We start from the raw sequence: 144,179 nt of genomic DNA on the forward strand, positions 1-144,179 counted from the left end.
TGAACATATAAATCGTTATTGGTGTTCAGACCATGAATATAAATAGACCTTTAGATAGTGAGCTATGTTTTAATATGTCATGAGCTATATACTTTATAGAAAATATGCGAGGGTGAAATTAGATATCCCTAAACTTAGCTCAGCAGTACCAGTAACTCTTTAGCTAGTTAGAGTTTGCGAGGATAAATATAGACATATCTAGAGAAGGGAGTATTGTGAGTCTTGAGGGTTAACTATGCAAGTAGACACTACTAACTTACAATCTATACTCCAAAAGAGGATATCAGGATCTCTCTCTAGAAGGAATGTCGTGTTGAATGAAATCTAGTGGAGTATCTATCTCCTGCTATACAATGGGGTCTGATTATAAATGAATGAAAAATACTTGGTGAATATAATATAGCCCCTAGGGTTATTATAAGCAAGCATTAGCAAATGATGTTATTTTACATGTATAGTGATTGCGTTTCAAAGCGAACATTAAACAGACATCTGCTCATAAGAGTTATCAGGCAACAAAAAGCCTAAAACAATAGCTGTGCACTTATTTATAATAGTATATCTCATTGGGAGTATTTTAGTCCATATATCATTGCGACAGACATAGAGCATAAGAATAGTCTGACTTGTCCCTGAGAAGGGAAACAAAAAACTGCAGGGTTCTTTTATACTATAGGTGGGTATAAGGTTAAACATACCTCTATGTAGGCAAAACATTTAGAACTCTACTCACAAACAACAATTCTAACGACCCTCCCTTCAGCTATTGTCTTTTAAATCAGGCCTCAGTATTAGCATTGATGGCCTGAGATTCAAAAATAGCTTTGTCGAGTGTGCCATTTGGTATTACATCACTCTGTCAGGAGATGTAAAGTGTTGGAATAACTGGTGAAGGGAATGGAACAGGATAGGTAGTATAGGGCCGCTAATAGGATGCCTATAGGTAGGGTTCCATCAACTTAAAATCCCTTAGTTAAAAAAAGTAGATTAGTTTTACTAACTAGAAATACCTTTATTAGAAAGGAATGATATGCAGGGATAACCATTATGAAGCCCTCTAAACTGCACGGAATATACTAAGATTGAACCTTGAAAATGTGAACCATTAGACCATGTAGCTGCTCTAGCCTCTATTAACAAATTATCCATTTACAGAGAACATACCCCACAGTGACTGTATATGTGGGAAAGAATTAACTGGCATAATGTACAGGACAATTAACCATTAACACTCTACACGGGTTTAGTGCTAGCATTCATTATCCGTCTCAGTAAGCATAGGGCAGAGAGGATGGACAGAATTTTCATTATGTTATAGAGAGACACACATGAAGTTGACAGACATACAGACAGGAATTAGGATAAATAAAAATCAGTAACCAAATACCTATAACTGCATATATCTTCAAAAAGAAAGCATACATTATATATCCCATAACTAAAGTTAGCCCTTGTAGTGAATATCTAACATATAAAAACTTTGTCATAACATTAAGAAGAATATATATGTATGCATTACCCAGATTATGACTAAATAATTAAACAGGAAGTCTCACTAAGAAGTTTGTACATATACGTAAATATAGTCTCAGTTAATCCAAAGACTCTATATGGAACAACCTATACTACAGAGCTGATCTTGGGTACAGTGTCATATTAACATTAATACAATATGAAACATCTATGTTAGTGCATCATATAAAATATCATAAACATAGACGGGTGTCAAAGTGTTAAGGTATCGTAGTATAGTGTGAACTGGGCTAACTGTTCCAACATTAGGTTCATGTGGGCCTCAAATAGACATCCTTGTAGTGGAGACCGGAATTGGAGCAGGTGCCCCAACTTCGCAGCTCTTTACCCCACTCCACATTTAAGCAATTTGTTTCTATGTGCGAATAGAAGCTCCCTGCTGCGTTCATATATTGTGTAAGCTGCATGGCTAGGGTGGTCACCCACACCGGTGTAAAACCTCATGATTCTGGTCACAAGACTGTGTGCATAGGTGCGCTGCTTGGAGGTGGTAGGTGTTATGTCGGTTTGGGAGCTCGGATAGGGAGAGGAAAAGGACCGGGGGTGGCGTCCGGAACTAAGAGACAAAGGTGCTCGGTCAATGTCCCCAACTCCTGAGAGGACACATGGATCTGGAATGCCATTCAGGGGATCTTGGTGAGCTCTCCTTACGGACCGTGACTGGCGCTTGTCAGTATCAGCACTAACTCTCACATCGTCCAAATTCAGGAGACGGGCTTCAAGAGTGTGAGTGTCTAGAGAGCAGGAACCTATGTCAGGGCCGCTTCGCTGCATGATCACACCGCAGCTGCCTGCAGTAAGAACGCCACTTGATTCAGGCATAAACAATGTAGGCTTTAAAGCTATGTCGCCTGTCTCATGCCGTATCCAGTTGGCCTGACTGTTAATAGCCGAGAGAGGAGTTTCTTCTATAGCCTGTGTCTGTATTATCTCCGCTCTGTCCTCCGCCATCTTGTTCAAAGCGGTGTCTCGGAAAGTGCATGGCGCCTTTATTATGAGCGCTAGTTCACAAAAGTTTTTTTCCATCTTGCTCTCCATCTTGGAGAGAAGCATCCGTATCTCATCCATGATCCAAGGGTATATAGTTTTAGCTTTGGACAATGTAGATCGGCTATAACAGGAGTAGGGCTGCAGGTCTCGTCATCTGAAACATATAGGTCCCCTCCGTAGAATGCCACACTAAGGTAGATTGGTCCAAAAGTACCATCGAAGGTGACCATTAGTTAATGATCAGTTGTTAGTTGTCAATATGTCGAAATATCTCGTTTTTTTTGCCTTAAGTATATGTTAAGTTAGGCCGTATTTGAGGAGCTATGAGGATATGCGTCTGGCTCTTTCCACTGTTGGCTCCGCCCCCAATCTCACTTATTTTTTATTATTTCATTCCCTTTCTATCAGTTGTTTTAGTTCAATGCAGAATTGGCCGCAAGTTTCAGCTGCGTGGCTGTGAGATGGAGGTGTTACTTCTTTACCTCTAAGAGGTTAATGTTTGAGCAGCTCTTAATAGCGGATACTGTATATGACTTGTTTGTGGTCCTATGGTTTTATGTGACCACTCTTCTGCCTGAGTCAGAGTATTCAGGCGATGGCTTATGTTTCTCCTCCCCCCCCGTATGTCTTGCGCTCCCAACTCTGGCTATGCTGATCTTGGCCGCAGTATAAGCCTCGTTGGCTGTTTAATTATGCTGTGAGATTGCCCTTTAGCCTGGCCAGTGCTGCGTGCGGTACCTTCTGCCTTATCTCTGGGGCCATTTATTTTTGGGCCTGACACATGGAGTGTAAGCTGTGTACAGCGTTCGTTTGCTCAACAGAGCTGCTTACCCCTATAAGTGTCTGCTGTCATGATTGCCTGTCAGTTCGGGAGTTCAGGCTCTGTTATGAATGTCTGCCACCTCATCCGCTCCAGTAGCCTTCAGGCCTTCCTTTATGGTCTATCCCAGACAGGATCGTGCTGCGTGTGAAGTGATGTCGGTTCTAGCTAATTCCGTTTTATGCTCAGGGGCTCTGGTGACACTCTACCAGGCTTTGATGTGGGTGTTGGGTCCCAGGTCATTTATGACTGTTGATGTTAGGTAGCGTGGGCCTAGGAGCTGTTTCTTTACACAGCCATATTCCTGAACGGCCAAGCTCCGCCCCCCTACATTGATTTTTTTTTTTTACATTAACAAATAAAAGGGACAGCAAAATAAAAAACATGCAATTTGAAATAACTTTTCAATTTACTTTTAGAATCCATTGTTGAAAAGCCTTGGTAGGCTCAGTAGCAGCCTAAGAGTTAGTTGCTGTTTGGTGGCTCTACATATATATCTCTTGTCATTGGCTCACTCTATGTGTTCAGCTAGCTCCTAGTTGTGCATTGCTCTTACTTAAAGGGACATGAAACCAAAAAAAATGATTTCATGATTCAGATAGAGAATAGAATTTTAATCAACTTTCCAATTTACTTCTATTATTTAATTTGCTTCCTTCTCTTGTTATCCTTTGCTGAAAGGTTTATCTAGGCAAGCTCAGGAGCAGCAGAGAACCTAGGTTCTAGCTGTTGATTGGTGTATGTATATATATATATATATATATATATATATATATATATATATATATATATATATATATATTCACCCATGTGTTCAGTTAGAAACCAGTAGGGCATTGCTGCTCCTTCAACAAATTATTCCAAGAGAAACAGATTAGATAATAGAAGTAAATAAGAAAGTTGTTTGAAATTAGATTTTCTATCTGAATCATGAAATAACATTATTGGGTTTCATGTCCCTTTAAACAAAGGATACTAAGAGAAAGCAAATTGATAATAGTACTAAACTGAAAAATACTGTTTTAAAATGTATTTTTTTTTGTCTGAATCATGGGGAAAAAAAAAAAAACTTATAGCCTTGGCTGTCACAAAACATGAGACTATACTACATCTATGTTCTAGCAAAAAAACATTTGTAATGTTGAAGCAGTGACTTAAAGGGACAGTAAACCTACAAAATTAAAATAAACTATTTAAACATATAGTAAAAACTAAATTTATGCTTACCTGATAAATTTCTTTCTTTTGCGATGTACCGAGTCCACCGATTCATCCTAACTTGTGGGATATTGTCCTTCCTGACAGGAAGTAGCAAAGAGAGCACCACAGCAGAGCTGTCTATATAGCTCCCCCCTTAACTCCAACCCCCAGTCATTCGACCGAAGGCCAAGGAAGAAAAGGAGAAACTATAAGGTGCAGAGGTGACTGAAGTTTACATAAAAAAATACTGTCTTAAATAGACAGGGCGGGCCGTAAGCAGGTAAGCAAAAATTTTGTTTTCTTTTGCATGATGTACCGAGTCCACGGATTCATCCTAACTTGTGGGATACCAATACCAAAGCTTTAGGACACAAATGAAGGGAGGGACAAGACAGGAACCTAAACGGAAGGCACCACTGCTTGCAAAACCTCTCTCCCAAAAATAGCCTCCGAAGAAGCAAAAGTATCAAATTTATAAAATTTTGAAAAGGTATGAAGCGACGACCAAGTCGCAGCCTTACAAATCTGTTCAACAGAAGCATCATTTTTAAAAGCCCATGTGGAAGCTACCGCTCTAGTAGAATGAGCTGTAATCCTTTCAGGAGGCTGCTGTCCAGCAGTCTCATAAGCCAAACGGATGATGCTTTTCAGCCAAAAGGAAAGAGAAGTCGCCGTAGCCTTTTGACCCCTACGCTTTCCAGAATAGACAACAAACAAAGAAGATGTTTGACGAAAATCTTTGGTTGCCTGCAAATAAAATTTCAAAGCACGAACCCCATCCAAGTTGCACAACAGACATTCCTTCTTACAAGAAGGATTAGGACACAGAGAAGGAACAACAATTTCTTGATTGATATTCCTGTTAGTAACAACCTTAGGTAGGAACCCAGGCTTGGTACGCAAAACCACCTTATCAGCATGGAACACAAGATAAGGAGAGTCACATTGTAATGCAGATAGTTCAAAAACTCTTTGAGCTGAAGAGATAGCAACTAGGAACAAAACTTTCCAAGATAAAAGCTTAATATCTATGGAATGCATGGGTTCAAACGGAACCCCCTAAAGAACTCTAAGAACTAAATTTAGACTCCATGGCGGAGCAATAGGTTTAAACACAGGCTTAATTCTAACTAAAGCCTGACAAAAAGCCTGAACGTCTGGAACATCTGCCAGACGCTTGTGCAACAAAATAGACACAGCAGATATCTGTCCCTTTAGGGAACTAGCTGATAATCCTTTCTCCAATCCCTCTTGGAGAAAAGAGAAAATCCTAGGAATCCTGATTTTACTCCAGGAGAAGCCTTTGGATTCGCACCAAAAAAACATATTTACACCATATCTTATGATAAATTCTCCTGGTAACAGGCTTTCGAGCCTGAATCAAGGTATTTATGACTTTGATATGGCTTTGATAGAATCAAGCGTTCAATCTCCAAGCAGTCAGTTGCAGAGAAATTAGATTTGGATGCTTGAATGGACCTTGAATCAGAAGGTCCTGTCTCAATGGCAGAGACCATGGTGGAAGGGATGACATGTCCACCAGGTCTGCATACCAAGTCCTGCGTGGCCACGCAGGAGCTATCAAAATCACTGATGCTCTCTCCTGTTTGGTTCTGGCAATCAGACGTGGAAGGAGAGGGAAAGGTGGAAACACATAAGCCAGGTTCAACGACCAGGGTACTGCTAGAGCATCTATCAGTACAGCCTGAGGATCCCTTGACCTGGAGCCGTAACAAGGAAGTTTGGCGTTCTGACGAGACGCCATCTGATACAACTCTGGTGTGCCCCATAGCCGAACCAGCTGAGCAAACACCTCCGGATGGAGTTCCCACTCCCCCGGATGAAAAGTCTGACTTAGAAAATCTGCCTCCCAGTTCTCTACACCTGGGATAAGGATCGCCGACAGATGGCAAGAGTAAGCCTCTGCCCATTGGATTATCCTTGAGACCTCTATCATCACTAAGGAACTCTTTGTTCCGCCCCGATGATTGATATAAGCCACAGTCGTGATGTTGTCCGACTGAAACCTGATGAATCTGGCCGAAGCCAGCTGAGGCCATGCCTGGAGAGCATTGAATATCGCTATTAATTCCAGAATATTTATCGGTAGGAGAGCCTCCTCTTGAGTCCACAAACCCTGAGCTTTCAGGGAATTCCAGACTGCACCACAGCCCAGAAGACTGGCATCTGTCGTCACTATAACCCATTCTGGCCTGCGGAAACACATTCCCTGGGACAGATGATCCTGTGACAACCACCAAAGAAGAGAGTCTCTGGTCTCTTGATCCAGATTTATCTGAGGAGATAAATCCACATAATCCCCATTCCACTGATTGAGCATGCATAGTTGCAGTGGTCTGAGATGCAAGCAAGCAAACGGAACTATGTCCATTGCCGCTACCATTAGTCCGATTACCTCCATACACTGAGCCACTGACGGCCGAGGAATGGAATGAAGAGCTCGGCAGGTGGACAAAATCTTTGATTTCCTGAACTCCGTCAGAAATATTTTCATGTTTAACACCTCTTCTCTTTATTCTTCCTGCTTAGAGTCAGCAAAGAGAATGACTGGGGGTGGAGTTAAGGGGGGAGCTATATAGACAGCTCTGCTGTGGTGCTCTCTTTGCTACTTCCTGTCAGGAAGGACAATATCCCACAAGTTAGGATGAATCCGTGGACTCGGTACATCATGCAAAAGAAAAGTAAATTTATGCTTACCTGATAAATTAATTTCTTCTATAGTACGACGAGTCCACGGATTTATCCTTTACTTGTGGGATATTATCCTCCTGCTAACAGGAAGTGGCAAAGAGCACCACAGCAGAGCTGTCTATATAGCTCCACCCCCCAGTCATTCGACCGAAGGTACAGGAAGAAAAAGGAGAAACTAAAAGGCGCAGAGGTGACTGAAGTTTAAAATCAAAAAATATAATCTGTCTTAAAATGACAGGGCGGGCCATGGACTCGTCGTACCATAGAAGAAATTAATTTATCAGGTAAGCATAAATTTACTTTCTTCTATAAGGTACAACGAGTCCACAGATTCATCCTTTACTTGTGGGATACAATACCAAAGCTACAGGACACGGATGAACGGGAGGGACAAGACAGATGGTTAAACAGAAGGCACCACTGCTTGAAGAACTTTTCTCCCAAAAATAGCATCCGAATAAGCAAAAGTATCAAATTTGTAAAAGGTATGAAGCAAAGACCAAGTCGCAGCCTTACAAATCTGTTCAACAGAAGCATCATTTTTAAAAGCCCATGTGGAAGCCACCACTCTAGTAGAGTGAGCTGTAATCCTTTCAGGAGGCTGCTGTCCAGCTTGTATGCCAAACGGATGATGCTTTCAGCCAAAAAGAAAGAGAGGTAGCCGTAGCTTTTTGACCTCTACGTTTTCCAGAATAGACAACAAACAAAGAAGATGTTTGACGGAAATCCTTGGTTGCTTGCAAGTAAAACTTCAAAGCACGAACCACGTCCAAGTTGTGCAACAGATGCTCCTTCTTAGAAGGATTAGGACACAGAGAAGGAACAACAATTTCCTGATTGATATTCCTATTATTAACAACCTTAGGAAGGAATCCAGGTTTGGTACGCAAAACCACCTTATCAGCATGGAAAACAAGATAAGGCGAGTCGCATTGCAGCGCAAATAGTTCAGAAACTCTTCGAGCCGAAGAGATAGCAACTAAAAACAGAACTTTCCAATATAGAAGCTTAATATCTATGGAATGCATAGGTTCAAACGGAACCCCTTAAAAGAACATTAAGAACTAAATTCAAACTCCATGGCGGAGCAACAGGTTTAAATACAGGCTTGATTCTAACTAAAGCCTGACAGAATGACTGAACATCTGCCAGACACTTGTGCAGTAGAATTGATAAAGCAGATATCTGTCCCTTTAAGGAACTAGCTGATCGCCCCTTCTCCAATCCTTCTTGGAGAAAGGACAAAATCCTAGGAATCCTGATCTTACTCCATGAGTAGCCTTTGGATTCACACCAATAAAGATATTTACGCCATATCTTATGATAAATTTTCCTAGTGACAGGTTTTGAGCCTGAATCAAGGTATCTATGACCGACTCAGAGAAACCCCGCTTGGATAAAATCAAGCGTTCAATCTCCAAGCAGTCAGCCGCTGAGAAACTAGATTTGGATGCTGGAACGGACCTTGAATCTGAAGGTCCTGTCTCAGTGGCAGAGTCCATGGTGGAAGAGATGACATGTCCACCAGGTCTGCATACCAAGTCCTGCGTGGCCACGCAGGTGCTATCAAAATCCCCGAAACTCTCTCCTGTTTGATTCTGGCAAATGGTGGAAACACATAAGCCAGGTTGAACGACCAGGGTACTGCTAGAGCATCTATCAGTACTGCCTGAGGATCCTTAGACCTGGACCCGTAACATGGAAGTTTGGTGTTCTGACGAGACGCCATCAGATCCAATTCTGGTGTGCCCCATTGCTGAATCAATTGTGCAAACACCTCCAGATGGAGTTCCCACTCCCCCGGATGAAAAGTCTGACGACTTAAAAAATCTGCTTCCCAGTTCTCCACTCCTGGGATATAGATTGCTGATAGATGGCAAGAGTGAGTCTCTGCCCATCAAATTATTTTGGTAACCTCTATCATCGCTAGAGAACTCTTTGTTCCCCACTGATGATCGATATATGCTACAGTCGTGATATTGTCCGACTGGAATCTTATGAATCTGTCCGAAGCCAGCTGAGGCCACGCCTGAAGCGCGTTGAATATCGCTCTCAGTTCTAGAATATTTATCGGGAGGAGAGCCTCCTCCTGAGTCCACAAACCCTGTGCTTTTTCCAGACTGCACCCCAGCCCAATAGGCTGGCGTCCATCGTCACTATGACCCATGCTGGCCTGCGGAAACACATTCCCTGGGACAGATGATCCTGTGACAACCACCAAAGAAGAGAGTCTCTGGTCTCTTGATCCAGATTTATCTGAGGAGATAAATCTGCATAATCCCCATTCCACTGTTTGAGCATGCATAGTTGCAGTGGTCTGAGATGCAAGCAAGCAAACGGAACTATGTCCATTGCCGCTACCATTAGTCCGATTACCTCCATACACTGAGCCACTGAAGGCCGAGGAATGGAATGAAGAGCTCGGCAGGTGGTTAAAATCTTTGATTTCCTGACCTCCGTCAGAAATTTTTTCATGTCCACCGAATCTATCAGAGTTCCCAGGAATGGAACTCTTGTGAGAGGGATAAGTGAACTCTTTTTTACGTTCACCTTCCACCCGTGAGATCTTAGAAAAGCCAACACGATGTCCGTGTGAGATTTGGCTAGCTGGTAAGTCGACGCCTGAATTAAGATATCGTCCAGATAAGGCGCCACTGCTATGCCCCGCGGCCTTCGAACCGCCAGAAGGGACCCTAGCACCTTTGTGAAAATTCTGGGAGCTGTGGCCAACCCGAAGGGAAGAGCCACAAACTGGTAATGCTTGTCCAGAAAAGTGAACCTGAGGAACTGGTGATGATCTTTGTGGATAGGGATGTGTAGATACGCATCCTTTAAGTCCACGATGGTCATATATTGACCCTCCTGGATCATTGGTAAAATAGTCCGAATGGTCTCCATCTTGAAGGATGGGACTCTGAGGAATTTGTTTAGGATCTTGAGATCTAAAAATTGGTCTGAAGGTTCCCTCTTTTTTGGGAACCACAAACAGATTGGAGTAGAACCCCTGTTCTGCTTTCGGAACTGGGCAGATCACTCCCATGGTATATAGGTCTTCTACCTAGCGTAAGAACGCCTCTCTTTTTGTCCGGTTTACAGACAATTGAGAAAGATGGAATCTCCCCCTTGGAGGAGAATCTTTGAAATCTTGAAGATACCCCTAGGTTACGATTTCTAAAGCCCAGGAGTCCTGAACGTCTCTTGCCAAAGCCTGAGCAAAGAAAGAAAGTCTGCCCCCTACTAGATCCGGTCCCGGATCGGGGGCTACCCCTTCATGCTGTCTTGGTGGCAGCAGCGGGCTTCTTGGCCTGTTTACCTTTGTTCCAAGTCTGGTTAGGTCTCCAGACTGACTTGGATTGAGCAAAATTCCCCTCTTGCCTTGCAGCAGGGGAAGAGGTAGAGGGACCACCTTTGAAGTTTCGAAAGGAATGAAAATTATTTTGTTTGGTTCTCATCTTATTTGTCTTATCCTGAGGAAGGGCATGGCCTTTCCCTCCAGTGATGTCTGAAATGATCTCTTTCAGTTCAGGCCCGAATAGGGTCTTACCCTTGAAAGGGATGGCTAAAAGCTTAGATTTTGACAACACATCAGCAGACCAGGACTTAAGCCATAACGCTCTACGCGCTAGAATGGCAAAACCCTAATTCTTTGCCGCTAATTTAGCCAGTTGAAAAGCGGCATCTGTAATGAAAGAATTAGCTAGCTTGAGAGCCCTAATTCTATCCAGACTATCATCTAATGGGGTCTCAACCTGAAGAGCCTCGAACCAAAAAGCAGCTGCAGTAGTTACGGGAAAAATGCACGCTATAGGTTGGAGAAGAAAACCCTGATGAACAAATATTTTCTTTAGAAGACCCTCTAATTTTTTATCCATAGGATCTTTGAAAGCACAACTGTCCTCAATAGGTATAGTTGTACGCTTATCCAGGGTAGAAATAGCTCCCTCCACCTTAGGGACCGTCTGCCACGAGTCCCGCATGGTGTCCGATATGGGAAACATTTTCTTAAAAGTAGGAGGGGGAGCGAACGGAATACCTGGTCTATCCCACTCCTTAGTAACAATGTCCGAAATCCTCTTAGGGACCGGAAAAACATCAGTGTAAGCAGGAACCTCTAGAAATCTGTCCATTTTACACAATTTCTCTGGAACTACAATAGGGTCACAATCATCCAGAGTCGCTAAAAACTCCCTGAGCAATAAGTGGAGGTGTTCTAGTTTAAATTTAAAAGCCGTCATATCTGAGTCTGTCTGAGGGAACATCTTTCCTGAATCAGAAATCTCTCCCTCAGACAGCAAATCCCTCACCCCAACTAGAACATTGTGAGGGTACATCGGATATGGCTAATAAAGGATCAGAGGGCTCAGCATTTGTTCTCACACCAGACCTACTGCGCTTCCCCTGCAACCCAGGCAGCTTAGATAAAACCCCTGTGAGGGTAGTATTCATAACTGCGGCCATATCTTGCAGGGTGAAAGAATTAGACACACTAGAAGTACTTGGCGTCGCTTGTGCGGGCGTTAATGGTTGTGACACTTGGGGAGAAGCAGATGGCATAACCTGATTCCCTTCTGACTGAGAATCATCCTGCAACATACTTTTAGTAGCTAAAATAGGTTCTTTGCAATTTATTGACCTTTCAGTGCATGAGGGACACATTCTAAGTGGGGGTTCCACAATGGCTTCTAAACAATTGAACAATGACTTTCCTCAATGTCAGACATGTTGAACAGGCTAGTAATGACTACAAACAAGCATGAAAACACTATTAGTGAAAAAAAACAACTCTTAAAAAATGGTACTGCGCCTTTAAGAGAAAAAAAGCACACACGTTCTGCAAAACTGCAGACTCAATATGTGTAGTTAAGTTTTCCCCACAAGAAAATTTAACATTTAACCCTTTATTGTGCAAACCGGATTGAATTAAGGCCTAAATCCGGAAAAAACACCCCCAGCACTGCTGTGGCGTCTACCTGCCCTCAGGGATTGTAAATATGGGGTTAAAGCTTCGATTTGACCCAAAACATCCACAAGGGCCCTCAGGAGTTGGAGCTTGCTGCGTGAAAACTGCGCATCTGAGGCGCGAAAATAGGCCCCGCCCATCTCACTCAATGTCTCTACAGCCTCAAAGAACCGCACCAGAGCGGTTTTAAACTAGCTATGTGGGTTCTGAGATCCAAAAAATAAGCCAAGTGTACCCTCAATAATGTTGCCCAAAAAACGTTAACAGCACTCCCAGTTCAGAAAACGTTTGCCCACAAACATTCAAAACTCAGTGTCAACCATTTTTTTAATTAGCCCCTTATGCAAGCTTAGTAATGCCTTTCTATAGCTCTTAGGATTACTGCTTACCCTTACCCTCATGGGGATACTGTCAGCCTTTCTGAAATACAGTCTCTCCAGAAAAAAATGACTGAACATACCTCACTGCTATATAGCATGAAAACGTTCCTCACACTGAAGTTTCCTGTACTCCTCAGCCTCTGTGGGAACAGCACTGGATCTTAGTTACAAATGCTAAGATCATCATCTTCCAGGCAGAAGTCTTCATCCATGTGCTGCCTGAGAGTAAATAGTACACACCGGTACCATTTAAAACAAAAAACTCTTCCTTGAAGAAATTAAAAACTAATATTTTATCACCTCTTTCACTTTACCCTTCCTAGTACTTAGAGTAGGCAAAGAGAATGACTGGGGGGTGGAGCTAAGGGAGGAGCTATATAGACAGCTCTGCTGTGGTGCTCTTTGCCACTTCCTGTTAGCAGGAGGATAATATCCCACAAGTAAAGGATGAATCCGTGGACTCATCGTACCTTATAGAAGAAATGATGTTTCCTAATTATATGTAATTATTTTTTTTAAACTAAAACTCAAAATTTAAAAATGTCCTATTTTGCACTCCCTCAGTTTACCTAATTATGCAAAGCCATTCACGGATGTCTCTATATATATAGCCCTCGGGAGCGCGCATCACCTTACTAAATCCCACAATTCATTTCTATTGCTAGGCTGTCAGTAGGAGGAGTGTTTCTGTCATAACTGTAGTCACGTGATCATTACCCGCAGCATGAAATGTTATGTGCTATTAGAACTTGCAGACTTGCTCTGTCAAAACATGCAAGCACACATACTTTCTTATAGGCTTCACACTACAGAGACATCCATGTATGGTTTAGTCAGAGTACGCATGCAACTGGGATCGCGCATTGCAGATTAGCATATTAACGTGCTAATTTCAATAATCCATCTGATTGGTCAGTTGCTTTGAGCCATTTCAGTGACTGGCTGCCAGCTAATGAGAGATAGCGGCATGAAGCGGTTTCTTCAAGTATGGTAATAAATATGAATTTTACTATATTTACAAACGCAATGTATTATCTATGTACTTTGGTAACAGAATATTAGTTGTTAAAAATACAGTTTTCTGAACCTTTGTAAACCATTATAAGGCTACTACATCCTAACAGTAAGATATAGAATCTAGTTAGTACAGGCGTCTAGTCTATGCCAATAGCTTGTATGATAATTATTTTGAGAGCAGAAAAACACACAGAGGAATAAAATAAAACATTTTTTTATTAATTTGTTTTACAGTGACTCAAAATATTGTAATTATATTGTGTAAACTAGCTTGATTTCCAATGCAGAACACCACCAATTTACTTGGCAAAACAGGATTCCTTAAGATTTTAGAAAATTTGGCATTTGTCAATAATAAATGCTGTCATTTGAGCAATACCTTTATGGTAAATGTACTATAAATTATGTCTACATTGTATCTACTCAAACTTGCTCGGTTGTCAAATTTTTGTTTGTGTAAAATAAAAATATTAATAAAAAGTAATCATACATCACACAGAATACCAGTTCAGTAGTATTTGGTTATAATAAAAATAGACAATATTTGTAGCAACATAAAAAAAAAAAAACATACATAAAGGAATGTGGAATTTGCTTTAATGGGACATAAACCCATTTTTTTCCTATCATGATTCAGAAAGAAAATACAATTTTAAACAACTTTCTAATTTTAGTTCTGGTCGGTAATTTGCTTCATTCTGTTGGTATCCTTTGTTGAAGCAGCAGCAGTGCATTACTACTCACATGTGAGCCAATAACATGAAGCATGTATGTGCAGCCACCAATCAGCAGCTTCTGAGCCTACCTAGGTATCCTTTACAAAGGATAACAAAAAGTACAAAACAAATTAGATAATAGAAGTCAATTTTTAAGTTGTTTAAAATCACATGCTCTATCTGAATCATGAAATAATAAAACATGTGGGTTTCATGTCCCTTTAATCCATTACTTCTAATCCAACATAAAGTGTCACCTACTATTTTTTTATGTATTTAGAATACGTCTAAAGACCCGTAAATAAGTGGCAACTTATCCTGCTCCATATTATAGCACTTTTGCAGTTATTCATATAACAAACAAACCATATCTTTTAAGTATCTTATTAGCGCTATACATGCTGGACAAACGTATTTTTAGTTTATTTACAAAACAGGTTAGGAATAAAAATGACCTTAAAATATTAGGTTTGCAATTATTTTTTAAAATGAGATATGTAACTGTTTCCTGAGATGAAACATCATGGCACCAGTCAAAACCTTATATTTTGTCATTTTTGAGCAGTTCAAGCATTTTTCCAATGCATTTTCCCCTTATGTTTTGCAGTTTTCAGCAGGAATGTGCATATTTTTACAAGTATCTTTTTTGAAAAACACCTTCGCTACATGCAATGCAACAAATTAATCATGAATAAAAACTATAATTTTGAAACCACACATTCAGAAGAAGAAAGAAAAGCGCCTGTTTTATTGCACCATATCCGTGGAAAGGAATGCGCTGAATTATTTTTTGTTTAAAGCTTCCAGTAAACGAAGCAGGTGCAGAAAGAGATTAATGATATCCAGGTACAAATTGATTGCAGCAAGAATATACTCTTCTGGAGACAGCTTGTGCATCAGCACATGTGTGTCATAGATAATGAACCCACAAAAAAGCAGGGCTCCTGCAGCAGCAATCACCAAGTCTAGAGTCTCACTGTATAAGAATAGCTGTAAAAATAAAAAATAAAGACAAATATTACACTCACATACATGTTTAATTGTGATTCAAGAGTAGATAAATAGGAACATATATCTTTATTATGATGTATATAATCACATTTATTGTTATATTTATCATATAATCACTGTAACACATCAAAGGTGGACTTAACATTTACATATGAGATTTCTCCACAAAATTGGGTACAAAAAATACAGTGGGATAACGAAGGACAATGACTGGAAGAATCAAGAGAATGTCCGACAGCACAAGATTGCTGAATTACACCCAGCTAACATGGGGTTAAGCGGACTCCAAGTCCTGCAGCATCTCACAGACTAATTATATATTGTCTTCCCGTCACTGATACATTACGCCACACCCTACACATAACTTCCTCGTACCAGACATTGCTGAAAAATAATGTAAATGCCTTATTTTCTTTGTTTATCATTATTTGGGTAATATGATATATTTCTTATGACTGCATATCTCATTCTAAAGTTTCTAGAAATAGATGACAGTATTTTCCTTATCAGAGTAAAGCATTTTACTTTGTATAGCTACATTTTGTGAAACTTAAATATAGTTTTACAAATTATTCAAATTTTTTTATATGCTACAAAATTTTCCCTGACATTTGAAAATGCATGATACACAGTATAAAAAAAAACACAATTTATGCTTACCTGATAAATTTATTTTTCTTGTGGTGTATCCAGTCCACAGATCATCCATTACTTGTGGGATATTCTCATTCCCTACAGGAAGTTGCAAGAGGACACCCACAGCAGAGCTGTAATATAGCTCCTCCCCTAACTGTCATAGCCAGTCATTCGACCGAAAACAAGCCGAGAAAGGAGGAACCATAGGGTGCAGTGGTTACTGTAGTTTAAATTTAAAAATTACCTGCCTTAAAATGACAGGGCGGGCCGTGGACTGGATACACCACAAGAGAAATAAATTTATCAGGTAAGCATAAATTGTGTTTTCTCTTGTAAGGTGTATCCAGTCCACGGATCATCCATTACTTGTGGGATACCAATACCAAAGCTAAAGTACACGGATGAAGGGAGGGACAAGGCAGGTACTTAAATGGAAGGAACCACTGCCTGTAAAACCTCTCTCCCAAATATAGCCTCCAAAGAAGCAAAAGTATCAAATTTGTAAAATTTTAAAAAAGTATGAAGCGAAGACCAAGTCGCCGCCTTGCAAATCTGTTCAACAGAAGCCTCATTTTTAAAGGCCCAAGTGGAAAGCCACAGCTCTAGTGGAATGAGCTGTAATCCTTTCAGGAGGCTGCTGTCCAGCAGTCTCATAGGCTAAGCGGATTATGCTTCTTAGCCAAAAAGAAAGAGGTTGCCGAAGCCTTTTGACCTCTCCTCTGTCCAGAGTAGACAACAAACAAAGCAGATGTTTGACGAAAATCTTTAGTAGCTTGTAAGTAAAACTTTAAAGCACGGACCACGTCCAGATTGTGTAATAGACGTTCCTTCTTCGAAGAAGGATTAGGACACAAGGATGGAACAACAATCTCTTGATTGATATTCTTGTTAGATACCACCTTAGGTAAGAACCCAGGTTTGGTACGCAGGACTACCTTATCCGTATGAAAAATCAGATAAGGAGAATCACATTATAACGCAGATAGCTCAGAGACTCTACGAGCCGAGGAAATAGCTACCAAAAAACAGAACTTTCCAAGATAAAAGTTTGATATCTATGGAATGAAGAGGTTCAAACGTAACTCCTTGAAGAACCTTAAGAACCAAATTTAAGCTCCATGGTGGAGCAACAGGTTTAAACACAGGCTTGATTCTAACTAAAGCCTGACAAAATGCCTGAACGTCTGGAACATCTGCCAGACGCTTGTGCAAAAGAATAGACAGAGCAGAAATCTGTCCCTTTAAGGAACTAGCTGACAATCCTTTTTCCAAACCTTCTTGGAGAAAAGATAATATCCTGGGAATCCTGACCTTACTCCATGAGTAACCCTTGGATTCACACCAATAAAGATATTTACGCCATATCCTATGTTAAATTTTCCTGGTGACAGGCTTTCGTGCCTGTATTAAGGTATCAATAACTGACTCGGAGAAGCCACGCTTTGATAAATCAAGCGTTCAATCTCCAGGCAGTCAGCCTCAGAGAAATTAGATTTGGATGGTTGAAAGGACCCTGAAGTAGAAGGTCCTGTCTCAGAGGCAGAGACCATGGTGGAAAGGATGACATGTCTACTAGATCTGCATACCAGGTCCTGCGTGGCCACGCAGGTGCTATCAGAATCACTGATGCTCTCTCCTGCTTGATCTTGGCAATCAGTCGAGGGAGCAGAGGAAACGGTGGAAACACATAAGCCAGGTTGAAAGACCAGGGTTCTGCTAGAGCATCTATCAGTGTCGCCTTGGGATCCCTGGAGCTTGGCGTTCTGGCGAGATGCCATGAGATCCAGTTCTGGTTTGCCCCAACGATGAATCAGTTGTGCAAAAACCTCCGGATGGAGATCCCACTCTCCCGGATGAAAAGTCTGACGACTTAGAAAATCCGCCTCCCAGTTCTCTACACCTGGGATATGGATAGCTGATAGGTGGCAAGAGTGAATCTCTGCCCAGCGAATTATTTTTGAAACTTCTAACATCGCTAGGGAACTTCTTGTTCCCCCTTGATGGTTGATGTAAGCTACAGTCGTGATGTTGTCCGACTGAAATCTGATGTACCTCAGAGTTGCTAACTGAGGCCAAGCCTGAAGAGTATTGAATATCGCTCTTAGTTCCAGAATATTTATTGGAAGGAGAGACTCCTCCTGAGTCCACGATCCCTGAGCCTTCAGGGAATTCCAGACTGCACCCCAACCTAGAAGGCTGGCATCTGTTGTTACAATTGTCCAATCTGGCCTGCGAAAGGTCATACCTTTGGACAGATGGACCCGAGATAGCTACCAGAGAAGAGAATCCCTGGTCTCTTGGTCCAGATTCAGTTGAGGGGACAAATCTGTGTAATCCCCGTTCCACTGACTGAGCATGCATAGTTGCAGCGGTCTGAGATGTAAGCGTGCAAACGGCACTATGTCCATTGCCGCTACCATTAAGCCGATTACTTCCATATACTGAGCCATCGAAGGGCGCGGAATGGAATGAAGAACCCGGCAGGAATTTAGAAGCTTTGATAACCTGGACTCAGTCAGGTAAATTTTCATTTCTACAGAATCTATCAGAGTCCCTAGAAAGGAAACTCTTGTGAGTGGGGATAGAGAACTCTTTTCCTCGTTCACTTTCCACCCATGCGACCTCAGAAATGCCAGTACTACGTCCGTATGAGACTTGGCAATTTGCAAGTTTGACGCCTGTATCAGGATGTCGTCTAAATAAGGGGCTACTGCTATGCCCCGCGGCCTTAGGACCGCCAGAAGCGACCCTAGAACCTTTGTAAAGATTCTTGGGGCTGTAGCTAATCCAAAGGGAAGAGCTACAAACTGGTAATGCCTGTCTAGAAAGGCAAACCTGAGAAACCGATGATGATCTTTGTGTATCGGAATGTGAAAATAAGCATCCTTTAGATCCACTGTAGTCATATATTGACCCTCCTGGATCATTGGTAGGATGGTACGAATAGTTTCCATCTTGAATGATGGAACTTTGAGGAATTTGTTTAAGATCTTTAGATCCATAATTGGTCTGAAGGTTCCCTCTTTTTTGGGAACCACAGACAGATTTGAGTAAAAACCCTGTCCCTGTTCCTCCTTTGGAACTGGATGGATCACTCCCATAACTAGGAGGTCTCGTACACAGTGTAAAAATGCCTCTCTCTTTATCTGGTTTGCAGATAATTGTGAAAGGTGAAATCTCCCTTTTGGGGGGGAAGCTTTGAAGTCCAGGAGATATCCCTGGGATATAATTTCCAACGCCCAGGGATCCTGAACATCTCTTGCCCACGCCTGGGCGAAGAGTGAAAGTCTGCCCCCTACTAGATCCGTTACCGGATAGGGGGCCGTTCCTTCATGCTGTCTTAGAGGCAGCAGCAGGCTTTTTGGCCTGCTTACTTTTTTTCCAGGTCTGGATTGGTCTCCAGACCGTCTTGGATTGAGCAAAAGTTCCCTCTTGTTTAGCATTAGAGGAAGTTGATGCCGCACCTGCCTTGAAGTTTCGAAAGGCACGAAAATTAGACTGTTTGGCCCTAGATTTGGACCTGTCCTGAGGAAGGGCATGACCTTTTCCTCCAGTGATATCAGCAATAATCTCCTTCAAACCAGGCCCGAATAGGGTCTGCCCCTTGAAGGGAATGTTAAGTAGCTTAGATTTTGAAGTCACGTCAGCTGACCATGATCTAAGCCATAGCGCTCTGCGCGCCTGTATAGCAAAACCAGAATTCTTAGCCGTTAGTTTAGTCAAATGAACAATGGCATCAGAATAAAAGAATTGGCTAGCTTAAGTGCTCTAAGTTTGCCAAGTATGTCATCCAATGGAGTCGCTACCTGTAAAGCCTCTTCCAGAGACTCAAACCAGTACGCCACAGCTGCAGTGACAGGGGCAATGCATGCAAGGGGCTGTAGGATAAAACCTTGTTGAATAAATATTTTCTTAAGGTAACCTCTAATTTTTTATCCATTGGATCTAAAAAAAAAAAAAAAAAAAAAAGCACAACTGTCCTCGACAGGGATAGTAGTACGCTTTACTAGAGTAGAAACTGCTCCCTCCACCTTAGGGACTGTCTGCCATAAGTCCCGTGTGGTGGCATCTATTGGAAACATTTTTCTAAAAATAGGAGGGGAAGAGAACGGCACACCTGGTCTATCCCATTCCTTATTAATAATTTCTGTAAACCTTTTAGGTATTTGGAAAAACATCAGTACACACCGGCACTGCAAAGTATTTATCCAGTCTACACAATTTCTCTGGCACTGCAATGGTATCACAGTCATTCAGAGCAGCTAAAACCTCCCTAAGCAACACGCGGAGGTGTTCAAGCTTAAATTTAAATGTAGAAATATTAGAATCAGGTATCTTTCCTGAGTCATTAACATCACCCACTGACTGAAGCTCTCTTTCCTCAGCTTCTGCATATTGTGAGGCAGTATCAGACATGGTTCTTAAAGCGTCAGTATGCTCTGCATTTTGTCTCACCCCAGAGCTATCTCGCTTACCTTTAAGTTCAGGTAGTCTGGCTAATACCGCTGACAGTGTATTATCCATGACTGCCGCCATGTCTTGTAAAGTAAATGCTATGGGCGCCCTAGATGTACTTGGCGCCATTTGAGCGTGAGTCCCTTAAGCGGGAGTCAAAGGGTCTGACACGTGGGGAAAGTTAGTCGGCATAACTTCCCCCTCGTCAGATTCCTCTGGTGATAAAATTTTTTAAAGACAGAAAATGATCTTTATTGCATAAAATGAAATCAGTACATTTGGTACACATTCTAAGAGGGGGTTCCACCATGGCTTTTAAGCATAATAAACAAGGAGTTTCTTCTATGTCAGACATGTTTATACAGACTAGCAATGAGACTAGCAAGCTTGGAAAACACTTTAAATCAAGTTAACAAGCAAATATAAAAAACGGTACTGTGCCTTTAAGAGAAACAAATTTTGACAGAATTTGAAAAACAGTGAAAAAATGCAGTAAATCAAACGAAATTTTTACAGTGTGTATAATAGGCTAACAGAGCATTGCACCCACTTGCAAATGGATGATTAACCCCTTAGTTCAAAAAACGGATAAAAACAAACAAACGAAATAGACGTTTTTTAACAGTCACAACCAACTGCCACAGCAAGCTGTGGCCCTACCTTCCCCAATAAACGACTTTGGAAAGCCTTTGGGCCCTTTAGAGATGTCCTATAGCATTCAGAGGGCCTTTGAGGGAAGCTGGATGTCACAGTTTGTAATTTTAACTGCACCAACTGTAACTTTTATACTACAACAGTGGAAAGCCTCAGGAAAACTGTATCTAGTTTAAATTTAAGCCAGCCATGTGGAAAAAACTAGGCCCCAATAAAGTTTTATCACCAAAGCATATATACAAACGATTAAACATGCCAGCAAACATTTTATATTGTAATATCATAAGGGTATTACCCCTGGGAGTAAGCATGATACCAGTCGTTATTAAATCACTGTATTCAGGCTTAACTTACATTAATCCGGTATCAGCAGCATTTTCTAGTGTTTTCCATCTCTAGAAAAAATTATAACTGCACATACCTGATAGCAGAATAAACTGCACGCCATTCTCTCGCTGAAGTTTTACCTCATCTGTGTAATCCCCTCAGACATATGTGAGAACAGCAATGGATCTTAGAGATCAAAGAAACCTCAGGCAGATTCTTCTTCTATTTACTGCCTGAGATAAAATAGCACAACTCCGGTACTATTTAAAAATAACAATCTTTTGATTGAAGAAAATAAACTAGCTATATTTAACCACTCCCTCCTACAACATCCTAGCTTGTTGAGAGTTGCAAGAGAATGACTGGCTATGACAGTTAGGGGAGGAGCTATATTACAGCTCTGCTGTGGGTGTCCTCTTGCAACTTCCTGTTGGGAATGAGAATATCCCACAAGTAATGGATGATCCGTGGACTGGATACACCTTACAAGAGAAACATTTCCACAAACCAGAGGTTGAGTTTTCCGCACATTTTCTGTATAGAGTGCTTTGCATAATCCAAATATTTTCAATTATTATTGTATTATCTTTTAATAGGAAACTGGTTTGTTAAAGGTAAAATCACATTATGCAGGGTATTCTGATATAGTACAAGTTTGCTAATCACTCATTTATGACCACACTTGTTTGATCACTGCTGATTACATGTTACCTTATAATTTATGACCGGCATTGTTGGTGGTACAAACTCCAGTTTGTTTCAAAATTACTAGAATAAAGTCATGTGTTTTAAACAACTCACTCCTTCCTCTAAAGAATAAGTAAAAATGTGTTAGGATAATTGTGCATTCCTGTACACCACTGTGAATAATATAAGCTAAGTGAAAAACATAATTTATGCTTACCTGATAAATTTATTTCTCTTGTAGTGTATCCAGTCCACGGATCATCCATTACTTATGGGATATTAACTCCTCCCCAACAGGAAGTGCAAGAGGATTCACCCAGCAGAGCTGCTATATAGCTCCTCCCCTAACTGCCATTACCAGTCATTCGACCGAAAACATGCAGAGAAAGGAAAACCATAGGGTGCAGTGGTGACTGTAGTTTAATGGAAAAATTACCTGCCTTAAAGTGACAGGGCGGGCCGTGGACTGGATACACTACAAGAGAAATAAATTTATCAGGTAAGCATAAATTATGTTTTCTCTTGTTAAGTGTATCCAGTCCACGGATCATCCATTACTTCTGGGATACCAATACCAAAGCTAAAGTACACGGATGACGGGAGGGACAGGCAGGCTCTTTATACGGAAGGAACCACTGCCTGAAGAACCTTTCTCCCAAAAACAGCCTCCGAAGAAGCAAAAGTGTCAAATTTGTAAAATTTGGAAAAAGTATGAAGAGAAGACCAAGTTGCAGCCTTGCAAATCTGTTCAACAGAAGCCTCATTCTTAAAAGGCCAAAGTGGAAGCCACAGCTCTAGTAGAATGTGCTGTAATTCTTTCAGGAGGCTGCTGTCCAGCAGTCTCATAGGCTAACCGTATTATGCTACGAAGCCAAAAGGAGAGAGAGGTAGCCGAAGCTTTTTGACCTCTCCTCTGACCAGAATAAACGACAAACAGGGAAGACGTTTGTCGAAAATCCTTAGTTGCCTGTAGATAAAATTTCAGGGCACGGACTACATCTAGATTGTGTAGCAGACGTTCCTTTTTCGAAGAAGGATTAGGACACAAAGATGGAACCACAATCTCTTGATTGATATTCCTGTTAGTGACCACCTTAGGTAGGAACCCAGGTTTAGTACGCAGAACTACCTTGTCTGAATGAAAAATCAGATAAGGAGAATCACAATGTAAGGCAGATAACTCAGAGACTCTTCGAGCCGAGGAAATCGCCATTAAAAACAGAACTTTCCAAGATAACAACTTGATATCAATGGAATGAAGGGGTTCAAACGGAACCCCCTGTAAAACATTAAGAACTAAGTTCAAACTCCATGGTGGAGCAACAGTTTTAAACACAGGCTTGATCCTAGCTAAAGCCTGACAAAAAGCTTGAACGTCCGGAACTTCTGACAGACGTTTGTGTAAAAGAATGGACAGAGCTGAAATCTGTCCCTTTAAGGAACTAGCGGATAAACCCTTTTCTAAACCTTCTTGTAGAAAAGACAATATCCTCGGAATCCTAACCTTACTCCATGAGTAACTCTTGGATTCGCACCAATATAAGTATTTGTGCCATATCTTATGGTAAATCTTTCTGGTAACAGGCTTCCTAGCCTGCATTAAGGTATCAAGCGTTCAATTTCCAAGCAGTCAGCTTCAGAGAAATTAGATTTTGATGTTTGAAGGGACCCTGGATCAGAAGGTCCTGTTTCAGAGGTAGCGACCAAGGTGGACAGGATGACATGTCCACTAGATCTGCATACCAAGTCCTGCGTGGCCATGCAGGCGCTATTAGAATCACTGATGCTCTCTCCTGTTTGATTCTGGCAATCAATCGAGGAAGCATCGGGAAGGGTGGAAACACATAAGCCATCCCGAAGGTCCAAGGTGCTGTCAAAGCATCTATCAGAACCGCTCCCGGATCCCTGGATCTGGACCCGTAACGAGGAAGCTTGGCGTTCTGTCGAGACGCCATGAGATCTATCTCTGGTTTGCCCCAACGTCGAAGTATTTGGGCAAAGACCTCCGGATGAAGTTCCCACTCCCCCGGATGAAAAGTCTGACGACTTAAGAAATCCGCCTCCCAGTTCTCCACTCCCGGGATGTGGATTGCTGACAGGTGGCAAGAGTGAGACTCTGCCCAGCGAATTATCTTTGATACTTCCATCATTGCTAGGGAGCTTCTTGTCCCTCCCTGATGGTTGATGTAAGCTACAGTCGTGATGTCCGACTGAAACCTGATGAACCCCCGAGTTGTTAACTGGGGCCAAGCCAGAAGGGCATTGAGAACTGCTCTCAATTCCAGAATGTTTATTGGTAGGAGACTCTCCTCCTGATTCCATTGTCCCTGAGCCTTCAGAGAATTCCAGACAGCGCCCCAACCTAGTAGGCTGGCGTCTGTTGTTACAATTGTCCAGTCCGGCCTGCTGAATGGCATCCCCCTGGACAGATGTGGCCGAGAAAGCCACCATAGAAGAGAATTTCTGGTCTCTTGATGCAGATTCAGAGTAGGGGACAAGTCTGAGTAATCCCCATTCCACTGACTTAGCATGCACAATTGCAGCGGTCTGAGATGTAGGCGTGCAAAGGGTACTATGTCCATTGCTGCTACCATTAAGCCGATCACCTCCATGCATTGAGCTACTGACGGGTGTTGAATGGAATGAAGGACACGGCATGCATTTTGAAGCTTTGTTAACCTGTCTTCTGTCAGGTAAATCTTCATTTCTACAGAATCTATAAGAGTCCCCAAGAAGGGAACTCTTGTGAGTGGAAAGAGAGAACTCTTCTTTTCGTTCACCTTCCATCCATGCGACCTTAGAAATGCCAGTACTAACTCTGTATGAGACTTGGCAGTTTGAAAGCTTGAAGCTTGTATCAGAATGTCGTCTAGGTACGGAGCTACCGCAATTCCTCGCGGTCTTAGTACCGCCAGAAGAGCACCCAGAACCTTTGTGAAGATTCTCGGAGCCGTAGCCAATCCGAATGGAAGAGCTACAAACTGGTAATGCCTGTCTAAAAAGGCAAACCTTAGATACCGGTAATGATCTTTGTGAATCGGTATGTGAAGGTAAGCATCCTTTAAATCCACTGTGGTCATGTACTGACCCTTTTGGATCATGGGTAAAATTGTCCGAATAGTTTCCATTTTGAACGATGGAACTCTTAGGAATTTGTTTAGGATCTTTAAATCCAAGATTGGCCTGAAAGTTCCCTCTTTTTTGGGAACCACAAACAGATTTGAGTAAAACCCTTGTCCTTGTTCCGACCGCGGAACCGGATGGATCACTCCCATTAATAAAAGATCTTGTACGCAGCGTAGAAACGCCTCTTTCTTTATTTGGTTTGTTGACAACCTTGACAGATGAAATCTCCCTCTTGGGGGAGAGAATTTGAAGTCTAGAAGGTATCCCTGAGATATGATCTCTAACGCCCAGGGATCCTGGACATCTCTTGCCCAAGCCTGGGCGAAGAGAGAAAGTCTGCCCCCCACTAGATCCGTTCCCGGATCGGGGGCCCTCGATTCATGCTGTCTTAGGGGCAGCAGCAGGTTTCCTGGCCTGCTTGCCCTTGTTCCAGGACTGGTTAGGTCTCCAGCCTTGTCTGTAGCGAGCAACAGCTCCTTCCTGTTTTGGTGCAGAGGAAGTTGATGCTGCTCCTGCTTTGAAATTACGAAAGGAACGAAAAACAGAATTTATGTTTACCTGATAAATTACTTTCTCCAACGGTGTGTCCGGTCCACGGCGTCATCCTTACTTGTGGGATATTCTCTTCCCCAACAGGAAATGGCAAAGAGCCCAGCAAAGCTGGTCACATGATCCCTCCTAGGCTCTGCCTTCCCCAGTCATTCGACCGACGTAAAGGAGGAATATTTGCATAGGAGAAATCATATGATACCGTGGTGACTGTAGTTAGAGAAAATAAATCATCAGACCTGATTAAAAAACCAGGGCGGGCCGTGGACCGGACACACCGTTGGAGAAAGTAATTTATCAGGTAAACATAAATTCTGTTTTCTCCAACATAGGTGTGTCCGGTCCACGGCGTCATCCTTACTTGTGGGAACCAATACCAAAGCTTTAGGACACGGATGATGGGAGGGAGCAAATCAGGTCACCTAGATGGAAGGCACCACGGCTTGCAAAACCTTTCTCCCAAAAATAGCCTCAGAAGAAGCAAAAGTATCAAATTTGTAAAATTTGGTAAAAGTGTGCAGTGAAGACCAAGTCGCTGCCTTACATATCTGATCAACAGAAGCCTCGTTCTTGAAGGCCCATGTGGAAGCCACAGCCCTAGTGGAATGAGCTGTGATTCTTTCAGGAGGCTGCCGTCCGGCAGTCTCATAAGCCAATCTGATGATGCTTTTAAGCCAAAAAGAGAGAGAGGTAGAAGTTGCTTTTTGACCTCTCCTTTTACCAGAATAAACAACAAACAAGGAAGATGTTTGTCTGAAATCCTTTGTAGCCTCTAAATAGAACTTTAGAGCACGAACTACATCCAAGTTGTGCAACAAACGTTCCTTCTTTGAAACTGGATTCGGACACAAAGAAGGCACAACTATCTCCTGGTTAATATTTTTGTTAGAAACAACTTTCGGAAGAAAACCAGGTTTAGTACGCAAAACCACCTTATCTGCATGGAACACCTGATAAGGAGGAGAACACTGCAGAGCAGATAACTCTGAAACTCTTCTAGCAGAAGAAATTGCAACCAAAAACAAAACTTTCCAAGATAATAACTTGATATCTACGGAATGTAAGGGTTCAAACGGAACCCCTTGAAGAACTGAAAGAACTAAATTGAGACTCCAAGGAGGAGTCAAAGGTTTGTAGACAGGCTTGATTCTAACCAGAGCCTGAACAAAAGCCTGAACATCTGGCACAGCCGCCAGCTTCTTGTGAAGTAAAACAGATAAAGCAGAAATCTGTCCCTTCAAAGAACTTGCAGATAATCCTTTCTCCAAACCCTCTTGTAGAAAGGATAGAATCTTAGGAATTTTTACCCTGTTCCATGGGAATCCTTTTGATTCGCACCAACAGATATATTTTTTCCATATTTTATGGTAAATTTTTCTAGTTACAGGCTTTCTAGCCTGAATAAGAGTATCAATGACAGAATCTGAGAACCCACGCTTTGATAAAATCAAGCGTTCAATCTCCAAGCAGTCAGTTGGAGTGATGCCAGATTCGGATGTTCGAACGGACCTTGAACAAGAAGGTCCCGTCTCAACGGTAGCTTCCATGGTGGAGCCGATGACATATTGACCAGGTCTGCATACCAAGTTCTGCGTGGCCACGCAGGAGCTATCAAGATCACCGAAGCCCTCTCCTGATTGATCCTGGCTACCAGCCTGGGAATGAGAGGAAACGGTGGGAACACATAAGCTAGGTTGAAGGTCCAGGGCGCTACTAGTGCATCTACTAGAGTTGCCTTGGGATCCCTGGATCTGGACCCGTAGCAAGGAACCTTGAAGTTCTGACGAGACGCCATCAGATCCATGTCTGGAAAGCCCCATAATTGAGTTATTTGGGCAAAGATTTCCGGATGGAGTTCCCACTCCCCCGGATGAAATGTCTGACGACTCAGAAAATCCGCTTCCCAATTTTCCACTCCTGGGATGTGGATTGCAGACAAGTGGCAGGAGTGAAGCTCCGCCCATTGAATTACTTTGGTCACTTCTTCCATCGCCAGGGAACTCCTTGTTCCCCCCTGATGGTTGATATATGCAACAGTCGTCATGTTGTCTGATTGAAACCTTATGAATTTGGCCTTTGCTAGTTGAGGCCAAGCCTTGAGAGCATTGAATATCGCTCTCAGTTCCAGAATGTTTATCGGGAGAAGAGATTCTTCCCGAGACCATAGACCCTGAGCTTTCAGGTGTTTCCAGACCGCGCCCCAGCCCACCAGGCTGGCGTCGGTCGTTACAATGACCCACTCTGGTCTTCTGAAGCTCATCCCTTGGGACAGGTTGTCCAGGGTCAGCCACCAACGGAGTGAATCTCTGGTCCTCTGATCTACTTGGATCGTCGGGGACAAATCTGTATAATCCCCATTCCACTGTCTGAGCATGCACAGTTGTAATGGTCTTAGATGAATTCGCGCAAAAGGAACTATGTCCATTGCCGCAACCATCAAACCTATTACTTCCATGCACTGCGCTATGGAAGGAAGAAGAACAGAATGAAGTACTTGACAAGAGCTTAGAAGTTTTGATTTTTTGGCTTCTGTCAGAAAAATCTTCATTTCTAAGGAGTCTATTATTGTTCCCAAGAAGGGAACTCTTGTTGACGGGAATAGAGAACTTTTTTCTACGTTCACTTTCCACCCGTGAGATCTGAGAAAGGCTAGGACAATGTCCGTATGAGCCTTTGCTTGAGGTAGAGACGACGCTTGAATCAGTATGTCATCCAAGTAGGGTACTACTGCAATGCCCCTTGGCCTTAGCACCGCTAGAAGGGACCCTAGTACCTTTGTGAAAATTCTTGGAGCAGTGGCTAGTCCGAATGGAAGTGCCACAAACTGGTAATGCTTGTCCAGAAAGGCGAATCTTAGGAACCGATGATGTTCCTTGTGGATAGGAATATGTAGATACGCATCCTTTAAATCCACCGTGGTCATGAATTGACCTTCCTGGATGGTAGGAAGAATTGTCCGAATGGTTTCCATCTTGAACGATGGGACCTTTAGAAATTTGTTTAGGATCTTGAGATCCAAAATTGGCCTGAATGTTCCCTCTTTTTTGTGAACTATGAACAGATTGGAGTAAAACCCCATCCCTTGTTCTCCTAATGGAACAGGATGAATCACTCCCATTTTTAAACAGGTCTTCTACACAATGTAAGAATGCCTGTCTTTTTATTTGGTCTGAAGACAATTGAGACCTGTGGAACCTTCCCCTTGGGAGTAGTTCCTTGAATTCCAGGAGATAACCTTGAGAAACTATTTCTAGCGCCCAAGGATCCTGAACATCTCTTGCCCAAGCCTGAGCGAAGAGAGAGAGTCTGCCCCCCACCAGATCCGGTCCCGGATCGGGGGCCAGCATCTCATGCTGTCTTGGTAGCGGTAGCGGGCTTCTTGGCCTGCTTACCTTTGTTCCAGCCTTGCATCGGTCTCCAGGCTGGCTTGGTTTGAGAAGAATTACCCTCTTGCTTAGAGGATGTAGAATTTGAGGCTGGTCCGTTTCTGCAAAAGGGACGAAAATTTGTTTTATTTTTAGCCTTAAAAGACCTATCCTGAGGAAGGGCGTGGCCCTTTCCCCCAGTGATGTCTGAAATAATCTCTTTCAAGTCAGGGCCAAACAGCGTTTTCCCCTTGAAAGGGATGTTAAGCAATCTGTTCTTGGAGGACACATCCGCTGACCAAGACTTCAGCCAAAGCGCTCTGCGCGCCACAATAGCAAAACTTGAATTTTTCGCCGCTAATCTAGCTAATTGCAAAGTGGCGTCTAAGGTAAAAGAGTTAGCCAACTTAAGTGCTTGAACTCTGTCCATAACCTCCTCATAAGAGGATGCTTGATTGAGCGACTTTTCTAGTTCCTCGAACCAGAAACACGCTGCTGTAGTGACAGGAACAATGCATGAAATTGGTTGTAGAAGGTAACCTTGCTGAACAAACATCTTTTTAAGCAAACCCTCTAATTTTTTATCCATAGGATCTTTAAAAGCACAACTATCTTCTATAGGGATAGTGGTGCGTTTGTTTAGAGTAGAGACCGCCCCCTCGACCTTGGGGACTGTCTGCCATAAGTCCTTCCTGGGGTCGACCATAGGAAATAATTTCTTAAATATAGGGGGAGGGACAAAAGGTATGCCGGGCCTTTCCCATTCTTTATTTACAATGTCCGCCACCCGCTTGGGTATAGGAAAAGCTTCGGGGGGCACCGGGACCTCTAGAAACCTGTCCATCTTACATAATTTCTCTGGAATGACCAAATTGTCACAATCATCCAGAGTAGATAACACCTCCTTAAGCAGAGCGCGGAGATGTTCCAATTTAAATTTAAATGTAATAACGTCAGGTTCAGCTTGTTGAGAAATTTTTCCTGAATCTGAAATTTCTCCCTCAGACAAAACCTCCCTAGCCCCTTCAGACTGGTGTAAGGGCATGTCAGAACCATTATCATCAGCGTCCTCATGCTCTTCAGTATCTAAAACAGAGCAGTCGCGCTTTCGCTGATAAGTGGGCATTTTGGCTAAAATGTTTTTAATAGAATTATCCATTACAGCCGTTAATTGTTGCATAGTAAGGAGGATTGGCGTACTAGATGCACTAGGGGCCTCCTGAGTGGGCAAGACTGGTGTAGACATAGAAGGGGATGATGCAGTACCATGCTTACTCCCCTCACTTAAGGAATCATTTTGGGCAACATTATCGGTGGCATCATTGTCCCTACTTTGTTTGTCACATTCATCACATATATTTAAATGGATAGGAACCTTGGCTTCCGAACATACAGAACATAGTCTATCTGATAGTTCAGACATGTTAATTGGCATAAACTTGATAAAGCACAAAAAACGTTTTAAAATAAAACCGTTACTGTCTCTTTAAATTTTAAACTGAACACACTTTTTTACTGAATATACGCAAAAGTATGAAGGAAATGTTCAAAATTCACCAAAATTTCACCACAGTGTCATAAAGCCTTAAAAGTATTGCACACCAAATTTGAAAGCTTTAACTCTTAAATAACGGAACCGGAGCCGTTTTTACATTTAACCTCTGTGCAACGGCAAAGAGAATGACTGGGGAAGGCGGAGCCTAGGAGGGATCATGTGACCAGCTTTGCTGGGCTCTTTGCCATTTCCTGTTGGGGAAGAGAATATCCCACAAGTAAGGATGACGCCGTGGACCGGACACACCTATGTTGGAGAAATTAGACTGTCTAGCCTTAGGTTTGGCTCTGTCTTGAGGCAGGGCATGGCCTTTACCTCCTGTAATGTCAGCGATAATTTCTTTCAACCCGGGCCCGAATAAGGTCTGCCCTTTGAAAGGTATATTAAGCAATTTAGATTTAGAATTTAGAAGTAACGTCAGCTGACCAGGATTTTAGCCACAGTGCTCTGCGTGCCTGAATGGCGAATCCGGAATTCTTAGCCGTAAGTTTAGTTAAACGTACTACGGCATCTGAAATAAATGAGTTAGCTAACTTAAGGGCTTTAAGCTTGTGTGTAATCTCATCTAATGGAGCTGATTCAAGTGTCTCTTCCAGAGACTCAAACCAAAATGCTGCTGCAGCCGTGACAGGCGCAATGCATGCAAGAGGTTGCAATATAAAACCTTGTTGAACAAACATTTTCTTAAGGTAACCCTCTAACTTTTTATCCATTGGATCTGAAAAGGCACAGCTATCCTCCACCGGGATAGTGGTACGCTTAGCTAAAGTAGAAACTGCTCCCTCCACCTTAGGGACCGTTTGCCATAAGTCCCGTGTGGTGGCGTCTATTGGAAACATCTTTCTAAATATCGGAGGGGGTGAGAACGGCACACCGGGTCTATCCCACTCCTTAGTAACAATTTCAGTAAGTCTCTTAGGTATAGGAAAAACGTCAGTACTCGCCGGTACCCGCAAAATATTTATTCAACCTACACATTTTCTCTGGTATTGCAACTGTGTTACAATCATTCAGAGCCGCTAACACCTCCCCTAGTAATACACGGAGGTTTTCCAGTTTAAATTTAAAATTTGAAATATCTGAATCCAGTTTGTTTGGATCAGAACCGTCACCCGCAGAATGAAGCTCTCCGTCCTCATGTTCTGCAAATTGTGACGCAGTGTCTGACATGGCCCTAATATTATCAGCGCACTCTGTTCTCACCCCAGAGTGATCACGCTTACCTCTTAGTTCTGGTAATTTAGCCAAAACTTCAGTCATAACAGTAGCCATATCCTGTAATGTGATTTGTAATGGCCGCCCAGATGTACTCGGCGCTACAATATCACGCACCTCCCGAGCGGGAGATGCAGGTACTGACACGTGAGGCGAGTTAGTCGGCATAACTCTCCCCTCGTTGTTTGGTGAAATATGTTCAATTTGTACAGATTGACTTTTATTTAAAGTAGCATCAATACAGTTAGTACATAAATTTCTATTGGGCTCCACTTTGGCTTTAGCACATATAGCACAGATATCTTCCTCTGAATCAGACATGTTTAACACACTAGCAAATAAACTAGCAACTTGGAAATACTTTTCAAGTAATTTACTATAATATGAAAACGTACTGTGCCTATAAGAAGCACAGAAAAAGTTATGACAGTTGAAAATTAATAAACTGAAAAGTTATAGCATCAAATCTTTGTAAAAAACACAATTTTAGCAAAGGATTGCTCCCATTAGCAAAGGATAACTAACCCTGATAGCAGAAAAAAAAAAAATATACAGAAATAAACGTTTTTTTATCACAGTCAACTACAATCTCACAGCTCTGCTGTGAGTGATTACCTCCCTCAAAACAAGTTTTGAAGACCCCTGAGTTCTGTAGAGATGAACCGGATCATGCAGGGAAGACAATAAACTTCTGACTGAATTTTTTGATCCGTAGCAAAAGCGCCAAAAAAGGCCTCTCCCCCTCACACATAACAGTGAGAGAGATCAGTAAACTGTCATAAATTAAATAAAACGACTGCCAAGTGGAAAAAAATAGTGCCCAAAACATTTTTTCACCCAGTACCTCAGAAAATTAAACGATTTTACATGCCAGCAAAAAACGTTTAACATTAATAAATTGAGTGTTATTAAAAAGCCTGTTGCTAGTCCCTGCAAATTAGGCTAAAGTTTTATGCATACAGTATAATTCCAGTGAAGTGCCATTCCCCAGAATACTGAAGTGTAAAATATACATACATGACAGCCTGATACCAGTTGCTGCTACTGCATTTAAGGCTGAGTTTAAATTATATCGGTATGGCAGAATTTTCTCATCAATTCCATTGTCAGAAAATAATAAGCTGCTACATACCTCTTTGCAGATTAATCTGCTCGCTGTCCCCTGATCTGAAGTTTACCTCTCCTCAGATGGCCGAGAAACAGCAATATGATCTTAACTACTCCGGCTAAAATCATAGAAAAACTCAGGTAGATTCTTCTTCAAATTCTACCAGAGAAGGAATAACACACTCCGGTGCTATTATAAAATAACAAACTTTTGATTGAAGGTATGAAACTAAGTATAATCACCACAGTCCTCTCACACATCCTATCTATTCGTTGGGTGCAAGAGAATGACTGGTAATGGCAGTTAGGGGAGGAGCTATATAGCAGCTCTGCTGGGTGAATCCTCTTGCACTTCCTGTTGGGGAGGAGTTAATATCCCATAAGTAATGGATGATCCGTGGACTGGATACACTTAACAAGAGAAAAAACGCTTGCTTATTTTGTAAAACTAAAATCGGAAGAGAATAATGATTTTTTTTTTTTTTTATAAAGAAGGATCATCTAATGGTAATGTGATATACAAACAACCTTTAGGATATATAGCTGTTATTAGAAGAGTGAAATCCCTCATATACTATTGCTGTTTTTAAATGTTGGTAGCATCGTAGCTATAAAGTATATGTTTTATATATTCATTTATTTTTACACTGTATTACATTATTGGTTCCTGTTTGATGTGCCTGCATGACGTACACACACACACACCTAAGATCCCTACCATACTCCAAGATACTAAGTTGGACATTTGGGCTATCAAACTACGTGGACAGGACCTACTTGAACATATACGGCACTTACCTCATATGGATTGAGGTTATTCTAATTAAGTAGGAATGCAACAGCGCATTTTGCCATTATCAAATATTGATGCTCTCGTGATTCGTGGATAAAGCTTCCTGACTTCGCTATACTAATCTTGTTAACATATTTAAACTTTTAAACTGTGCATATATTTTTATACACATCAGTATTTTGTGACTTGAACTGAAAATAGGGCTCTGATTCATACACATCTGAATGTTCAGTATTGTGTATTAACAGAATTCTTTAAAACATCTTTGCATATATATATATATATATATATATATATATATATATATATATAAAAATAATAAAAAGCAGACACAATATCTATATATCTTTGTATATGGAACAATGTTACGTAGTCTATAAAAGTCTAGAAAATGTTACAAACACACACATTATATATATATATACATATATATATATATATATATATATATATATATATATATATATATAACATAGTAACATATAGATAAGGTTGAAAAAAGACTGAAGTCCATCGAGTTCAAATCTAAAATACTTCCAAAAAGCTCCAGTTAAGCTTAAATAACCCCACTAAAAGGTGACCCATTTAATACTAGCAATCATATCCATGAATTTTGTTTAAATACATAATTGTATCCAGACTATTTTTAGTTGAAATAATTTTTTATTGAATACAATATTGTTAGAGCAAAAACAATTGTAAGGACACATTTGTACAGGTTTCATTGTAAGATAAATATATGTCGTATACAAGAAGCTACAAAGTATCTATTTTTAAAGGCATCATGACAGTAATGATAAACTACATCTTTCTTCTTTTATAATATCTAGTCCGTCTTATACTCTTAGTAACATAAAAACCATAACTATCCCTAACCCCCCTCCCCCATTTAACTCCCCTCCCCCTCCCCTCCAGGTGGTGCCATACAATCCCCAATGCAAACTAGTAATAATTAAAATATAAATGTACCTAAAAAGACCACATATATCTTATCAATGGGTATTTCCTTGCTCAGAGTTCCAAGACACAAGTAATCCAGAAGGCCACTTATATCCCCCTTTCCTCCTCTGCCTTTCTCAGATAGTACTCTGACCTAAAATCCAATAAAACCAGATCTGCTGAAACTGCTCTGGTTGTCCCTGCGACCAAGCCGCCAATTCCGACAAGGTGTATGTATCTGTAATATTTCCCACCACTTCCTGCCATGAGGGTACCCCAACTTTCCAATGTTGGGCTATGCAGATTCTCAAACATGTGCAGAGTATTCTAATAAACTTGTTGATTGTTGTGTAGAATGGTTTTACCCTTTTGTGTAGTAAGGCCTGCAACATTATGAGATTAACTCTGTCCCCCAACAAGTTACCTATCAATTCTGACAGTTTCTCCCACAATGATTGAACCCCTTGGCAATCCCACCACATGTGTCTATATGTGCCTTTTTCCTGACAACCCCTATAACAATACCCACTATGCGATGAGACAAAGTAGGCTGTCCGTTCGGGTGTCAGATACCATCTAAACATTACTTTGATACAATTTTCCCTCATGTCTGCACTAATCAGACCCCCATAGGAGTTCAGCATCAATTCGTTCCACTCACTCGTACCCCACACCTCTGTTGTGTCTCTCTCCCATTTCTCTGTCACAGCTAACTTAGAGTCATATTTAGCTTTCTGTATTAAAACGTAAAGCCGAGAGATCAGTTTTTTCCCCCTAGTAGATGTCCTTACTATTCTCTCAAGTTCAGTGAGTGGGCATGCTTGTTTGTGTTTAGTGTATGCTGCTATTACCAATCTAATCTGCAAGTACAAAAACCATTGTAACTGTTCCGGCTCAATTTGATCCCTAATTTGTTTAAACATAAGTATTTTGAGGCCCGGCAAAAAATCGGCCACCCTATATAGACCTTTGTTCGCCCATTTATCCACTAACTTTCTCAGATCCTTAGGCAGTAGGAATCTGATAGGCCTTAGTAAAGATTCTGGACTACATAACCGTAGACCTCTCGCAATTTTATTCCATAATCGAATTGCTTCTAGCGTTATTGGCGATCTATATGCCCCCGATTTTGTAAGTGCCTCTGGGTCCCATATAATGTCTGCCGCTCTAGAACTGCCCGCTATCTCCGCCTCTACCTGTGGCCACACCAATCCAATGTTTTGTTTTCTCAAGATAACCGTCTGTGCCAGTCTAGAGGCCTGAAAATATTCTACGAGATTTGGAACCCCAACTCCCCCTACCTGCCTATGCAGTTTAAACAGCTGTGAGGCTATCCTAGTTCTACCGTCTCCTCTCAAGAATTTTAGAAGATCAACCTGTAAAGCTTCTAGCTCCGGGAGGGGTATGTCAGTCGGTATAGCTCTGAATAGGTACATTAATCTTGGGAGGACATTCATCTTGATAGACATTAGCCTTCCGTACCATGAAAAATTATGTTTCTTCCACTTCCTCAAGTCATTTCTAATAGCATTATAAACAGGGATATAATTTAATTTATATAGGTCCATCAGTTTGTCGCCCACTTTAATTCCTAAATATGTGATATGACTTTTAACATCCAGACTATTTTTAAATGTATCTAGGGTATTGGCATTCACTACCTCCTTTGGTAATGAGTTCCACAATTTTATTGCTCTTACAGTGAAAAAATGTTTCTGTTGCAGGAGATGAAATCTCCTTTCCTCCAACCTTAAATTGTGACCTCTTGTCAGAAACAATTTTCTTGGAATAAACAGAGCTTCTGCCATCTCTGTATATGGGTCTTGAATATATTTATATAAAGTAATAATGTCACCTCTCAAGTGCCTTTTTTCTAAAGAAAACAGACCCCGTTTGGCTAGCCTCTCCTCATAGGTTAAATTCTCCAATCCCCTTATTAGCTTTGTGGCCCTTCTCTGAACTTTTTCTAGTTCTGCAATATCTTTTTTGCGATCGGTCCCCAGAACTGCACTCCATACTCAAGATGAGGTCTTACCAGGGCTTTATATAGTGACAAAATTATGCTTTCCTCCCTTGAATCAATGCCTCTTTTAATACATGCTAGTATCTTATTAGCCTTTGAAGCTGCTGCCCTGCATTGTGCACCCATCTTTAGCTTGTTATCTATTACTACTCCCAAATCCCTTTCCTCCTCTGTTTGGATAAGTCTTGTCCCATTTAAAAAATATGTTGCCTGCTTATTTTTACTTCCAAAATGTAGAACCTTGCATTTTTCCGTATTAAATCTCATTTTCCATTTACTTGCTCATACTTCTAATTTTTACAGATTCCTTTGTAATGAAAGTTCATCCTGTTCTGACCAAATGACCTTACTTAATTTAGTATCATCTGCAAAAATAGGGATGTCGCTATTTAATCCTTGCTCCAAGTCATTTATAAAAAAATATTAAAAAGAACAGGGCCCAGTACTGATCCCTGGGGGACTCCACGGATTACCTATGTCCAATCCGAGTATGATCCATTTACTACTACTCGTTGCTCCGTATCTTTTATCCAGTTATTTATCCATGAGCTAACATTTTCAGCTATTCCCAGTCCATTAATTTTGTGCATTAATCTCTCATGTGGCACTGTATCAAATGCCTTTGCAAAATCTAAGTATATCACATCAACTGATTCCCCTTTATCTATATTTTTACTTACTTCCTCTTAGAATCTAATTAGATTAGTTTGACATTATCTATTTCTCCTAAAACCATGCTGATTAGAACTCATAATCTTGTTTACACGAATATGCTCATCAATATAATCCCTTAAAATATCTTCCCCACTATTGATGTCAGACTAACTGGTCTATAGCTTCCCGTATCATCCCTGCTTCCCTTTTTGAAGAGTGGCACCACATCAGCTTTACGCCAATCCTGGGGTACCATGCCTGAGGATAATGAGTCTTGAAAAATTAAGAGTAGAGGTTTGTCTATAACAATGCTAAATTCCCTTAACACCCTTGGGTGTATTCCATCTGGGCCTGGAGTTTTATTTACCTTAATATAATCCAGTTTTTTTCCTTATAGCCTCTAAACATAACCCAATTAATAGTATGGACTGGCATGTTCTATTTTGTTCCAAAGTATCATCCAATGGTTCCTCTCTTGTGTATACTGAAGAAAAAAAACTGGTTTAGTACCTCAGCCTTCTCCCTGTCATTATTTATCATGCTACCCTCCAAAAAAAATTTATGTACCTATATTGTCCTTCTTAGATGTTTTGCTATTTATGTACTTAAAGAACCTTTTAGGGTTAGACTTCGAATCCTTAGCAATTCATTTTTCGTTCTCAATTTTGGCTAATTTGATTGCTTTTTTGCATGCATTGTTACATTCCTTATAAATATTGTATGTTGAGTCTGTACTATTTTCTTTGAATAATTTAAATGCCCTACGTTTTTTCCTAATTTCTCTTAACACATTTTTATTTAGCCACAACGGCTTTGATTTTTTATTTTGATTTTTATAACCATATGGTATTTGTTGATATGTATATTTATTTAACAAAGTTTTAAATATTATCCATTTATCCTCTGTATTTTTATTAGAGAATACATTGTCCCAATTTATATTATTTAATGATTTCCTTAAATCGTTGAATTTTGCTTTTTTGAAATTAAAAGTCTTAGTTAAACCTTTAAGACACTGCATATGAAAAGAGATTTCAAATATGACCATGTTATATAATCACTGTTACTCAAATGTTCTTTGACTTCTAGGTGTTTGTTAATACTTCATACGGGAGGTTATTTGTTTTTTGTTATACTTCGTGCAGGTGGTTACGTGGTTTTATTTTTATGTCTTGCGAGCGGCTACATGTTTTTTAGTTATTTCATGCGGGCGGTTGCGTGGTTTTTTTTTTTTTAAGGCTTCGGTTTGCCTATGCTGTATCCAGGTGGATTCCGAAAATGGCAGAGTGGTGAAAGAATCCACCTTTGGTGGATTCTTTCACCACCCCGCCATCCTCGGAATCCACCTGGATGCAGCTTACGTGCACGCATCCAGGTGGATTATATTGGTTCCGCACGCAGCCAACATTCTTTTGGCTGCCTCACGCAGCCAACATTCCTTTGAGGATACGTGCGCAACTGGCAACACTGACGGACGCGTTACACATGCAATTAAAGTATAGCTTTGAAATAGCAGTTTTGCCTGTTAAAAAAACAGGTATACTGAAAATATGAATACTGCAAAATTCTCAAAAAAAATGGTGTAGGCAGCAGCGAAAATCAAGTTCCCAGTGCTTCAGACTGTTTAGAATACAATAAACTCTTAGCAGCTACATGCCAGAGCACGTTGTTTCTTACATGTTTTCCCAAGGACTTGCTATACTAAAAACGCATAGCATTAAAGGGACACTCAAGTCAAAATTAACCTTTATGAATCAGATAGAGCATGCAGTTTTAAGACACTCTCCAATTTACTCTCACACACAAATATATATATATATATATATATATATATATATATATATATATATATATATATATATATATATATATATATATATATATATATATATGTGTGTGTATTATTTACAAACATAATTTTTCTAGTGTTGTATATACTATATACCATTGTTCCAGCATCCACCAAAAATAAATAAATCAAAAACTTTAAGAACATACTTATCCCAAGGCAGATTTTTGCATAGCATTAATTACATTACACACCAACTTTTCTTTTTTTAAAAAAAATAAAAATAAGACCTGTGCTTTTGTTTAGTAAATATTAAAAGAAAATCTGGTTTTGACTCCAAAAAACAGAAATGCAGATGATTATCTTTCCAGTTTTCAGATGATTAGCTTTCCAGTTAAAGATTTTTTGCATTCCTTATAAAACTGAACAGTTTCTCATTTGCATCATTGCTTGATTCTCAAAACTGCCTTTTTAAAGGAGTTTTAACTGACTACTGGCTAAACACTATCAATGTATGTGAATAAAAGTAAAATATAAGAACATATAGATTTAATGTACTTTACATGAGAACTTGTTTGCCTGCCGCTTGATACATTTTCCCTTTTGTGTTAAAATGAAATATATTTACACATTACTTATAATTCCTTAAATACACAATGTTAAAACCTCATCTTACCCTTAGAAATCCAGCAAGAATCAGAATCAACAAGCCTGTAAATAGCCTGCAAAATAAAATAAAAATGTGAAATGACTATAAAGTATTGAACATTTTATTTAAAAGCAGTTACATATGCAATTATACAGCAATGCTATTCACACTAAGGGCTAGATTACCAGTGGAGAGCTATTTATCACTCCTGCTCGAACTCCGCTAGAAGTAAGCTTTTTGCACGTGTCGGGTAAAAAAAAAGTGTATTACAAGCTGAAAGTAAAAAGTTTTCGCTTGAGCGCTAATCTGTCGCTCACAAAATGCCGAAGAAAAAAAATAAAACAAAAAACAAACTAAACAACATACTTGTGCGCAAACCAGATCACATTTTCTCAAGAGTACTGGATCGCATTTTCCCATTCCACTGTTCTTCATATAGAATAATATGTTCTATTTATTCATAAATACATATTTGTACATACAATATATTGGATGGTATTTTGGTACAATATAAATCTATACCTATATTTAATCGTGATCTCTCTCTCACTGGGATTTCTACAATGAAGGTGATGTTATTTACTGATATTATTGTGCACTGCTGATTCTTGGCAATATACATATTGAGAAGAAAATATGTCACTTCTCGGTATTCCCCTAGACTGCAGACATTTGTCCTCTGCACCCTTTGGGTGTGCATCTATTTTAAGAACCTATTTACAAAAAGTATTTTCAAAACAAAATTGTGTTTCTGGTTGAACTAGGTTGACTCCCATTGAGTGTGTGGTTTTTCAGAATACTAACAACCTTTAATGGGACAATCTACATTATAACTGAACATACATTAGTGTAATGTTTGCTCTGTGATCACACAGTATAACAGTATCCCTAGTAACGTTTTTATTCACATGCAGGTAAAAATGACTAGGTTTCCAAGCATTGGTCCTTTTCAAATGGCCACCTGATCCTTCCTACAGGTGACATCATTATTTCCCTGGGGTTGTGGATGTGAACAGGGGCTGTGTATCATGCAGAATGAGTCACGCTTGTGCTCAGCAATTCGCACATGTGCATTGCGCACTAAGTGACGCTGCAGACCTTTCTGAACACGGAACCCAACTTGAGGTCTCATTTGTAACAGCAGTCGACTGAAGCACATCAGAGGTTTAGAGACCTCAAGTTGAGTTCCGTGTACTTGAGGTCTCATTTGTAACAGCAGTCGACTGAAGCACATCAGAGGTTTAGAGACCTCAAGTTGAGTTCCGTGTTCAGAAAGGTCTGAAGCACCACAAATCGCTGTGCACGATACACAGCCACCATTCACATACACAACCCCATGGAAATTGTGATGTCACATGTAGGAGGGATCAGGCAGCCATTTCAAAATGGCCAAGGCTTGGAAACTTACTCATTTTTATCTAAATGGGAATAAAAATGTTCCTGGGGATAATATACTGTGTGATCACTGGGCAAGCATCACAATAATATATGTACAGTTACAGTGTAGACTGTCCCTTTAAAAGGATTATCACAGTTCAGGAAGTACAAACTGAAGTGCAGCATTATTGAGTTTCACTTTTTAAGATTTGTGAGTACAACTTACTGTTCGACTTTGCAGAAGAGCTGCCTATTGGTCACTTAGTGGACATGCTACCGGGGTTCTTTTTTATTGAAGAAGAAACCCATAAAAAACATTTTTATTGATTTTTTTTTATCAGAAAGGTGTGTGTGGATTTTGTACATGGACTGTATCTGACGGGCACACAGGCTGGAAACTACTTTATAAATTTATGGTGCTGGACTCCAATTATCTACATATATACATACATACAATAATTTAGTATATTTGTGTAGCTTTTTTTTTTTTTAAACCCTTACACTAGGACTTCAGCTATGCTAATCCATTGATCGCAAATTTTGTTTGTGTCCAAGCAAAACCATTTACTTTCAACTTGTAATATGCGCACAAGTTAGCGCTAGCACGCCACTGTCATTACTATGCAACTTTGGGCCAGATTACTAATGGTGTGTAAATTATGAATGTCTTATATTGTTAATGCAGGTTTTCTCACATAAACAGTATTAGCAATGTGTACTATTTTAAAGTGATATTTTAACAGATCAGGAATGTTAGCAATATTTTAGATGGAGCTGAATTCATCAGTTGTAATGAAGATACGCTTTAACTTACTGTAGATTTGAAATTCAAATACCCAACGCTGCGTCAGCACTTTTTTTTTTTTTTATTTGAACTGTTCTCCAATCAGCACTTTAGCAACAACAAAAGTGCTGTACGGCTAGAGCACGGATTGGGCAACAGTTCAAACCTTAAGCTCACAAAACATAATTTAAAATATTAATTTTCTTCTGTATAAGGAGAGTCCACGACTTCATTCCTTACTGTTGGGAAATACTGAACCTGGCCACCAGGAGGAGGCAAAGACACCCCAGCCAAAGGCTTAAATACCTCTCCCCACTTCCCCTATCCCCCAGTCATTCTGCCGAGAGAACAAGGAACAGTAGGAGAAATATAAGGGTATAAAAGGTGCCAGAAGAGAAATATAAATTTAGGGGGCTGCCCACTGGAGAAACACAGGCACGGGCCGTGGAATCTCCTTATACAGAAGGAAATTAAATTATCTAGCAAGTATGATTTATGTTTTCCTTCCTTCCACGGCTTAATTCCTTACTGTTGGGAAACTTATTCCCAAGCTCTAGAGGACAAAAATAGAGGCAAACCCTAATCTGAGGGCACTACAGCCTGCTAAAACCTTTCTCCCAAAAAAAAAGTGTGTAAGGAGGACCAGGTAGCCACCTTACAAATCTGATCCATAGAGGCCTTTTTCTTAAATGCCCAAAAGGAAGTCACTGCTCTAGTAGAATGAGCCATAATTCTCTGAGGTCTATGTCCCGCTATCTCATAAGCTAAGCGGATAAGACTCCTCCACAAAAAAGATAAGAAAGGCGAAGAGACCTTCTGACCCTTACGCTTCCCAGAATATGCCACAAACAAGGAAGAAGATTGTCTAAAATCCTTAGTAGCCTAAAGATAAAACTTCAAGGCACGAACCACGTCCAAATTATGAAGTAAACGTTCCTTCGAAGAAGGAGGATTAGGACACAAAGAAGGGACCACAATCTCTTGATTGATGTTGCGGTCTGACACGACTTTAGGGAGAAACCCTAACTTAGTACGTAGGACAGCCTTATCCGAATGGAACACCACATAAGGAGGCTCACATTGCAAGGCGGCAATTTCAGATACTCTGCGCACAGAAACAATAGCCAGTAGAAAAAATAACCTTCCAGGACAACAATTTAATGTCAATATCATGCATAGGCTCAAACGGAACCCGTTGCAAAACTTTAAGAACCAGGTTCAGACTCCAAGGGGGAGCCGAAGATCTGAACACAGGTCTGATCCTAATAAGAGCTTTAACAAAAAAGACTGAACATATGGAAAGACCCTTCTCCAGTCCATCCTGGAGAAACAATATAATCCAGGCAACCTTAACCTTAAGACAAGGAAATCCACGCTCTTCACACAAGAATAAGTAGGTTCTCCACACCTTATGATAGATGCAATGAGTAACCGGCTTACAAGCTTGAATGAGTGTATCATTAACTCTCAGAAAACCCTCTCTTGGCAAGGATTAAGCGTTCAATCTCCACACAGTCAGCCTCAGAGAATAGATTTGGATGAGCAAAAAGGACCCTGTTCCAGCAGATCCCTGCGACAAAGTAACTTCCATGGAGGAGAAGATGACATCCTCACTAGATCCACAGTAGGACACAGAATAAATTATCTTTTTATTTCTCACAAAACGGCACCTTTATACTCTCAATGACTAGGGCACTCACCACTTCCTAGACCCAGGCAAACAGAGAAACAAGCGTCTTCTCCGACAGCTAGCTCGGTCAGGAAAGAGAAAACGAAAGTGTGACCACACCCGGTCACATGGTGCGCAAGGAAGGACCGCCTCTGCTATGAGAAAAAGTGCGCCGAACTACAAAGCTGTGCAGCGTTCAAAGTGAAAGTAAAAACATGTATGTTCCGTTACCGCATAACAGTCTATGAGTCTAAAAAAATCTCACACATAAAGCAGCATAAAATCAAAGAATCACATTTAATTAATCCCCACTGTTCAATAACCTCCCTCAGGAGATATTAAGATAAAAGGAGCCACACTGTGACCCTGTCTTCAGCGTTTTCAATATAAGTAAAAATGTAAATGATCTTACCAGAATCCGTGCTGTGGAACAGAAACACAGCCTCAAGTGTGACAGTCTTGTAGCATCGCTACTGACATGGACTTGAGTGAAGAAAAAGCAGACAGTGAAACTCGTCAACACTGGTTGCTTAAGGAGCTCCTCTAAAAACAAATCAGACAAGGAGTTGCATCAATAAGAGGCCGCTCCAGCAACTGCTGCAATACTAGCCACAGGTTGCCATTGTAGATCCAGGTGTAGAAACATCTTAAGTAACCTTCCAGTTTCCTATCCATAGAATCCTTAAAGGATTCCTCTAGAGGAATAGTGGTTCTCTTAGCTAAGGTGGATACAGGAAAAATCTTTTTGAAAACCAGAGACGGGGGAAAAAGGAAAACCCGGCTTCTCCCATTCCTAAGATATGTTAGACATGCGATCTGGAACAGGAAAGACTTCCATGGATTTGGGTTTAACATCAAAAACTCTGTTAAGTTTATTAGCTTTCTTAGGAGTCTTTGCAACAGACTCAGAGTCCTCCAAAGTAGCTAGAACCTCCTTTAAAAGTAAACGAAGGTGCTTAAGCTTAAATCTAAAGTTTACCTCCTCTGAATCCACAGTTCTAGCCACAGCGGAGTCAGAATCAGAGATCTTGCCCTCAGAAGGTACAGAGGAGAGATCATCCTCAGATAACAGAGATAGACTGACTAACACAGTCTTGGCGGAATCAGAACTAGAGAAATGTTATTAGATTTTATTTTTCTCTTACCAGAAATAGGTAAGCCACTCAGAGCTGCAGAAGTTAGTTGTGCAGCAAAATCGCCTGGTAAGTACACACTAGGAGCTGACAGAGGATCCGCAGGGCACTGCTCGTGTAGCTGCCAAAGACTGAGATGCCTGAGGAGAAAACTGAGACAAGCTAGGAACAACATTATCCTGAGAGACAGATGTCTCTGAAATACAGTCTTTATTTTTAGAAAGCAACATTTTATTCAGACAAGTGGAACAGAATTGCACAGGAGGTATAACCTGTGCATCATTGCAATAAAGGCATTTGGCAACGGACAAGGATAAATTATTATCAGCATTCATAGTCCTGTGGGGTATAAAAAAAACAAAAAAAAAAAGCTGTAAAACTTTTAAAAAAATTTATCTTAAACATAGCTTGTGAAACTTTTTTAGAAAAAAAATGCAAGCACCTCAATTCCCCAGTACTGCTGGAGAAGACTCACCCCACCAGTGACCAGGATCAACTTCCCCACAAGAAAAACGATCCTCAACAACCAGGATCCGCTGAAAGACTGTCCTGAGAAAAAGCGGACTCTCCAAGACTGGTATGCTCTGTACAGACAGAGATCCGGATACAGACTGAGCCGCAACTGACAAAGAGCCGGAAACGGATTGCACCACTATAGCGAGGCGCAAGGAAGTAGCTGTCATGTGATCACAAGTTCAAACAAAAGTTTAAAAGCGCGCAAAATATCTGCAGCGCAAGAGAAAAAAAACCCAGAAATGTAATACCTGATTAGCATAAAAGGGCAGATAACACACGCCCACCAATAAAACATGCCTCAGAACATATTGCGGTCCAAATATCCCAGCCTGACTACCCCATATAAAAAAGGGTAGCCCCTTTAGAGCCTCAGAAAGAAACTTTAGCCTCCATATTAATACAGTGCCAAGCCTCTGCTGGCCATGAATATCCCCCCCAAAAAAAAAATATATATTACCCCATCAATGTCCACCTCTTATATGAATGTTTAACCCTCTAAGTGCTGACTCCTAACCTAGAAGGCAAAAGCACTTACCTGTGGATCCACTGCAGGGCAGGTACAGCAACAGGTATGACAGACTCAGCCGACCTCTGACAGGGACCTGTAGATAAAGAAAAGCAGAGTAACCAACCCTGGTTTTCTGTATTGTGGTAGCATAAATGTTGGAAGGAAAGCAAGGACTACCCTGTCCGTCTTCCAACTGCTAAAAGCCACCAATACTCTTACTAAAGAGGATTACATGGACACAGCATAACCCCAATCCTTACTTGCAGGAAAAAGTACCCATTAAAGGATTTTTTTTATCTTCAGACACCATCTTTGCACATCCCCCTGATGTACAAGGCAAAGAATGACTGGGGGTTTATGGGAAGTGGGACTGATATTTAACAGCATAGAAATAGCCAACATATACTGTTTGGAAAGACCAAAATTGAAGTGGAGCTGTTGAAATAGAAGTTGCTGTAAATGTGTTTGCTGATGAATTGACAATACTACAATCACATTCTCTTAATACAATGTATTACTGCAAAGTCAATTAAATACCATATGATAACTGAGTTTTCTAATGGATTTTAATTGGATTAGACTGGAATTTGAATCCCCCCCCCAAAAAAAACAAACAAAAAACTGCGCAAGGTTCTTTACAGTACCCTTCAAGAGGATTGTAATATATTCCATATATTATCCCTCAAATTGTGAGAGGTGACTATTTGTACATAGACAAGAAGTTGCTGTTGCAGAAAAAGATTGCCAATTGTTTAATTATTTTAGGAAGGCAAACAAATTACAGGCCTAAAGAAGTGTCATACCCAGCTCCAAACTTGCTGAAATCTCTTTTTGACTGGAACGTATATGTTGTTAATGCAAGGAAAACTGCAACTGTCAGCACAAGTGCCTGTAGAACCACAGCTACGTCATAGAATGTCACTAGAAAAGAGAAATGACATAATTACAATGAAGAATTGATAAAAAAATATGATACATTGAGCAATAATGCCAGTGCCTGAAAACCAACATAACATAAAATGTAGGTCATGGACAACTTAAATCCATATTTTTCAAAATTTTAAATTCTTTATCTGAAAAATGTGGTAAAACAATATTTACCTGTAATAGCAACAGTCACAGTTTCCAAAACGGTCTGTGTAAAAAAATAATATATTTATGTCAGCTTGACCTTTATTAATACAAAATGGATAATTAGCTATTTTTACATAACACCACCCTTAGCTATGGATTAGACTAATGAGTGCATTGATACTACATAGCATGGTGTTGTCAGAGGAACAAAAGGGACTTAAAATGTATCCTTTATGATGCAGACAGAGCATAACTTTCAGCACTTCTATAAAAAGAGTGGTAAATTGATTAAATAAACTTTTAATAGAGGTGAACAAGACAGATCTGACCACTGTATAATGTGACATCAACAAATAACAGGCTCCTATTTATACCCTGTAAACTCTTGCACATGCTCAGTAGGAACTGGTGCATAATCTGGTGATAGACATACATTGGAAAGTTTCTTTTTTTTTTATTGCATTCTGTATCTGGAACATGAAAGAACAATTTTGACTTTACTGTCCCTTTAATCTTAAAATTCAAAAAGTAAAATTTACTTTTTTGTTCTTATCATGCAATCAAAATACATGTTTGTATGTCCAAAATGTTGTTCTCTTTGTATCCTTTGTTCAAAAGCATACCTAGGTAGGATCAGGAAGATAGCTGCTGACTGGTGGCTACACATATGCCTCTTGTCAATGACAATGTTTTCAGCTACATTACAGTACTGCATTGTTCGTTCTTCAACAAAGGATACCAAGGGAATAAAGCAAAATTGATAAGAAAGTTGTTTAAAAATGGTATGCTCTATTTGTAATTCTTAGAACAACCTTATGTGTATCCCACAATTCTTGAAATCCCGTTTTGGTCACCTCTATTAAAAGTTTATTTCATCAACTTACCCACATTTCAGTAGAAGTGCTGTAAGTGATGTTTGTGAAAGTTACACATAAAAAGGGTTACAAATTACACATCTTGCTAAATAAATAATATTCTTTACAAATTGGTTTATGTTACTTTTGTTGTTTAAAGGGATAGGAAACACCAATTTTTTTTTCATGATTTGGATAAAACATACAATTTAAAAAAAAAAAACTTTCCAATTTACTTCTATTATCAAATTTGCTTCATTTTCCTTTTATCCTTTGGTGAAGGAACAGCATTACAGTCTGGCAGCTAGCTGAACACACCTGGTTAGACAATCACAAGACAAATGTGTGCAGGCACCAATCAGCAGCAAGCTCTTACTAGTGTAGGATATGTGCGTATTCTTTTTTTACACAAGCGATACCAAGAGAACAAAGCACATTTGAAAATATAAGTGAATTTAAAGGTTTCTTAAAATGACACGCTCTATCTGAAGCATGCAAGTTTAATTTTGACTTTCCTATCCCTTTAATGAGTAGCATAACTCATTTGTATTCACATTTTATCTTAGCCATAGAGTATACAAGCAGCTTGAGGATAGGTGATTAGAACATAAAAGCATTTGAGAAACGCTGAATCAGGCTATTGGAACAGTAGATGTATATGGAAACTTTAGTTGAAATAATTTTTATTGAAATTTTTCGATTAGAAAAGAAGTTACATAGAAATTTGTAAAACATACCAAAACAATGTCAGTATAATAAAATTTCAACTCTCGTCAACCAAGTATACGGAAACTTTAAAAGGGACATGAAATTTAAATTTCTTCTTTCATGATGCAGATATAACATACAATTTTAAACAACTTTCCAATTTACTTAATTCTCTCGGTATCCTGTGCTGAAGGAGCAGTAATGCACTACTGGGAGCTAGATGAAGACATTAGTGAGCCAATGGCAAGAGACATTTTTGTAGCCACCAATCACCAGCTAGCTCCCAGTAGAGAAGGATATGTTCATATGCTTTTTTAACAAAGTAAATTTGAGAATAGAAGTGAATTTAAAAGGTTCTTAAAATGCTCTCTCTGAATCATGTACATTTAATTTTGACTTTCAAATCCCTGTAACATAAAATGTTTAGCATTTCAAATGGACGTTTTCCTAGAATTAAAAAAGGTGCCTATACCGATTGAGATTTTTTAAGCATTTAGGTATATATACTGAACAAGAGCAAACTCCTCTAATAACACACACATATATACCGTATATATATATACACATATAAACACACATACATATATATATATATATATATATCTCATCGAAGGTTGATCATCTAATGCATTTCTATTTGTCTATATACTAGACTATAAAGGAGTGGAAAATGAATCCCTAGCTTGATTTTAAACAAGATATTATAGTTAATAAAATACTTACAAATCCAGTAAGCAAGTAAAGATTGAAGGGATACTGATGTCTGTAAACTGTCAGAGCAATAACTGTGCACAACGATCCAATGGCCGATATCACAAGCAGAGCAAAGCTTTTTTTTTTTTAAACGAAACAAACACAAAGAAAAAGAGAAAAAAAATAACAGAAAAAAACAAACAAAAAAAAAAGTGAGAATATAACTGTAAATCAATACACTTTACAATATGTAAGATACTAATATACTATATGGGCTACTATAAGATACTAATATACTATATGGGCTACTATAAGATACTAATATACTATATGGGCTACTATAAGATACTAATATACTATATGGGCTACTATATGAAGAAAAAAGTTCAGAAAAACAGTCACTGACAACCATATATTTAATGAATATAACAATAACAATTTTGGTGTTGACTGTCCCTTTAGATCCTACCAGTGTTGCCTATGGGGAGACAGATTGCATGGATGGTATTAAGTTTGTAATGTAAACATATGTACTCAACAAAATAAAACGTGTTGGGAGTCAATAATATGCGGACATTTTTTTTCTATAAATTAGTGGAGATAATTAGAAGTCTGTTTTTCTTTATCAAATCTCTACCCATCATCCCTGGGATGGCTACCTCTAATATATGTGCTGCAATTCACCTACTACTCCCAACCTCGCCGGAGAACTCAAAATGAATTTTAGAGTCAATTGGAAATTTAGACAATGGCTCTATGACTCACTATACTTATAATGCATGCTGTTGAGTTCATTGTTATGGCATTACTGTTAATAATTTGAAGGGTCATTCTAGAGAAGAAAGAACACAATTAGAGTATGTCATTTTAGCACTGTGATGCTGCAATTCTGTGTGTTAAGCCCCTGCAAAGGGCTTAAACACATAGCTAAATTACTGCTCAGGAGCTGAAAAGAACTGCTGGTCCTGTCACAAGTGAAAATAGCTGATGAGAATCAGCAGCGACAGTTACACAGCTGGCTAGTGCGACTGATGCACGCTGGCAGTGTCTGCTTGGGACCAGCAGTTCTCTGCAGTTCAAGAGCAGTACTTTAATGAATAAGAGCAGGTAAAAGTAAAGAAAAAACCCCAATTAAACTTACCTTTCATGCACAAAGGTTCGTACAGAATCAAAGTAGAGGAATAATGCTGTTGTTACAGTGGTCAAAAGCAATTGCACTGACAGAATGCTGTAAACTTTTCTCAAAAAACCTAGGAAAAAAAAAAAAAAAAAAAAAAGTGTAAGATTTTGTTAAACCCCTGCAACTTTCGTAGCCATTGGTAATCACTAAAGGTTAGACTCTTTGCCTAAATCCATGTACCTTTAATATAGGCAATGAGCAACACTCCTGCGCTGTATGTATTCTGCATGCAATGTTCTCAAGTGGGCACAAATATTTAGGGTTTACAATTTTCGCCCAGCAACTGAAGTGTGCACATTTGAATAGGTACAAAATAAGCAAAATACAGAAAAAAAAGTTACTCACTCATAAGTAAATACACATACACAGCCCATGTATGCCATGACATTAACACAAATAATTGTATCTGGATTCCTTTTCCTTTATGAACAAGGTTGTCTGAATGGTTTAGCCAAACAATTGAAGAACACTGGTCTAAACTACTAATCTCTGAATATTTGAGTTACTCTTTAATTTAATAAAGAATACCAAAAGAACAAAGCAAATTTTGATTGCATGCCCTATCTGAATTGTGAAAGTTTAATTTTAAAGGGACAGTTGACTCCAAAATTCTGATTGTTTAAAAAGATAGATAATTCCTTTATTACCCAGTTTTGCATAACCAACACAGTTATATTAATAATACCTCTGTGATTACCTTGTATCTAAGCCTCTGCAGACTGCCCCCTTATTTCAGTACTTTTGACAGACTTGCATTTTAGCCAATCAGTGCCCTCTCATAAAGTAACTCCGCGGGCAGGCGCACAATGTTATCTATATGGCACACTGAACTATCGCCCTTTAGCTGTAAAAAAATGTCAAATGCATTCCCATAAGTGGCAGCCTTCAAGGGCTTTGAAAATAGCATATGAGCCTACCTACTGTAGGTTTAGCCTTCAACTACTAATACCAAGATAAAGCAGATTTTTTCATCATATTTTATATTTTTTTTTTTATAGTAAACTAGTCAATAAGCCTGCCCAAAGGGCAGTCTAATTTTTGTTTTAGCTACAGATGTAGAAACAACCTATTTTGTAACTCTTCTTTTATATAAATAAGTGGAAAAGTCTGCCCAGAGGGCAGTATTATGTGCTGACAGAACCACCCTGCCGTTTTTGGAAGGGCATTCTATTGTGGCGACTGAACCACCCTGCCATTTTTGGAATCCACCTGGATGCAGCTTACGCTGCACCCATGTGGATTCTTTCACCACCCCTTTTGCTCTCCCTCTTCCCCCCCTTCTCTATTGTTCTCTCCCCCTTCCCCCCCTTCTCTTTTGTTCTCTCCCCCTTCTCTTTTGTTCTCTCCCCCTTCCCCCCCTTCTCTTTTGTTCTCTCCCCCTTCCCCCCCTTCTCTTTTGTTCTCTCCCCCTTCCCCCCCTTCTCTTTTGTTCTCTCCCCCTTCCCCCCCCTTCTCTTTTGTTCTCTCCCCCTTCCCCCCCTTCTCTTTTGTTCTCTCCCCCTTCCCCCCCTTCTCTTTTGTTCTCTCCCCCTTCCCCCCCTTCTCTTTTGTTCTCTCCCCCTTCCCCCCCTTCTCTTTTGTTCTCTCCCCCTTCCCCCCCTTCTCTTTTGTTCTCTCCCCCTTCTCTTTTGTTCTCTCCCCCTTCCCCCCCTTCTCTTTTGTTCTCTCCCCCTTCCCCCCCTTCTCTTTTGTTCTCTCCCCCTTCCCCCCCTTCTCTTTTGTTCTCTCCCCCTTCCCCCCCTTCTCTTTTGTTCTCTCCCCCTTCCCCCCCTTCTCTTTTGTTCTCTCCCCCTTCCCCCCCTTCTCTTTTGTTCTCTCCCCCTTCCCCCCCTTCTCTTTTGTTCTCTCCCCCTGTCTTTTTTTTTTTTTTTTTTTAAATTGGGGCACTCCCACTGCCTCCCCTTCCCTGCTGAGCCACCCACATCTCCCACCGGCACCAGCAGAAGATCGTTACAGACGGTGACACACACAGTGTCACCGTCTGTAACAATCAGGCATCTGGCCTCATATGGAGGCGGAGCACCGATCGCGCTCCAGCTCCATATGCGGCAGATGCCTGAAGCTCCAGCTCTCAGCTGTTCTGTTACAGCTGAGAGTTGGAGCTTCTGAAACTGTCTGTCGCCGTGAGGCGGCTGCACGTGCATCCAACATTCCTTTGAGGATGCGCTTACAAACACAATTATAGTATAGATTATAAGATATGATGAAAATAATGCTATCTTTAAAAAGTCAATTTTATGGCGAAAAAAAAACGAACACAAGTATGTATGGGTACAGTAAATGAGTAAGAGGAAAATTACATCTAAACACAAACACCACAGAAATGTAAAAATAGCCCTGGTCCTTAAAGGGACATTAAACCCAAAAATGTTCTTTCATGATTCAGACAGAGAATACCATTTTAAGCAACATTTCAATTTACTTCTATTATCTAACTTGCTTCATTCTTTAGATATCATTTGTTTAAGAAATAGCAATGCACACGGGTGAGCCAATCATATGAGGCATCTATGTGTAGCCACCAATCAGAAGCTATTGAGACTATCTAGATATGCTTTTCAGGAAATAATATCAAAAGAACAAAGCAAATTAGATAATAGAAGTAAATTAGAAAACTGGTATTCTCTATCTGAATCATGAAACACAATTTTTTTGGTTTAATGTCTCTTTAACCCCTTAATGACCACAGCACTTTTCCATTTTCTGTCCGTTTGGGACCAAGGTTATTTTTACATTTTTGCTGTGTTTGTGTTTAGCTGTAATTTTTCTCTTACTCATTTACTGTACCCACACATTATATACTGTTTTTCTCGCCATTAAATGGACTTTCAAAAGATACCATTATTTTCATCATATCTTATAATTAATCTGTTACATATCTACAACCACCAAAAAACACCCAATCTAAATAGTGTTCTTTGCAAGTTATAGAGCCATAAACACAAGTAGCACTTTGCTATTTCCAAACCACTTTTTTTTCAAAATTAGCGCTAGTTACATTAATTAATTAACACTAATATCTTTCAGGAATCCCTGAATATCCATTGACATGTATATATATTTTTTTTAGAAGACATCCCAAAGTATTGATCTAGGCCCATTTTGGTATACTTCATGCCATCATTTCATCGCCAAATGCAATCAAATAAAAAAAAAAATGTTCACTTTTTCACAAACTTTAGGTTTCTCACAGAAATTATTTACAAACAACTTGTGCAATTATGGCATAAATGGTTGTAAATGCTTCTCTGGGATCCCCTTTGTTCATAAATAGCAGACATATATGGCTTTGCTTTTTGGTAATTAGAAGGCTGCTAAATGCCACTGCGCACCACACGTGTATTATGCCCAGCAGTGAAGGGGTTAATTGGGGAGCTTCTAGGGTTAATTGTAGCTTTAGTGTAGTAGACAACCCAAAGTAATGATCTAGGCCCATTTTGGTATATTTCATGCAATTTTAGGTTTCTCACTGAAATTATTTACAAACAGCTTGTGCAATAATGGCACAAATGGTTTTAAGTGCTTCTCTGGGACCCCCTTTGTTCGGAAATAGCAGACATATATGACTTTGGCGTTGCTTTTTGGTAATTAGAAGGCCGCTAAATGCTGCTGCGCATCACACGTGTATTATGGCTAGCAGTGAAGGGGTTAATTAGGTAGTTTGTAGGGAGCTTGCAGGGTTAATTTTAGCTTTAGTGTAGAGATCAGCCTCCCACCTGACACATCACACCCCCTGATCCCTCCAAAAACAACTCCCTTCCCTCCCCCACCTCACAATTGTCCTCGCCATCTTAAGTACTGGCAGAAACCCCCACCCCCTGACTGATCTTTTTTTAACATATATCCCCCCCTTTTAATATTCATTTTTCTGTGGTGTAGCAGTTCCCACCCGCTCCCTCCCTGAGCGGGTCTGGTTTTCCCCCTGAGCGCATCTGGGCAGCTGTCTAGTCACAGCCCGGCCCGATCGTGCCATTACACTCAATGTAGCTCACTCAGACCCGCTCAGTAGAGCAAGAGCAGCGGTCTGAAAAAAACCTTTTTTTAATCAAATTTCACCGGCAATATTATGTTGAATAAAGTTTGGCTAAGATAATGTTATATAATTCTCCACTATGTGCAGAATTATATAACATTATTTTCTAGGTTTACTGTCCCTTTAAGGGTAAGGAATTGAAAAATGGCCTTGTCTTTAAGGGGTTAATCAATTGCTGAATATGGCGGGCGGAAGATCAGCTCTTAGCCTTATAACGTTACATGTTAAATATCTCTGAATATAAGTATATACTAAACATTTCATGAATGAAAGTCTCATTCATTTTTTAACTTCTATCGTATGACAAGCTAATAAGCTCAAGTTTACATTCACTTTAAGTTACTGAGCTACATCCCATAAGCATTTTGTAATAATGTACCTTTCTAATTGTGTATAATCCCTGCAATGAACAACTGTGAATGTTGCTATTAGTTGAATTGAAAGTGCACTCTGAATAAAAAAAAACTAAAATGTGGTGGTGTTTTTTGGAAAAACAGTTGTAGTGAGCAAGGGGTTATTCTCTTCAACAAATGTTCATACGCAACTAGCAGCATTGTTGCAGAACCTTTGTTTCTCACCCTAGCTCACAGCATTATTTTGCTATAACAAATACCAGTTGTCATGACTCATAAGATTGGACTTCCTAGAAAAAATAAAATAAAATGTATTTCTTTCCAGATATGGAGAGTCCACAACGTCATTCAATTACTAGTGGGAATATCACTCCTAGCCAGCAGGAGGAGGCACAGAGCACCACAGCAAAGCTGTTAAGTGTCACTCCCCAACCCATAATCCCCAGTCATTTGACCGAAGGGAATTGGAAAAAGAACACAAAAAAGGTGTAGAGGTGCCTGAGGTTTCGTCAAAAATAACTGTCTTAATAAAGGGTGGGGTTGTGGACTCCATATCCATAAAGAAAGAAATGTATCAGGTAAGCATACATTTTGTTTTCTTTCCTAAGATATGGAGAGTCCACAACGTCATTCAATTACTAGTGGGAACCCATACCCAAGCTAGAGGACACAGAATAAACAGGGAGGGAAAACAAGACAGGCAGACCTAAACAGAAGGCACCACCGCTTGAAGAACCTCTCCCAAAAGAGGCAAGAGTATCATATTTGGAAAAAGTATGCAGAGGACCAAGTTGCAGCCTTGCAAAGCTGTTCCACAGAAGCTTCATTTTTGAAAGCACAAGAAGAGGAGACAGCCCTAGTGAAATGAGCTATAATTCTCTCAGGAGGATACAAAAGACAAAGGGGCGCCTCATCTGTAGATCAGAGATGTAACAAATCCCACACAATAGAAAGCCAAATGGATACTCACATTTAGCCGAAGCACCCTTATGTGCTTGTCGTAGCAGGCTGATAACTCAGGGTGTATCAGCTAACCCAGGCACACCAGATGCAGTACCCAGATTGAGTACTAAATGCAATGCGCCCAAAAGAGCGATAGGGATAAAAGTAAGGTGCTAACACTTGGCTTATGTACAACACAGGGTTTATTAAAACTCACATAAAAACAAAAGCTTCAAGTGATAAGAGAGCATAAACATGTAGCCCCCCTAATGCAACGCGTTTCTCGGCTATGAAATCACCGTTTCCTCAGGCATATAGGCACCTTACCAACTCCTAAACCTTTATACAATGAATAACCAATTGAATCAAGGGACAAAACACACCCCCTTGGAGGCATGATTAAACACATGTGTGTACAATTAAAATTTCTTTGTGAAACAATACCTAATAACAATATATAACACATTTGAAATCTGATAGAACACTTGCAGTATAGCACCCTAATCACACCTATATGCAATATCTGATTGCAATATTGTGTTGTGCCCCCACAGTATACAGAGTTACATTTTTATCTAAAAAAATCTAAATTGGGAGACCAGCCTCGATACAGCTTACTAATTGATGGAATATATGGTATATTATGTAATATATTTATATACTTTGCTTACTTTATTTTAAGACCGTTGTGTCATGGATCCATTACTCTCTTTCATGAGTCCCTGATGTTTTATTCGCTCTGCAGCGTGCAGCTTGTGTGGAATAGACCCCTATTGGACTGTTAAGGTCACATGTGTATAGAGACCAATCATAAAATCTCATATTTGCAACGTCACTAGTTACTAGGCAGTTCTATTATTGATGCTCATAACATTGCCGAACCAGTCTTTGCTCTTGTTGATGATGCCTAATAGCTAAATGGTTAAATATAAAACATGTGTGTAGCATGTATATTATATTTAATCCGTACTATTATGACCCAGATATATCTTATTAATCCTCATACACTCCATTGCGTGCTCATAAGGCACCTGATTGGAGTCTTAATGGGCCATGTGATTAGCCATTAACCAATCAAAGAAAATCCTGTCAGGTTCGTCACTTGTTGCTAACCAGGTATATTCTCCAATACTATAACCTGTCAAAATAATCGTCATCAGTTGTTAAGGGATTTACCTGTTATAAAAAACGTCATGGAGCCTTATGTCTCTTCTCTAATATTATATTTACAGTAGATAACAATATGATATTGCTACCATATATTAAACAGAAGTGTATAATCCCAATATATCCCCTTTGTGTGTGTTATAGGGTAATACTATTTAAAATATATATGTGTGGTGCCACAATTTAATAATACATAGAGTGAGGTAATCTCTATGTAGTGGAAACATCATCCACATACATCTACATGTGTTCATGTGTAACCATAAAGTCAAAACCTAATCTAGGTATATATGTGTAAAATCTCAAGTAATCTCTGTGTAGTGGGACCATGATCCAAATACTTCTATATGTGCTCTTGTGTAACAAAATAATCTATAAATAGTGGAAACTTAATCAAGGTATATCTATATGTGCATATAGCTAAATGCTAGTGGAAAAAATTATTATACCAGAGGAAAAAAAAAAAAAAAAGACTCAAATATTAAAATAACTCACTGACGGAACTATTAATACCCTAACAATAATAATATAAAATAAAAAAAGGTCAAATAAATCACTAATGATGACATATGTGTGTAAAGGCATCATACCAAAAATATTCCATCCATATATTATACAAATAGAATACTAAATAGTCTCACTCTAACAATATAAATATTTGTATAATACAGATTAATGCAATATACATACATAAATGTTATATCATAACAATAACATAAAAACAACATGATTATAACTGAGCACTAAATGTGCTATCATCTCCTCACCTATAGTGTTAAAACTAAAAAGCAGCCAAATTCTCTCAGGAGGCTGCTGTCCAGCAGTCTCATAAGCAAAACGAATTATACTTCTCATCCAGAGGGAAAGAGAACTAGCCTTCTGACCCTTACGCTTTCCTGAGAAACAAACAAACAGGGCATAAGACTGGCGAAAATCCTTAGTTGCCTGTAGGTAGAATTTTAGAGCATGCACAACATCCAAGTTGTGCAACAGACATTCTTTATGAGAAGAAGGATTGGGACAGAGAGAAGGAAAAACAATTTCCTGATTAATATTTCTATCTGAAACCACTTTAGGAAGAAACCCCAATTTAGTACGAAGAATTCGATTTCATTCGATTTCAATCAATTTACACAATGAGATTCCAAGATATTTAGCTGCTAACATTCAAGCAATGTACTCAGCTATTTAGCTACAATTGATTCTAATACAATTCTAAATTAGGATACTAAAAGTACATATATTCTTAATGTAAACAGTTACTTTAAATGTCCATTTATTTAAACTGGAACAAATTCTTAGTTACTTATAATTAAAACCAATTCTAAGATAGATATATATAAATAATTATAATTATATATAAATACTGAGTGCTCCTTTAAATCTCTTAGCTATAATTTGAATATGGTCTTACCAATAATCTTTGTTTCAAATATTAAAAATTAGAATAATTATACATCACCCATTTGAACCAATTGGTAGCTGTCTTTTCCAATATCTTTAGATCATCTCATTTGAAGGAAAGTTATCGCATAGATCAAGGTAAGTTTTAGCTCCTTGCTTAAGTGAATGTGTTCCCAAGTATGGCCGCTAGTTATCAATCACCAGTCAAAGCAAGTAACACAAAAACTGTCCTTGTTTTGCATTTAGCTATTCCTTATATAATCATTGATGATCTTTTTCGTTCACGCCCACAGTGCTTGTCCCTTCTTATTGGATACTTTGGGGAACGCTCCCTCATTGGCTTTGTATGTGTGTCCTAATAGGAAATTTATTTGGCTGTCAAACCATTCCAATCCCCTAGGGGGCAGCAGACAACCAACAAACACATCTCACCATCCAACATTTTTAACAGTTCAATACATTCTTATAAAGTGATTATTCATCAGACCATAACTTTTTGCATCAATCACTTACAATATTAATTATAGATTGGGTAGTATCATATCATTTTCCCGATTACCCCAATACCAAGCACCTTATGTTTTCAACATTATATCATTATATATAGGGGTATGTATCTTGTACTTCCGGTTACAAGATACATACCCCTATATAAGGCCATAACTCACAGCTTACCATCAGTCTTGATAAAGGCCTAGGAAGGGCCGAAACGCGTAGACCTGCTTTGGTAAGCCTTACTTCAATTGGATTATTGATTTGTTATTGTTCTACACATTTGTTTTATCTTTCTCCCCACAGGACGATCTTCACCCTGCCCAGTAGCTCTTTGTGATTCCTAGCTACTAGGATCCTTGAGACATCGTCTCACTTATCCCCTTACCTGCTCCATTGTATCTGACACTTTACTTATAGGGATTGTGTGGAAGTTACACATTTTTTCATTGTTTTTGGATTATAAACATTTGGACACCTATTGATTTTTGGTTCACATTGATTTTTGTTTTATTTGCATTAGTCATATCACGGTGACATAACCATTTTTTGGATTTTCTAGACTTTCCTTTGGATTTTTTCTTGGACATATATTTTGTTTTTGAATATGGACATTTGGAGACCATTTGTGAACTATATTTATTTGAACATATATTTGAACATTTTTTCTAGTATCACTGTTGTAATTTTTTAATTAATTGGATCTATCACTCATTGGTTTTTTTATCACCCATCACATTGTTCTTGTCATTGCGTTTTCCTTTAAACAGGATCACCTGTCAGCATCAGATTTCTGCACCCTACCTCCTCTCTTTTTAGGTGCTTATCCACATAAGAATTCTGCTTACCACTTTGTTTTTACTCTACATATACTTGCATATTTTATTGTTATTTTTATTTTTATGCTGCACATTTTATATTGTACCTTTTAATCATACTGTACATTCGCATGGATCCATGTTGTCTGTCCCATAATTTGTATTGATTATTTGTTATTAATATCTTATCTATTAAATACCTATTTTATACCTTAGCCTCCGTTAGGTTTGGCGCCTGGGTCCACTTTTTATCTTTAATTATACTGTTAATTTATTATCTTAAAATCCATAGAATTTAAAATCCTGATATATATATTCATACGAATACAGCATGTTTCACATTCAGTGTACTTCTTCCTGAATATATAAATTGATACCTATGTCCAATTGTTGTCTGCAAATAAATAATTGTTAGAATGCTCATGTTAAATCCCAAAACATTCTATGCTTCCAAAATAAGTGTACCACACACATACATACATATATACACACACACACATACATATTCATACAAAATACAGCAGATAAAACATTGTTATATATTTTTTTATTTTATAATCATGTAGGCTGCATTAACAATTGAATTTAAAAAAGCTTAACTGTAACATGTGATTTTGCTGTTTTTTTTAACAAGGGGTTTAAAGTATAATTTAGAACATGTGTTTTTAGCTGGTCAAATTTTTACTGCCTTAATACACAGGCAGGAACTAATTAACAAGTCTATGCTAATCACTATATAGTCATAATTTAACTTGATTATCTGATTTTAGGCCCAGAATGTTGTCTCCATCACAGTAGGATGCGTTTGACCACCTGTGAGACATTGGGCTCAGATGGCAACAATTTATCTTTAAATTGAAGTGTTCTAGCTAAGCATGAAGCACAGAATTGCATAGGCAAAACAATTTGTGCCTCTAGGCATAACAAGCATTTCTCAAAAAACACAGTCTTGGTTCATGTCCATAATACTAAATAAAAAATTACCCATATTGTAGAAATTTTTTAAATACACTGTCACTTTAAGAATTTTTAATACCACAATTTGGCTGCCAAAAGTCTCTAAAATGATTGTATAGTAGATTGACACTGAAGAGACTGAAATTCAATGACGCCGCCCCGCTCCTTGAATATTAAACATTAGAGAGAAGTCAAATGACCGGCAGAGAGAGGAAACTACGCAAGTAAAAAGCAAGCGTTTCCCTCTACCTACAACATAAGATGCAAGTAGCTGCAGCTGGTTTCAAACTCAAGTTTGTCAGTTAGCCTGTTCTAGCTAAGCAAGCAAAGAAAACCAACTGCCAAATTTTAAGTTTATACATAAATCCCTGTATAAAACATAAGCCACACACATACTAATAAAGTAATTCAACAAAATTAGCCCCAATAAAGGGAAGATTAACCCCTTGTCTCAACATAGATAATGTGCCTGCCCACTGCCAAAGAAAATCCTGTATAAAGGATTATAAAAATGTCCCCATCTACTGCATATGACATATTCTTCTGAAGTACAAGTCTCCAAGACCTAGAAGACAAAAGCACTTACCTGCAGTCTAGCTGTCCATCAGGAAGACAGCTCACAAGGCGTGAAAGGACACATACTCCTTACAGAGACCTGTAGAAAAAGAAAGAACAGAGTAACCAACTCTGGCTTTCTGTACCATGGGCAGCAATGTGTTAGGAAACAAAGCAAGGACTACCTCACAACTTCCTAACTGCTTAAAAGCCACCACTACTCTACTGAAGAGATTGACATGGACTCAGCTAAATCCAAATCCTTGCTTGCTGGTAAAAGTACCTGAAAAAGGAATTAATTTCTTAAGACACCAAACTTCACCTCCTCCACTGACAGAGGCAAAGAGAATGACTGGGGATTATGGGTAGGGGAGTAACACTTAACAGCTTTGCTGTGGTGCTCTTTGCCTCCTCTTGCTGGCCAGGAGTGATATTCCCACTAGTAATTGAATGACATTGTGGACTCACGTTTTCTTTCCTAAGATATAGAATCTGGCTCCTAAACATGTGTAGTTGATTCTTCTTGTTGGCATTTAAGTTTAAAATAAAAGTATCAAACCCTCTAATTGTCATATAGAACAAGCAGCTGTTAGGATTGCCAGACGTCCAGTATTCAACTGGACAATCCTGTATTTTAGCAGGACGTCCATAAAATACTGGACACTTAAATGTCCAGTATTTTTAAAGTAATTCAAGTGCCAGCTAAAGGTAAAGGGCCTCTTAGTTCTCTATGCATTACAAATATGCCCAAAAAAAGAACTAACTGTGCATTTTCTATTATGTGTTACAGGCAGTTAAACGATTGCTATTAGTGTGTGTGCTCCCGACAGTCAATGGGGTCAAAACACTATTACACTTACATATGCTACTACTCTAGCAGTGTTACTAGCAACCTCGGGATAAAATGACTGCTCATTTGTAAAACATATACATGGTAGGATACAGCATGAGTTTTGGAGGGGACACCGTGTGACCCTTAGATATTACCGAAGCACAGTATAGGTTGTCCAGTATTGTATGTAGTACAGCTAACAACCCTAGCAGCTGTATAAGATACATGATGATGTGCTTACCCATTCGGATCTGAATGTGGGCTGATGCGACGTTACTCCCATAGTTGAAGTCATCCTCGATGGAAAATCTGGGATAACTATTATCTGCCGCCATTGTACACTACTATATTCCGGTTATACTGTACTTGCAATACTGCGTACTCTACTCTTCCCGGTACCTGTCAGCTGATTATAAACTAAAGATGGCTGCTAGAATAAGCAAAACATCGCGTAAAGACGATTGGCCAATGACAGCCTGCAGGGTTTGAGAGATTTCGTGAAACACAAGCTTTGCGTTTCACAAGTAGAGCATAGCAATAGAATGGATGGGGCGGGGTAATAGAAAAGGTTGTAAAATTAATTAAGCGAATTAATTAAAAAGGCATCATTTTTGTCATTAACCCTTTTCTGTACTTGAAGTGGTTGTCACATAATATTATTGTATCCAGATATAAGCTGATCTCTTGCCAGATTTTTTAGTTTCCCTTAAAAAATATGGCTACGCGCAGACCGAGCACGTAACTGTTTCTTGAAGTTCTCCCATAAGTAATAGCGAATTTTATGACGTCTGGACGCTGAACTTTAGTAACGTGGAGGCCTCGTGTTACAGGTACGGGTAGTTATTGGTATAAAAAAAGAACTACTGTTGGTTTCTTATCATTTGCCATAGAAGTTAGAGCACATTAGGAGGTAGTGAACTGAAGTGGGTAACGTGGTTGTGCCATTATATTATGTAGATACTACAAGCAATTGTATTATCTCTGGTTTCCGTGTTACCACTAAGGTTGATGATTGCAACACGTCTACATTTGTCATACGTAATACTAAATGTAATTGGAATGGTTTAATAACCGTATAAAACTAGAATTCTTAAATAGATAGGCAGGTCTTTAAATAGAAGCAAATTTCTATATAAGCTGACATTAGTAAGAATGTTTCTAGTAAAAGTTATTACTGTTTTTCAGTTTCATACGCACATATCAGTCAGCAGTAGCTTGTATAATACAAATTAACCCCTTGAGTGCTAAGCACTTTCCCACCTGGGAGCTAAGCTGATTTAATTTATTTTTTTTATTTTGTGAAAAAAAAGTTATTTTTCCAGATCCCCAGTTAGGCGATTACCTTTCTAATGATGGGTCTTGGGGGTCTGTAGCTGCTTAGATGTCTGAGATACAGGCTTCTAAGCAGCATGTCCCCTTTCCCTATACTTTGTATTGACAAATTGTTAATAAAGTTGCATGGTGTCGTCATCACGTCATTGCGTGTGACGTCACCGTGCAAAACGTTATGCCCCTGCGCTGCCTGTACTTCACAGGCACGATCGCCGGGGTAGGTGCGGGTGGGAGCCCCCAGATCTCCCTTAAAGGGACAGTAAACCTCAAAAATAATGTTATATAATTCTGCACATAGTGCAGAATTATATAACATTATATTATCCTTATCTGTATAAAACTTAATATTCCCTTTTAATTTAAAAAAAAAACCCGGCTGTTTTACAGACCCGCTCTCTGCTGAGCGGGTCTGTTTTATTCACGCAGCGCATCGGGCCAGCTGTATAGTCACAGCCTGGCCCGACCGCGCCATAACACAAAGTGCAGCTTGCTCCTGCTCTGTCTGAGGGAGAGTGCTAGTGACGGCTCTGAGCTTGCTCCTGCTCTGTCTGAGGGAGAGTGCTAGTGACGGCTCTGAGCCGTCATTGGCACCAGAGTGGAAAACTCTGTGACGGCTCAGCCGTCATTAGCACTCAAAGGGTTTAAGGGATACTTAAACCATTTTTTTTTCTTTCATGATTCAGATACAGTATGCAATTTTAAGCAACTTTCTGATTTACTCCTTTTATCATTTTTTCTTTGTTCTCTTACTATCTTTATTTAAAAAGCAGAATTGTAAAGCATAAGGGCCCTTTTTAGGTTTAGCACCCTGGATAGTGCTTGCTTATTGGTAGCTACATTTAGCCACCAATAAGCAAGCGTAACCCAGGTCCTAAGCTTTGAATTCCTGCTTTTTAATTTAAAGATAGCAAGAGAACGAAGAAAAATTGATAATAGGAGTAAATTAGAAAGTTGCTTAAAAGTCCATGCTCTATTTGATTAATTAAAGAACTAATTTGGGGTTAGTGTCACTTTAAGGCTTCACAGACACAATGCACACCACTGCCAGCTCTCTGATCTTGCATATTGGTGAATGGGTCCTTAACAGCATATGTGCGTATGCCTTTGGGGAAAAAAGAAAGTAATATTTACTAGAAGCATTTTTGCTAATTAAAGTATATCGCATAATTTTAATTTTTTTAAATGCACCTATGTACATTTTAAAGGGACACTCAATCAATATTAAACTTTCATTATTCAGATAGAGCAGCCATTTTAAACAACTTTCCAATTTACTTCCATTAACAAAATGTGCAGTCTTTTTATATTTAAACTTTTTGAGTCACCAGCTCCTACTGAGCATGTGCAAGAATAAGTGTGTATGCATTTGTGAATGACTGATGGCTGTCACATGGTATGTGTATGCATTTGTGATTGGCTGTTAGCTGTCACATGGTACAGAGGGAGTGGAAAAAGACAACTTTTAAAATTGTCAGAAAAAAAATCTACTACTCATTTGAAGTTCAGACTAAGTGCTATTGCATTGTCTTGTTATCTTGCATTTGTTTATTATGCAAATCTACTGTGTTGACTCGTCCTTTAAATTTTGACCTTTTTATCACTTTAAAGGAACAGTAAACACAGATTTGCATAATCCACAAATGCAAGATAACAAGACAATACAATAGCATTTACTCTGAATTTCCAATGAGTAGTAGATTTTTTTTTTTTTTCTAACAAATGTCAGTTATGTATATTTCCACTCCCCCTGTACCATGTGATAGCAATCAGCCAATCACAAATGCATATACATATAGTCTGTGAATTCTTGCACATGCTCAGTAGGAGCTGGTGACTCAAAGTGTAAATATAAAAGACCTATTTTTTTTTAATGGAAGTAAATTGGAAAGTTGTTTAAAATGACATGCTGTTTCTGAGTCACGGAAATTTAATTTGACCTGAGTATCCCTTTAAACACTGTAAGGCTTTTTATACATGTTGCTATATTTACTCATTTCTAAAATCCATAATATTTAAATGCAAAATAGACTTCATCAGCATGCAGTAAATAAGGTGTACCCAAACTGTGTGGCTCGAGCTAGTACTTAAAGGGACAGTACACTGTAAAATTGTTTTTCCATAAATGTATTTTAAATGACTTGTTATACCAACTGCAGAGTATAAAATATTATAGAAATTGCATTTTCGGGTTTATTTGTGTATCTGAAGTAGCTGGTTTTGTGCTTTGAAACCACAGCCTATTACAATGGGTTGAGCTTCAGGTAATATCAGATCTCATTATGTTATCACTTTTATGTACACAGACTTGCTTCCTTATCTTATATTTGTCTGGAACACCAAAGCTCAATACATAGAGAGAACAATGGAAAATTATCATTTTATTACTTAACTATCATGCCCCCCACTGAGAGTGTAATCTCTTCTGCTGGCTGTGTTTACTTAGGCTTGACAAAAGCATATACGCCAGTATCAAAACTTTCAGTATAGGTTGGGAAACCACAAGCTAAATCAGCTATTTCAAATGCAGAAATATGAGTAAAGGAGCTACTTGCAACCAATTTAATACACTCTAGCAGGTAAAAAGGATCATTGGGAATAATTTAAAGGGGAGAAAGTTTTTGGGTGAACTGTCCCTTTAAAGGGGAACAACAACCAAAATTAAAATGTACACAATTCATTTCCGTTTTTAAATACAATTCTTTTAGCATAAATGCTTCTAGTAAAAGTCATTGCTATTTCAACAGCATACACACATCTATTTGTGACTAGAAGATCCGGATTCACACACCATGTCTGCTTAGACAGCTGTCAGTGGAGTGTGTTGCATCAGTGACTTAACACTTATATGACTAAGGGTGTACAACCCGAAAGGTTACTGCTGTCTTTTGTACTCTAAAACCATCCCCAAATAAAGAAGAAAATTTGAAGCAAGTGCTGTGGACACTGTTTATTGGATGTACCTAGAAGCTAGCAGTGAGCTCCTGTCTTCGTTGGCATTTGCATTGCTTTGGTGATACTGCTGGTATCTTTATATTGGATTAAGACTTAATTTGTCATATAAGCCATCAAACTATGTGAAGCTGTCTAATTAAATAGACTAACTAGAATAATTCAAAGCATGTGTAAATAAAAATTAAACTTCATTATTTGGGATTAAAGAAATTTTTTTTTTTTCTATTTCAATTCTGTTGTCAAATTTACTCCCTTTCTTTTCTATTGTGTCCCCCCCCTCCCCCTTTTTATGTTCATAATAATTTATAATTCACCATCATTCTGTTTGTAGTGGGAGCTGTCAAACCCAATCAGTCATGAGGAGATAACCTTTATCTAAAGAAAATGACTAATGAAGTAGTCCATATTGAAATGTTTAAATACTTGTATGTGCATACTATGTTTTGTGTGTGTGATCGTCTTCTGACATGAAAGAGCCAGTATTAGAGTTTCACAGTAAATTAAATATTGTAACACTGAGCATGTAATTCATAGTTCATGCACCATTTGGTTTTGCTATTTTCCTTTCCTATAATGCTGAACATAGAGGCACAGATAGTAGTAATTTTATTATATATGGGATATTTACAGACCATAGTTGTATAAAAATAAAACATTCTTGCATTAATACATAGCACTGTTTTCCTGGCAGATTTGTTTACTCTTTAGAAAATGGCCAAAAGCATAAGGAGCAAATGGAGACGCAAAATGAGAGCAGAAAAGAGGAAAAAGAATGCCCCCAAAGAACTTGCCCGGTTGAAGAATATCCTGGCAAAAGGAAATGGAGATGTCACAATGGATGACGTGAAAGAGATTGCAACTGTTGTGACTGCAGAAGAAGTGAAAGAAAAAACAGAGATGGACGCTGAAGCAACGGATGGTAAAGCAGTTATTCATGACCCCTATTTTTTTTTTTTTTTTTATAGGGAAGTGTTGCTTTAAAATGTATTCATTGCTTCTTTTTCCAATTATAGTAATACAAATATAGGCTGTTAAATAGCTCATTATTTTTAATGCAGGAATCACATTTATAAGAATATCAGTATCTTGCATTTTAAGCCATAACATACATCTTGGGTTGGGGAATAATCTTGACAGCACCTATGACTGTACCTCTCTTTGCTACTTAGGGCCCCAGAGGCAGAACTTTTTTTTTTTCATTTTCTGCAATAAGATTATTTTTTTTTTTTTAGTGAAACATTTTCTGCAGTGTCTGAGGAGCCGGTGTTGCTGCGTTCTTTGCCCTTACTCAGTGTGCTTGAGGACAGGTTCATGTACAGCCTTGCTGATGTCTGCTGTACGTTCCCACAGTATCAGTCTGCCTGGGAACCTGCTCTACTGTACTGCTGGGGGCTATATGCTTATTTTGGAGGGGCTGCTGCTCCATGCTTATACTGCATGTGTGTGTGTGTATATCTGTCTCTATCTCTCAGGGATGCACAATTCCTATCGCCAGATGCCCGGCAATTTTGTGCACCGGGCATGTGTTTTTTTTTTTAAATTTAGCCCTGCTGCGGGCAAGCAGATCGCAGCAGGGCTTAAGATTTTTTTTTTTTTTTTTCCCTCCAATGAATTATAAACCAGGAAGACACTGGCACCTTAAAAACAGACCCTGGCACCCTAGATTGGAGCCCCAATACACCAATGCGTGTCCCCAACTTAATTCTGCAACCCGCAACTTGCCCACTGCTAGCCGCACCTTACATTTAGCCTGGGGCAGCCGGATCAGACTTTCTAGGCCAGGGCTAGGAACTAACTAGAACTACAAGTCCCATAATGCATAGCCATTAGCCAATGAGAGAGAGGTCTGGTCTGGGAAGGAGGGGCTGCAGACTTGCGCGCATGTAGAACAGAAACACTGCTAATCAAGGTAGTGTGCTACTGTTGCTGCTTCTGCTGCCAAATCTCAATTTAAAGCCAATACCTGTTAAAAAGAGGATTTGACAATCTTAGTGACTTCCCTTTTCACAGTAGAGAAGATGCCATGTGTGTTTTTTTTTTTTTCTCTTCGCTTGCTTGAATTACCTATTTCAGTCTCTGTTATTCTCCCTGATCGGCTACACTGAACTGCTCTACTTGCCGCTGTTGCAGTCTACACTCTCTATCTTTATACTGTAATAAGATCTGGAGTGAGTTTTTGCCTAAGTAGATATGATAAAGTAGGACTACAGGTGCATAACGATTTTTATTTTATTTTACATCAGTAAAGAATATACTTAAAGGGACACTAAACCCAAATTTTTTCTTTTGTGATTCAGATAGAGCATGACATTTTAAGCAACTTTCTAATTTACTCCTATTATCACATTTTCTTCATTCTCTTGGTATCTTTATTTGAAATGCAAGAATGTAAGTTTAGATGCCGGCCCATTTTTGGTGAATAACCTGGGTTATTCTTGCTGATTGGTGGATAAATTCATCCACCAATAAAAAAAGTGCTGTCCAGAGTTCTGAGCAAAAAAAGAAGCTTAGATGCCTTATTTTTCAAATAAAGATAGAAAGTGAATGAAGAAAAATTGATAATAGGAGTAAATTAGAAAGTTGCTTAAAATTGCATGCACTATCTGAATAACGAAAGAAAAAATTTGGGTTCAGTGTCCCTTTAACAAATGTAGAAAACTTCATGGGTATAATTCTTGAATTTTATGCACCACCTGCTGGCTGCAAGTAATATAGCAAGCAATATAATATAATATTGGCAAGTCAAGGCACATTTTTTACAATATTACTACACTGTTTTAATACAACTTCCTCAATGTAGTGGTGTGTGTGTGTGTGTGTGTGTGTGTATCTATCTCCATCTCCTTGTGAAGTGGCAGCAATATATGAAAAAATCAGAAGCCTTTTAACAGTAGAACATGCTGAAATGTTATGTTTTTTGCACTGTTTTCCTACTTAACTGGGAGTACTGAAGAAGTATTGTAGTGTCTAGCTTTGCAGTAGTGACTTAAATTTAATTTTATATCGGTGTGCAGTTTATGTTTTGGGAAGACATTTAAGAAGTTTAATTTTCAAGCACTTTATTTTTTCCCAGTTGTTTACTTTTAATGTTTAAAATTTTAATAAGCATGTTCAGTTTATACCAGATTTGTGTAGAAATTGTGTTGATTTTTCGAAACATTAAAATGTACAGAATATCGGTCCCTGTTATCGGCCTGAAAGGTGGTCAGTAATCTGTATCGGTATCGGTCTATCCCTAAATCCTAGTGTTTGGTATACGCTTGGATTTACCATCGCTTTTACATAAAAAAGGGACAGGCTAGGCCAAAATAAACTTTCATGATTCAGATAGAGCATGTCATTTTAAACAATTTTCCAGTTTACTTTTATCACCAATTTAGCTTTGTTCTCTTGGTATTCTTAGTTGAAAGCTTAACCTAGGAGGTTCATATTCTAATTTCTTAGACCTTGAAGGCCACCTCTTTTCAGAATGCATTTTAACAGTTTTTCACCACTAGAGGGTGTTAGTTCACGTATTTCATATAGATAACACTGTGCTTGTGCACGTGAAGTTATCTGGGAGCAGGCACTGATTGGCTAAACTGCAAGTCTGTCAAAAGAACTGAAATAAAGGGGCAGTTTGCAGAGGCTTAGATACAAGATAATCACAGAGGTTAAAATTATATTAATATAACACTGTTGGTTATGCAAAACTGGGGAATGGGTAATAAAGGGATTATCTATCTTTTAAAACAATAAATTCTGGTGTAGACTGTCCCTTTAAGCTTCTTTAAAATAATATAATAGCACAGAAGTAAATAAATACTCCCCCTATTTGAGTGGATTTTTGCGTTCCATTGATTTAGGACTCAAGCATTATCTGACATGAACTTAACTGCACACCCACATAAAACTCTTATTTAAAGGGATAGTCTAGTCAAAATTAAACTTTCATGATTCAGATAGAGCAGGCAACTTTCTAATTTAATCCTATTATCAATTTTTCTTGGTATCTTTACTTGAATGTATGTTTAGGAGCTGGCCCATTTTTGGTTCAGCACCTGGGTAGCACTTGGTGGCTACATTTAGTCACCAATCGGAAAACTTTTGGACTAAAAATGGGCCGGCTCCTATGCTTACATTGTTGCTTTTTCAAATAAAGATAGCAAGAGAACGAAGAAAAATTGATCATAGGAGTTAGTTAGAAAGTTGCTTAAAATTGCTTGCTCTATCTGAATCATGAAAGGTTAACTTAGACTAGACTATTACTTAAAGGGACATTTAACCCAAAACATTTCTTCCATTATTCAGATAGAGAATACAGTTTAAAAAAAGTTTCCAAATTGCGTCTATTATCAAATTTGCTTCGTTCTCATGTTATTCTTTGTTAAAGGGATACCTAGGTAGGTAGCGTGCACATGCCTGAAGCACTACATGACAGGAAATAGTGCTGCCATCTAGTGCGCCTACTAATGTATAACATTGTTGCAAAACTGCTGCCATATAGTGCTGCTTACATCCCAGCTTTTCAACAAAGGATAACAAGAAAACAAAAAATTTGATAACAGAAGTAAATTGGAAAGTTGTTAAAAATTGTATGTTCTATCCGAATTATGAAAGAGAATTTTTGGGTTTTCTGTTCCTTTTTAAATTCACCTGCACAATCTAGCATGCACTAGACAATTGAGTGATCTATAACTGGACCTGTAATATGAGTGGAAAAATAAACGCATCATAGCGCTAACATTTTTGTGCTCCACTTCTATTACAGGTCTCTGTTTAACACATGACCAAGCAGGACTTTACCTATAACGGTGATTGTTGCTTCTGATTGGCTGGCTCACTGTCTATTTCTTGTTCAGGAGCTCCTGAGTGAAGCTTAAACTGTGTAAATACATTGCAGGGTTTAAGACATGGATATTTATGGTTAGTAATCTAAAAATGATATTCTCCAATGAATCAGAACATGTCATTTTTGCATTAGAAAGTACTTTAAATTGATTTTTTTTTCTACCTCTTTCCTTAAAAAACAACAACAATTAAAAAAAACCTATGCAGCCACCGACCTTTATAAAGTGCTGAATTCATGATGGTTAAATTTACAATGCTTAGGCTGTTCATGTACTCCTGTTCTCAATTGGTTATATTATTTTGTTCCAGATGGTAAGATGGACATGGATTTGAAGAGAAACAAAAAAAGCCTTCTAGATCCGCACGGTCAGTATCCAACATGGATGAATCCACGGCATAGAAAGAAGCTGAAGGCACAGCGTGGGAAAAAGAAAGGCAAAGCCAAGCTGTCAAAGGGATTGGCTTGGTAGATATTTCATGCACTACTCATGCTCAGTAGTATTCCTACCTTTCCTGGCAACAAGACTTGGAAATTGTCACTACATGCAAACTGCTTGGTTCATCATGGGTTTTGTATGTACTATATCATTTTTAATAATAAAATAAAGCTCCCCATGCATCTTGGCACGGATAACCGTTAACAAGGGAGTTTGAGTGAGCCAAAAAAGCAAGAATATCATCTGACAAAGGGAAACCGAATATAAATGCTGCAGTCCTGTTTTTGTGACTTATTTTTACTGGCCATACCTGACCTGCAGTGTATCTTTTCAGCCTTTTAAAATGGCATTAATGTGTGGAGTCAATGCCTGCATCTGTTTAAAGTCTGAATATGTGTTTAATTTTGTATGCTTCTGTTATGCAAGCTCTGCATAGCTCCATGGGTATTACAGATCACAGAAGCACCATTAATACAGCTCAGATATGTTTTAAATCATGGAACATAGGAGTTTAATAACAACTGATTGATTAAACTATTTCCAAAATCATTTGTCTGTTAGAATTCCTTGAAGTAAAATTATTGGGCTGTTTATTCTCAGCAATTATGCTCACGTTTGCTAGTGCTGGGCTCATTACATCGCTGTTTTGTTCATTAATAGTGTAAGGCAAAATATTAGCACCATAATTTAATTGTGCTAAGAGGATATATTTTTAAATCTAAAGTTAATCTACAGTCTACAAGTTAGAGAATTTACCATATTTGGCAGTAAATACATGTAGTTTAAATATTGCAATATAAAGGTTTAGTTTCTTTAAAATACTCCTAGATTGTTTGAACTTTTTTTTTTTTTCTCTATTTCTTTCTGTGCTTCCGTTGAACAGTTAGGGATATAAATAAATTGGGCAATAAAAATAGATTGTGGAAAGAAGGCTCTTGGATAATATGTTCCAGACAGTCTTGTTTGGACAATCTTTGTAGTTTTGTATCCCTGATTGTTCTCAGCAGGAGTGTGAGTTAACGGGAAAGCTCAACTTAAATTCAAACATAAATAAAAAGAGAGAAGCGCTCAACTAGCCATAGAACAAGCTATTATTATGCTTTTGTTCGTTCCCAGGTTGAGCGCTTCTCTCTTTTTATGTATGCAAATTGACACTTAGGGAAGTCTCCCTAAGTGTGATGCGGGAAACAAGACGTGGACCCGTTGCTCAGTGTGCCTAGAGGGATATGGCTGCACCTCACTGATGAGGCCCACAATAGGCTGAAACGTACGTCTGGGGTTTTGCCGTTTCTCTCGTTCAGAGAGGGATTGCCTGGTATTTCGGGGCTGGACTGTACTGTGATGTCAGGATCAGACTGATATGCTTCAGGAAAGTTCTTCTCTGTGAAAGGTCCATGTTGAGCAAAAAGAGGCTGCTTCTAGGGTGGTAACTAGCTATAGAACAAGCTATTATGCTATTGTTCGTTCCCAGGTTGAGCGCTTCTCTCTTTTTATGTAGTTATATTCAAACATGGTAGTGTCCATTATTTTAGAGACTCCGTGGAATTTAGAAAATAAACTGGAATTTACAGGAAAAGAAAGCAAAATAAATAAAAATATTGCAACATTTTTTAACTACACACATTTTTATATTATAATTTCATACTATTTAATATTCCTTTATAGAAAGTATCAAGAAAATTCTATTTATTAAATAATTTTACAATTACATATAACATTTCACATTTTATCAGACGTGTATGAAATCCTGGATAAAATTAATACCACGTTAGCTAGAGCAGTACACAAAATATTCTACTGATATACTGTTGTAAAGTCAATCAGGTAAATGCTAATTTCCTTGTATGTGTGTGTCATTAGTCCATAACACAGAATCTCGTGTTAATAAACAGCACTCGTGCAATTGCATCATGCAACGTGTATGTAATTGCATTTTCAGTGTTCTTTAAACCTGTTTACACTGTCATTTGCTTTTTTTAATTTTTTTTTGTTTAAAACCAATTTTAAAAAGCAGACATTTAAGTACAAGAGTGCTTAACATGTAGATTCCCTCTGTCCTGTAGTAATTCCAATATCTATCCCAATACACAGTTCTATTATGAGAGGGCATCATTTTCTTGCTGTACTTCTGTAAACCAAAATAGTTCTGTTCTATCTATGCTCTCTAATATAATCCTTGAATTATTTAAATGTTTCCATCTAATATTTTAGACAGGCACAAGATGGTAGATTTATTATACCAAATGTAATACAATTTTTAAAATGTCTTATTGTAATATCCTTTTCCTGTTGAAAAAGTTTTTATTTTGTGTCAACATAAATCGTGACTTTTTGTTTTAATTGACTTGATAATAGTCTGCTGATATACAGGGTTACATTTTGTCCTTGAAACTTTCAGATTACATTGTTCCATACCATGGAGGGTCTGAAGTGCACTTTTGGATTGAGATTTCTTCCACAAATCTACATCTACAAATAATCAAAAGTCTAATTTATTGGACATTTTTTTTATTTTTATAAATCAACTAAGATTGTGGATCTGTTATAATACAATATTTGTGTATTACATTAGGTGGTATTATTCCCCTATTGGATTTAGGAATTTATTTACCTATTACTGCTTTTAGTTAAATGCTCTCATCTTTACAAAAGTAGCCCCCTGTACTGCCTGCAAAAGGTGTTCACACAATTGATTTTGAATTCCTGAATCAGCTAGAAGTTTAGCAGATCCCACTGTTCTGCAAAAAACACCACTAAAATAATCTGTATTTGGTTTCCTTCATAAAACAAGAAAAAACACAAACTTCCCTTTATAAAGACTGTATTGAACACTACAAACCTATTTTAAACTTTGCATTTTTTTTATTTATTTATGCAAAGGTCATTTTAAAAAGTTGGTGCAACATAACTATAAAACTGGCTATCACCCACCACCAGGATTCCATCCATTCAAGGCTCTGGCATAAGTGAGATAATACTTTGTTTGCTAAAAGTATTCTGGTCAGGGGTGATGACTTATAATCCTTGATCTTTCTGAAACATTGGACACTCCAAATCCTTGCGTTCCAACCTGTGGTACTTTTTTAGCACTTGCATAGGTTACGTTTGCCCTAGTCTTTTATTTATTATTTTGTTACCCTGATGAAGCTAAAGTAAATAGTATAAGAAAATATGTTTATGACTTCTACCCTTAGACACCTATAATTCCAGATTTTATTTCTCTGCCTGGGCTGCTCAGGTGTTCATTCACCTTGACTGACTCACCTGTAACCAGGTAGGTAAATCCTTTCTATCACGCCTGATAGGAGAGAGAAACCTATACCTAAATGTGCTACAGTAAAAGTGCCAGCTAAATTGTATTATGATAGAACAAAAAGAATAAAATGTTAAACTTCTGCTCCATGAAGCTAAACTGACTGTCTGATTGAGCACTGGTTGAATATTAAATTTCTAATTGATTTAAATCATTTAAAGCAAACAGATCCCAGAGTATGTGCTTTATTACAAGGGGGAGCAATAAGCAGTATCGCTTGTCCACGTATTAGAAGTCGATGGTAAAATACCATTTACGCTAGACAGGTAATCGAGCGCAACCTATACCTCCATTCGATACTGTTCTCATGCTAAATATCGCTCATATTACAAGTTGAAAGTTATAGATTTTGAGCGAGCGAAAGCCCAAATAGTGCTTAAAGAATTAGCGAAGCCTGATGTAAAGTTTAAGGCTAAAAATAAAAGTTGCACAAAAAGCATCATGCGTATATAAGTATTACATTCACATCTATGCATATTAAAAATATGAGTAATTCAAAATATAAAGTGGAGATAAGATAGATAAGTAAACACACTATCAATAGGAGGCACTAGAAAAAAAAGGTGCTATGATATTTAAACAATCTTAGTGTTAAAGGGTTCCTGAACCCAAATTTTTTCTTTCGTGATTCAGATAGAGCATGCAATTTTAAGCAACTTTCTTATTTTCTCCTATTCTCAAATTTTCTTCATTCTCTTGGTATCTTTATTTGAAATGCAAGAATGTAAGTTTAGATGCCGGCCCATTTTTTTGTGAACAACCTGGGTTGATCTTGCTGATTGGTGGATCAATTAATTCACCAATGAACAAGTGCTTTCCAAGGTCCTGAACCAAACAAATAGCTTAGATGCCTTCTTTTTCAAATAAACATAGCAAGAGAACAAAGACAAATTGATAATAGGAGTAATTTAGAAAGTTGCTTAAAATTGCATACTCTATCTGAATCATAAAAGAAAAAATGTGGGTTCAGTGTCCCTTTAACGTGATCAATATTTAGTGAATACAATACACAATGTATTGATATATTTTCATAACCAAGTCCAATGGCTCTAGAATAGATGAGGACGCCAACTTCCAGGGATACTAGGTGGAATAATCTTTCTTAGAAGAAATGGTGGCTTCACTATCAACAATGATATAAAAAGAGAGGCGCTGCATGTGTGTATCAATCAGGATGGGAACGTCAACAAGACAAAATCTGCAGAGTACTCACAATTGCGAAAGGCACCTCACTGTGCCAAATTGTGCAGGCTGGATGTTTTACAGAAACTCGGCTAGCTGTACTCCGAGTAATACAGGAACACTGAATCCTCAGTGGTAGGATCTGGTCTTATGTCTCCAAGTAGCGTAGGCTCATATATGACACAGAATGATAAAATGTCAAATACATTTATTAAAATAAAACCTCAAATTAAAATCACTCATTAAAAGCTGTGTAATATAAGCATCTGAATTTAGAAACAATCCAATGCATTTCTCGGCATGAACGCTGTTTCATCAGGCATGTCAAATAAACATGTATATTACGTGATTTAACCTCTTTGCGACAGGGAATCTCAGAGGAAAAACTTGCCCAAAACACCAGAGAATTTTTAGCATTTTTGCCATCACTCCATTTTTCTTTGTTTATTACCCCAAAACTGGGCCAGATTACGAGTGGAGCGCAAAATATCTCATACGCGATCACCATATTTGTGCTTCACTCAGTAATACCAGCACACGCAAATGTGCACTGGTATTACAAGTTGGGTGCAATGTGAACATTACTTCGTGTTCGCATTGCACAGAAGCTTTGTGTCCATGAGAGTGTGCTTCTATAGGCTCTAATGGGAGCCTTGTTCTCATGCAGATGGGGGTAAATCACGCAGCAATGGGCAGCAAATTTAAATATACATTCAAAGCTAGTGAGCTCCTAAACGTCACTTGAATAAAGAACACTTTATAAGTCCAGTGAGTGCGGAAATTAATACGAATTGGAATTTATTATTGTTTCCTCAAATCCTGTCTGATGTAAAATGAAGGCGAGAGTGCAAATCCTCCTAATCTCTGAAACTATATATATGTATATATATATATATATGTGTGTGTGTATATAAGCATATACATATATATTTATAGTAATAACGCAGTCTCCATAGACCACAATGTAAAGGCACTTTTCAGAGCCACTCACTTTAACCCATCATAACTGCTTCTTGCAACTTGTAATATCACAGCACTTCCTACTGCCCTCCTTCTAGCCCTCATACCAAACTCCACAGGAGCATTAAAGAGACACTGAATTTTTTCTTTCGTGATTCAGGTAGAGCATGCAATGTTAATCAACTTTCTAATTTACTCCTATTGTCAAATTTACTTCGTTCTCTTGCTATCTTTATTTGAAAAAGACATGTAAGCTTTTTTTTTGTTCAGAACTCTGGACAGCACTTTTTATTGGTGGCTGGATTTATCCACCAATCAGCAAGAACAACCCAGGTTGTTCACCCTACATTCTTGCATTTCAAATAGATACCAAGAGAATGAAGAAAATTTGTTAAAGGGACACTGAACTCAAATTTTTTCTTTTGTGATTCAGATAGAGCATGCAATTTTAAGCAACTTTCTAATTTACTCCTATTATCAATTTTTCTTTGTTCTCTTGCTATCTTTATTGGAAAGAGAAAGTCCAGAACCTTGGACAGCACTTGTTTATTGGTGGATGAATTTATCCACCAATCAGCAAGAACAACCCAGGTTGTTCACCAAAATGGGCTGGCATCTAAACTTACATTCTTGCTTTTCAAATAAATAAACCAAGAGAATGAAGAACATTTGCTAATAGGAGTAAATTAGAAAGTTGCTTAATATTGCATGCTCTATCTGAATCACAAAAAAAAATATTTGGGTACAGTGTCTCTTTAATAGGAGTAAATTAGAAAGTTGCTTAAAATTTCATGCTCTATCTGAATCACAAAAAAAAAATTGGGTTCAGTGTCCCTTTAAGTCACTTGATCAGCAACACCTTTCAAACTCTGAAACCTCTGCTCTCTTCCATCTCCTCCTTTTTCTGCCCTATCCAATCTATCTGTCATTACAATTCCACTCTTACAGCAGTCGTTGACAATTTGGCACCTCCTACCATAGCTCAAAAGTCAGGTACTCATCCTCAGCCCTGGCATACTCCTCTGACATGCTACCTACGTAGATGTTCTTGCACTGCTGAGCGACATTGGAGAAAATCCTGCTGTTCAGTTGACTTATTTTATTACAAGTTCACCTTAAACTCCTACTATTCTGCCCTTAACCTCTCCAATTAGTATTACTTCTCTACTCTTATCTCCACTCTTTCTTCAAACCCAAAATCTCTGTTCTCCACTTTCAACACCTTTCTCTGTCCATCCCCAGCTCCTATTCCCACTTCTCTCTAAGATCAAGATTTTGCCAACCACTTCACCAACAAAATAGATTCCAGCAAAAATAAAATCATCTCTCAAAACTCTACCAGTCTCCAACCCCCTCAACCGATCACCGATGTCCAAAACCAACAAAGCCAGATTCAGCTTTTTGCTTCTGCTTCTGAGGAAGTAGTTTCTGCCCTTATATCCTCCTCTCACCTCACTACCTGTCCCCTTGATCCCATCCCCTCACAACTGCTGCCCTCCCTGCCTCCTACTCTTACTCCTATCCTCTCACATTTTTTTATCAACTTTTTTTATTGAGATAATCAAATATATACAATGTAGAGATATGTCTCAGTCAAAAATTAAACAGTTTAAGCACAACAACTTCAAAAACAGTGCAGAAAGTACAGATTTGTTTCTTTCAAGTAAAATAAATAATTCCAGTACTAATGTGCCAAAATATATGTAAGGTAGATAAGGAGATTTAGAGCGTCTATCATTCCATTTTAGGTTGGGTTCCAGCAGGTGAGTATAATGACAAGGGTGGCCTGTACGTCTTTACTATATTTATGTTTTGAAGGATGTGTAAACTGTGTTCAACCATATGTTTAAGTATTCTTCTCAAATGAAACAGATGGAATGATAATCATCTATACGTTTAGTGCTTGCATAGTGGTATTTTTCTATCTGTAGTGTATGAGATACTGCCTCACACATTTTTAATCTTTCCCTCAGCAGTGGTATATTGCCCTCATCCCTTAAACATGCACTAATCACACCTATCCTCAAAATATCTTCTCTTGCTCCATCATTCCCATCCAACTACCGCCCTACTCCCCCTTGCCTCAAACTTCTGGAAAGGCTTGTATATACACATTTATCACATTTCCTCACATTAAACTCCCTTTTTGTTCCATTACAATCTGGATTTCACCCCAACCCTTAAACATGCACTAATCACACCTATCCTCAAATATCTTCTCTTGCTCCATCATCCCCATCCAACTACCGCCCTATTTCCCTACTCCCCCTTGCCTCGAAACTTCTGGAAAGGCCTGTATATACACATTTATCACATTTCCTCACATTAAACTCCTTCCTTGATCCATTACAATCTGGATTTCACCCAAACACTTCACAGAAAGTGCAATCATTAGGGTTACTATTGACCTAATTACAGCAAAATCAAAAGGTCACTTTTCTCTGTTAGTCCTTCTTGATATGTCTGCAGCCTTTGACATATCAGAATGAAACACAAAATCCTGACTCTTATTTCTAAAGTTTACATTTGAAATTGAGATATTGATATGATTCATGGAACTTGAACATTTGTACAAAATGTTAAACATTCTGATTTTGTATTGATGACCTTTCACTTCGATATTTCCTTTTGTACACTTTTGTCTACAAAAATGTCTGTACTATATTTTTACTCACATTTGTGTCTCTAATAAAAAGAATAAAATAAAACATTTTTCATCATTTTTAATAAAATATACACTCACCGGCCACTTTATTATGTACACCTGTTCAATTGCTTGGTAACACAAATTGCTAATCAGCCAATCACATGGCAGCAAATCAATGTATTTAGGCATTTAGATGTGGTGAAGACGACTTGCTGAAGTTCAAACTGAGCATCAGAATGGGTAAGAAAGGGGATTTAAGTGACTTTGAACGTGGCATGGTTGTTGGTACCAGACGACTGGTCTGAGTATTTCAAAAACTGCTGATCTGCACTGGGATTTTCAAGCACAGCCATCTCTAGGGTTTACAGAGAATGGTCTGAAAAAGAGAAAATATCCAGTGAGCGTCAGTCGTGTGGACAAAAATGCCTTGCTGATGTCAGAGGAGAATGGACAGATTGTTTGAGATGATAGAAAGGCAACAGTAACTCAAATAACCACTCGTTACAACCAAGGTATGCAGGATACCATCTCTGAATGCACAACATGTTGAACCTTGAAGCAGATGGGCTACAGCAGCAGAAGACCACACGGGGTGCCACTCCTGTCAGCTAAGAACAGCTACAATTTGCACAGGCTCATCAAAATTGTACAATAGAAGATTGGAAAAAATGTTCCCTGGTCTGATGAGTCTCGATTTCAGCTGCAACATTCAGATGGTAGGGTCAGAATTTGGTGTAAACCACATGAAAGCATGGATCCATCCTGCCTTGTATCAATGGTTCAGGCTGGTGGTGTATTGGTGTGGGGGATATTTTCTTGGCACACTTTGGCCCCCTTAGAACCAATTAAGCATTGTTTAAAAGTCACAGCCTACCTGAGTATTGTTGCTCACCAAGTTCATCCCTTTATGACTACAGTGTACCCATCTTCTGATGGCTACTTCCAGTAGGATAATGCACCATGTCACAAAGCTCAAATCACCTCAAACTGTTTTTTTTTTTTTTAATTATTTAAAATAATCAAACAGTACAATGAAATGTAAACAAGGTTAAACAATCATTAAGGTAGCTGGAACAATTTTTACATGTAGATATGCCATTTTGCTTTATACATTCTTGTTCTTCTTTCCTTATCTAGGTTGCAATATAAGCAGGTACATACAGATCTTATGAAATAGATCAAATACATTTTCAATGCCTAGTAAGGTGTTCAGTATAGATGTTTTACAATTTTGCTAAAATAATAAAACATAAATGTTTAGATTATGCTGTGCCCATTGCTCTAAGTCATTGTATCCAATTACAAATAAAGGTTTCACTTAACGTTTGGTCATATTGTATGTGTATTCTTTCATTAATGAGGGGTGTGGTTTGTGATGGGAGGGTGGGGGTTTGGTTGAGGGGATGATGTGGGTTTTTGTTGTTTTTTTTTTCCTCTCAATCTTCCATCAGACTTTCTGGTGTGCTGTTTCCATATGTCTAACATTGATCTCAATTGTATCAGACTTGATAAATTGTATGAATCTTAATTGTATCAGAATTTAGATAATGGTATCTCTCCATTTGTAAGAGCAAGTCTACTTGGATTGACCATTCTCCTATGGCGGGGATTGTTGTGGATTTCCAGTGTCTGCTGATTAAAACTTTAATGCTATTAAGCATAAGGATCATTAGTGCTTTTTTTGCTTTATCTCTTAATTTGGGAGAGGTCTTCGAATAAGAGTAATTCTGGTCTATTGGGGACAAGTGACCCGACGACTGTGCTCATTCTGGCTGTCACTTCATCCAATAATTTGTGTATACCCGGGCAACTCCACCATATGTGCAATGTAGTGCCTCTTTCCCCTGTTTCCAAGATCCTGGAGGATATAGAGGAGGCCTTTGTTATTTTAAAAATCCTCAACCATTTCTGATGTGTCACATCTGTGTCAAATTCCCTTAGCCAGGCGCTGGTGTAGCTCGGTAGAGCGTTTGTGTCAGGTGCTAATAGAATTTTGTAGATTAATTAAATGGAGTGTGACGGAGAGTGCTGTATTAGGCATAGTTTTTAAAAAGCTGTTGGTTGTCTTGTTAGCGTGTCTTTATGTGTATGTGTTTCATAAAAGTGTTTTAGTTGGGCATATGTGAACTAGTTGGGCAAGAGTCCAGGGTCTGAGCTTGTGATTTCTTCATATATTTTTAATTTATTATCTTGTAAGAGATGTTGGAATGAAGCTTTTCCAATGTGTATTGGATTGTTGAGGTTTTAACGAAGTTTTAGGTATTGGTATCGCTGGATTACATTTGAAGGGGGTCAATGGAGATACTTTAGTTGAAATATGACTAGTTGTATTGGTCACTGTGCCCCATGCCGAAAATAATTCAATCAATATGGGGTAGTTATTAATTTGTGTTGGTCGATTCTTTGCGTGTAGCCACTCTATTGTGCCCAAATTATCCCTATGTAAGATCTATCTGCGTCCATTGTTTGTTTTCGTTGTTTGTACTCCAATCTAGGAGTAGTTGTAGGAAAATTGCAGTTCTGTATTTGGATATGTCAGGTACTCCTAGCCCTCCCTGTTCTTTTGAAAGATATAATGTTTTCTTGTGTATGCGTGGTTTGATATCTTTCCATATGTAATTATTTAAAGGGACACTGTACCCAAAATTTTTGTAATTCAGAAAGAGCATGCAATTTTAAGCAACTTTCTAATTTACTCCTATTATCAATTTTTCTTTGTTCTCTTGCTATCATTATTTGAAAAAGAAGGCATCTAAGCTTTTTTTTTTGGTTTCAGTACTCTGGACAGCACTTTTTTATTGATGGATGAATTTATCCACCAATCAGCAAGGACAACCCAGGTTGTTCACCAAAAATGAGCCGGCATCTAAACTTACATTCTTGCATTTCAAATAAAGATACCAAGAGAATGAAGAAATTTTGATAATAGGAGTAAATTAGAAAGTTGCTTAAAATTTCATGCTCAATCTGAATCACGAAAGAAAATTTTTGGGTACAGTGTCCCTTTAAGTGATTTTGTAATTTATTGATATATGTATGGGGTAGCAGTATCGGTAATGTCTGGAGGATGTATAGAATTCTAGGGAGAATGTTCATTTTGATGACACTTATTCTGCTCAACCAGGATATAGTTTTGTTTTTCCAATTTGATATATCTCTGGCTATGGATTGTGTTAAAGAATTATAGTTAGATTCAAATAATATACTTGGGTCGGGGGAGATATTTATTCCCAGATATTTAAATTTTGTTTTGGATGTGAAGAGGACTGTCCGCAGTGGCTTGTGAAAGAATTATGTTGCATTAATTATGTTTAGTATCTCTGATTTCTTTAGGTTGAGCTGAAAATTTAAAACTTTACCATAATCTGTTATAACCTTTAGAGCTCTAGGGAGCAATATGTGTAAATTATGTGTAGCTTATATTCGGTTCCCCCTAAGTTGATGCCAGATATTATTATTTTGTGGGCTAGTGCTTCAATGGAGACCGCAAACAAGATGGGGGACAAAGGGCACCCCTGTCTTGTACCATTCGATATATGGAATTTATCCGATAGTAGCCCATTTACCTTGATTTTTGCTGATGGGGCACTGTATAGGGTAAAGATGAGGTTAATGAATTTGTCGCTGAAATTCATGTGGGATAATGTGGTACGTAAGAATATCCAGCTCACTCTATCAAAGGCTTTTTCAGCGTCAGTAGATTTGAATGCAGCTGGTGTCTGTGTAAGTTGTGCAAGTCTCATAAGCTGGAGGATGTTAAGGGTGTTATCCCGCACTTCCCTTCCCAGAATAAACCCCACTTGGTCAAAATCTATAAGGAATGGGAGATATTTATTTATTATATTGGCTAAAACCTTTGCAAAGATTATAATATCCGTGTTTAAAAGGGATATTGGCCGTAAGTTTTCAGGTCGGTCTGGGTTTTTTCTAGATATGTGCATGGCTAAAAAATTTGGTTCGTTTTCGGTTCGGATCGATTCAGACTTTTTGAATTTCGGTTCGGATCGATTCGAATTCGGCAAAATTTGAATGAATTCGTTTCGGATTTATTCGGATTCAAATGAATTTGTTTCGGATTTATTCGGATTCGAATAAATTCGTCTGAATTCGGTTCTATTCGGTTCTATTCGGTTCCGAAATTCGGTATGTTTTAGGTGGGATATGCTGTGTATTAGACTAGTATTATGTACTGTATATTAGGTGTAAATAGTACTAGTGTAATACACGGCCATCCGAATCTACCGAATAAAGTCAGTAGTTAAGAGCTTTATGGGCTAACACCGGAATATAAAGCTCTTAACTACTGAGTGCTACAAAGTACACTAACACCCATAAACTACCTATGAACTACTAAACTGAGGCCCCCCCACATCACAAACCCTATAATAAAATTATTTAACCCCTAATCTGCCGACTGGACATCGCCGCCACCTACATTATAGCTATTAACCCCTAATCTGCTGTCCCTAACATCGCCAACCCCTACATTATAGTTATTAACCCCTAATCTACCCCCCATCATCGCCACAACCTAACTACAAGTATTAACCGCCGCCACTATAATAAATGTATTAACCCCTAAACCGCCGCACTCCCGCCTCGCAAATACTATAATAAATTTTATTAACCCCTAATCTGCCCTCCCTAACATCGCCGCCACCTACCTACAATTGTTAACCCCTAATCTCCCGCCCCCAACGTCGCCGCTACTATAATAAGGTTATTAACCCCTAAACCTAAGTCTAACCCTAACACCCCCTAACTTAAATATAATTTAAATAAAACGAAATAAATTTACTATAATTAAATAAATGAATCCTATTTAAAACTAAATACTTACCTGTAAAATAAACCCTAAGATAGCTACAATATAACTAATAGTTACATTGTAGCTATTTTAGGATTTATATTTATTTTACAGGCAACTTTGTATTTATTTCTCTTGTTAAGTGTATCCAGTCCACGGATCATCCATTACTTGTGGGATATTCTCCTTCCCAACAGGAAGTTGCAAGAGGATCACCCACAGCAGAGCTGCTATATAGCTCCTCCCCTCACTGCCATATCCAGTCATTCTCTTGCAACTCTCAACTAAGATGGAGGTCGTAAGAGGACTGTGGTGTTTTAGACTTAGTTTATTTCTTCAATCAAAAGTTTGTTATTTTTAAATGGTACCGGAGTGTACTGTTTATCTCAGGCAGTATTTAGAAGAAGAATCTGCCTGCGTTTTCTATGATCTTAGCAGAAGTAACTAAGATCCTTTGCTGTTCTCACATATTCTGAGGAGTGAGGTAACTTCAGAGGGGGAATAGCGTGCAGGTTTTCCTGTAATAAGGTATGTGCAGTTAAAATATTTTTCTAGGGATGGAATTTGCTAGAAAATGCTGCTGATACCAAAGTAATGTAAGTAAAGCCTTAAATGCAGTGATAGCGACTGGTATCAGGCTTATTAATAGAGATACATACTCTTATAAAAGTGTATTTTAAAACGTTTGCTGTCATGTTAATCGTTTTTTATATATGTTTGGTGATAAAACTTCTTGGGGCCTAGTTTTTTCCACATGGCTGGCTTGAATTTTGCCTAGAAACAGTTCCCTGAGGCTTCCCACTGTTGTAATATGAGTGGGAGGGGCCTATTTTGGCGTTTTTTTGCACAGCAAAAATTAGAGACACAGACATCCAGCTTCTTCCTGCATGATCCAGGACTTCTCTGAAGGGCTCAAAAGGCTTCAAAAGTCGTATTGAGGGAGGTAAAAAGCCACAGTAGAGCTGTGGCAGTTGTTATGACTGTTTAAAAAACGTTTTTGTCATTTGTTATTCCGTTTTTGGTATTAAGGGGTTAATCATCCATTTGCAAGTGGGTGCAATGCTCTGCTAACTTATTACATACACTGTAAAAATTTCGTTAGTGTAACTGCATTTTTTCACTGTTATTTCAAAATTTGGGAAAATTTGTTTTTCTTAAAGGCGCAGTAACATTTTTTTATATTGCTTGTAAACTTGTTTTAAAGTGTTTTCCAAGCTTGCTAGTCTCATTGCTAGTCTGTTTAAACATGTCTGACACAGAGGAACCTACTTGTTCATTATGTTTGAAAGCCATGGTGGAGCCCCATAGGAGAATGTGTACTAAATGTATTGATTTCACCTTAAACAGTAAAGATCAGTCTTTATCTATAAAAGAATTATCACCAGAGGGTTCTGTCGAGGGGGAAGTTATGCCGACTAACTCTCCCCACTTGTCAGACCCTTCGCCTCCCGCTCAGGGGACGCACGCTAATATGGCGCCAATTACATCAGGGACGCCCATAGCGATTACCTTGCAGGACATGGCTGCAATCATGAATAATACCCTGTCAGAGGTATTATCTAGATTGCCTGAATTAAGAGGCAAGCACGATAGCTCTGGGGTTAGGAGAGATACAGAGCGTGCAAATGCTGTTAGAGCCATGTCTGATACTGCGTCACAGTATGCAGAACATGAGGACGGAGAGCTTCAGTCTGTGGGTGACATCTCTGACTCGGGGAAACCTGATTCAGAGATTTCTAATTTTAAATTTAAGCTTGAGAACCTCCGTGTATTACTTGGGGAGGTATTAGCTGCTCTGAATGACTGTAACACAGTTGCAATTCCAGAGAAATTGTGTAGGCTGGATAGATACTATGCGGTGCCGGTGTGTACTGACGTTTTTCCTATACCTAAAAGGCTTACAGAAATTATTAGCAAGGAGTGGGATAGACCCGGTGTGCCCTTTTCCCCACCTCCTATATTTAGAAAAATGTTTCCAATAGACGCCACTACACAGGACTTATGGCAGATGGTCCCTAAGGTGGAGGGAGCAGTTTCTACTTTAGCAAAGCGTACCACTATCCCGGTTGAGGACAGTTGTGCTTTTTCAGATCCAATGGATAAAAAATTGGAGGGTTACCTTAAGAAAATGTTTATTCAACAAGGTTTTATTTTACAGCCCCTTGCATGCATTGCGCCTGTCACTGCTGCGGCGGCATTCTGGTTTGAGGCCCTGGAAGAGGCCATCCAGACAGCTCCATTGAATGAAATTATTGACAAGCTTAGAACGCTTAAGCTAGCTAACTCATTTGTTTCTGATGCCATTGTTCATTTGACTAAACTAACGGCTAAGAATTCCGGATTCGCCATCCAGGCGTGTAGGGCACTATGGCTTAAATCCTGGTCAGCTGACGTGACTTCAAAGTCTAAATTACTCAACATTCCTTTCATGGGGCAGACCTTATTCGGGCCTGGCTTGAAGGAAATTATTGCTGACATTACTGGAGGCAAGGGTCATACCCTTCCTCAGGACAGGGCCAAATCAAAGGCCAAACAGTCTAATTTTCATGCCTTTCGAAATTTCAAGGCAGGAGCAGCATCAACTTCCTCCGCTTCAAAACAAGAGGGAACTGTTGCTCATTCCAGACAGGCCTGGAAACCTAACCATTCCTGGAACAAGGGCAAGCAGGCCAGAAAGCCTGCTGCTGCCCCCAAGACAGCATGAAGGAACGGCCCCCTATCCGGAAACGGATCTAGTGGGGGGCAGACTTTCTCTCTTCGCCCAGGCGTTAGCAAGAGAAGTTCAGGATCCCTGGGCGTTGGAGATCATATCTCAGGGATATCTTCTGGACTTCAAAGCTTCTCCTCCACAAGGGAGATTTCATATTTCAAGGTTATCAGCAAACCAGATAAAGAAAGAGGCATTCCTAAGCTGTGTGCAAGACCTCCTAGTAATGGGAGTGATCCATCCAGTTCCATGGACGGAACAGGGACAGGGATTTTATTCAAATCTGTTTGTGGTTCCCAAGAAAGAGGGAACCTTCAATCTTGGATCTAAAGATCTTAAACAAATTCCTCAGAGTTCCATCATTCAAAATGGAAACTATTCGGACCATCCTACCCATGATCCAAGAGGGTCAGTACATGACCACAGTGGATTTAAAGGATGCCTACCTTCACATACCGATTCACAAAGATCATCATCGGTTCCTAAGGTTTGCCTTTCTAGACAGGCATTACCAATTTGTAGCTCTTCCCTTCGTGTTGGCCACTGCCCCGAGAATTTTTACAAAGGTTCTGGGCTCACTTCTGGCGGTTCTAAGACCGCGAGGCATAGCGGTGGCTCCGTATCTAGATGACATCCTGATACAGGCGTCAAGCTTTCAAATTGCCAAGTCTCATACAGAGATAGTTCTGGCATTTCTGAGGTCGCATGGGTGGAAAGTGAACGTGGAAAAGAGTTCTCTATCACCACTCACAAGAGTCTCCTTCCTAGGGACTCATAGATTCTGTAGAGATGAAAATTTACCTGACGGAGTCCAGGTTATCAAAACTTCTAAATGCTTGCCGTGTCCATCATTCCATTCCACGCCCGTCAGTGGCTCAGTGCATGGAAGTAATCGGCTTAATGGTAGTGGCAATGGACATAGTGCCATTTGCGCGCCTGCATCTCAGACCGCTGCAATTATGCATGCTAAGTCAGTGGAATGGGGATTACTCAGATTTGTCCCCTCTACTAAATCTGGATCAAGAGACCAGAGATTCTCTTCTCTGGTGGCTTTCTCGGGTCCATCTGTCCAAGGGTATGACCTTTCGCAGGCCAGATTGGACGATTGTAACAACAGATGCCAGCCTTCTAGGTTGGGGCGCAGTCTGGAACTCCCTGAAGGCTCAGGGATCGTGGACTCAGGAGGAGAAACTCCTCCCAATAAATATTCTGGAGTTAAGAGCAATATTCAATGCTCTTCTAGCTTGGCCTCAGTTAACCATCAAGGGGGAACCAGGAGTTCCCTAGCAATGTTAGAAGTCTCAAAGATAATTCGCTGGGCAGAGTCTCACTCTTGCCACCTGTCAGCGATCCACATCCCAGGCGTAGAGAACTGGGAGGCGGATTTTCTAAGTCGTCAGACTTTTCATCCGGGGGAGTGGGAACTCCATCCGGAGGTGTTTGCTCAACTGGTCCATCGTTGGGGCAAACCAGAACTGGATCTCATGGCGTCTCGCCAGAACGCCAAGCTTCCTTGTTACGGATCCAGGTCCAGGGACCCGGGAGCAACGCTGATAGATGCTCTAGCAGCTCCTTGGTTCTTCAACCTGGCCTATGTGTTTCCACCGTTTCCTCTGCTCCCTCGACTGATTGCCAAAATCAAGCAGGAGAGAGCATCGGTGATTCTGATAGCGCCTGCGTGGCCACGCAGGACCTGGTATGCAGACCTAGTGGACATGTCATCCTTTCCACCATGGACTCTGCCTCTGAGACAAGACCTTCTCATACAAGGTCCTTTCAATCATCCGAATCTAATTTCTCTGAGACTGACTGCATGGAGATTGAACGCTTGATTCTATCAAAGCGTGGCTTCTCCGAGTCAGTCATTGATACCTTAATACAGGCTCGGAAGCCTGTCACCAGGAAAATCTACCATAAGATATGGCATAAATATCTTTATTGGTGTGAATCCAAGAGTTACTCATGGAGTAAGCTTAGGATTCCTAGGATATTGTCCTTTCTCCAAGAGGGTTTGGACAAAGGCTTATCAGCTAGTTCTTTAAAAGGACAGATCTCTGCTCTGTCTATTCTTTTGCACAAGCGTCTGGCAGAAGTTCCAGACGTCCAGGAATTTTGTCAGGCTTTGGTTAGGATTAAGCCTGTGTTTAAAACTGTTGCTCCCCGTGGAGCTTAAACTTGGTTCTTAAAGTTCTTCAGGGAGTTCCGTTTGAACCCCTTCATTCCATTGATATTAAACTTTTATCTTGGAAAGTTCTGTTTTTGATGGCTATTTCCTCGGCTCGAAGAGTCTCTGAGTTATCTGCCTTACATTGTGATTCTCCTTATCTGATTTTTCATTCAGACAAGGTAGTTCTGCGTACCAAACCTGGGTTTTTACCTAAGGTGGTTTCTAACAGGAATATCAATCAAGAGATTGTTGTTCCATCATTGTGTCCTAATCCTTCTTCAAAGAAGGAACGTCTTTTGCATAATCTGGACGTAGTCCGTGCCTTGAAGTTTTACTTACAGGCTACTAAAGATTTTCGTCAAACATCTGCCCTGTTTGTCGTTTACTCTGGACAGAGGAGAGGTCAAAAAGCTTTGACAACCTCTCTCTCCTTTTGGCTTCGGAGCATAATACGCTTAGCCTATGAGACTGCTGGACAGCAGCCCCCTGAAAGGATTACAGCTCATTCTACTAGAGCTGTGGCTTCCACCTGGGCCTTTAAAAATGAGGATTCTGTTGAACAGATTTGCAAGGCTGCGACTTGGTCTTCGCTTCACACCTTTTAAAAATTTTACAAATTTGACACTTTTGCTTCTTCGGAGGCTGTTTTTGGGAGAAAGGTTCTACAGGCAGTGGTTCCTTCCGTTTAAGTTCCTGCCTTGTCCCTCCCATCATCCGTGTACTTTAGCTTTGGTATTAGTATCCCACAAGTAATGGATGATCCGTGGACTGGATACACTTAACAAGAGAAAACATAATTTATGCTTACCTGATAAATTTATTTCTCTTGTAGTGTATCCAGTCTACGGCCTGCCCTGTCCTTTTAAGGCAGGTTTAAATTTTAATTAAACTACAGTCACCACTGCACCCTATGGTTTCTCCTTTCTCGTCTTGTTTCGGTCGAATGACTGGACATAGCAGTGAGGGGAGGAGCTATATAGCAGCTCTGCTGTGGGTGATCCTCTTGCAACTTCCTGTTGGGAAGGAGAATATCCCACAAGTAATGGATGATCCATGGACTGGATACACTACAAGAGAAATAAATTTATCAGGTAAGCATAAATTATGTTTTTAACTAGGTACAATAGTTATTAAATAGTTAATAACTATTTAATAACTACCTAGCTAAAATAAATACAAATTTACCTGTAAAATAAATCCTAACCTAAGTTACAATTACACCTAACACTACACTATCATTAAATTAATTAAATAAATTAATCCTATTTAAAACTAAATACTTACCTGTAAAATAAACCATAATATAGCTACAATATAACGAATAGTTACATTGTAGCTATCTTAGGATTTATATTTATTTTACAGGCAACTTTGTATTTATTTTAACTAGGTACAATAGCTATTAAATAGTTATTGACTATTTAATAGCTACCTAGTTAAAATAATTACAAAATTACCTGTAAAATAAATCCTAACCTAAGTTACAATTAAACCTAACACTATACTATCATTAAATAAATTAAATAAATTAACTACAAGTACCTACAATTATCTACAATTAAATAAACTAAACTAAAGTACAAAAAACAAACAAACACTAAATTACAAAAAACAAACAAACACTAAATTACAAAAAAATAAAAAAATATTACAAGAATTTTGAACTAATTACACCTAATCAAAGCCCCCTAATAAAATAAAAAGCACCCCAAAATAAAAAAATGCCCTACCCTATACTAAATTACAAAAGTTAACAGCTCAGGGGTAGTGGACGGGGTGGGGATCGAGAGAGAGATACTTAGGTTCAGTTTTTTTTTATTATTCTTATCGTTTGTTTTGTTTGTATGTTTTTTCGTTTATTTCCTGTTTTTCCATTAGACCCCTGTTATGTTATTAAACAGGTGAGAAGGAAGGTCAAGTGAGAGAGGGATCTCATGTAAACCAAGGGCCTTTAGTAATAAGTATATCTTTGTTATAACTTATGTGTTTTTTTCCCTTCTTTTAAAGGCTACTGTATTTATGTGTAATGATTATTTCTTAATTGTATTTTGAAAATGTAAGGTTCAAAGTTTTCCTTCTCTATGCAACAAAAATAGAAAATGTGAGGTTTATTTATAGTATTTCTTGCATAATTGTGATGTAACAGATTTGCTTATTTTGTGGCAACTTGTTTGCCATGTGTTTTCTGCATATGTATATGATTGCTGTAACTCATCACGCTTGATATTTCATATTTAACCTCAATAAAAATCATTTAAAAAAAAACAAACTAATAGTTACATTGTAGCTATTTTAGGATTTATATTTATTTTACAGGCAACTTTGTATTTATTTTAACTAGGTACAATAGTTATTAAATAGATAATAACTATTTAATAACTACCTAGCTAAAATAAATACAAATTTACCTGTAAAATAAATCCTAACCTAAGTTACAATTACACCTAACACTACACTACTAAATTAATTAAATAAATGAATCCTATTTAAAACTAAATACTTACCTATAAAATAAACCCTAATATAGCTACAATATAACTAATAGTTACATTGTAGCTATTTTAGGATTTATATTTATTTTACAGGCAACTTTGTTTTTATTTTAACTAGGTACAATAGCTATTAAATAGTAATTTACTGTTTAATAGCTACCTAGTTAAAATAATTACAAAATTACCTGTAAAATAAATCCTAACCTAAGTTACAATTAAACCTAACACTACACTATCATTAAATAAATTAAATTAACTGCAAGTACCTACAATTAAAAACAATTAAATAAACTAAAGTACAAAAAACCCCCACTAAATTACAAAAAATAAAAAAATATTACAAGAATTTTAAACTAATTACACCTAATCTAAGCCCCCTAATAAAATAACAAAGCCCCCAAAATAAAAAAATGCCCTACCCTATACTAAATTACAAAAGTTAACAGCTCTATTACCTTACCAGCCCTTAAAAGGGCCTTTTGTGGGGCATGCCCCAAAGAAAACAGCTATTTTGCCTGTAAAAAAAGCCACAATACCACCCCCCAACATTACAACCCACCACCCACATACCCCTACTCTAACCCAAACCCCCCATAAATAAACCTAACACTACCCCCCTGAAGATCTCCCTACCTTGAGTCGTGTTCATCCAGCCAGGTCGAAGTCTTCATCCGATGGGGCAGAAGAGGACATCCAGACCGGCAGAAGTCTTCATCCAAGCGGGGCAAGAAGAGGTCTTCCATCCATCAGAAAAGTACCAAAAAACAAGCAAACACTAAATTACCAAAAATAATAAAATATTACAAGAATTTTAAACTAATTACACCTAATCTAAGCCCCCTACTAGCTATTAATATAGCTACAATATAACTAAAAGTTACATTGTAGCTATTTTAGGATTTATATTTATTTTACAGGCAACTTTGTATTTATTTTAACTAGGTACAATAGTTATTAAATAGATAATAACTATTTAATAACTACCTAGCTAAAATAAATACAAATTTACCTGTAAAATAAATCCTAACCTAAGTTACAATTACACCTAACACTACACTATTAAATTAATTAAATAAATGAATCCTATTTAAAACTAAATACTTACCTGTAAAATAAACCCTAATATAGCTACAATATAACTAATAGTTACATTGTAGCTATTTTAGGATTTATATTTATTTTACAGGCAACTTTGTTTTTATTTTAACTAGGTACAATAGCTATTAAATAGTAATTTACTGTTTAATAGCTACCTAGTTAAAATAATTACAAAATTACCTGTAAAATAAATCCTAACCTAAGTTACAATTAAACCTAACACTACACTATCAAATAAATTAAATTAACTGCAAGTACCTACAATTAAAAACAATTAAATAAACTAAAGTACAAAAAACCCCCACTAAATTACAAAAAATAAAAAAATATTACAAGAATTTTAAACTAATTACACCTAATCTAAGCCCCCTAATAAAATAACAAAGCCCCCAAAATAAAAAAATGCCCTACCCTATACTAAATTACAAAAGTTAACAGCTCTATTACCTTACCAGCCCTTAAAAGGGCCTTTTGCGGGGCATGCCCCAAAGAAAACAGCTATTTTGCCTGTAAAAAAAGCCACAATACCACCCCCCAACATTACAACCCACCACCCACATACCCCTACTCTAACCCAAACCCCCCATAAATAAACCTAACACTACCCCCCTGAAGATCTCCCTACCTTGAGTCGTGTTCATCCAGCCAGGTCGAAGTCTTCATCCGATGGGGCAGAAGAGGACATCCAGACCGGCAGAAGTCTTCATCCAAGCGGGGCAAGAAGAGGTCTTCCATCCATCAGAAAAGTACCAAAAAACAAGCAAACACTAAATTACCAAAAATAATAAAATATTACAAGAATTTTAAACTAATTACACCTAATCTAAGCCCCCTACTAGCTATTAATATAGCTACAATATAACTAAAAGTTACATTGTAGCTATTTTAGGATTTATATTTATTTTACAGGCAACTTTGTATTTATTTTAACTAGGTACAATAGTTATTAAATAGTTAATAACTATTTAATAACTACCTAGCTAAAATAAATACAAATTTACCTGTAAAATAAATCCTAACCTAAATTACAATTACACCTAACACTACACTATCATTAAATTAATTAAATAAATTAATCTTATTTAAAACTAAATACTTACCTGTAAAATAAACCCTAATATAGCTGAAATATAACTAATAGTTACATTGTAGCTATTTTAGGATTTATATTTATTTTACAGGCAACTTTGTATTTATTTTAACTAGGTACAATAGCTATTAAATAGTTATTGACTATTTAATAGCTACCTAGTTAAAATAATTACAAAATTACCTGTAAAATAAATCCTAACCTAAGTTACAATTAAACCTAACACTACACTATCATTAAATAAATTAACTACAAGTACCTACAATTAAATACAATTAAATAAACTAAACTAAAGTACACAAAAAAACACTAAATTACAAAAAATAAAAAAAATTACAAGAATTTTAAACTAATTACACCTAATCTAAGCCCCCTAATAAAATAACAAAGCCCCCCAAAATAAAAAAAATGCCCTACCCTATACTAAATTACAAAAGTTAACAGCTCTTTTACCTTACCAGCCCTTTTGCGGGGCATGCCCCAAAGAAAACAGCTCTTTTGCCTGTAAAAAAAACACAATACCCCCCCCCACATTACAACCCACCAGCCACATACCCCTACTCTAACCCAAACCCCCCTTAAATAAACCTAACACTACCCCCCTGAAGATCTCCCTACCTTGAGTCATGTTCACCCAGCTGGGCCGAAGTCTTCATCCGATGGGGCAGAAGAGGACATCCAGACCAGCAGAAGTCTTCATCCAAGCGGGGCAAGAAGAGGTCTTCCATCCATCAGAAAAGTACCACAAAAAAACAAACACTAAATTACCAAAAATAATAAAATATTACAAGAATTTTAAACTAATTACACCTAATCTAAGCCCCCTACTAGCTATTAATATAGCTACAATATAACTAATAGTTACATTGTAGCTATTTTAGGATTTATATTTATTTTACAGGCAACTTTATATTTATTTTAACTAGGTACAATAGTTATTAAGTAACTATTGGCTGATCGGAACAGCCAATAGAATGCGAGGTCAATCTGATTGGCTGCTTGGATCAGCCAATCGGATTGAACTTGAATCTGATTGGCTGATTGAATCAGCCAATCAGATTTTCCTACCTTAATTCCGATTGGCTGATAGAATCCTATCAGCCAATCGGAATTCAAGGGAGGCCATCTTGGATGATGTCACTTAAAGGTACAGTCATTTAGTCATCGGATCAAGAAAGAAGAGAATGCTCCGCGTCTGATGTCTTCAGGATGCTGCCGCTCTGCTCCGGATGGATGAACATAGAAGATGCCACCTGGATCAAGACTTCTGATGGATGGAAAACCTCTTCTTGCCCCGCTTGGATGAAGACTTCTGCCAGTCTGGATGTCCTCTTCTGCCCCATCGAATGAAGACTTTGGCCCGGCTGGGTGAACACGACTCAAGGTAGGGAGATCTTCAAGGGGGTAGTGTTAGGTTTATTTAAGGGGGGATTGGGTTAGAGTAGGGGTATGTGGGGGGTGGGTTGTAATGTGGGGGGGGTATTGTGTTTTTTTACAGGCAAAAGAGCTGTTTCCTTTGGGGCATGCCCCGCAAAAGGCCCTTTTAAGGGCTGGTAAGGTAATAGAGCTGTTAACTTTTGTAATTTAGTATAGGGTAGGGCATTTTTTTATTTTGGGGGGCTTTGTTATTTTATTAGGGGGCTTAGATTAGGTGTAATTAGTGTAAAATTCTTGTAATATTTTTTTATATTTTGTAATTTAGTGGGGTTTTTTTTGTACTTCAGTTTATTTAATTGTTTTTAATTGTAGGTACTTGTAGTTAATTTATTTAAGTTATTTAATTTTAGTGTAGTGTTAGGTTTAATTGTAACTTAGGTTAGGATTTATTTTACAGGTAATTTTGTAATTATTTTAACTAGGTAGCTATTAAACAGTAAATAACTATTTAATAGCTATTGTACCTAGTTAAAATAAAAACAAAGTTGCCTGTAAAATAAATATAAATCCTAAAATAGCTACAATGTAACTATTAGTTATATTGTAGCTATATTAGGGTTTATTTTACAGGTAAGTATTTAGTTTTAAATAGGATTCATTTATTTAATTAATTTAATAGTGTAGTGTTAGGTGTAATTGTAACTTAGGTTAGGATTTATTTTACAGGTAAATTTGTATTTATTTTAGCTAGGTAGTTATTAAATAGTTATTATCTATTTAATAACTATTGTACCTAGTTAAAATAAATACAAAGTTGCCTGTAAAATAAATATAAATCCTAAAATAGCTACAATGTAACTATTAGTTATTTTTTTTTTAAATAATTTTTATTGAGGTTAAATATGAAATATCAAGCGTGATGAGTTACAGCAATCATATACATATGCAGAAAAAAACATGGCAAACAAGTTGCCACAAAATAAGCAAATCTGTTACATCACAATTATGCAATAAATACTATAAATAAACCTCACATTTTCTATTTTTGTTGCATAGAGAAGGAAAACTTTGAACCTTACATTTTCAAAATACAATTAAGAAATAATCGTTACACATAAATACAGTAGCCTTTAAAAGAAGAAAAAAAAACACATAAGTTATAGCAAAGATATACTTATTACTAAAGGCCCTTGGTTTACATGAGATCCCTCTCTCACTTGACCTTCCTTCTCACCTGTATAATAACATAACAGGGGTCTAATGGAAAAACAGGAGATAAATGAAAAAACATACAAACAAAACAAATGATAAGAATAAAAAAAAAAAAAAAAACTGAACCTAAGTATCTCTCTCTCGATCCCCACCCCGTCCACTACCCCACTCCCACCCCGCCCCCCCAGAACGCCACCGACTAGGACTCCCTCATAGTACAATCAATCAATGTATGTGGGAAAACATTAAGTAACGTTAGTTCTGCAAAACTCACTGAAGAAACAAAAGGAGAAAGTATCCTCTTTTGCAAGGAATATGGATAGGACAGAATAACTGGTGTCCATTTCCAGAGAAACTTCTTGATCCTTTTCTCCGATGCTTCATAAAGATGAAATGATTCAAAGACAATTTGATCTTGCAAGGATCTAAAAACCATAGCTAATCCCGGTATCCGCCTAGCTTTCCAATTTTTAAGAATACAGTATCTAACAGTAAGAATAATAGTATTTAAGCTATTTATGGTGTTCACATTAAAGGCCTCTTGTGGAGGACATAGAAAAATGACATCTTCCGCAGATAAAGCAATTGATATTTTGTATAATTTATTAAACCAGAATATAATCTTTAACCATAATTGTCTTACCCTAGGGCATGTCCAAAACATATGAAGCAAATCAGCCCTATCATGTGAACAACTATTAGTTATATTGTAGCTATATTAATAGCTAGTAGGGGGCTTAGATTAGGTGTAATTAGTTTAAAATTCTTATAATATTTTATTATTTTTGGTAATTTAGTGTTTGTTTGTTTTTTGGTACTTTTCTGATGGATGGAAGACCTCTTCTTGCCCCGCTTGGATGAAGACTTCTGCCGGTCTGGATGTCCTCTTCTGCCCCATCGGATGAAGACTTCGGCCCGGCTGGGTGAACACGACTCAAGGTAGGGAGATCTTCAGGGGGGTAGTGTTAGGTTTATTTAAGGGGGGTTTGGGTTAGAGTAGGGGTATGTGGGTGGTGGGTTGTAATGTTGGGGGGTGGTGTTTTTTTTTTACAGGCAAAAGAGCTGTTTTCTTTGGGGCATGCCCCGCAAAAGGCCCTTTTAAGGGCTGGTAAGGTAATAGAGCTGTTAACTTTTGTAATTTAGTATAGGGTAGGGCATTTTTTTATTTTGGGGGGCTTTGTTATTTTATTAGGGGGCTTAGATTAGGTGTAATTAGTTTAAAATTCTTGTAATTTTTTGTATTTTTTGTAATTTAGTGGTTTTTTTTGTAATTTAGTATTTTTTTTTTGTACTTTAGTTTATTTAATTGTAGATAATTGTAGGTACTTGTAGTTAATTTATTTAATTTATTTAATGATAGTGTAGTGTTAGGTTTAATTGTAACTTAGGTTAGGATTTATTTTACAGGTAATTTTGTAATTATTTTAACTAGGTAGCTATTAAATAGTCAATAACTATTTAATAGCTATTGTACCTAGTTTAAATAAATACAAAGTTGCCTGTAAAATAAATATAAATCCTAAGATAGCTACAATGTAACTATTAGTTATATTGTAGCTATTTTAGGGTTTATTTTACAGGTAAGTATTTAGTTTTAAATAGGATTTATTTATTTAATTAATTTAATGATAGTGTAGTGTTAGGTGTAATTGTAACTTAGGTTAGGATTTATTTTACAGGTAAATTTGTATTTATTTTAGCTAGGTAGTTATTAAATAGTTATTAACTATTTAATAACTATTGTACCTAGTTAAAAACATAATTTATGCTTACCTGATAAATGTATTTCTCTTGTAGTGTATCCAGTCCACGGATCATCCATTACTTGTGGGATATTCTCCTTCCCAACAGGAAGTTGCTAGAGGATCACCCACAGCTAATTTATTTTAGCTAGGTAGTTATTAAATAGTTATTAACTATTTAATAACTATTGTACCTAGTTAAAATAAATACAAACTTTCCTGTAAAATAAAAATAAACCCTAAGATAGCTACAATGTAACTATTAGTTATATTGTAGCTATCTTAGGGTTTATTTTACAGGTAAGTATTTAGTTTTAAATAGGATTCATTTATTTAATTATAGTAAATTTATTTCGTTTTATTTAAATTATATTTAAGTTAGGGGGTGTTAGGGTTAGGGTTAGACTTAGGTTTAGGGGTTAATAACCTTATTATAGTAGCGGCGACGTTGGGGGCGGGAGATTAGGGGTTAATAATTGTAGGTAGGTGGCGGCGATGTTAGGGAGGGCAGATTAGGGGTTAATAAAATTTATTATAGTGTTTGCGAGGCGGGAGTGTGGCGGTTTAGGGATTAATACATTTATTATAGTGGCGGCGATGTCCGGTCGGCAGATTAGGGGTTAATACTTGTAGTTAGATTGCGGCGACATTGGGGGGGGCAGATTAGGGGTTAATAACTATAATGTAGAGGTCGGCGATGTTAGGGACAGCAGATTAGGGGTTAATAGCTATAATGTAGGTGGCGGCAATGTCCGGTCGGCAGATTAGGGGTTAATACTTGTAGTTAGATTGCGGCGACGTTGGGGGGGGCAGATTAGGGGTTAATAACTATAATGTAGGGGACAGCTCAGGGATCGTGGACTCAGGAGGAGAAACTCCTCCCAATAAATATTCTGGAGTTAAGAGCAATATTCAATGCTCTTCTAGCTTGGCCTCAGTTAACCATCAAGGGGGAACCAGGAGTTCCCTAGCAATGTTAGAAGTCTCAAAGATAATTCGCTGGGCAGAGTCTCACTCTTGCCACCTGTCAGCGATCCACATCCCAGGCGTAGAGAACTGGGAGGCGGATTTTCTAAGTCGTCAGACTTTTCATCCGGGGGAGTGGGAACTCCATCCGGAGGTGTTTGCTCAACTGGTCCATCGTTGGGGCAAACCAGAACTGGATCTCATGGCGTCTCGCCAGAACGCCAAGCTTCCTTGTTACGGATCCAGGTCCAGGGACCCGGGAGCAACGCTGATAGATGCTCTAGCAGCTCCTTGGTTCTTCAACCTGGCCTATGTGTTTCCACCGTTTCCTCTGCTCCCTCGACTGATTGCCAAAATCAAGCAGGAGAGAGCATCGGTGATTCTGATAGCGCCTGCGTGGCCACGCAGGACCTGGTATGCAGACCTAGTGGACATGTCATCCTTTCCACCATGGACTCTGCCTCTGAGACAAGACCTTCTCATACAAGGTCCTTTCAATCATCCGAATCTAATTTCTCTGAGACTGACTGCATGGAGATTGAACGCTTGATTCTATCAAAGCGTGGCTTCTCCGAGTCAGTCATTGATACCTTAATACAGGCTCGGAAGCCTGTCACCAGGAAAATCTACCATAAGATATGGCATAAATATCTTTATTGGTGTGAATCCAAGAGTTACTCATGGAGTAAGCTTAGGATTCCTAGGATATTGTCCTTTCTCCAAGAGGGTTTGGACAAAGGCTTATCAGCTAGTTCTTTAAAAGGACAGATCTCTGCTCTGTCTATTCTTTTGCACAAGCGTCTGGCAGAAGTTCCAGATGTCCAGGAATTTTGTCAGGCTTTGGTTAGGATTAAGCCTGTGTTTAAAACTGTTGCTCCCCCGTGGAGCTTAAACTTGGTTCTTAAAGTTCTTCAGGGAGTTCCGTTTGAACCCCTTCATTCCATTGATATTAAACTTTTATCTTGGAAAGTTCTGTTTTTGATGGCTATTTCCTCGGCTCGAAGAGTCTCTGAGTTATCTGCCTTACATTGTGATTCTCCTTATCTGATTTTTCATTCAGACAAGGTAGTTCTGCGTACCAAACCTGGGTTTTTACCTAAGGTGGTTTCTAACAGGAATATCAATCAAGAGATTGTTGTTCCATCATTGTGTCCTAATCCTTCTTCAAAGAAGGAACGTCTTTTGCATAATCTGGACGTAGTCCGTGCCTTGAAGTTTTACTTACAGGCTACTAAAGATTTTCGTCAAACATCTGCCCTGTTTGTCGTTTACTCTGGACAGAGGAGAGGTCAAAAAGCTTCGACAACCTCTCTCTCCTTTTGGCTTCGGAGCATAATACGCTTAGCCTATGAGACTGCTGGACAGCAGCCCCCTGAAAGGATTACAGCTCATTCTACTAGAGCTGTGGCTTCCACCTGGGCCTTTAAAAATGAGGCTTCTGTTGAACAGATTTGCAAGGCTGCGACTTGGTCTTCGCTTCACACCTTTTAAAAATTTTACAAATTTGACACTTTTGCTTCTTCGGAGGCTGTTTTTGGGAGAAAGGTTCTACAGGCAGTGGTTCCTTCCGTTTAAGTTCCTGCCTTGTCCCTCCCATCATCCGTGTACTTTAGCTTTGGTATTAGTATCCCACAAGTAATGGATGATCCGTGGACTGGATACACTTAACAAGAGAAAACATAATTTATGCTTACCTGATAAATTTATTTCTCTTGTAGTGTATCCAGTCTACGGCCTGCCCTGTCCTTTTAAGGCAGGTTTAAATTTTAATTAAACTACAGTCACCACTGCACTCTATGGTTTCTCCTTTCTCGTCTTGTTTCGGTCGAATGACTGGAAATAGCAGTGAGGGGAGGAGCTATATAGCAGCTCTGCTGTGGGTGATCCTCTTGCAACTTCCTGTTGGGAAGGAGAATATCCCACAAGTAATGGATGATCCGTGGACTGGATACACTACAAGAGAAATAAATTTATCAGGTAAGCATAAATTATGTTTTTAACTAGGTACAATAGTTATTAAATAGTTAATAACTATTTAATAACTACCTAGCTAAAATAAATACAAATTTACCTGTAAAATAAATCCTAACCTAAGTTACAATTACACCTAACACTACACTATCATTAAATTAATTAAATAAATTAATCCTATTTAAAACTAAATACTTACCTGTAAAATAAACCATAATATAGCTACAATATAACTAATAGTTACATTGTAGCTATCTTAGGATTTATATTTATTTTACAGGCAACTTTGTATTTATTTTAACTAGGTACAATAGCTATTAAATAGTTATTGACTATTTAATAGCTACCTAGTTAAAATAATTACAAAATTACCTGTAAAATAAATCCTAACCTAAGTTACAATTAAACCTAACACTATACTATCATTAAATAAATTAAATAAATTAACTACAAGTACCTACAATTATCTACAATTAAATAAACTAAACTAAAGTACAAAAAACAAACAAACACTAAATTACAAAAAACAAACAAACACTAAATTACAAAAAAATAAAAAAATATTACAAGAATTTTGAACTAATAACACCTAATCAAAGCCCCCTAATAAAATAAAAAGCACCCCAAAATAAAAAAATGCCCTACCCTATACTAAATTACAAAAGTTAACAGCTCAGGGGTAGTGGACGGGGTGGGGATCGAGAGAGAGATACTTAGGTTCAGTTTTTTTTTTATTATTCTTATCGTTTGTTTTGTTTGTATGTTTTTTCGTTTATTTCCTGTTTTTCCATTAGACCCCTGTTATGTTATTAAACAGGTGAGAAGGAAGGTCAAGTGAGAGAGGGATCTCATGTAAACCAAGGGCCTTTAGTAATAAGTATATCTTTGTTATAACTTATGTGTTTTTTTCCCTTCTTTTAAAGGCTACTGTATTTATGTGTAATGATTATTTCTTAATTGTATTTTGAAAATGTAAGGTTCAAAGTTTTCCTTCTCTATGCAACAAAAATAGAAAATGTGAGGTTTATTTATAGTATTTCTTGCATAATTGTGATGTAACAGATTTGCTTATTTTGTGGCAACTTGTTTGCCATGTGTTTTCTGCATATGTATATGATTGCTGTAACTCATCACGCTTGATATTTCATATTTAAAGTCAATAAAAATCATTTTAAAAAAAAAACTAATAGTTACATTGTAGCTATTTTAGGATTTATATTTATTTTACAGGCAACTTTGTATTTATTTTAACTAGGTACAATAGTTATTAAATAGATAATAACTATTTAATAACTACCTAGCTAAAATAAATACAAATTTACCTGTAAAATAAATCCTAACCTAAGTTACAATTACACCTAACACTACACTATTAAATTAATTAAATAAATGAATCCTATTTAAAACTAAATACTTACCTGTAAAATAAACCCTAATATAGCTACAATATAACTAATAGTTACATTGTAGCTATTTTAGGATTTATATTTATTTTACAGGCAACTTTGTTTTTATTTTAACTAGGTACAATAGCTATTAAATAGTAATTTACTGTTTAATAGCTACCTAGTTAAAATAATTACAAAATTACCTGTAAAATAAATCCTAACCTAAGTTACAATTAAACCTAACACTACACTATCATTAAATAAATTAAATTAACTGCAAGTACCTACAATTAAAAACAATTAAATAAACTAAAGTACAAAAAAACCCCACTAAATTACAAAAAATAAAAAAATATTACAAGAATTTTAAACTAATTACACCTAATCTAAGCCCCCTAATAAAATAACAAAGCCCCCAAAATAAAAAAATGCCCTACCCTATACTAAATTACAAAAGTTAACAGCTCTATTACCTTACCAGCCCTTAAAAGGGCCTTTTGCGGGGCATGCCCCAAAGAAAACAGCTCTTTTGCCTGTAAAAAAACCCACAATACCACCCCCCAACATTACAACCCACCACCCACATACCCCTAGTCTAACCCAAACCCCCCATAAATAAACCTAACACTACCCCCCTGAAGATCTCCCTACCTTGAGTCGTGTTCATCCAGCCAGGCCGAAGTCTTCATCCGATGGGGCAGAAGAGGACATCCAGACCGGCAGAAGTCTTCATCCAAGCGGGGCAAGAAAAGGTCTTCCATCCATCAGAAAAGTACCAAAAAACAAGCAAACACTAAATTACCAAAAATAATAAAATATTACAAGAATTTTAAACTAATTACACCTAATCTAAGCCCCCTACTAGCTATTAATATAGCTACAATATAACTAATAGTTACATTGTAGCTATTTTAGGATTTATATTTATTTTACAGGCAACTTTGTATTTATTTTAACTAGGTACAATAGTTATTAAATAGTTAATAACTATTTAATAACTACCTAGCTAAAATAAATACAAATTTACCTGTAAAATAAATCATAACCTAAATTACAATTACACCTAACACTACACTATCATTAAATTAATTAAATAAATTAATCGTATTTAAAACTAAATACTTACCTTTAAAATAAACCCTAATATAGCTGAAATATAACTAATAGTTACATTGTAGCTATTTTAGGATTTATATTTATTTTACAGGCAACTTTGTATTTATTTTAACTAGGTACAATAGCTATTAAATAGTTATTGACTATTTAATAGCTACCTAGTTAAAATAATTACAAAATTACCTGTAAAATAAATCCTAACCTAAGTTACAATTAAACCTAACACTACACTATCATTAAATAAATTAACTACAAGTACCTACAATTAAATACAATTAAATAAACTAAACTAAAGTACACAAAAAAACACTAAATTACAAAAAATAAAAAAATTACAAGAATTTTAAACTAATTACACCTAATCTAAGCCCCCTAATAAAATAACAAAGCCCCCCAAAATAAAAAAAATGCCCTACCCTATACTAAATTACAAAAGTTAACAGCTCTTTTACCTTACCAGCCCTTTTGCGGGGCATGCCCCAAAGAAAACAGCTCTTTTGCCTGTAAAAAAAACACAATACCCCCCCCCCCCCCCACATTACAACCCACCAGCCACATACCCCTACTCTAACCCAAACCCCCCTTAAATAAACCTAACACTACCCCCCTGAAGATCTCCCTACCTTGAGTCATGTTCACCCAGCTGGGCCGAAGTCTTCATCCGATGGGGCAGAAGAGGACATCCAGACCAGCAGAAGTCTTCATCCAAGCGGGGCAAGAAGAGGTCTTCCATCCATCAGAAAAGTACCACAAAAAAACAAACACTAAATTACCAAAAATAATAAAATATTACAAGAATTTTAAACTAATTACACCTAATCTAAGCCCCCTACTAGCTATTAATATAGCTACAATATAACTAATAGTTACATTGTAGCTATTTTAGGATTTATATTTATTTTACAGGCAACTTTGTATATATTTTAACTAGGTACAATAGTTATTAAGTAACTATTGGCTGATCGGAACAGCCAATAGAATGCGAGGTCAATCTGATTGGCTGCTTGAATAGAATCCTATCAGCCAATCGGAATTCAAGGGAGGCCATCTTGGATGATGTCACTTAAAGGTACAGTCATTTAGTCGTCGGATCAAGAAAGAAGAGAATGCTCCGCGTCTGATGTCTTCAGGATGCTGCCGCTCTGCTCCGGATGGATGAACATAGAAGATGCCGCCTGGATCAAGACTTCTGATGGATGGAAGACCTCTTCTTGCCCCGTTTGGATGAAGACTTCTGCCAGTCTGGATGTCCTCTTCTGCCCCATCGAATGAAGACTTTGGCCCGGCTGGGTGAACACGACTCAAGGTAGGGAGATCTTCAAGGGGGTAGTGTTAGGTTTATTTAAGGGGGGATTGGGTTAGAGTAGGGGTATGTGGGGGGTGGGTTGTAATGTGGGGGGGGGTATTGTGTTTTTTTTACAGGCAAAAGAGCTGTTTCCTTTGGGGCATGCCCCGCAAAAGGCCCTTTTAAGGGCTGGTAAGGTAATAGAGCTGTTAACTTTTGTAATTTAGTATAGGGTAGGGCATTTTTTTATTTTGGGGGGCTTTGTTATTTTATTAGGGGGCTTAGATTAGGTGTAATTAGTGTAAAATTCTTGTAATATTTTTTTATATTTTGTAATTTAGTGGTTTTTTTTTTGTACTTTAGTTTATTTAATTGTTTTTAATTGTAGGTACTTGTAGTTAATTTATTTAAGTTATTTAATGATAGTGTAGTGTTAGGTTTAATTGTAACTTAGGTTAGGATTTATTTTACAGGTAATTTTGTAATTATTTTAACTAGGTAGCTATTAAACAGTAAATAACTATTTAATAGCTATTGTACCTAGTTAAAATAAAAACAAAGTTGCCTGTAAAATAAATATAAATCCTAAAATAGCTACAATGTAACTATTAGTTATATTGTAGCTATATTAGGGTTTATTTTACAGGTAAGTATTTAGTTTTAAATAGGATTCATTTATTTAATTAATTTAATAGTGTAGTGTTAGGTGTAATTGTAACTTAGGTTAGGATTTATTTTACAGGTAAATTTGTATTTATTTTAGCTAGGTAGTTATTAAATAGTTATTATCTATTTAATAACTATTGTACCTAGTTAAAATAAATACAAAGTTGCCTGTAAAATAAATATAAATCCTAAAATAGCTACAATGTAACTATTAGTTATTTTTTTTTTAAATAATTTTTATTGAGGTTAAATATGAAATATCAAGCGTGATGAGTTACAGCAATCATATACATATGCAGAAAAAACATGGCAAACAAGTTGCCACAAAATAAGCAAATCTGTTACATCACAATTATGCAATAAATACTATAAATAAACCTCACATTTTCTATTTTTGTTGCATAGAGAAGGAAAACTTTGAACCTTACATTTTCAAAATACAATTAAGAAATAATCGTTACACATAAATACAGTAGCCTTTAAAAGAAGAAAAAAAAAACACATAAGTTATAGCAAAGATATACTTATTACTAAAGGCCCTTGGTTTACATGAGATCCCTCTCTCACTTGACCTTCCTTCTCACCTGTATAATAACATAACAGGGGTCTAATGGAAAAACAGGAGATAAATGAAAAAACATACAAACAAAACAAATGATAAGAATAAAAATAATAAAAAAAAAACGGAACCTAAGTATCTCTCTCTCGATCCCCACCCCGTCCACTACCCCACTCCCACCCCGCCCCCCCAGAACGCCACCGACTAGGACTCCCTCAATGTATGTGGGAAAACATTAAGTAACGTTAGTTCTGCAAAACTCACTGAAGAAACAAAAGGAGAAAGTATCCTCTTTTGCAAGGAATATGGATAGGACAGAATAACTGGTGTCCATTTCCAGAGAAACTTCTTGATCCTTTTCTCCGATGCTTCATAAAGATGAAATGATTCAAAGACAATTTGATCTTGCAAGGATCTAAAAACCATAGCTAATCCCGGTATCCGCCTAGCTTTCCAATTTTTAAGAATACAGTATCTAACAGTAAGAATAATAGTATTTAAGCTATTTATGGTGTTCACATTAAAGGCCTCTTGTGGAGGACATAGAAAAATGACATCTTCTGCAGATAAAGCAATTGATATTTTGTATAATTTATTAAACCAGAATATAATCTTTAACCATAATTGTTTTACCCTAGGGCATGTCCAAAACATATGAAGCAAATCAGCCCTATCATGTGAACAACTATTAGTTATATTGTAGCTATATTAATAGCTAGTAGGGGGCTTAGATTAGGTGTAATTAGTTTAAAATTCGAGGCGGGAGTGTGGCGGTTTAGGGATTAATACATTTATTATAGTGGCGGCAATGTCCGGTCGGCAGATTAGGGGTTAATACTTGTAGTTAGATTGTGGCGACATTGGGGGGGGCAGATTAGGGGTTAATAACTATAATGTAGAGGTCGGCGATGTTAGGGACAGCAGATTAGGGGTTAATAGCTATAATGTAGGTGGCGGCAATGTCCGGTCGGCAGATTAGGGGTTAATACTTGTAGTTAGATTGCGGCGACGTTGGGGGGGGCAGATTAGGGGTTAATAACTATAATGTAGGGGTCGGCGATGTTAGGGACAGCAGATTAGGGGTTAATAGCTATAATGTAGGTGGCGGCGATGTCCGGTCGGCAGATTAGGGGTTAATACTTGTAGTTAGGATTGCGGCGATGTTGGTGGGGGCAAATTAGGGGTTAATAACTATAATGTAGGGGTCGGCGATGTTAGGGACAGCATATTAGGGGTTAATAGCTATAATGTAGGTGGCGGCGATGTCCGGTCGGCAGATTAGGGGTTAATACTTGTAGTTAGGATTGCGGCGACTTTGGGGGGGCAGATTAGGGGTAAATAACTATAATGTAGGGGTCGGCGATGTTAGGAACAGCAGATTAGGGGTTAATAGCTATAATGTAGGTGGCGGCGATGTCCGGTCGGCAGATTAGGGGTTAATACTTGTAGTTAGATTGCGGCGACGTTGGGGGGGGCAGATTAGGGGTTAATGAAATTTATTATAGTGTTTGCGAGGTGGGAGTGCGATGGTTTAGGTATTAATACATTTATTATAGTGGCGGCGATATCCGGTCGGCAGATTAGGGGTTAATAAGATAATGCAGGTGTCAGCGATAGCGGGCGTGGCAGATTAGGGGTTAATAAGTGTTAGATTAGGGGTAAGGTGTCAGCGATAGCGGGGGCGGCAGATTAGGGGTTAATAAGTGTTAGATTAGGGGTGTTTAGAGACTCGGGGTACATGTTAGGGTGTTAGGTGCAGACTTAGTGTTTCCCCATAGGAAACAATGGGGCTGCGGTGTTAGGTTTTTTTCAGCCGAAACTGCCCCATTGTTTCCTATGGGGGAATGCCAAATTTTACAGAGCTAATTCGGATTTATTCGGAGATACGGCAGCTATTTCGGATTCATTCGGTAGATTCGGAAGTATTTTAATTCGGAAATTAGAAACGATCCGAATCTCCGAATTTACCGAATTTTCCGAATTTCCGAATAAATCCGAAACGAATCGCACATGTCTAGTTTTTTCCTGGTTTTGGTAATACGGATATGTGAGCTTCTAACATGCTACAGTTGTGAAAGATGAGGAATGAGTTGAGTCTTAAAAGTTGTATCGTACTTTATGCTAAAATCATCAGGCCCTAGACTCTTGCCATTCGGCATGCCTTTGATTGCCTTAGTTATTTCATCCATAGTTATTGGTGATTCAAGATATTCTAGGTTGTTGTCGGTCAATTTGGGCACAGTGATGTTTGAGAAGTAGTCGTTTAATTGTTCTGTTGTTGAGTTATGTATCTGTCCACTTAGCTGAGGGGTTGGGTCTTTTTTAATATAATATAGGGAAGAATAATAAGTTTTGAAAATGTTGGCTATCGCTTTACTATCTTTGACTTTATGTCCCTAAGTGTCTGTCAGTTCTAAAACATGGGTTTTTAGTTGTTTACGTTTTAAGGACCTGGCTAAGAAAGCGCCAGGTTTGTCACCATGTCCATAATATTGTTGTTTCAAGTGTAATGTTTTAATTTGTATTTACTTGAGTAGTAGTGCCTCTTCGAGCCTGTGATAGTATGTTAGCAATGTCAATTGAGGTAGGTTCTTTTTTTGTGTTGTTTTTCCCAGTATGAGATTTGTGATAGAAGCAAATTTAATAACTGTCTGTGTTGTTTTGTTTGTTTGGCTTTTAGCTGTATTAGTTTGCATCTCATGACACATTTGTGTGTTTCCCATATAGTGGAGGGGACATGAAGTTCCAGTGTGTTATTGGTAAAGAATTCCCTGAGAGTATTTTCCAAATTTATTTGGTTGACACTCTTTTAATAGTTGTTCATCTAGCCTCCAGATATGAGGTGTGTTTGGTCATTGAAATCTACACGACATAGGAGAATGATCAGACCATGTCTGTGGGAGTATGTCTGTCCCACTAATCAGTGATAACCCCAGGGAGTCTGTTGTTAGAAAATCTATCCTGGAGTAGCAACTATGTGGGTGTGAATAGAAAGTGTAGTCTCTCAGTGGGATGGTTGATTCTCCAGTTGTCGTGCAGATGTAATTGAATCAGTTGTGCATGTACTGATTTTAGTGTTTTTTAGAGTGTGATGATTGACTATTGGAGGTGTCCAATTTGGGGTCCAAGGGAATGTTAAAATCGCCCCCTAAAAATATAACTCCTTTTGAGTGTTCTAAGAGTTTCTGTGTCACTTTCTTTAATGTTACTTGGTGATTTATGTTGGGGAGATATATGTTGGCTAATGTAATTGGCCTACCGAATAGGAGGCTGATCACTATTATGTATCATCCTTCTTTGTCCTTTTCGACATGTGTAGCCTGAAATTGAAGAGAGTTTTTGAGTAGTATGCCTACTCCGCACGCTTAGGAGGGACCTGAGTATAAATATGCTGTTAAGTATCTGTGGCTAAGCTGCTTGGGTTCCCTACCCTTTTTGAAATGGGCTTCCTGTAGGTAAATGATATCCCCATCTTGTCTGTAAAGGTCTGGGCTATTTAACCCTTTGGAGTTGATTGTAATGATCTGTAGAGATTTTGGTACTTGTGTGTGTATTATAGTGTTTTCCACTATGAGGCGAGGGATAGTGTAGAGGTAGTCTGGATGCCTATGGGGGGATATTTAGTTTTAGTTTACGTTGGAATTGGTATTATGGTCAAGGTTAGGGGAACTGGGGTGAGGAGGGTGATTGGAAGGGGCGGAAGTATAATTCTAGATGGGGAATGAATGTCTGGTTGATGTTGGAGTAAAATAAAATAAAAAAGTAAGAGTTAAATAGATAATAGGTACTGCATCACTGGTAAATTTAAAAAAACAAAAAGGGTAATATCCCTTACCCCCTAGGCAATTATGCTGCTAAAACTTTATATATACATTGTCAGAACGTTCCAACGAATAACATTTTGAATAAAAAGAAAAGAAAAAAAGAAAAGAAAAAAGAAAACAAAAGCACACACCATGCAAGAATTGTTTTAACTTATATGGACAAACAGGTTATTAGTGAGAGCTTTACTGTGACAACTTATTTTCCTAATGGTGTATATTAAAAATGTTTTAAAACTAGGCAAGGTGTTATTATGAGGTGATTGTTCTTGTTCATAGTCCTACCAGCAATCTGCTCTATTATTGTGTAAGAATGGCTTTCATGAGGTGTTTGCTGAGATAGTGGTACCTGCGCTTTGCAGGATCTGGAGTAGTCCACAAGAAACTTGAAAGAGTTGTGATAAGTGAGTCTTTTCTATTTGTCCTTCAAAGATTGGGTTAAAGGATGCTGTGGGCTTGTCAGGCTGTTAAGATTCTGGCTTATTGCTGGCTTGTCTCTTGTCGTGTTGTGTTCGGTGTCCTGTGGGTCTGGAGATTTAAAGATGAATTCTCCGGGGGAGTGATCTTGATTTTTAGAGCTTCGCAGAATGGTTGTAGGTCATCTACCGAAGTGAAAGTGACTGTTGTATCACCTTTGTGCGCCACGATGTTGACAGGGAAACCCCAGCAGTAGGCTCTCTTTTGTTCACGGTGGACAGTTGTTATGTATTGGAGTTCTCTCCTCTTCTGAAGAGTTGTAGGGCTTAGATCAGCAAACATTTGAATGTGTATTCCTGCATGCATTACTTGTTGTTTTGTGCCTGCATTTTTCAGAATTTCTTTTTGTATAGTAGCAGCTTTGCCACAATGTCCTGTGGTGGTGCTTTGTTAGGTGGTCTAGCTCTGAGGGCCCTGTGTGCTCTCTCTATAGCTATGTCTGGTGTAGTAGAAGTGCCATTGATGGTTCTGAATAGGTCCTGTAGGTAACCGGGTATTGCTGTTGGCAGTATGGATTCAGGTACGCCTCTTATGTGCAAGTTCCTCCATGGCATTAGGCGGTGGGGCATCAGCCTAAATTAGATATTGATTGATCATCTTAGATTTTTGTTGACTGTCACTTAGTTTGTTTCTTACAAGGCATTACCAGTCGGTACATTTTTATTCTCTGGAAAGTCTTTAGTTGCCTTTGTTGTCTATTGTGGTTTTGTTTCTTTATATAAAGCTCTGTTTTAATGAGTGCTTTCTTTCTTCTCTTCCCCTCTTCTTTTTTCTCTTTTTCTTGTACTTCCCCTTTGTTTATTTCTGCTACTATCTGCAGTGTTTAGACAGCAGTGTTTTGTTATCTGATGAATTACACACATGCCAGTATATGTGATTATGATAGGTCTGTCCTGAGTTTGTTGCCCACTATGGCACAAATAAATATTATTTTTACATACAGCCTGTGTAGATTCTTGATATCGCTGCTTATTTCTATATAGGCTGCTTGTAATTTGCTACCTTAAAATTGAAGTATGAAGTGACGAGCGGCAGGAGGGGAAATCGCTTCTCCGGCTTTAAGAAGAAAAGGTAAGTATTTTAACAAAACTGGTGAGTCAAATATATTGACAGTGAAAGTAATGTTATAAATACGTATGTATATTGATTTTCTCCTTATTTCACGTGTTCACTTTGTCATGTCACTTCATATAGGGTAATTGTATTACCTGATTCGATACTTTTACTTTAACCTCTTAAAGATACACTCTTATATTGATACACCACTAGGTTATTGTAATCCACATAAAGAATATTTTATTTATACTAGACAATTTTATGACAATCTTTAAAAAACATATACTCTCTTCTAAAAAATATATATACTTTCTTCTAAAAAATACTTAAAAGACACAAGTGTCTGTATATGTCATGTCTCCTTTGAGATTTTATTCTTAAAACCTTCTCAAATGGTAACTTTACTTGCTACACGTTATCCAAAACTCAGAATAATTATTTAAATATTTGTCAAGGTAAATTTTAGGATCAAAATAACTATGAATAATATATTGTGAAGAAGCAATAGAAATTCAAAGTTTGTTCCTTCTCCATAGTATGCAATTGTAAGTGTTCCGTATTTCAAAATTGCAACTTTTTAAATGTAACCTTTTATCTGACAAGATACAATAAATACCATCTCCAAATTTATTAAAAATAAGAATATGCCGAACAGAGGTATATAAACATATAACGAACGGACAAAAGACAAGAAATAGTGACATTTGCAAAAAAGAGCTGGCAAAGAAATGGTTAACAAGAAGGCGGTAAAAAACTAGGCTTTAAAAGGCACAGAATCGACCACTTCAGGTATCTTGAAAAAGGCTGACAGCCGAAACGCGTAGAAACCTGAAAGCAAACCATCAGCTACACGCTGCCATCACCCAGAAACTAAACAGCAAAAATTCCGGAAGAACGGAACGATTCTAACGAGCTCCAGTTGCCTTGCCAGCCACAGAAACTAGGAGAAGTATAGCGGCTGTTGACAAGAAGTCTGTGAGTTTCTTTTCACAAGGAGAGCATAGAAGGGTTTAAATCTCTAATCCCATTGTCCGGTAAAACAGAGACTGGATGACACAGGGCTCCATCGGAACTATCCACCTGGGGAAAACATCTTATCGAAACAGTGCACTGTTTACAGGAAGGAGAACAAAGGAAAGAAAAAAAAAACAGTATGTAAATAAACACACAGCGTTTTAAACAGCCAATATTGACATATGGTTTTAAATTAACTACCACCCACTGCCAATAAGAAATATCGTAAGATAAGCAAATACCATTTCTAAGAATGAAAACCTGGGAAGCCACACAATAGAGATACCTTAAAAAGGATATCGTGGGGGGCGGAGCCTACTAGCAAAGAGAATGGACGCATCTCTGCAGAGCTCCCACATATAACACTAAAAAGAAGCTAAAAAACAGCTATCAGGGATACAGGCTGCCAGACAAAAGTAACTGGGACTGTAGTAGATCCAAGACTAGTAAGATTTATATGACTTACGACTCTTCTACCGTCTTCCTAATGCCAGATCGCATTCTGCAAGGAGGGCAGACCAGAGACGGTAAATAACGAGTGCCAAAGCCTTACTGGACCTCTAAACACCCCAAGGATTCCACAGACCTGCAAATAATTGCGCATAGAAGGAGTGATATATGGGAATAGAGCCATGTCTGCTCAGGATTAATGACTAGCCTGCAAGTTGAAGGAACTAATAGCGCGAAAACCGCCATTGCTATAAGTGACGTCACCATATCTGAGGCCTGCTTTAGCGGAATTTATCTTGAAAGCCGAAGCACAGATGGATCTCATTGCTTTACTTATAGAAGAGCTGTCTATCCGTCTAGATTGGCACTATTTGGCCTGCACTGAAGCGCTAAATGACAGAGACCACTTACCACTGGAAGTTCCTCTTCCAAACTCACACAATCTCAGCATTGGTGCCCTTGTTACCCGGAGTGATGCAGTGGGGTCTTGGTGTTGTTCCCAGGCGGCGGACGTCATGTGTTCCCTGTGCGCACAATGGAGAGTGCCTGTTACTAATCTAACTGATCCTAACTTAGCCCACAAAGAAGAAGAGGTAGTACCCGTTGAGATCTTTCCTTCTGCTGCTGTCGCGGAGCTGCTAATGGCTACAGAAGTGGCTCTAGTACTTGGGGACATCCAGCAACCGGTAAACATTTGGTCTCCGGATGAATTCACGGCAGTAGCCAGTGTGCACCGCTCAGAGACATATTCCTCAACTCACCCACATCGCGTCTCTGCAGTCTTGCTGGAGTCCCGAGGAAAGAGTACCATCACGCTCCCAGAAGTAGTATACCCAGTCTATCCGCAACTGACCTTCCTCACCCCAGCTCTAATTGAGAAAGTGGCAGCCTCCCTCTCATCTCCATGCCCTTGGTCGGAGAATACAGCCAGCTACCAGGAGGGACATGCGGAACTCTTGCGGTGGTACATTGCTCCAGAGCTCCCGAACGAGAAAGAGAGTATTTCTGCTACAGCGGTTTGTCTGACCTGGTATGTAGCAAAGTTCACTCGGGTATCTTTATTAGACATTGTCGCTGATATTGACAAGAACTGGGACTTATATCACAGTACCTTAATCCGGACTCGTGATGGCATAGGTTAGAATTGGAGTGGTTCTAATAAAGCACAAATCGGTTAAGACTGGGTTTCAATTACCGGACAATGATCTCTTCATCTGATCCTATAATATGTTTTATTTGTTAAATGTTTATGGATGTAGCATATAGCTGTTGTGTAGCGATCTAATAGTTAGCTTTTTTTAAAAAAAAGATATGTAATTAGTAACTAGAGGCCTTTGTGTAGGAAAGTTTTTAGAACAGATTCTGTGCAGAGTTAAGTGTTTGCTTATTGACATGTATCTAAATTGACAGCCTCCAAACAATGACTCTAGATCCTCTCACACATATGTTATATTTCCTTAATCTTGTATTTCTTTTCGCCCTATATCATGTCATCAGGTGTAATTTGTGGAGTTCTCTCTAGCTGCTGAGAATCTAAGGGAGATATTGGGATATGATGTTACAGAATTTATGTTAAAAGTTAAGATATTCCAGACAGTAGTTTTTAGATTCTAGAGATACTAGAAACAGATCCCCTATACTTTCTCTGATACCTAATGCTCCTTGGCTCTCATATGCCCCTCTCGTCTAATTTTGGATAGGATTAAAGTCTGCACTACATCTTGAGGGATGATTAGTATAGAGGTATAATTTATTACTAATATAGAGACATATTTGTCAGAATTATAGTTTGGGCTATGTTATTTGCTAAGAGTTGCCTCATTCAGGTCCCAATATGAAACCCCTCTGGCTTGGAACGGTGCTTGACCTAATATACTCCCCTATAATCAGTGGACATCTCCACCTAATCGAGAAATACTGTAACCTAATAGCTAATCTAACTTTCTCTGAGTGGGTACCTAGCTTTTGTATTTTTCTTCAGTAGCGTGAACACGCTCGGAGTTAACCAGAGATAAAAGAAGCCTAAGTATTGCTCTGCATTGTAACATTGTTATTCTTGTAGGTTATAAGAACTGTTAGTTGTGTATTAATCCTGCTCTCTATAACACAAATCGGCACAGATAAAATCCATCTCCTTAAGAGATACGCAATTTACCTACTTTTCTTCTACAGTGACTTCACTTACAAGCTCGCCCTCGGATAACTTAATTAGTCACAGCCATTAGTACCCATATGTCCTCTGTCACAAATCCCTACTGTAAAATCGTCCGTCCAATCTTTAATCTTTAATGTTGAGTATTGTATTTTAAATTTATAAGCTCCAGCACCATGAACAGGGGTTTGAGTTCATCTATGATGCTCTCAACAATTCATACTGAAGTGATTGGCATCTAAAAGCTGAAATCCCTCAACAAATAAAGAGTGTCGCTAACTGGTGACGATAATTTGTAATACTTGAAGTTAAAGACAAGTCAGATTCCTATTTATGTCTACTAAGCCAAAGAAGGACATACTCATGATTTGCTTGACCTCAGGTCAGGGGGCATTAGCCCAATATAATTCATGTACGTTGTAATTCCCCTACTTCAGTTCACCATGGACTTGGGAAAAGATTTAACTGTTCATAATAGAGTTATATGAATGTTTTTTGGTTGTCTTGCTCTTCTTCTTCTCAGGGTTTCTTTTTGTTTTCTAAGTTGTATGAAGAAGACAAGTCCAAGATCAGGATGCAGACCGGGCAGGTTGGCAAAGTTATTTGACCTCAATATATATGTTTTTAATGTTGGGTTTAGTTTAAAGGTCATTTTTTATTATAGTAAAAATGTTGATGTATTTATACATATATGAAGGAGTAATATGCTTGTTGTATTGCATGTTACCAATATTACTTTTATTTTACGCAATTTAATCCCCAATACAGCTTTTTCCATTTCACTATTTAACCCTAGCATATAGCGCTAGCAAATTTTGCTAAACTATATAGACTAGCCATATACTTTAATACGCTTACTCTCCTGTGTCCCTGGGTGTTTTCCTGCCTGCAACCGGCTAACATGCCCTGTGTCATTGCTGTCCTAAATAGGTATATTATAATGTGGTCCCCATGCATAATCATGGTTCTGCTAATGCTTACTCCTTCTTTAACCATATACAAAAACAGCTTAGGTTCAGGAGTATTATTTCAGTGTAGCTAATTGTGCCATGAAACTAATGGACTTATTAGAGATCTGTTAACTAGTCAGCCAGCTACGCCATTTTTCTCACCTATAACCTGAAAACCTATGACCAGAAACTAGTATATTGATGGTCTCGCCTGTAACATCCCACTATCCAGGTACCCCACATGGCTCCGCCCCCCCCCCCCCATCAGGGTTCACCCTTATTGCAAGTGAACAAATCAGCGGTATTTATCCGCAATTGCTGATATATTGTTATAAGTTTTCCTTACATTTGTATGTTATATTTAGTTTACCATACTATAGGACGTATATGTTACAAGAATGTCCAATATATTTCTACTCACAGCTATGGTTATTACTATCATTCCTCTTTCCTATATCATTAGCCTTGACAGGTTCAAGAGCATTACTTCAAGCAGATGAGGAACATAGCTAAAGAAAAAGAGGTTTCATTATTATGTATATGTTTTCTCTCTTGTTTTTATTTTTTGTGTAGACTTAACTATCTCTAGAAATGGCATAATATTCTTTATGCATTGTGTGTTGCAAAGATCATCCATAGTGGCATATGTCTGCAGAATTAATATATATGTTGTCATGTAATGAATGATGTATTGCTAATAACCTCAATAAAAAACTTTGATTTAAAAAAAAAAAAAAAAAAAAAAGGATATCGTATTATATATTTTTTTTACATTTTATTCTTTGTCCTAAGGCAAACTAATTATATTGAAGGAGATGGTATATAATATCTAAACAAAATTGCATAATCATTCCTAACGAGACATTGCCTAATAGAACAAGCCAAAGTGGTTAAATATTTCTAACGGGACACTGTATTATAAAAGATTGTGTTACACTGTATCTCAATGCAGAATATTTTTTTGGATAACGTGTAGCAAGTAAAGTTACCATTTGAGAAGGTTTAAAGAATAAAGTCTCAAAGGAGACATGACATATACAGACACTGGTGTCTTTTAAGTATTTTTTAGAAGAAAGTATATACAGTATATATTTTTTAGAAGAGAGTATATGTTTTTTAAAGATTGTCATAAGATTCTCTAGTATAAATAAAATATTCTTTATGTGGATTACAATAACCTAGTGGTGTATCAATATAAGAATGTATCTTTAAGAGGTTAAAGTAAAAGTATCGAATCAGGTAATACAATTACCCTATATGAAGTGACATGACAAAGTGAACACATTGAATAAGGAGAAAATAAGAGAAAATCAATATACATACGTATTTATAACATTACTTTCACGTATAAACTAAACATCGAAACAAGGGGAAAATAAGTAAAAATCAATATACACACGTATTTGTAACTTCATTTCCACCTGTAATATAAATATTATATTATAAAGAAATATTAGTAATAATAAATATGAAACGTATATACATATTCTAAACTGTGCTCAATAGGAATCAGCAAGTACGTTGCGCCACCTTATATATTGTATATCTATTTCTATAAACCAGTGGGATAAGTTTATTAAAGGTGAGCAAGATTCCTCCATTGATCAGGACAAGTAATAAACTCTTTTTCACAAAATATATTGACAGCGTACCTCCATATCAATTGTAACTAACAGTGGTGTATTTAGGTTTTGTGCTGCCCTAGGCACTCAGAATCCTGCTCCCCCTATACACAGATAGATCTTAAAGCAGAAACTGTTAAATTGCAAGTAGGACTATGTTGAATGTAGTTAGGGACAGGGGAACTGTTGCTTGCTCTATATATGTCAATGATTTCTTATTTTGTGTTATCTACAGCTACAGGCCACCACTGGCTCTCATACAAGAACAATGTTTAAATGAAACTGAAAGGGACATTTGTACTTATGCCTTGTGCACTATAAATAGTTATAGCTTTACTGAATGAAACAATCCTAGATTCCTACATTTTAATTAGTTTTCACTAATACATCTTTATTTAAAAAAACAAAACAAAACAATAGAATCCTGTTTTTGCTATAAAGTCTGACATATTAAGCTGACACAGTCAAACCCATTTTTTGGAGAAGTGAAAACATATATTATACCCAGTTCTGACTTTATACAAGGAATTGCCCTTTTAACTCAAACAAGAAATAATAGAAACTGGCAAGGGGATTTTCTGCAGTGTTTTGCTTGCTTGTTTTTGTAGATAAACATAGGATTATGACACTAATCACTAGAGAGAGGGTGGTAAGCATGGATGCCTGCAGTCATTAATTATGGCATCTAATACCTTCCTGCTTAGACACACAGAACTACATTTGTGTGTTTTAGTGAGTGTAGATTCCATATTATTCAGGCCAGGAGATCTGTTGCTCAGCCTCACACACATACAAGCAATTGGTTACCGTTATTGAGGTTATCTATTCACATATAACCTGTAGTATTTTCTTTACAGAAAAGAGTATTTATTTGGGCAATGATTTTTATGGATAGCGTGGTGGAGTGGATTAAAGCTAGGCAGTGTATCAACCTATCCATGTTAGAAAAAAAAGAATAAAAAAGGACAACATGTGCTGCCTGGTAAACATATATAACTGATTCTGAAACCCATCTCATGCAAAGAAGCAAGACAGCAAGTCACTGATTGACCGTGACAGATCTACCTGAGTTAAGACTTAAGCCCCATCAGCACCCCCTCTGTAACCTACATAAGCCCCATCAGCACCCCCTGTAACCCCCATAAGCACCCCCCTTTAACCGACATAAGCCCCATTAGCATCCCCTGTAACCCCTATAAGCACCCCCTCTGTAACCTACATAAGCCCCATAAGCACCCCCTCTGTAACCTACATAAGCCCCATCAGCATCCCCTGTAACCCCCATAAGCACCCCCCTTTAACCGACATAAGCCCCATTAGCATCCCCTGTAACCCCTATAAGCACCCCTTCTGTAACCTACATAAGCCCCATCAGCACCCCCAGTAACCCCCATAAGCACCCCCTCTGTAACCTACATAAGCCCCATCAGCATCCCCTGTAACCCACATAAGCACCCCCTTTTAACCTACATAAGCCCCATCAGCATCCCCTGTAACCCCTATAAGCACCCCCTTTGTAACCTACATAAGCCCCATCAGCACCCCCTCTGTAACCTACATAAGCCCCATCAGCATCCCCTCTGTAACCTACATAAGCCCCATCAGCACCCCCTCTGTAACCTACATAAGCCCCATCAGCACCCCCTCTGTAACCTACATAAGCCCCATCAGCATCCCCTGTAACCCCCATAAGCACCCCCCTTTAACCTACATAAGCCCCATCAGCCTCCCCTGTAACCCCTATAAGCACCCCTCTGTAACCTACATAAGCCCCATCAGCACCCCCAGTAACCCCCATAAGCACCCCCTCTGTAACCTATATAAGCCCCATCAGCACCCACAGTAACCCCCATAAGCACCCCCTGTGTAACCTACATAAGCCCCATCAGCACCCCCAGTAACCCCCATAAGCACCCCCTGTGTAACCTACATAAGCCCCATCAGCACCCCCAGTAACCCCCATAAGCACCCCCTGTCTAACCTACATAAGCCCCATCAGCACCCCCCAGTAACCCCCATAAGCACCCCCTGTGTAACCCCCATAACCCCCATAAGCACCCCCAGTAACCCCCATAAGCACCCCCTGTCTAACCTACATAAGCCCCATCAGCACCCCCAGTAGCCCCCATAAGCACCCCCTGTGTAACCTACATAAGCCCCATCAATACCCCCCAGTAAACCCCATAAGAACCTGTTACGGTACCAACTGTATACCAAGGGTTAATACCAGATGAACAATGTCCTGCATACAGAATCAGCACTTCACAACCTTGATCAGTTTCCCTGCAAACATGAGACCAAGCTCCACATTTCAGGTTTAAAACAGGATAATAACTTTATTTGAAGGCAGCATACAGATTTATACAGGTTTTTGACCCCCCCACAGATGGGGGTTGAAAGAATGTTGTACATTAGATAAAAGGGAGAAGCGCCCTTGACATGATACAATAGGATTAGATTACTTAAACACTTCAACCACAGGACACTCTTGACTCTCCTTATCACTTAGGCGTTTTTCTCTCTGGAGGTGATCAAACAATAGAATGCTAAGCATTAATTAGATTGTAGCTGGAGCCAGCCACTTGTGGTTAGAAAATAAAGTTAACACTTTCAGTCCTGACCGAAGGGTCTGTCACATAGCTCCCCCCTTGTGGAACACTCCGGCAGACCCGGCTTGACCCTTTGGCGGGTCAACTTGGGGATGACCGGACTGGGTGGTGGTAGGCATATCAGTTTGCCGGGACAATCCATCGGCATTCCCGTTTAGCTTACCGGGCCGGTAGCTGATGGTGAAGTTATAGGGCTGGAGGGCTAAACTCCACCTCAGCAATCTACCATTGTCTCCTGAGACCCGGTTGAGCCAGACTAAGGGATTGTGGTCCGTTATGAGGGAAAATTCCTGTCCATATAGATAAGGGTTCAACTTTTTCAGTGCCCAGACCAGGGCTAAACATTCTTTCTCCACTGCCGCATAGCTTACTTCCCGAGGTAATAACTTTCTGCTTAGGTATGCGACAGGATGCTCTCCTCCATCCTCCCCGACTTGACTCAGTACAGCCCCCAGTCCATACATGGAAGCATCTGTATGAATGAGAAAACGTTTGTTAGGAACTGGGGCAGCCAAGACAGGGGCATTCACAAGGGCCTGCTTCAGTGCCTGAAACGCGGCTTCACAAGCTGGAGACCACAGGACCTGTTTGGGGAGGTTCTTTTTAGTCAGGTCAGTCAGGGGCTTGGCGATAGTACTGTAGTCGGGGACAAAACGTCGGTAATACCCGGCCGTCCCCAGGAAGGCTAGTACTTGGGTCTTAGTGATAGGTGTGGGCCAGTTAGCCACAGCCTCTACCTTGGCTGGCTCCGGTCTCTGGCTCCCACACCCCACTCGGTGCCCCAAGTACTGTACTTCAGCCATACCTAGATGGCACTTGTCCGGTTTCAAGGTCAGGCCAGCGGCCCGAATCTTGTCCAGTACCAGCCCTACATGGGTAAGGTGTTCTTCCCAGGACCCACTGTAAACCGCAATGTCGTCCAGGTATGCACAAGCAAATTCCTGGAAGCCATCAAGGAGTCTATCCACCATACGCTGGAAGGTAGCCGGAGCATTCTTCATCCCAAAGGGCATGACCTTAAACTGGTACAGGCCGAATGGGGTGACGAATGCCGACTTGGGGATAGCATCCTCGGCCAGGGGAATCTGCCAATAGCCTTTACACAGGTCTATGGTTGTCAGATAGCGCCCCCTAGCAATACGGTCTAGTAATTCGTCTACCCGGGGCATCGGGTAGGCGTCAGTGGTGGTCCTCTCGTTGAGCCGCCTGTAGTCCACACAGAACCGGGTGGTTCCATCCTTCTTGGGTACCAGGACTACAGGGGAAGCCCAAGGACTATCGGAGGGCTCGATCACTCCCAGCCGGGCCATCTCCTGTATCTCCTTCCGCATTCCTTCTCGGACTGCTTCGGGTATACGGTAGGGAGGCTGTCGCAGGGGATTCTGTCCAGGAGTCTCTACTTTATGTACAGCTAGGGTAGTGTAGCCGGGCTCTTGGGAGAACGTCGCCTGCTTCTCCCACAGGAGCTGTCTTGCCTGTACCCTCTCGGTAGGGTTCAACCGGTCCCCTAGCTGCACAAGACTAGTGAGGTCAGTCTGGGGGTCCTTCTCTAATAAGTCGGGTAGGGGTAAGTTCTCTGGGTCATCTGCAGCAGGGGCACATACTGCGGCTACGTCCTCTGGCCTCTCCTGATACTCCTTCAGCATGTTCACATGAAAGGATCGCTGGATCCTCTCATCTGCACAGCTGGCTATAACATAGGTAGTATCACACACCCGGGATAACACTTTATACGGGCCCTGCCAAGATGCTTGCATCTTGTTGGCCTTCACAGGCTTGACCACCAAAACCTTCTGTCCAACCTGGAAGACCCGCTGCCGGGCACCTTGATCGTACCACCCCTTCTGTCTTTCCTGGGCCACCTGGAGATTCCCTCTTACCATCAGAGACAGTTTCTCCATGCGGTCCCGGAGTTCCAGAACATATGGCACGATGGGGGTTCCCTCCTGCTCTATCTCTCCCTCCCAGTGTCCTCTAATGAGGTCCAGAGGGCCGCGGACTCTTCTCCCATAGAGTAACTCAAAGGGAGAGAACCCAGTGGACTCCTGGGGCACCTCCCTGTACGCAAATAGCAGATGAGGCAGGAATCGTTCCCAGTCTCTGCAAGTGTCCGTGAAGGTCCTCAGCATCTGCTTGAGGGTGCCATTAAAGCGCTCGCAGAGACCGTTAGTCTGGGGGTGATAAGGCGAACTGAGCAACGGTTTAATGCCCCACACCTTCCACAGCTGCTGGGTGAGCACCGCGGTAAACTGGGTCCCCTGATCAGAGAGAATCTCCTTAGGGAACCCGACCCTAGTAAAAACCTTAACTAGGGCATCAGCGACTGTCTCTGCCTCTATATTCGACAGTGCTACTGCCTCTGGGTAACGAGTGGCATAGTCCACCACAGTGAGAATATACTTCTTACCTGATGGACTAGCCCTGGCAAGGGGACCCACAATGTCAACGGCTATGCGGGAAAAGGGTTCCCCAATGACAGGCATAGACATAAGCCTAGCTTTGGGGTGGTCCCCCCGCTTACCCACCCGTTGACAGGTGTCACAAGTACTACAATATACCCGCACATCTCGGTTAAAATTGGGCCAGAAGAAATTCTGGGTGATCCTATGAGCGGTGCGGCGGGACCCTAGATGTCCAGCTAACGGTACATCGTGCCCAATCCGCAGAATCTCTTGCCGGTATTTCGCAGGCACTACCAGCTGCCGATTTGGCGGAAGGGCAGTACTTTTCTGGGCAGGTTTGGGGATTCTATATAGCCTATCCCCCATCCACTCATAACGTTCCCCATCTACTCCCTCTTCTCCAGTGTCTGCCCTAGCCCTGTACTTCTGAAGGGTCGGATCCTCCCGGGTTTCCCTCCCGTACGTCTCTGGGGTATCCCAACTCAAGGGGGTCTGGTCTAGGGTATAAGTCGGGGAAGAGAGTCTTACCTGGGTCTCAGCAGCAGGTGGGTCGGTCTCGGTGGCACGGGCCTGGGCACGGGTAGTCACCGGGTTAACATCAACGGGACCCATGGGAGCGTAGGCCGAAACAAGGGGGGCCAAGTCATTTCCAAGGAGAACATCAGCTGGTAAATCCCTCATGACCCCCACATTCACATGTCTAGCGCCCACTCCCCAATCCAAATGTACCCGGGCAACAGGTAGGCGGAACACAGTGCCCCCTGCCACCCTCACAGCCACAGTGTCTCCAGTGTGCTGGTTCTCGGACACCAAGTTCTTTTGGAGCAAGGTCATGGTAGCACCAGTATCCCGTAGACCACTGACCTCCTTCCCATTTACTTTAACCAGTTGCCGGTGCTGTTGCCGGTTATCCCGATGGACAGCTTGTACGGGGTCTGCTTCATGTAGGATGCCCCAACACTCTTGATCCTCTACGCAGTGGGCAGCGGGCTGAGGGTTACGTGGGATTCCGCCGGCGGGTCTCCTCCAGGACTGTGCTTGGTTGGCCGTGTTGAGGGGACACTCCGACCTTTTGTGTCCGATTTGCTTACATCCAAAGCACCGGATAGGCTGGGAGTAATCCCGTGAGGTGAACCGGGCTGTCTGAGGGTAGTTCGTGACTGGAGGCTGTGTGGCATAGCGGTGCGCCGGGGGTTGGTAAATGGCAGCTGCTGGGGTGGCCGGGGGTCTGTACTCCACTTTAGCAGGGGGCTTAGTGGTAGCAGTGTCCAGTTTGCGGGCATCCGTATACTCATCTGCCAAGCGAGCAGCTTCATGCAGGGTGGAGGGTTTACGGTCCCGAACCCACTCCCTAACTCCTGCTGATAACTTGTCAAAGCAATGTTCCAACAGGAATAGCTGCAGCACCTCTTCCCCAGACACGGCTTGGCACCCCGCCATCCAGTGCGATGCTGTGCGGTGCACCTTACATGCCCACTCAACGTAGGAATCGCCAGCCAATTTAACAGTGTCTCTGAACCGCCTCCGGTATGCCTCCGGTGTAACCGCATACCTGGAGAGCAGAGCCTCTTTCACAGTATTATAATCCCCAACTTCCTCATCTGGAATGGCCCGAAAAGCCTCACTGGCCCGGCCGGATAATTTTCCGGATAATATCGTGACCCAGTCCTCTGCGGGTACCTGGTGTAGTGCACATTGTCTCTCAAAATCCGCAAGGTACCCATCAATCTCTCCTTCTGTTTCCAGAAAGTTTTTAAAAGCGGTAAAATGCACTTTTCTCTTTTCCACTGGGGTTGCGGTGACTTGGACTGCTGCAGCGCCGCTTTGGCGAAGTAGGTTGGCCTCCACAGCTGCTATGACCCGGTCGATAATTTCCGCAGATGGGTTGGGGCCATAGTGTGCCAGTCTTATTTTGACCGCCCGGTCAAAGCTTGCTTCTTCGGGGGTTCTGTCTGACATGCTGGGCTCATTGGTTCCTTCGTGCCCTGATACTCCGTCCATCTCGGTCAGTCTTGCAATAATCTCCCTCTTCCTGAGGTTACTGGTTTGTTGGCCCCGTTGCTCTAGCAGGTCTTTAAGGGTAGCTCTTTTTAGCCTTTCATACGGTGTTCCCATTCGGTCTGGATCCGTAGTTGCTCCTTTGGGCGATAAGGATTCTCCCGTCGCTTGCCACCAATGTTACGGTACCAACTGTATACCAAGGGTTAATACCAGATGAACAATGTCCTGCATACAGAATCAGCACTTCACAACCTTGATCAGTTTCCCTGCAAACATGAGACCAAGCTCCACATTTCAGGTTTAAAACAGGATAATAACTTTATTTGAAGGCAGCATACAGATTTATACAGGTTTTTGACCCCCCCACAGATGGGGGTTGAAAGAATGTTGTACATTAGATAAAAGGGAGAAGCGCCCTTGACATGATACAATAGGATTAGATTACTTAAACACTTCAACCACAGGACACTCTTGACTCTCCTTATCACTTAGGCGTTTTTCTCTCTGGAGGTGATCAAACAATAGAATGCTAAGCATTAATTAGATTGTAGCTGGAGCCAGCCACTTGTGGTTAGAAAATAAAGTTAACACTTTCAGTCCTGACCGAAGGGTCTGTCACAGAACCCCCTCTTCAACTTACATAAGCCCCATCAGCATCCCCTGTAACCGCTATAAGCCCTCCCTGTCTAACCTACATAAGCCCCATCAGCTCCCACTGTAACCCCCATATGCACCCCCTGTGTAACCTACATAAGCCCCATCAACACCCCCTGTAACCCCCATAAGCACCTCCTCTGTAACCTACATAACCCCCATAAGCACATCCTCTTTAACCTACATAAGCCCCATCAGCACCCCTAGTAACCCCCATAAGCACCCCCTGTAACCCCCATAAGCACATCCTGTTTAACCTACATAAGCCCCATCAGCACCCCTAGTAACCCCCATAAGCACCCCCTGTAACCCCCATAAGCACCCCCTGTGTAACCTACATAAGCCCCATAAGCACCCCTTGTAACCCCCATAAGAACCCCTGTGTAACCTACATAAGCCCCATCAGATCCTACTGTAACCCCCATAAGCCCCATAAGCACCCCTTGTAACCCCCATAAGAACCCCTGTGTAACCTACATAAGCCCCATCAGCTCCCACTGTAACCCCCATAAGCCCCCCTTGTAACCCCATAAGAACCCCTGTGTAACCTACATAATCCCCATCAGCACCCCCTGTTAAGTTGGATCCAGTGGAAGCAGAAGGGGGCAAGGAGCGTAATAAGTAGTGGAGAGGAGACGCCGGAGTTACTTCAGAATCAGTTATATATATGTTTACCAGGCAGCGCATGTTCTTTTTATTTCGGTCCTCACGATTCCAAGCCTCGGTCCAGGAGCAGTTGCCTCACCGGCAATGTCTCGCAGCTGTAGAAAACATATCCACTGAAGCGTTAGCCATCTCTACTTTGGGAGTTACTTACCCGTTATCTTTGAAACGGTAAACTGATGTTTATTTGTTAACCTGGATCCAGTGGAAGCAGAAGGGGGCAAGGGGTGTAATAAGTAGTGGAGAGGAGACGCCGAAGTTACTTAACTGTTAAGTAACTCCGGCGTCTCCTCTCCACTACTTATTACGCCCCTTGCCCCCTTCTGCTTCCACTGGATCCAACTTAACAAATAAACAGTCCACTGATCAAAGATAACGGGTAAGTAACTCCCAAATTAGTGACAGTCTTCCTTGATGGCTAATGCTTCAGTAGATATTTTTTCTCCAGCTGCGAGACATTGCTGGTGAGGCAACTGCTCCTGGACTGAGGCTTGGAATCGTGAGGAGCAGAACCAACATTAAATGGTGTACTAACAACCTTCCTCCATCTTTCCATGCACTTACTTACCTTCTCGTAACCAGTGAGGAGCTCCGCTCTTCCCTCTGCTGTCGGCCTCTCCAAGCACCAAATGGAACTGCTGTGTCTCGCCACTCTCTCACTACAGTGTGTGTAGAGGCGCGGGAGGAAGTAGTTTCCTTTTTCCCACGCCTGTAAACACACTGTAGTGAGAGAGTGAACTGCTTTGCGCAACATTTAAATTTAAAAAAAAATAAAGAAATAAAGATGTGCTCTCCACTGCTCCCGCGACCCCCATACCTCCTGCGACCCCCACATTAGGGTCCCACAGTTTAAGAAGGGCTGAACTAGAGCACTGGTGAAATAATTAGCTGATCAGTTACCATAGTTACTAACCTGCTCTCACCCATCAGCTGATTATCTCAACTGTGCTCTAGTTCAGCTATAATACAAACCTGGCCTGTTAGGGGTACTTGAGGAGTGCAGTTAAGAAACACTGCTTTAAAGTACCTACCTAACAATGGTGTCACATAAGGAATATATGTTTAAACAAAGGCTACCAATGGTAAACTTTACATATTACATTCTTAAGGACACCACTTCTGTTCTTGTACGTCTACTAGACGGTATACAAGGTAACATTTACAGGGATCAAATGGGTAGAGGGCCCTGCCGAGAATTGCACTGTTGTAGTCGGCTCTTATGAAGGCGATCTAAAAACAGATGGGCTCATAGGCTTACATTCTAAGGGTGCCTAGAGGTTCTTCTAGTATGTGCTTAACCCCTTTGCTTGATTAAAACAAATAGCATCAAAGGGTCGCTATTTTTACAGCTACAAAAAAGTTTGTTTAAAATTGCACTGCAAAAAATGTCTACTCTCCAATTCACTTACATGTATTAATAGACATTTTGCAGTGTCATTTAGATTCTTGAATTTGAAACATGTTTCTGGTTTCTCTAAATGTATTTATTATGTGTTCACTTATGTATAATCTGAACAAAAATGCATACTGTATTGTATTTCTCTATTTCATGCAGCATCGCAAGAGCAGGAGGACGAGGCCCTTCATGAGAAGGAACCCCAGGAGGTAGAGGATTGGCCTTCTTGTAACTCATGGAGGAAGATGGGGAGCCTTGTTTTGGAATGCAGGATCAGCCCCCCTTCTCCCAGCCTGGATACACTGGTACTGCTGTGACAGGTCACACTGGTACTGCTGTGACAGGCTGAAGACACAGGATACACTGGAACTGCTGTGACAGGCTTGAGACTGGATACACTGGTACTGCTGTGACAAACTGTAGACTGGATGCACGAGAATAGTCAGAAGACAAGCCAGGATCTTAATACCAGGAAATAGTCTGATCTTTCACCAAATACGGGGGCAATCCAGGAAACTGGTCTGTAGACAAGCCGAGTTCAGATGCCAGTAAAATCACTAATACAACTGAACACAGATAACAGATCAAAGGCACAAATAATGGGAATACACCACACTGTTTGGGCAGGTAGTGGTCTGAAAAGCAGACTTTTAAAGTAGAGCTGATTAGGTAACTGCCTGCAGCTGGCAGGCAGGTAGAGCTAACGATCACTTGCAGTGAAGGCAGGTCAAATTTCTTTACTACTGACCTATATCAAGACAACTGACCTTTTCAAATATCCAGATTCTTATAGACCTCCTTGTCCATTCCTCTTAAAGTGATAGTGCTTTACATACACCTAGATTACGAGTTGTGCGTTACGGTTTTAACGCTGAAAAAATGTCAATTTCAACGTAAAAACAGTAACGCAGCCATTACGAGTTGGATCTGTATAGCTATACAGCAAACATCTTAGCCTGTAATGCAACGTCAATCCCGCACTCAAAAAAATGATGTTTTTGTGTGGGATTTCCATAACGCCGGTATTACAGGTTGTACGGTGAGGCTAAAATGCTTGCTTTACAGCCTATACCGACACGATCCATTCCGCTTTCTGAGAACAGTAGTTATGGATTTTGTGTAACAAAAATGTTTCACAAAACACATAACTAAACTGTTACAAAGTACACTAACACCCATAAACTACCTATTAACCACTAACCCGAGGCCCTCTCACATCACAAACACTATTTAAAATGTATTAACCCCTAATCTGCCGTCCGCCCCACATCTTAAAAAGAGCTAATGAAATTCTTTTGGCTGATTTTAATAGCCAATAGAATTTCTTTAGCGCTCATCCTATTGGCTGTTTTGAACAGTCAATAGGATTTCAGTAGCTCTCATCCTATTGACTCATCCTATTGACTGATTTGAATTTCAAGAATCATTTTGGGGGGTTTGTTGGGTGGTGGGTTAATGTTGGTGGGGGTCTTTGTATATTTTTCCAGGAGCTGATTTCTTTAGGGCAATGCCCTACAAATGGCCATTTTAAGGGCTATTGGTAGTTTATTGTAGGCTAGGTTTTTTTTTATTTTGGGAGGGCTTTCTTATTTTTATAGGGCTATTAGATTAGGTGTAATTGTTTTTATTTTTGATAATTTCGTTTGTTATTCTTTGTAATTCAGTATTTTTTATTTTTTGTAATTTTAGACTTAATTTTTTTTAGTACTGTTTTTTTAATGTGTAACTTATGCCTAGATTACAAGTTTTGCGCTATGAGGTGTGCGGTGCTAATGGGAAGTTTTTTCTCACCGCTCACTTCCCTGCAGCGCTGATATTACAGGTTTTTACAAACCCGGTATTAACAGGCAAGAAGTGAGCGTAGAGCAAAATTGAGCTCCATACCGCACTCCAATACCAGCGCTGCTTAAGTAGTTGTACGTGCTCGTGCACGATTTCCCCATAGACATCAATGGGGAGAGCCAGCTGAGAAAAAGTCTAACACCTGCAAAAAAGCAGCGTAAAGCTCAGTAACGCAGCCGCATTGATTCCTATGGGGAAACACATTTTATGTTTACACCTAACACCCTAACATCAACTCCGAGTCTAAACACCCCTAATCATACACTTATTAACCCCTGATCTGCTGCCCCCTACATCGCCGCCACCTGCATTATACTTATTAACCCATAATCTGCCGCTCCGGACATCGCCTCCACCTACATTAAACTTATGAACCCCTAATCTGCTGCCTCCAACATCGCTGACACCTATATTATATTTAGTAACCCCTATTCTCCCTCCTCCAATGTCGCCGTCAACCTACCTACATTTATTAACCCCTACTCTGCTGCCCCCAATGTCGCTGCCACTATATTATATTTATTAACCCCTAAATCTAAGTCTAACCCTAACACCCCCTAACTTAAATATAATTTAAATACATATAAATACAAATTCCTATCATTAACTAAATAATTCCTATTTAAAACTAAATACTTACCTATACAATAAACCCTAAGCTTGCTACAATATAACTAATAGTTACATTGTAGCTAGATTAGTTTTTTTTTATTTTACAGGCTAGTTTGTATTTATTTTAGCTAGGTAGAATAGTTACTAAATAGTTATTAACTATTTACTAACTACCTAGCTAAAATAAATACAAATTTACCTGTAAAATAAAACCTAACCTAAGTTACACTAACACCTAACACTACACTACAATTAAACAAATTCCCTACATTAAATACAATTAAATAAATTAAATAAAATTAGCTAAATTACAAAAAAAACAAACACTAAATTACAGAAAATAAAAAACAAATTACAAGATCTTTAAACTAATTACACCTAATCTAATAGCCCTATCAAAATAAAAAAAAGCCCATACAAAATAAAAAAATCCTAGCCTAAACTAAACTAAACTAACTATAGCCCTTAAAAGGGCCTTTTATGGGGCATTGCCCCAAAGAAATCAGCTCTTTTACCTGTAAAAAATACAAACAACGCCCCCAACAGTAAAACCCGCCACCCACACAACCAACCCCCCAAATAAAAGCCTAACTAAAAAAACCTAAGCTCCCCATTGCCCTGAAAAGGGCATTTAAAATTGGGCATTGCCCTTAAAAGGGCATTTAGCTCTATTGCAGCCCAAAGCCCTAACCTAAAAAATAAAGACGGCATATTCTATCTTCATCTTCAAGACATCCGGCACGGAGCATCCTCTTCCAACGACGGCTTCTTCGGAATGAATGTACCTTTAAGTAACGTCATCCAAGATGGAGTCCCTTAGATTCCGATTGGCTGATAGAATTCTATCAGCCAATCGGAATTAAGGTAGAAAAAATCCTATTGGCTGATGCAATCAGCCAATAGGATTGAGCTGGCATTCTATTGGCTGTTCCAATCAGCCAATAGAATGTGAGCTCAATCCTATTGGCTGATTGGATCAGCCAATAGGATTGAAGTTCAATCCTATTGGCTGATTGCATCAGCCAATAGGATTTTTTCTTCCTTAATTCCGATTGGCTGATAGAATTCTATCAGCCAATCGGAAGCTAAGGGACGCCATATTGGATGACGTCACTTAAAGAGATATTCATTCAGCAAGAAGACTTTGTTGGAAGAGGTTGCTCCGCGCCAGATGTCTTGAAGATGGAGCCGGATGGATGAAGATAGAAGATGCCGTCTGGATGAAGACTTCTGCCCGTCTGGAGGACAGCTTCGTTGAGGACATCTTGCCGCTTGGATGAAGACTTCTCCCAGTAAGTGAATCTTCGGGGGTTAGTGTTATGATTTTTTAAGGGTGTATTGGGTGAGTTTATTTTTTAGGTTAGGGCTTTAGGCAGCAATAGAGCTAAATGCCCTTTTAACGGCAATGCCCATCCAAATGCCATTTTCAGGGCAATGGGGAGTTTAGTTTTTTTTAGTTAGGCTTTTATTTGGGGGGTTGGTTGTGTGGGTGGTGGGTTTTTGTAAGGGATTAACCCTACGAGTAATTATTCCTGTAGGTTGTAGGGGTTGTAGTGATCACAGCTGCAGACCGTTAAAGGTTTGTTCCACAAAGCAAAAAACTATTGAAACAATGTATTCAATAGCATGTATGGCTCAGTGGATTTTAAGCAATTGATTGACTAATGTAAGCATAAGTTGTTTCAATTTCAGAGTAATTAAATAATGGATGAGGCTTAGATGCTATTTTGCAACTACCTCAAGAGATTAGTGAACTACTTTTAGAGTGTAGTATTGGCAATGAACAACAACCTTATTATTCTGGTAGTATTATCTGGGTTGTGGAAGTCCTGAGTTGTGAGACAAGATAAGATGCAACGATGCCAAAGCCACAGTTCTTGTTAAACTAAGCAACTCAATCTGCCTAGAGAATCCCTCTCGAGTTGTTAGCTGCGAGTCTTACTGGCAGCGTGGACAGAGAGAGAGTGAGTTATCTTGCGATCCCCGGAGCGGGGAGAAGTAGGCGTTACTGGTCGGGTGTTGAGAGTGACAGGTGACGTCACACGCTGTTCCGGGGAGCGGAGCTGCTGCACTCTGGAAACACCGAATGCAGTGAATTTGTTGTTTAACTGAAGGTATGAAAAGTGACAGGGAGTCCGAATTCGTTGTAGCAGAAAACTTCAGATGAATTAGTTGTAGCAGAAAACTTGAGATGAATTTGTTGATCGATGTCTCCAAAATGATCAACAAAAGAAATCAATTCAAAGTGTTGTTATGAATCCGAGTATCACAGCAGGGGACGCTGAATGAATTTTGTAATCCAGTGAGAGAGTGTTAGTTAGAGAACTAACAGGATAGAACTTCTTTTGAAAAACTTGGAAGTTTAGAGCTTAGGAGATTGCAACATCTAGTGCGGTGTGAACAACATTACTAAGCACTAGGAACAGGGCATAGCTAGCATTTAAAGGGCTGGAACAGGTATGACACCTCAGTGGGAGGTAACAGGTAGGTTCCTGACATCATCCCCCCCCCAAAGAGAGACAACGGAATTCAAGGAGCAGGACGATCAGGATGACGACGATGGAAGAGAGAAACCTTCACTGAAGCATGAACATTAGAGAAGAAGGTTCCCAGGAGTCGTCATCAGAGGAATAACCTTTCCAGCTAACGAGATACTGAAGTTGTCCGTTATGTATTCTGGAGTCTTTGATAGAAGCCACTTCAAACTCCTCAGTTGAAGGGAAAGAAGATGATGGAGGAAGAAAGGGATCCGAACATCTCATATGTTTGTATGGCTTCAGTAGAGATATATGAAATGTTGGATGAATCCTGAGGGACGGTGGTAAATCCAAAGTAATAGCATTCGGATTAACAATCCGATTTATCCGGAATGGTCCGATGAACAAACCGCCTAACTTCTTACAGGGAATCTTGAGTTTTAGGTGTTTAGTGGATAACCACACATAGTCACCTATCTGGTAAGAAGGCGCTGGCCGTCTACGCAAATTGTAGTAGTGTGTTTGTTTTTCTTGAGAGGTGGCTATGTTACTTTTTAAAACCTCATAATGTTGTCGAAGATCAGCTGCGAAGTCGTTTGCAGTGGGGCAAAGAGTTGTTGTGGGATTTGGGAGCCCAGATGTTGGATAAGAGGTAGGGTGGTAGCCATAGTTGGCGAAGAAAGGCGAGCATTTTGTGGATGAGTTCTGTGAGTTGTTAAATGCAAATTCCACCATTGACAAGTAGGAGATCCAGTCCTCCTGTTGGTATGCACAAAAACAGCGGAGGTATTGCTCCAACCACTGATTCGTCCTTTCCACCTGGCCATTGGTTTGGGGGTGGAATGATGTGGAGAAGCGATGATCAATTTGTAATAATGTGGTTAACGATCTCCAAAAACGAGAAGTAAATTGGGTCCCCCGATCCGAAGTTAAGGTTTTAGGGAAGCCATGGAGTCTGACTACATTGTCAAGGAACAATCTTGCTGTCACTGATGCTGTTGGTAGCTTATTAAATGGAATAAAATGTGCCATCTTGGTGAATAGATCGATGACTACCAGGATTGTGTTCATGCCTGAAGATCTTGGAAGATCAACTATGAAATCCAAGGAAAGGTGACTCCAAGGATGTGTAGGAATGGGCAATGACATGAGAAACCCTACCGGAGGTGATTTGGTACTTTTTGACGTAGCACAAATCCTACAGCTGGAGACATGCTCTTTAATAGATTTTGTCATGGAAGGCCACCAATAAGACCTTGTGATATTCTCTAGCGTTCTTCTCTCTCCAGGATGACCTGCGAGAGGGGAGTCATGGTGGAGATGTAATAGAATTGGTCTTAAACACTGTGGAACATACACTTTTCCCAGGTGAAGTAGCAAACCTTCCAGAGTGCTTGAGGCTTAAAAAGAACTGCTCGGATCCGACAAAGTGGGAAGAACAAACCCAGGTACTAAAACAAAGATTTATCGACAGAGGATATAAAGAGACATTACTGGAAGAAAAAATCAAAGAAGTCAAAGCCATTGATAGAAAAACCCTCCTAAAATATAAAACCAGAGAGAGGACAGTGACATCCGAAGACAGTATAGATGTCCCGCTTATCACAGAATACTGTGAAAACAAACACATCATAGAGAAGATCTACAGAAAGCACTGGCCACTTTTAAAAGACGATGATGTCTTGGGAGAATTACTAATGCCACACCCGAAATTTATTTACAGGAAAACAAACAATTTAAAGAACAGACTGGCACCGAGTGTTCCTAAACAGAAAATGGGTGCAGTGGTAGGTCAATATAACAAGAAGATAAAAGGTTTTTTCCCGTGCCCGAATTGTAAAGCGTGCAGAAATGGCTGGAAAACAACCTCATTCTCATCTGCACATATGAAAGAAAAATTTATGATCAACGATCTAATAAGATGTGGAGACCATAATGTCATATATCTTATTGAATGTCCATGCAAATTACAATATGTAGGACAAACTTCCAGACAATTGAAAGACAGAATGAGGGAGCACATACTATGTATAGAGAAAAAAAGAATAGATACAGCACTATACAAACACTTTACAATAAAACATGGAGGAAACATCAGAGATATGAAATTCTGTGGAATAGAAATAGTGAGAAAAAATTGGAGAGGGGGTAACCACGAACAAAAATTACTCTTACACGAGTCCAAATGGATTTTCTCACTGAACAGTTTGTACCCAAAGGGTCTGAATAATAGGGAAGACCTCTCACACTTATTCAGCCTCACAAAATAGAGTTTAATCATTGATTAATAGAGTCACCTATGCTCCATCAAATCACAGCTCACTTCTATCCACCTCACCCAGAAACATAGATCCTATCAGGTCTTTTCCACCTGACAAGTGTAGGTATACTGATAGCATGGATTCCCTTCTATAAGACGGGTTTACTTACCTATGTGCGTAATAGAAAAGAGACCTCCACTGTCTTCCCAGTCCTCTCCCATTATTGAAGCATCCCACACATTGGCCCCATCTAGTGTCTACATTATATGGTCCTATCTGGTTTTACAATCAAGTTATGTTTAAAGTTTTAATTATAATATTAATTTTAAATACTAATACAATGAGGATTATAATAATTCTGGGATTTTGTATTTTAAAAATATTCTAAAAGCTTTTAGAAAAGTTTGGGGTATTTTAAGAAGTTTGAACATATTTTAAGAAATTTGAAACCATTTTTGATTTGGCATTCTGTTGAAATATGAGCTTGAGCAGTTATTTGTACTACTGTCACTCTGATTTTAGGAGGTATTCATTGTATAACCAGTTCCATATGGCATTCTATTAGTATCAGTGTTATCCTGATTTCATTTTATTTTTATTCCATGTAACCCGATTGTATTTTTATTGTATTTTTGGTGAACTGTATTTTGGATTATTTAGATTATTTTAATTATTTTAATTATCTTATATTATTTTATTTTAAATTATTTTAAATAATTTAAAATTGTTTTACTAATTTACTCGAGTCTGAGTATGGTAACACAAACTATACCATAGGTACTTGGATTTGGTTACATCACAATATTCACTCATGTACCCAAACATACCGCCATATATCCAGCACTTATTAATAGGCAGCTTAGATTTATTCTCACACTAGTCTCTGTGTGGTAGTGTAACCTATCGAAACCGGAAGTATTAGACAATCACGATACCGGAAAACAACAGAAACCGGAAGTGCTATGACATAGCGAAACCGGAAGTGCTAATATGCGCTAACCGGAAGTATTAATATGTGCCGAACAGAGGTAATAAAGAGAAAGAATGAAAGTAAAGGCAGCTTTAGCTAAAAGATAAAGTAGTCGCCATATGACATACAAAGGGAGTTAGGTCAATACCTAAATAGATAGCTATCGAAGTATGATAGCATCACTAACCCACAGGATATGAGCCAACATTAGAAAAACCGGAAGTAAACACGACAAACACTAGCGAAACCGGAAGTGTAGGTGGAATACAAATTTATCATACTTAGGATGCCAACTAAGGGCACATAGACAAAGCAAATAGCCCAAATTGAAATGGCCCCAAGAACACAATAATAGTTAAGACTCATAAATTAATATTTTGATTTTTTAAGAGTACATTTTAAAACTAAACTTTTGCCCATACCCACAATGCACCTAACAGGAAGGGGGCGTGGCCTACTAGCTTTTTGGCGCCCAAACATTAGCAACAGCTCCTATAAATTCTCTCAGCTTACTCACAATGTTAGTCTTGATAAAGGCCAGGAGTACATGGCCGAAACGCGTCGACTGATTTGAGTAAGCATAATACTGATATACCCACTTAACAGTTTGTATATATTATAGTATTGTTTGTTTTCTTTACAGGTTTTTGCACAATGTTATTTGGTTTTTGATTGGATCATACTGAGCTACAACTTCATTGCACAGAAATCACTATATCACATTGGACACTTTTTTAATCACCTTGAATACTCACTTTTTGCCACATAAACTGGAGGATTCTCACATTTTTTGCAAGGTTACACATTTTTTCTACATTTTTCTACATTTTTTCTACATTTTTTCTCCATTTTTTTCCCCTTTTTTTCACATTAAGTGATCACACATTTTTGGATTTTCCATTTTCTCACCATTTCAGGCACAGGACACACACTGCTTTGGAATTATTTCAGAATTGGTCACGGACAGAGACACTAATTTTTTTGCCATATTGTGATTTAATTGGACAAATATAACCATAAGAACATTTACCACCATCTGGACTGTTTCTAAATAAACTACTCCAATTAGGACACGTGGCCTAATTAGGATACTTGGTCTATCAGATCAATTATTGCAAAAAGGTTTTTATTGTGCATTCCCATTTTTTGCATTTATTTTATTGTAACATGGATCCATGATTTTATATGATTGTTATTTTTATTTCTATTTTTAGGATTGTGTATGCTTTTAAGTAGATCTGAGATATTTTAACATTTTTATGTGGATTAAACATTGATATACATTCTTAAAGTTTACAACTAATTTATAGTTATTATACTATTTGTACATCGATTCCACCAACGTCAACAAGAGAACCTACATTGTGGACACCGCTCTATCAGTCTAACAGGTGTCCCATTCCCTACCTCAGCCTTTTTTGGCGCTCACCTCCACCCCCATCTATTTTCTACTTTCATATTGGGTACACTAGGGACCAGCTGAGGAGAGCCAGAGGTATTCCATATCCCCTTTCCCTTCTGTTATCTGCGCAGGATATACACTTTTATCGTTGAACATACACTTTTCCCAGGTGAAGTAGCAAACCTTCCAGAGTGCTTTGTAAGTCATTGTGTGATACTTCATCATCTGTAGCATACGATTCTATGATGGATTTTTCAAGGTCTGATGTTAAACCGATGAACCTCTCTGCAGGAATTACTGAGGTAGTATCAGAAGAGTACTTTGGATGTTGATCCTTCCTTGACAGAGCATCTGCCTTCCCGTTCCTTGAAGATGGTCTGTAAACTATATGGAAATTGAATCTAGTGAAGAAAAGACACCAGCGCACCTGTCTGGAGAATAAGGTCTTGCTGTTCTGGAGGAAGGCGAGATTCCTATGATCCGTATAAATAATAATGGGAAGTTTGGTACCTTCTAAGAGATGTCTCCAATTTTCTAATGCCTTTTTGATTGCTAGTAGCTCCTTTTCACCGATTGGGTAGTTGATCTCCGAAGGACTGAGGACTTTTGAGAAGAAGGCGACAGGATGCAAAGGATCAGTGAGACCAGATTTCTGAGATAGAATTGCCCCTAAGGCGAACTCCGAAGCATCTACTTCGAGTATATATTGAAGTTCAGAATTAGGGAAGCGGAGAATTGGTGCTGTGGTGACCTTTTCCTTAAGAAGCTTGAAAGCAGAAGTAGCCTCTGATGTCCAGTGGAATTTTGTTAATGTGCTTGTTAGTCGAGTTAATGGTTTAGCGATTTTAGAGAAATCCTTCACAAACTTCCGATAATAATTCGTAAAACCTAGAAATCTTTGAAGTTCTTTTCTAGTTCTTGGTGTGTCCCAATTTTTTACTGTTTCAACTTTCTCCTCTTACATACTGATTCCGTTTGGTGAGATGTTATAGCCCAAAAATGAAATTGAATTTGTGTGAAATTGACATTTCTCCAACTTTGCATATAATCTATGTGTGCGTAGGCATGATAAGACTTGCCGAACATGTTTTACATGAGCTTCTAAGGATCCTGAATATATGAGGATATCGTCGAGGTAAATGACTAGGCAAACATCCAAAAGGTCCCGAAAGACATCGTTGATAAAGTGTTGGAAAGTTCCTAGGGCGTTACAAAGCCCGAAAGGCATGACTAAGTACTCAAAGAGTGCATATCTGGTCCTAAAGGCAGTCAGCCATTCGTCACCCTCACATATTCTCACCAGATTGTATGCACCTCTTAGGTCTAACTTGGTGAAGATGGTTGCATCTTGAAGACGTTCTATGAGCTCTGGGATCAGCGGGAGCGGATAACGGTTTTTTATAGTGCGTTGGTTAAGTTCTCTATAATCTATGATGGGGCATAGTGATCCGTCTTTGTTTTTCACAAAAAACATTCCAGCTCCAGCAGCGGATGTTGATGGTCGAATGAAGCCTTTACGAAGGTTTTCCTCCAAATAGAGTTTTAAATGTTCCAGTTCAGGAGTTGATAACGGGTAGAGTCGTCCAAAAGGAATAGAAGATCCAGGTTTGATATCGATAGGGCAGTCGTATATACGATGCAGGGGTAGTGTTTCAGCTTCCACTTTGCTGAACACATCGCTGAACTCGGAGTAAACATTAGGAAGTTGTGGAATCTCTGATGGAAGTGAGAGCAGAGAATGTTTTGAGAAACAGTGTTGCTGACAGTATGCTGAGTTAAGATTCACCTGCAACGAGGTCCAATTAATCTCTGGTTGGTGCTTTTTACACCAGGATACTCCTAAAACTAAAGGAAATAGAGGTGAAGGTAGAACATCAAATTCAACCAGCTCTGAGTGACCTTGAAAGGAGGTAACTAATAGTGGTATGGTCTGATGAGTAATTGGACCACTTGTTATGGAACTACCGTCAATAACACGAATGACAAGAGGGGAATGCTTAATCACACAGGGTATTTTATTAGCTTTTACAGTGGCTATATCTATGAAGTTCCCATAGGTGCCAGTATCGATGATGGCCTCAGTTTGAAGGTTTCGAAGGTCCCACTGCAAAGACACAGAAAGTTTACAGTAAGTTTGAGAGGTTGTAGATGTAGGTATAGCACTTAAAGTATAGGACTTACTTTTCTTGGATTTTAGAAGGAGTGGACAGTCCGTGATCGTATGCGAAGAATTGGCACAGTACATGCAAAGCTCGTTCAATCTCCTGCATGTCCTCTCCTGAAGTGTCAAAGGAGCTCTTGCTAAACCAACCTCCATAGGTTCTGGACCAGTTCTAGGAGAAGTCAAGGAGGATGCCAAAGGTATTGCTTTTGAAACGGATTCATAATGCCCTCTTTCAGATCTCCTCTCACGTAGTCTTCTGTCAATGTGGATGACTAATGACATTAGAGCCTCAAGTGTCTTGGGTAAATCAACACGTGCAAGTTCATCTTTTATATTGTCTGCTAGGCCGAGTCTAAACTGGTTACGTAGGGCAATAGGATTCCATTGGGAATCCCGAGCATACTGCTTGAATTCGGTGATATAATCTTCCACGACACGTTTCCCTTGTCTTAGATTGCGCATGGAAGTTTCTGCTGATAATTGGGCATCCGAATCAAGATACAATTCATCCATTTGGGTGAAAAAGGCATCTAGTGAGCCTAAAATGGGTTGATTTGTTTCAAATGTGGCGTCAGCCCACACACGGGGTTCACCCCGTAGGAAAGATATTACTGTAAGCACTTTCACTCTCTCTGTGCAATATGTTTTCGGTTTTAATCCGAATAATAGTTGGCAAGCAGTCTTGAACTGCCGATATAATTTTCTATTTCCAGAGAAAGGCTCAGGTAGTGAGACAATAGGTTCAGGTATTGGATCAGGCTTTGGTGTTAATGAGTCTCTTATGATCTTTCTCAGGGATTGGTTTTCAATCTCAAGTTCCCTGAGAGCAATCCCCATCTGATCCACTCTCTGAGATAGAGAATAAACAAATTGGGGTAGATCTGCTGGATCAGTCGACATGGCTTAGTAAACTGTAAGGGATTAACCCTACGAGTAATTATTCCTGTAGGTTGTAGGGGTTGTAGTGATCACAGCTGCAGACTGTTAAAGGTTTGTTCCACAAAGCAAAAAACTATTGAAACAATGTATTCAATAGCATGTATGGCTCAGTGGATTTTAAGCAATTGATTGACTAATGTAAGCATAAGTTGTTTCAATTTCAGAGTAAGTAAATAATGGATGAGGCTTAGATGCTATTTTGCAACTACCTCAAGAGATTAGTGAACTACTTTTAGAGTGTAGTATTGGCAATGAACAACAACCTTATTATTCTGGTAGTATTATCTGGGTTGTGGAAGTCCTGAGTTGTGAGACAAGATAAGATGCAACGATGCCAGAGACACAGTTATTGTTAAACTAAGCAACTCAATCTGCCTAGAGAATCCCTCTCGAGTTGTTAGCTGCGAGTCTTACCGGCAGCGTGGACAGAGAGAGAGTGAGTTATCTTGCGATCCCCGGAGCGGGGAGAAGTAGGCGTTACTGGTCGGGTGTTGAGAGTGACAGGTGACGTCACACGCTGTTCCGGGGAGCAGAGCTGCGGCACTCTGGAAACACTGAATGCGGTGAATTTGTTGTTTAACTGAAGGTATGCAAAGTGACAGGGAGTCCGAATTCGTTGTAGCAGAAAACTTCAGATGAATTAGTTGTAGCAGAAAACTTGAGATGAATTTGTTGATCGATGTCTCCAAAATGATCAACAAAAGAAATCAATTCAAAGTGTTGTTATGAATCCGAGTATCACAGCAGGGAACGCTGAATGAATTTTGTAATCCAGTGAGAGAGTGTTAGTTAGAGAACTAACAGGATAGAACTTCTTTTGAAAAACTTGGAAGTTTAGAGCTTAGGAGATTGCAACATCTAGTGCGGTGTGAACAACATTACTAAGCACTAGGAACAGGGCGTAGCTAGCATTTAAAGGGCTGGAACAGGTATGACACCTCAGTGGGAGGTAACAGGTAGGTTCCTGACAGTTTTACTGTTGGGGGGGGGGGTGTTTGTATTTTTATTTACAGGTAAAAGAGCTGATTTATTTGGGGCAATGCACCACAAAAGGCCCTTTTAAGGGCTATTGGTAGTTTAGTGTAAGCTAGTTTTTTTTTTTTTTTTGGGTGGGCTTTTTTTATTTTGATAGGACTCTTAGATTAGGTGTAATTAGTTTAAATATCTTGTAATTAGTTTTTTTGTTTTCTGTAATTTAGTGTTTGTTTTTTTGGTAATTTAGCTAATTTAATTTAATTTATTTAATTGTATTTAATGTAGGGAATTTATTTAATTGTAGTGTAGTGTTAGGTATTAGTGTAACTTAGGTTAGGTTTTATTTTACAGGTCAATTTGTATGTATTTTAGCTAGGTAGTTATTAAATAGTTAATAACTATTTAGTAACTATTCTACCTAGTTAAAATAAATACAAACTTGTCTGTAAAATAAAAATAAACCCTAAACTAGATACAATGTAACTATTAGTTATATTGCAGCTATCTTAGGGTTTATTTTTTAGGTAAGTATTTAGTTTTATTTAGGAATAATTTAGGTAATGATAGTAATTTGTATTTTGATTTATTTAAATTATATTTAAGTTAGGGGGTGTTAGGGTTAGACTTAGGTTTAGGGGTTAATACATTTAGAATAGTGGCGGCAACGTTGGGGATGGCAGATTAGGGGTTAATAAATGTAGGTATGTGGCGGCAATGTTGGGGGCAGCAGATTAGGGGTTAATAAATATAATGTAGGTGGCGGCGCTGTCCGGACGCGGAAGATTAGGGGGTTAATAAGTATAATGTAGGTGGCGGCGATGTTGGGGGCAGCAGATTAGGGGTTAATAATATTTAACTAGTGTTTGCGAGGTGGGAGTGCGGCGGTTTAGGGGTTAATATGTTTATTATAGTGGCGGCGATGTCCGGAGCGGCAGATTAGGGGTTAAAAAATGTATTATAGTGTTTGCGATGCGGGAGGTCCTCGGTTTAGGGGTTAATAGGTAGTTTAGTGTACTTTTTAGCACTTTAGTTATGAGTTTTATGCTACAGCTTTGTAGCGTAAAACTCATAACTACTGACTTTAAAATGAATCTTGTCGGTAGAGGCTGTACTGCTCACTTTTTGGCCTCCCAGGACAAACTCGTAATACCAGCGCTATGGAAGTCCCATAGAAAAAAGGCTTTTTGCGTAAGTAGGTTTGCGGTAAGGCCAAAAAAGTGTTCGGTACACCTATACCTGCAAGACTCGTAATACCAGCGGGCGTAAAAAAGCAGCGTTAGAACCTGTTAACGCTGCTTTTTTACCTTAACGCACAACTTGTAATCTAGCCGTTCGTTTTTTTAAATTGGTAGTTATTTTAATTTTGGGTTAATAGTTATGTTAGGTTAATTGTTAGTATAAAATAGTTTTTTTTAATTTTACAGGTAGGTTTTTATTTATTTTAAGATAGGGATATTGTAGCATAGTAACATAGTAACATAGTAGATGAGGTTGAAAAAAGACCAAAGTCCATCAAGTTCAACCTATACAAATCTAAAATACTTACAAAAAGCTCCAGTTAAGCTTAAATAATCCCACTAAAAGGTGACCCATTTAATACTAGCAATCATATCTATGATTTTTGTTTATAGACAGAAATGTATCCAAACAACTTTTTAAATGTATCTAGGGTATTGGCATTCACTACCTACTTTGGTAATGAGTTCCACAATTTTATTGCTCTTACAGTGAAAAAATGTTTTCGTTAAATCTCCTTTCCTCCAACCTTATATTGTGACCTCTTGTCTCAAACAATTTTCTTGGAATAAACAGAGCTTCTGCCATCTCTGTATATGGGCCTTGAATATATTTATATAAAGTAATCATGTCACCTCTCACGTGCCTTTTTTCTAAAGAAAACAGACCCAGTTTGGCTAGCCTCTCCTCATAGCTTAAATTCTCCAATCCCCTTATTAGCTTTGTGGCCCTTCTCTGAACTTTTTCTAGTTCTGCAATATCTTTTTTTGCAATCGGTCCCCAGAACTGCACACCATACTCAAGGTGAGGTCTTACCAGGGCTTTATAAAGTGACAAAATGATGCTTTCCTCCCTTGAATCAATGCCTCTTTTAATACATGCTAGTATCTTATTAGCCTTTGAAGCTGCTGCCCTGCACTGTGCACCCATCTTTAGCTTGTTATCTATTACTACTCCCAAATCCCTTTCCTCCTCTGTTTGGCTAAGTCTTGTCCCATTTAAATAAAACGTTGCCTGCTAATTTTTACTTCCAAAATGTAGAACCTTGCATTTTCCCGTATTAAATCTCATTTTCCATTTACCTGCCCAGACTTCTAATTTTTGCAGATCCCTTTGTAACGAAAGTTCATCCTGCTCTGACCTAATGACCTTACTTAAATTAGTATCATCTGCAAAAATAGAGATGTTGCTATTTAATCCTTGCTCCAAGTCATTTATAAAAATATTAAAGAACAGGCCCCAGTACTGATCCCTGGGGGACTCCACTGATTACCTTTGTCCAATCTGAGTATGATCCATTTACTACTACTCGTTGCTCACCATTTTCTAGCTAGTTATTTATCCATGAGCTAACTTTTTTTTTAGATATTCCCAGTCATATAACTTTGTGCATTAATCTATCATGTAGTATTGTATCAAACGCCTTTGCAAAATCTAATATATCACATCAACTGATTCCCCTTTATCAATATTTTTACTTACTTTGTCATAGAATCTATTTAGATTAGTTTAACATGATCTATTTCTCATAAAACCATGCTTATTAGAACTCATAATCTTGTTTACACGAATATGCTCATCAATAAAATCCATTATAATCCCTTCAAATATCTTTCCCACTATTGATGTCAGACTAACTGGTCTATAGCTTCCTAGATCATCCCTGCTTCCCCTTTTGAAGAGTGGCACCATATCAGCTTTATGCCAATCCTGGGGTACCATGCATGAGGATAATGAGTCTTGAAAAATTAAGAGTAGAGGTTTGTCTATAACAGTGCTAAATTCCCTTAACACCCTTGGGTGTATTCCATCTGGGCCTGGAGTTTT

General features: G+C 39.0%; 2 protein-coding genes across 2 annotated transcripts; one reads left to right on the forward strand and one right to left on the reverse strand.

Moving 5' to 3' along the window:
* Positions 1-13,810: 13,810 nt before the first annotated feature.
* Positions 13,811-62,414, reverse strand: TMBIM4 (transmembrane BAX inhibitor motif containing 4). Its single transcript, XM_053716841.1, has 7 exons — positions 62,153-62,414; positions 50,320-50,428; positions 49,209-49,314; positions 46,951-46,984; positions 46,653-46,770; positions 39,890-39,935; positions 13,811-15,318 (listed from the first exon to the last, which is right to left on the reverse strand). The coding sequence occupies exons 1-7, from the start codon at positions 62,244-62,246 to the stop codon at positions 15,112-15,114; spliced, it is 714 nt and encodes a 237-aa protein (XP_053572816.1). The 5' UTR covers positions 62,247-62,414; the 3' UTR covers positions 13,811-15,111.
* A 176-nt stretch (positions 62,415-62,590) lies between these two features.
* LLPH (LLP homolog, long-term synaptic facilitation factor) lies at positions 62,591-72,011 on the forward strand. Its single transcript, XM_053716842.1, has 3 exons — positions 62,591-62,741; positions 66,887-67,114; positions 71,335-72,011. Exons 2-3 carry the CDS (start codon positions 66,907-66,909, stop codon positions 71,493-71,495), a joined length of 369 nt encoding a protein of 122 aa, XP_053572817.1. The 5' UTR covers positions 62,591-62,741; positions 66,887-66,906; the 3' UTR covers positions 71,496-72,011.
* The last annotated feature ends 72,168 nt before the right edge of the window (positions 72,012-144,179 follow it).

The sequence above is a fragment of the Bombina bombina genome, chromosome 6, assembly GCF_027579735.1.
Source record: "Bombina bombina isolate aBomBom1 chromosome 6, aBomBom1.pri, whole genome shotgun sequence".
Classification (NCBI taxonomy): Eukaryota; Metazoa; Chordata; class Amphibia; order Anura; family Bombinatoridae; genus Bombina; species Bombina bombina.

Excerpts from the sequence above, each read along its gene's own strand:
- TMBIM4 (XM_053716841.1), bottom strand. The coding sequence starts at position 62,246 with ATGGCGGCAGATAATAGTTATCCCAGATTTTCCATCGAGGATGACTTC. Across the intron at positions 49,315-50,319 it reads CGAACCTTTGTGCATGAAAG|CTTTGCTCTGCTTGTGATAT; the intron begins GTAAGTTTAATT and ends AAAAAAAAAAAG. Across the intron at positions 15,319-39,889 it reads TTCTTGCTGGATTTCTAAGG|CTATTCTTATACAGTGAGAC; the intron begins GTAAGATGAGGT and ends TTATTTTTACAG.
- LLPH (XM_053716842.1), top strand. The coding sequence starts at position 66,907 with ATGGCCAAAAGCATAAGGAGCAAATGGAGACGCAAAATGAGAGCAGAA. Across the intron at positions 67,115-71,334 it reads GGACGCTGAAGCAACGGATG|ATGGTAAGATGGACATGGAT; the intron begins GTAAAGCAGTTA and ends ATTTTGTTCCAG.